At 40.3% G+C, this 142,210-nt stretch overlaps 7 protein-coding genes and 4 long non-coding RNA genes across 14 annotated transcripts in view; 4 read left to right on the forward strand and 7 right to left on the reverse strand.

Annotated features, from left to right (window-relative positions):
- Positions 1 to 7,862: 7,862 nt before the first annotated feature.
- efna2b (ephrin-A2b) lies at positions 7,863 to 17,475 on the reverse strand. The gene is made up of 3 exons (XM_032573229.1): positions 16,938 to 17,475; positions 10,665 to 10,730; positions 7,863 to 8,380 (listed from the first exon to the last, which is right to left on the reverse strand). The coding sequence occupies exons 1-3, from the start codon at positions 17,134 to 17,136 to the stop codon at positions 8,256 to 8,258; spliced, it is 390 nt and encodes a 129-aa protein (XP_032429120.1). The 5' UTR covers positions 17,137 to 17,475; the 3' UTR covers positions 7,863 to 8,255.
- A 764-nt stretch (positions 17,476 to 18,239) lies between these two features.
- On the reverse strand, positions 18,240 to 36,477 carry LOC116725323 (uncharacterized). The gene is made up of 3 exons (XR_004340382.1): positions 36,467 to 36,477; positions 32,881 to 32,883; positions 18,240 to 18,396 (listed from the first exon to the last, which is right to left on the reverse strand). It is a non-coding gene; the product is annotated as an uncharacterized LOC116725323 (long non-coding RNA).
- A 2,303-nt stretch (positions 36,478 to 38,780) lies between these two features.
- LOC116725444 (vascular cell adhesion protein 1-like) lies at positions 38,781 to 45,990 on the reverse strand. The gene is made up of 6 exons (XM_032571502.1): positions 45,394 to 45,990; positions 41,860 to 42,162; positions 41,493 to 41,783; positions 41,002 to 41,253; positions 39,861 to 40,127; positions 38,781 to 39,756 (listed from the first exon to the last, which is right to left on the reverse strand). Exons 1-6 carry the CDS (start codon positions 45,560 to 45,562, stop codon positions 39,392 to 39,394), a joined length of 1,647 nt encoding a protein of 548 aa, XP_032427393.1. The 5' UTR covers positions 45,563 to 45,990; the 3' UTR covers positions 38,781 to 39,391.
- Positions 45,991 to 49,820: 3,830 nt separating this feature from the next.
- On the reverse strand, positions 49,821 to 54,581 carry LOC116725446 (zinc transporter 7-like). Its single transcript, XM_032571503.1, has 8 exons — positions 54,427 to 54,581; positions 54,070 to 54,171; positions 53,019 to 53,132; positions 52,832 to 52,919; positions 52,306 to 52,435; positions 52,023 to 52,223; positions 51,897 to 51,944; positions 49,821 to 50,149 (listed from the first exon to the last, which is right to left on the reverse strand). Exons 1-8 carry the CDS (start codon positions 54,504 to 54,506, stop codon positions 50,010 to 50,012), a joined length of 903 nt encoding a protein of 300 aa, XP_032427394.1. The 5' UTR covers positions 54,507 to 54,581; the 3' UTR covers positions 49,821 to 50,009.
- Positions 54,582 to 58,604: 4,023 nt separating this feature from the next.
- LOC116725442 (vascular cell adhesion protein 1-like) lies at positions 58,605 to 74,157 on the reverse strand. The gene is made up of 10 exons (XM_032571497.1): positions 73,320 to 74,157; positions 69,777 to 70,079; positions 69,410 to 69,700; positions 68,919 to 69,170; positions 67,778 to 68,044; positions 67,398 to 67,673; positions 64,627 to 64,929; positions 63,660 to 63,932; positions 59,817 to 60,077; positions 58,605 to 59,737 (listed from the first exon to the last, which is right to left on the reverse strand). Exons 1-10 carry the CDS (start codon positions 73,582 to 73,584, stop codon positions 59,577 to 59,579), a joined length of 2,652 nt encoding a protein of 883 aa, XP_032427388.1. The 5' UTR covers positions 73,585 to 74,157; the 3' UTR covers positions 58,605 to 59,576.
- On the forward strand, positions 61,349 to 80,652 carry LOC116725447 (uncharacterized). The gene is made up of 3 exons (XR_004340404.1): positions 61,349 to 61,538; positions 75,280 to 75,284; positions 80,638 to 80,652. It is a non-coding gene; the product is annotated as an uncharacterized LOC116725447 (long non-coding RNA).
- Positions 75,630 to 100,675, reverse strand: LOC116725443 (dual specificity protein phosphatase CDC14AB-like). Of its 4 annotated transcripts, XM_032571498.1 has the most exons (18): positions 100,238 to 100,675; positions 97,895 to 97,985; positions 96,664 to 96,739; positions 95,518 to 95,610; positions 93,891 to 93,970; positions 91,328 to 91,394; positions 89,393 to 89,455; positions 88,361 to 88,448; positions 87,712 to 87,942; positions 86,053 to 86,191; positions 84,287 to 84,443; positions 83,643 to 83,723; positions 82,584 to 82,684; positions 81,885 to 81,932; positions 81,669 to 81,797; positions 80,301 to 80,643; positions 78,808 to 78,947; positions 75,630 to 76,708 (listed from the first exon to the last, which is right to left on the reverse strand). In XM_032571498.1, exons 1-17 carry the CDS (start codon positions 100,281 to 100,283, stop codon positions 78,837 to 78,839), a joined length of 1,944 nt encoding a protein of 647 aa, XP_032427389.1. In that variant the 5' UTR covers positions 100,284 to 100,675; the 3' UTR covers positions 75,630 to 76,708; positions 78,808 to 78,836. The 4 variants fall into 4 exon arrangements, with proteins under 4 accessions (XP_032427389.1, XP_032427391.1, XP_032427390.1 ...); XM_032571500.1 differs by lacking the exon at positions 83,643 to 83,723 and having other exon boundaries at positions 100,238 to 100,674; XM_032571499.1 differs by lacking the exon at positions 78,808 to 78,947 and having other exon boundaries at positions 100,238 to 100,674.
- A 1,655-nt stretch (positions 100,676 to 102,330) lies between these two features.
- LOC116725161 (RNA 3'-terminal phosphate cyclase-like) lies at positions 102,331 to 108,573 on the reverse strand. The gene is made up of 11 exons (XM_032571048.1): positions 108,434 to 108,573; positions 108,175 to 108,275; positions 105,906 to 106,049; positions 105,701 to 105,824; positions 104,746 to 104,804; positions 104,522 to 104,663; positions 104,316 to 104,437; positions 104,192 to 104,250; positions 103,535 to 103,629; positions 103,362 to 103,466; positions 102,331 to 102,593 (listed from the first exon to the last, which is right to left on the reverse strand). The coding sequence occupies exons 1-11, from the start codon at positions 108,482 to 108,484 to the stop codon at positions 102,495 to 102,497; spliced, it is 1,101 nt and encodes a 366-aa protein (XP_032426939.1). The 5' UTR covers positions 108,485 to 108,573; the 3' UTR covers positions 102,331 to 102,494.
- Positions 108,574 to 111,763: 3,190 nt separating this feature from the next.
- Positions 111,764 to 115,772, forward strand: LOC116726462 (uncharacterized). Its single transcript, XR_004340604.1, has 2 exons — positions 111,764 to 111,809; positions 113,764 to 115,772. It is a non-coding gene; the product is annotated as an uncharacterized LOC116726462 (long non-coding RNA).
- A 12,605-nt stretch (positions 115,773 to 128,377) lies between these two features.
- Positions 128,378 to 131,913, forward strand: LOC116725329 (uncharacterized). Its single transcript, XR_004340383.1, has 4 exons — positions 128,378 to 128,404; positions 129,521 to 129,550; positions 130,171 to 130,280; positions 131,881 to 131,913. It is a non-coding gene; the product is annotated as an uncharacterized LOC116725329 (long non-coding RNA).
- Positions 131,914 to 140,707: 8,794 nt separating this feature from the next.
- LOC116725279 (interferon-induced protein with tetratricopeptide repeats 2-like) overlaps positions 140,708 to 142,210 on the forward strand; it is a 2,139-nt gene continuing 636 nt past the window's right edge. The window contains exons 1-2 of the mRNA XM_032571217.1: positions 140,708 to 140,918; positions 141,380 to 142,210. The exon at positions 141,380 to 142,210 is cut by the window's right edge and continues 636 nt beyond it. Of these exons, the coding sequence (XP_032427108.1) occupies positions 140,914 to 140,918; positions 141,380 to 142,210 (836 nt within the window). The 5' untranslated portion in view covers positions 140,708 to 140,913. The remainder of the gene's footprint in view (positions 140,919 to 141,379) is intronic.

Genomic DNA, 142,210 nt, shown 5'->3' on the forward strand with positions numbered 1-142,210 from the left:
ACTCAAGTACTGAGTAACTGATCAAATTATCAATCATTTAATATTTAAAAATTAAGTCATCGGTTGGACCAAAATATAAAATTAACTGGAAATTTTGGTATTTTAAATTCACATAAATAACGTAATTACAACATTTTAAAAAATCAGGCAAAATATATTGTTTTCCAAATCAATTTTTTTCAGTGTAAAACCTGTGAAGCTGATCTTCATGTTCGCCTTCATCATTTCTTTCAGATCATCTGAGTTTTAAAGATTCACTTAATCAGAAACATCTTTGAGAAACTGCAGCCTGCAAACCAGCCTCTGTTCAGGTGGCGCCACCTGCTGGCCGCGCATCCACATGGCGACATGGAGGAGAGCTACGGAGCTCAATTAGGGACAAAAGGTTTGATCAAAGGAGGAAAAAAGAAAGACAATGACACTTAAAACATTTTGAAGCTGAAAACTAAATTTTTAACTAACAAAACAGATTTAAAACTGAAAAATTGATGTGAAAAAGGAGAAATTGCTCAAAGCTACTTTGTCAGATTCAATGTTGTTTTTCAGCCTAATTTTTTTTTAATTCAGTTTCAAACTTTTTATCATTTTCAAAAATATTTTTTCAAATTTTTCTTTTAGTTTCACATTTTCTTTAAATTTTAAGTCACTTTTGATTCAAATATTTTGATTCAGTAATTTATTCAGTGTCTCTAGTCAAGAATTATTGACTTCATCCAAACTTATCAATCTTACTGAAATATTACTTGTAAGTTATTTTTGTCTGATTTAACTGAACTAAGACATTTTCACTAGAAACTAAACAAGAATATTTTTTTTTGTTTGTTTTGCAGTAAAAAGCTGGAAACTTTCTCAAAGGGGTGACACAAAATATAATGTTTTTTCATGATTTTCTCATTTTTGGAGCCGTTTCTACGTTTTCCGTCACGCTGCAGTGTTGAGTTGTTGTAGTGATCCACTCCAACCAGCAGGTGGCAGCATAACTTTAAGAATCGACCTGGAAGCGTCTGACCAGCAGACCGGAATCTGTTCGCTGCTCAGTTTATTGAAGGAGTTTAAACTTCTGCTCAGCCTTTATAGAGTCGGTTTGAATCAAATCAGTTTAATTTTCTGTTTTCTTCAGAGGCTGACTCAGCATTAATCTAAACATGACGGGTCATAAAACAAACAGGAAGGTGAGAAGATCAACTTCCTGCTGCTTCCAAGACTGTGTGAGTAAACTGCTGTTGTTGAAAGATTCAATGAATGATGGAAAATCAGGATAAACGATTAAAATGTTAAATGTTTACATGCTGAAGACAAACAGCTTAAAACAAGAAAATTGAAAAATATTTAGCTAATATTCTACCATGACTGATAACAAGGCTAAAATGATGAATCATTATGAATCAATTATTGAAATAGTCAAATAATTTGGTAATCGATAATTGCTAGCTGGTGTATACACTCAAAAAAGGCAATTTGCTGAAAGAATAACACAGAGCATAAATTAAGACAAAAATATAGATATTTTGCATTTGAGATAAAAAACAACTTATTTGTCTGTAATTATGTTTTCACAAAAACCTGGTTCAAATTCACTAAATGAATGTTATGTTATTCTATTTTAGGCAAAAAAAAAATATAATTTTCTTATTTAAAAAGAAAATTAATTGTTTGCATCTTTTAATGTATTTTTGATATTGCTTAAATGAAAAATATGCCTACTTTTTTATCCGATTAATCGATTAATCACAAGACCAATCGATTACTAACATAATCATTTAGTGGGAAAATCTTCAGACATTTAAAGTGAAAGTTCCTTTCCAGGAAAATGAAACCAGAATAATTGGACTGGAGACGACTAACCTTCAGCTGAATGATGGTTTTATTTTTGATTAGATCCAGATGAATTCATTAGCCTGAATACTAGTGATGGTGAGATGAAGCCTCATGAGGCATTGAACCACTTGAGTGAACTGGTTCAGAAAGGGTTCATTTCTTGAGGCTTCATGTGCACACGAAACCACCTACTGGCCAGGTGTATAATCACAGCCAGCTGTATCTTAACACGTGTGATGCATTGAATTTTTGTCTATTATGGCTCTTGGGAATGACGTCACAAAAGGTGTAGGACGAAATCATTTGTCTACATAAATTATGTATACACATATGTGTATAATAAAATATTGTTTGAATGTATTCTCTGTGTGTAATTATTCCCAAAATAGTAGTGTCATGTGATATGGCATGTTGTGTAATAAAGTTTTTCTGTGACTCTAGAAAAATGGCCTGGGCTTAATCAGGCAGAGGACAGTGAAAGTGCCTGTGGAACTAGGGAGGGGGTAGTGAATAGGCTAATGCTTGTGTAACTTGGATGATTTCATGCATTTTTATTAAGAAACAACAATTTCTCCACAGTTTTTGGTTTCAAACGATTTCTCTTTTTTGACACTACATGGATGAGGTGTTATTATTGTACCCCAACTCCTTGGAGCACAATAAACACCTCACCTTTACAGAAAATAAGAAACAGTGAAAAATACAGTTCCTCATAAGCAAACCTAATGCATCTGCAAATGTTCACTTCACCTTACCTTGTTAGGGCTTATCAAATCGAAATGTTCCCACATAGGGGAAATCCTCCTCTTTCTCGCCGGCTCCATCCTACTCCTATCCTGTCCTCGCGCTCCTAAATCTCCTGTCTATCTATCTATCTATCTATCTATCCATCCATCCATCCATCCATCCATCCATCCATCCATCCATCCATCCATCCATCCATCCATCCATCCATCCATCCATCCATCCATCCATCCATCCATCCATCCATCCCTCCCTCCCTCCCTCCCTCCCTCCCTCCCTCTCTCTCTCTCTCTCTCTCTCTCTCTCTCCTAAACTCTCCAAACACCAAACTAACTGTCTCAAACTAAATAACCATTATCCAAACTCTGCTATCCAAACTATCAAAACTCTATCCACTCTCTCAACTGACCGCAACTCGCCTACAACAACCCACATTTTGAATGCAGCCTGTGGGGTTTCTAAAGCTGTCAAACCCCGCGCCAAACTCTGAGCCACTTCCCGAAGCAGTCACGTGGTACAGCGGGCAGCGAGGCTTCGGACGTCATCGTTTTCGGCTCCTCCCCTAAATGAAGCAAGCCTCGATACGCGCTTTACGGAAACGCCCCCTCCATTACTCGACACACGCCTCGAAGCCTCGGCACATCACGTAACGTCACTACTGAATACCTTTAACAGTCTTATTTTGAAAGTCTTCATAATGTTTTCTGGACACTACAGTATCAATATTTTCTGCTTTTTCATTAAAAACAGATTACACTGCAAAAACAAAATCTAAGCAGTAAATTTTTGTCTACTTTTAGTTCTGTGGTTTTTTAGTGCAAATACTTTTACACTTGAAATAAGACAAAATTAACTTATAATTAACTTTTCTGTGTCAACAATTCCTTAATATTGATGACAAAGTACAACTGATTATTTCACTTATAACAATATATTTTTTCCATGTTATAAATGAAATAATCTGTTGAACTTTTTCATCAATATTAACAAATTATTAACTTAAAACAAGCTCCTATATCTTTGTGAAAATTTACTTGTAGGTTAGTTTTGTCTTATTTAAGGTTCAATAAAGAATTTGCACTAAAAAGCAGATACAAATGTATTGGTTAGATTTAGTTTTTGCAGTGCAGTCTATGAAAAAATCCTTATTTATGTAATTTAATTATAATTTTCATATTTTTTTGAGTCATTTCTGAAGCTTTTTGCTGAATCTGAGCCTGAAAATCTTAACAATCTGCAGAATAAAATCAATTAGAGGTTTTTTAAAAAAAATATCTGAATACTTTGTGTTGGAGTTGCAAGTAAAAGTACTTGATTACTTCCAGTGTGAGTGTTCTGTGCTCTGATTGGCTGACGGCGGCGTGTTTCCTGGGCGGTGTGCCAAGCTCGGCTGGCCTCCAAGCGCTCCGGCCGACCTCATAATGAGATAATGATGACAATATGGCTGAACTGCGGCGCGCGCTGGACTTCTGCCACCTTCCCGCTTCTCGCTCAGTGTTCGGGTCTCTCTGTGTCTGACTGATTCGCAGCAGCAGCGCGGGAAACTCTGGAGGAAGATCTGCAGATGTGAAACTTCTCCACATTTCAGCGGTGAGTTCAGAGGAAAACACTTCCTGTTCCTTTAAGTCAAGATTCATTTAGTTTCTCTCTGAACTTCAGATTTACAGCAGCTGCTTTTTGTTATTTTGGTCTAAATGTTACATTTAATGTTCAAACGGAGCTTCTCTCTGTTAATTTGTGTTCAGTTTGTCATAACAGTAGCTAATTATCCTAGAAAATTTAAAATTAATCCAGGCAATGTTCATAATTTGAAAGATACATTTAAAATAGTTTTAAAAATTTTTTTTATTTTACTTAGAAAATTTTGTAAAAATAAAAAATAAAAAAATAATTTCAATATTTACACAGTAAAAGTTGTCTCACAGTTTCAGGTGTTTTAATGAGAAAATATTTAATGTTGTAATAACCAGAAACATTTAAAAGGACAGTTTGGACTTTTTTTAAATTAACATAAGTCATTAATCTGTTATGTTTAACACTTTTAAAAATTTCCCATCAGTGTTAAAAATTATTACAATATTTTCATACTTTGCTCTAATTTCTATATGTCAGTTTATTAATTATAAATCAGTTTCTGCCCAATTTTTTTCTATTTCGACTTAAATATGAAATAATTCAGACAAAGCTTATTGAGTGGAACTTAAATCTTCTTTTTATTAGCAGTAACTTTTTATCAAACACAGGTTCATATCGTAACATTTTCTCTCTGAAATATAATTTATTTCTCCTGCTCATGCAGCGCAGGCTAACAAAAGGAGGCCTGTGACCTCTGACCTTTCTGGAGCCAATCAGATAAATGCTTTGTTTAACTTTACAACAGGACTTTATAAGCATCCAATAAGAAAATATAAAAAAAAACAGATTTTTTTTTTTGTCTTTGAAAGAATAGAATATGGAGACATTTTGATGTAGAAAAACATTTCCTTCTTGAATACACTTAGCTTTATTTTCTGTAACTATTCCTCTTCTTTTACATTTAGTGCCACAAAAAAACTAAATTCATTCACACAGAAGTCAACATTAACATGGCAAAAGAACCCACTGAACCAGAACCAGCAACAGAACCAGAACTCACAGGACTACAGCGACCAGAATGCATCGTGATTCAGGCAGGAACCAAACAGGAACTAAAACAACAATAAACATCAGACTTTACATCATATATGAGTAATCTCCTGGGTTTCAAAACAAAATGGCAGAAAGGAAACGTTCGTTTTGAAAACGTTTTCGCCCGTCCTCCGTCACAGTGCCGCCGTTTGAGATACTGCATTTCCCAGCATGCCCCTGGCTCCTCCGCTCACAAGGACACACCTCCCTCCATCGGGGATGGAAGGACGTCATGAGGTGATGAAGACAACACAAAGTTTGGGGTTTTTCTGATGAAAGGCGTCACCACAAGGTGGCGCTGTTTCGCAGTCATTAAAAATTCAGCACCAGTGGGGGGAGGGGGACCGGGGGGGGAGAAAAAGGCCATTTATATATTTGTACATTTGTATTTTTCGCAGGACATTCGGTTTTACTTTTTATTTACAACAAAACGACAAAATTTAGAAAATAAGAAGGAAGCTCCGCCCCTTTAAATCATCCGCCAGCTGCTGGTGGCGCAGCCCAAACCCGACTCCAAAGAAGCATCCAATAAAAAAGTTTAGCAAGTCTTTGGCAGGTTTTCAGGAAGGAAAGGCCGTCGACTGGGAAGGGCGTTCGCTGCTGCAGGGCTGGGCGGTTTATACTCCGATTATTAACGATGAAGATCAGTCAGAGCTGAGCCACAAACAGTTTACTAAGTCTGAGCATCTCAACCAGAAAACTGCAATGGAAACTTTTATCGCATCATAAGAGTCACATGATGAACAACTGGATGTTGCTACTGGAGGAAACGACAAAGAAGACAACAGGAAGTGTCCATTTAATGGAATTGAAGTAGGGTTTGTCAACGTTAGAATATCAACATTTTACTGACATTTGTAGTGGAAACGCAGCTAAACTGGAAACTGGCCTTAAAATTGGGCTAATTGAAATTAAGAAAATTTATTTGTTTAATTGGAAACATCAATTTCTAGAAAACTCCTGTTTTTTGCGCCAAGGTGAGGTTGTTTTTCTACTGTATTGAAATTAATGTATTTCGCAAAACTGCAATGGAAACACTTTCTTCGCATCATTTGAGCCACATGATCATCAGCCAGATGTTACTACTGGCGGAAACGACAAAGAAGATGACAGGAAGAGTCCATTTAATAAAATTTTGAAATTGTATTTTTTCAACATTAGCAGAATATTGACATTTTGCTGACATTTGTAATGAAAACAGTTACTGAGAGCAACACACCTTTCAGCCCGTTATGGCTGACTGATGTGACTCATGAATATTTGAGTAACTTTGTGGTTTTGCATTGATTTTGTTGCCGGTGGAAACTGTGTCTCGCTGCGACTGCAACCATCAGTGATTGAAACATGGCCGACTCTGGGTCAAACCGTTCCTAGTGATGAAAGCAGGAGACGTTTCAGTCTCTGATGGGTTCCTCAGGCTGAAGCTGGACTCCACTGACCACCAAGCTGCACAGGTAGAACTGAACCCCGGATCCAAAAATAACACATTTATCTAAATTACGACTCATTATTTATTTAAACATTGCTTCAATTTATCTCTCTTATTGCTGTAATTTTTAATTATTGCAGATTAAAACAAAAAGACTTCATGTATCAGGGAGAAACTTCCGTATTTTGGTAAAGTTTTCCAGACCTAGATCCAGTTTGTTAAAGCTGCAGTGTCTAATGTGGCCACCAGATGGCACTGCTCATCTCTAGTGAAACCTTTAAACTGTTTTTAGCTGTTAGATGTTTAAGGAAATTAACATGCATAGTTTAAAAAATTCTATTTTTTATTACTTCATAAATGTATTAAAATCAAACAATTTTTTTTAAGCATAATTAATCACTAAGTCTTATTTGTGTAACAAAAGTATTATTTTGGGAGAGATTTCAGCATAGAAAGTGTAAATTTGGTTAAATTTCCCTTAAGGTTCAGGTAAATAAATGAAGTTTCCAGTTAAAAAAAACACAGACTAGTTGGAGAAAGTTTGACTTTCCCATTACAGGTGACCTAGTATGCTTCCTTGAACAGGTTAGGACAAATCTATGGATAAAATAAAATATGTTCTTTACATTTTCTGCACAAAATCATTCTTAGATGATAAGATTTTAGCTGTCTTGTCTCTTTAAATCCAAATAAGCTGCTGCTGGCGACGCCCCCAACTCAACGCACCCACATGTGAAAATGACTGCAAAATTATACAACCGTACATCTTTGAAAAGCAGAAGTGGAGCCTCTGCACAACCAACTAGAATGCATCAAGTGGTTTCTGGATGGTAAGTCAACAAAAAAACACTTTGTCTTTTCCAGCAGCCATTGTACAGCATTAAACCAGCTGGAGCTCCCTTTGGGTTGCTAGGTAACGGGCGTAACTCAGCTGGGGTTGCTAGGTAACGGCGAAATGCCCATCAAATGTAACTCAAAGTTCCAGAGGTTTTTGAAACGGCTCATTTTCTAGACACCAAAAAACATAAACTTATTGCCACAAAACTCCTGGCTGATTTTTTTAAGCGCTTAAAACTGTTTCTAGAAATTGTTGAGACTCAAATGGAAGCATTAAAACATGCAAAATGTGAATTTTACATAATAGATGCCCTTTAAGGTTTTTGTAAGATTTAGTCAGTCTTAATGGAAAAGAGTGAAACATATCAACGTTTCAAAATGTATTGTATTTTAGGAGAGTAACGACTTGTATGTCCTTAGCGGGGCTTATAGAACGGATGTACAAAACTTTGGCATCAACTTGAAAATGAACAAAATGATATTTTCAAAAATGAATGGATTTTTTTTAAAGAGTTTCCTGAAATGCATAAAATCCAGCCAGCTGTGAACATGGAGGTCAGTGGAGCCTCAGCGTTCAGATCTGAAACAGAGTTTTTGCTTTTTTAAAAGAAAAGTTTTTAAAAACTCCAGACGCAGTTCCTCCCGCTGCCGGTCTCCGACTCCTCATCCACGTCCAGAAAAAGGTCAGAGGTCAGGGAGCGGGAGCTGCGCTCGCTCCCCAAATCTGTCCCGGCAGCAGCAGGAGGGAGAGGAGGAGGTGCTACGAGGAGGCGAGGAGCAGGATGAGGAGGAGGGAGAGCAATATGGCGGACGGCAGAGCCAGGCTGCTGCCGCCGGTGGTGTCGTCCGTCAGGAAGGGCTCTGGAGATTCATAGATGGAGTCGTCTGAAAGAGAGGCCAGAAAAACATTTTATTTAAATTAATGACGCACCGACCCACCGACTGCACCTCTGATACCGATATCTGAGGGTTAGTATCGACTAACACAGAAAATCAGAGCTGAAGTGACTCAAAACACTTCTTTTTTTAAATAAAGTTTTCCATTTATTCATAACTCTACACCAGTACAGTACAACTAAATACAACAAATAGCTTCACCAGGTTGGTAAAACACGTAAAAGCAACTTTAATCTGTTCAGTCGGTGCAGATAGGAGTAAATGTAAAAACAAAAAAGAAATTGAAACTGACAAAAACCATAAATTGACTATCTTGGTCAAACATGTAAATATAAACAACAACAAACCTTTTAAACGGTTCATAAACTGCAAATAGGAATTTGAAATAAAGCACAAATCATAGAATTAGACTGAATAGATCTGCCCTTATGGATTGGAAACACAGTCACAGATACCTAATATAGAATCTTGTTCAATATAATGAATATAAAGATTCAGGTATTAATATCTAATTTAAATCAGGTCCTGAACCATCAGCTGCAGCCTTCCAGACGATTCTGTTGAAGTCATTTTATTATTTCAAGTTATTCTTTCTTCCAATTCTACAGTTTTCATATCAGAATGATAAAAAATAGACAATTAATTTGATCAAACCAAGTGTAGAAAAACAGATTAAATAGTTTTACAAGCAACAAATGAGCTAGCATCAGCACAGCTGTAAGGATTATAACTATAAACTATACTCTTATTAAGCTACGTTCACAATGTGCAATTATTACAAACAAATCATTCATTATGGATGTCCATGTTTATGAATGATGTCCGTCTAGATCTGCTTTCCTGTTTAGCTTTGTTGAGTCTTAAAGGTACAGCATCCAACTTTCTGTTAAACTTCTATTGTGCTAATTTTGTAAACTTTCAGTTGAACAAAGTTCGATGTCTGGTGAAGTTTTGGTTAACTGTTAAAAATTCTTCAGGTTGTTTAACATTTATGTTCATGCTCTTATTTTGAAGTCTGTTTATGCAGCAGTTCCATTTCCTCTCCTCTTGTTCTCCACTGTTGCTAACTTAGTGACTTTTTAGACCTGTGTAGCAACAAATGTGGCGACTTTTCTGTGTTATTTTCGACCAGTAAACAGCAGTCACACTGGCCGATGTTTATGTCGAGTCCTTCACACATGGTGGGAGTCAACATGGATGAATTTAGCGCTTTAGCAGGAGCTAAATGCTATTTTGATGCAGCGTTCTAGCGTTAGTGGACCTAATGTTTAGAATTGGTGCTATTGGGTTAGCGCAGCTAGCTTCTTAGCTAACGGTGCTGACCGCTTGATATAATTAACTTCTATCAGTATCTGCTTCCTGCTTTCACTGAACATTCATGTTTTCTAGTCGCAGGTTCGGGTTCTGATTTGTTATATAAAAATGACCCGAGTCAGGCAGAACCGAGCCTTGGTACCGTCAGGTAGCCGATGTGAGCTGTTTTATTCCTCGCTGTGTCTGCATAGCTGTGTATTTCCTGAACTGCAGAGATGTTGGGTATGTTAAGTAGCTGAGTGACTGACAGGCCCAGCCGGCGCTCTTGTGTAAGTCACAGTAATGAGTCTTAAAGCCGTCATCTGCTCCCACAAAGTGGAGATGTGAAAAATACACATGAATAAGATTAGCATCGTCCAGCGGAGGAGAGAGAAAGTTTCTTTACAGCAGGAGAAGCAAGTATTTAACACAAACACGCTTCTAACGGGCTAAATTCACACCAGATGTTGGTAACAACCCAAGTAATCCTCTTCACGTGTAAATAAGTGAAAACGATATGGGGTAAGTACTGATATTTTAGTCAATACTTTGAAAAGCCTCGGCTGGTAGAAACAGGTTCAAGATGTCTCCAGTGTGGAGAAACCAGTTTAAATCTTTGTTGGGTTTGATTTTATCTTCATTTTGCCACAATTAAAAGTTCTGGAAACCTTTAATTGTGGCAACTTTTTTCAAATCTTTTTTTCAGTTTTAACTTTTTGGCCACAGTTTTGCTCCATAGATATTTGCTGAAGCATGAAAATGAATGAAGTTTGTCAAGTTTAGGTTAAAATTTCTTATGAAATTATTGTTTTATCATAAATTATGTGAATAATAAAAGCATGTTGGGCATAAAGTGCTAAATGAATCGTTTTTAATAAGTGAGTTTTGTTTCTGACTCGTTGTTTTTAGTCTTTTAGCTCCTGCAGAATCAGATCTGGACCTTTTGAACATGAAGTCAAAGGTTTAAAACGAGACTCACTGCTCGGTTTGACGTAGATTTTCAGCTTCAGGCACGGCTTCCCAGCCAGGTTGGGATGTGGAGACGCTGCAGAGGAAACACAAAGGAAACCAGTTTAAAGCCTTCACATCACAATGGAAACCAGTTTAAAGCCTTCACATCACAATGGAAACCAGTTTAAAGCCTTCACATCATAATGGAAACCAGTTTAATATATATATATATATATATATATATATATATATATATATATATAAATATATACAGTATATATATATATACTGTATATATATATACATATATATATATATACACATGTATTTATTTATATATATATATACATGTATTGAGAGAAGGGAAGACATATATATATATATATATGGATATCTATATATAGATTTATATATATATATATATATATATATATATATATATATATATATATATATATATCTTTGTCTATATATATAATTAAATTTAGATATATATATCTTTCCCAGAAAGATAAATAGTTTTCAAATTTTTTCCAATTTGTATAGTTTAGATTTCTAAAAGCCTCTTTTTGTTCCATGTTGTTTACATTTTCTTTTTCCAAATCTCCCTTTAATTAATAAATGTGGTTTTCTTATTTTCTGTTTAGAATTAGAAATAAAAATCTTAGAATGGATGAACACGAGTCCTGATGCTGCTGAACGTGGGGGAAGCCGGAGCACCCGGAGTGAACCCACACCTGCACGGAGAGACGCTTCCCACCGTGCAGTCCTGGCTTTTTAATATTCAAATGTCCAATTAACAACAACAGTGGCTCTTTTTCCAATTACCACCAATCACCCAACCCACACATGGCCCCACCCCCTTTAAATCTAATGTACATAAATTCATGTCTACGCTGGATGGCCGTTACTTCGGTCTTTGAACTGGCGCAGACATGTTGGAGTTAAAGCCTTTTTCAAACGCCTCCACAGAGAAATCTTCTTCATGGGTCTCTCTTCCTGTTCAGAGACGATGTTCTGCTCAACTGATCCTTCAGCTGCTGGAGTCTCTGATTCCTCAGGTGTTGTTTTGATTACATCGTTGTTTAATGTAACCTTTACCTGTGTTCTCTGTTCTTCTATCAGACGACTCTCCCCTTCAGGAACCCAACCTGTTACATCCTCTGAAACTTTGCCAGGTTTTGTCTCTGTTTGTCCAGAAGCTGTCTGTGGGATCTCTGGTATTATTTCTAAATCAGTTTTTGGCATCTTGGTGTTTTGGATCCAGTTTTGTTCTGTCTCTATCAGGTTTACATCAGTTTCCAGTTTAGCCTTCTTTGCCATCTTTCTCTTTTTTTTGCGTTGATATTTCTTTGATGGTTTTCTCACATCTTGCTGGTTTTCATTTTGTTGTGTTGTGGAAACAGTTTCTTCTTCAGTCGCCTGCTGTAGTTTATCTATCACTGTTTCGTTTCTATGAACCTCAATTATGATGGTCGCTGTCGGATCCCCGACTGTTTGTGGAATAGAAACTTCTTGTTGGTCACTGTTTTCTCCAGAAATGTTTTCATTACTGACAGCTTTCAATTCACAGGCAGCTTTTATTGCTGCCTTTCTCCTGATCTTGCGTTTATATTTCTTCGATGGTTTTCTCTCATCTTGCTGGTTCCCATTTTGTTGGGTTTCAGAAACTGTTTCTTCTTCGGTGATCTGCTGTACTTTAGCGATCTCTGTTTCAATCATATGAATGTCATTTTTAATGGAGGCTATCTGATCCCCAACTGTTCCCAGTGTGGGAACTTCTTGTAGTTCACTGTTTTCATTATGGAGGGTCTCCAGCTCACAGGCAGCTTTCATTGCTGCCTTTCTCTTCTTCTTACGTTTATATTTCTTCGATGGTTTTCTCCCATCTTGTTGGTCCTCATGTTGTTGTGTTGTAGAGACAGTTTCTTCATCCTGTGATTTACTGATGACTGTTTTATTGTGAATCTCATTTTTGATGGTAGCTGTTGGATCCCCGACTGTTTCTGGTGTTGAAATGTCTTTTTCACTGTTTGCTCCAGAAACCTTTTCATTACTGAAGGTTTCCAATTGAGAGGCAGTTTTCACTGCCGACTCTGTCCTGTTCTTACCAGTAGATCTCTGAAGTAGCTCGGTCTGCCCATCCTGATGCCCATTCAGCTGTTTTTCAGAGGGCTGTTGTTTTAGCAATAAAGAGAGTTCATTTTGTGTTGAAATGGTTTTATGGACTGGTTTTAACTGATAGCTGGTTTCCTGAACATCCATCTCCGTTTGTAGTGAAGCAGATTGATAATTGGCTGTTTTCTGCTTTGGCCCGTCTTGTGAATCCGTCTGAATTTGAACAGAAACCATTGACTTTTTGCCTTGTCTTCTCTCTGAGAGTAGTTTCCTGATCCGAGCGTTCTGCTGTCTAAGTTTAGTATTTAGTTTATTATTCGTATCAAACATTTCATCGAGCTGTTTCATTAAATACTTCTGTACTTCAATATATTCCAGTTCAGTCTCCTTAAATTTGGCGAGACATGTACAGTTTGCTCGACTTGTTGCCTTTTCAGAAGAGTTTGGCAAATTCTGAATTTCAGTTAAACTCTCTCCTTGAACATTTTCTGCAGTTTGACTATCAGGAACCTCAGTTAAATTCTCGGTTTGGGTGTTGTCCTTGGCCTTACCCATAGATGGACTTTTCTCCCCTTTCTGATCAAGTGTCTGCTGTGGTTTGAAGATGGATTCCTGGTTGGTGAGTAGCTGTGTTGAAGGAATCACAAGGTTCTTAGAATAACTTTCCTTTTTCAAGGAAGCTGCCTCATCACGTTCTTGTGCCGCCATTGAAACACTTTGGGTGTCAACATTCTCAGCAATAAAACTTACATCTACGCGAGGTTCTGATTTGGGGAGCATTTTCCAAAACGTCTTCTTTCCACTGCTGGGCAAAGCTGCCCGATAACTTTGGTTTTCCAGCAGAGGACCGTTATTGATGTCACTGTCTTCAGTAAAAAATGTTAGATCTATAAAAGCATTTGGCTCTGGGAAAGATTTCCATAACAGCGGCGTCTTCTTGATGCGCTTCGCCTCTGATTTTTGTTTTTTCTCTTTCTGATCCACTTTCCTCTGTGATTGTGAGATGTTGTTCTTTTCAGTGACCAGTTGTGTTGCAGAAATCAACACAACAGGTTCCTCTTTGCAAATCTTCTTTAAGGAATCTTCCTGATTACCTTTTTCTTCAGGCAGAGAAGTGTCCAGCTTTTTAACATTTCCAGTGCCAGACGTAGAGGGCTGTTCCTTCTCTGGTGTCTCCTGCAGTACGGAGATCGATTCCTGTTTGGTAACCAGTGAATCGTTTTCCGTTCCAGTACTTTCAGCTGAAATCTCTTGGTCAGCAGGGGCATGTTTCTCCAACCAGATTTGAAATGGTATCATTTTCTTTTTGTTGGCTCTGGTTGTTGGTCGCTGTTCCTTCTCTGCTGTGTCGATCGTCTCCTGCACTCCAGCGGTGGACTCTTCTTCACTGGCCAGTGAATCGTTCTGGTTTTCAGTATTTCCTGCAGAAATCTCTTGTTCAGTGGGGACGTGTTCCTCCGACAAGGTTTTAAATGGTACCTGGTTCTTCTGATTGGACTCACTTTCAGGTGTTGGTTTGTCCCCTTTTTGATCCACCGTCTCCGGTGCTTTGGCGATCGATTCATTATCAGTCACCAGTGAAGCGTCCTGCTGTTCGATGGTTTCAGCAGAAATCTTAAGCTCCTGCTGGTCCAACCAGACTGCAAACGACACCTTCTTCTTCTTGCGTTTGGGTGGGTTGGGTGGCTGTAATTTCCTTTCGACAATGTTGTCGGATTCAATCTCTTCAACTCTAAGTTGGTTGGACTCCATTGTATCTTTTGCTTGTTTCCGGTTCTAAGATAAATCACTTCTCTAGAAATTTAGTAAAGATTTCAAGTTAAGTTTGATGTTAATCTCCAAAAGAAAAGTTCACCAAACAAAGTTGAAAATCTTACTATGAACTGCTAAATAAATTCTCAAGAGAAACGTATCAACAACGGCGGCTAAACGGCTGTGATGAAAGTAGATCGATGTGAGGAGCTTATATAATCGCTGGTGATGTCAGAATTCTGCCTTTGGAGTTACATTGTGATGTCACATTGTGACGTCACAGTTTCGTTTGATATTCAGAGCGGGCTTGTCTGATGGATTTTTCATTAACATGACGGAGGCGCAACCTGACCGCAGAAAGAGTCAGTGGACTTTTAAACTGGTTGCCATAGTTACCAGTGACGTGCGGTGAACTAGGGCCTTACCTGTCATTATGGAAATGTATAATGATAAAATAATTTATAGCTATTTTCACCCTGTGGTTTGTACTGGAAAGTAATTATTTTTATTTAGCTTAACCAATTTTTTTTTTTTTTTTTCTTCAAAATTGCTGAATTTTCACATTTTCCCATTCAAAAGCTCGGAAGCGCAGCAGGTGAGGCAGCAGCGAGGTGAGACTCACCTGAGGTTGATCAACCTCCCGCTAACTGCTATTAAGCCTTCACATCACAATGGAAACCAGTTTAAAGCCTTCACATCACAATGGAAACCAGTTTAAAGCCTTCACATCATAATGGAAACCAGTTTAAAGCCTTCACATCACAATGGAAACCAGTTTAAAGCCTTCACATCACAATGGAAACCAGTTTAAAGCCTTCACATCATAATGGAAACCAGTTTAAAGCCTTCACATCATAATGGAAACCAGTTTAAAACAGGAAAACAACACAAGCGCCATATATGGGCATTCCTGAGCTTCAGTCGTTTTTATTTTAAAACAAAAACAAAACAAACATTAAAATTCACCATAAATCAATGGTGGATTTTTAAAGTGCACAGAATTTAAATGTGAGAAAACAAAATGGGGGAAGGAAGGAAGGAAGGAAGGGAGGAAGGACGGACACTAGAAAGAAAGGAGGGAATAACATAAGGAAAGAATAAAAGGAAAGGAAGAAAGACAGAAAGAAGAATGAAAACATAAGGATATAGAAGGAAAGAAGGAAACGCACATGACAGAAAAGAAGGAAGGAAACAAGGAAGCATCTCAGCTCATCACCCCTCCACCGCCGTGCTTCAGCCTCAGTGTGTTTCAGCCCACATCTCCCTGTGCTTTCCCCCCCACAGCAGCGGTTTCTGATCTTGGAATAATTCGGTTTTCCAGTCGCTGAGCCGAATTTAATCCAGCTGAATAAATGAATTTATAAAAAGGTTTGGAATTAAACCTGCAGTTTCAGATTCTTTGTTCTGCTGTTTGACAGAGAGAGAGACAGAAAGAAAGAGAGAGAGAGAGACAGAAAGAAAGAGAGAGAGAGACAGAAAGAAAGAGAGAGAGAGAGAGAGAGAGACAGAAAGAAAGAAAGAGAGAGAGACAGAAAGAGAGAGAGAGAGAGAAAAAGAAAGAGAGAGAGAGAGACAGAAAGAAAGAAAGAGAGAGAGAAAGAAAGAGAGAGAGACAGAAAGAAAGAGAGAGAGAAAGAAAGAAAGAAAGAGAGACAGAAAGAAAGAGAAAGAGAGAGACAGAAAGAAAGAGAGAGAGAGACAGAAAGAAAGAAAGAGAGAGAGAGAAAGAAAGAGAGAGAGACTCATGAATGTTTTATTCATGTTTCTGTTCTCGTCTCACTCAGAGTCATTAAGTGTCATTTAAAGCAGCGTTTCTGTCTCTGCTGGAGGCCTTTCAGTCCAAATGGGACAATTTAGGAAAATTATTTAGAAAAATGTAGGAAATGTTTTCCAGCTTGGAGGATAAATTACGTTCAGAACCGTCAGAAATCCAGCGAGTTTCTGACGGTTCTGACCCGATCCAGTGAACCCGGCGCGCTCAGACGGCGATCCAATCGACAGGAAAAACGGCTTCATTTTGGATAATTAAATAATTAACTAAGTGAATCATCATATTAAACGACTCAAAGCTGGTTCTGGTCCAATTTATCAGTATAATAAAAAAAGAAAGTACACCCTGCTGGATAAAAACATTAAACATTGTCTTTCAGTAAAGATGAAGCCAAGGTGGGAAAACTGTGTGGAAAAGTAAGTACACCCCTACTAACAAGGAAGGAGGGAGGAAGGAAACAAGAAAGGAAGGAAAAAAATTGGAATGTAGGAAAGAAGGAAGAAAGAAAAGACCAAAGAAAGTGAAGAAATGCTTATGAAAGGAAGGAAACAAAGAAGGAAGGAAGGAAGGCAGGAAACTCGTCAGCAGGCCAGAGTCTAAAAATGAATCGATTAACTCGCTGCTGCTACAAAATACCTTCGGCGACCTTCAGGTACTCACAGATGTAGTAGTATTCGTGTCCCGGCCTGAACTCGAAGCCCAGGCTGAAGGGCGTGAAGAGCTGGAACTTCTCGGAGAACTTGAGCGGCCCGTTGGGGCTCTGCGGCCGGTTGCACTCCCAGCGCTTGAAGCCGTTGCGGTAGTGGCTGCAGCTCATGTAGCCGTCGTAGTTCACCATGTACAGGATGTAGTGCTCCATGCGCTCCGCCGGCTCCGGCGCCTCGTAGTGCGGGCAGTAGATGTCCAGGTAGTCGTTGATCGCCACCTCCACCGTGTAGTCGCCCCGGAAGAACCTGGGGGGAAAAACAGACGTTTCACCTTCAGTTGATGTTCATCAGACGAATGAATCGTTTCTCAGCCGCAGATCTACGTCGTTTCCTTCACCAGGCTGGGAAACGTCTGTCCAAACTTTCTGTAGCAAATCCTCGACTCCACAGCCAAAAAACTAAATCTGCTTTAAAAACTGAAATCTAAAAGTTTTCTAGAGAATTTTTTTCCGGTTCAACAATAAATTGAGCATGAAATATTTACAAAATAGTCAGATTTTTATTTACAGTAATGGAAGGTGTAAATCATCATGGATTTTGTATTTCTGTACTTTAGAGCCTCATGTGCAGCCAGCAAGAACACAAGTGGTTTCTGGATGGGAAGCCAACAACAAAACACTTCGTCTTTTCCAACAGCCATTGTACAGCGCATACAACCAGCTGACCAAAACGTCCTGGAGCCCTGCTGGGGTTGCTAGGTAACGGGCGGAACTCTGCTGGGGTTGCTAGGCAACGACACAGGAAGGTCTTTGAAACGGCTCATTTTCAAAAATGTCAAAAAATAGAGAAAAATAAAGTGAAATTGTTAGGTTTGAAGAATCTGAGCACCCATAAAAAGAAGAAAGAGACAAGTGAGTTTAAGATTTACTTGCAAGGAGAACAGACAGGAGCATGCTTCAATTGCAACCTCCTACCCGCTCTAAAACAGCTCCTGTCTGACCCTTTCTTTTTATTTCCTTAGGGCGGTCCTAGTTACATAGCCTATTTGATTATCTTGAGTTAATCACATAGAGTAGCTGTTTCTTCTGTTCTCTTGAATCACAGGTATGTTGCACCCACAAGCTGCCGTCATGTAGAGTGCAATATTCAGAGTTCTTGTTTACTTCCTTCTGTAGAAATGATGCAGGAACTGATGATCCCACAGAACAATGAGGTGTCTTGCGTTTCCGTGGTCTCATGTACAGTTCCTCTGTCTCTGGTGAATAAACTTCGACCCTTAATCATCCATTGTTTATTCTGCCACGTCAGTTATCACTCTTGCTGCAGACCATCTAGTATCTGCTCCCAATTTTAGAATACTTGTTGCTTCCTGTAAAACATCACTCCAAGAAACACATACTTAAAGAAAGAACAGAAATCTCTCCATTCTTAAAGATAATAATGAGTATATAAAAGAAAAAGATATTTACAAACTTAACAGAAATGTATATTTATTGTTGACATTTTTTCCTTTTGACAAGTCTTAAAAAAGGAGAGAAGGAAAAAGTGAAGGACAGAACAAGTGGAGGGAAAAAATAAGAAAAAAGAAATAAAATGGAGATTGTAATATTAAAATGTTTTTTTCCTTCTAAAAGGACAAGAAGAAAAAATAAGGAAAAGAAAAGCTGAAACGTAGTTTGTTTCTTTTGATTTTCTCATGTAAAATGTTTATTCTAACAAGATAGAAGAACAGAAAAAAATAGAAAAATTACAATTTCTGTACACTTCTATTATTCCAAAGGACACAAGAAAAACTAAAGAAAACTAAACAAGTAGAGGGAAAAAATACAGTTGAGTTTTTCCTAGCAGAGCGTGAATGACCTGAGATGATTTCCTGAGATTCATCAAGTTAAATTTGCTGATGACCTTAAAATTTGATTTTAAGGTCAAGCTGAATAATTAGTGGTCGGACCTGAAACTGATTATTTAATCAATCACTTTCAGTCCCGTTAAATAACCCGTGATGTAACGCAACGAGAACCATAACGCCGACTTCCTGCTTTCATGTTTTACCGTTTCCTGAAAATAAAAACACACACTGAAACATTTCAGGTCTGCAGCAGCTTCATGTTTCTAACATGAGCCTGCAGACGACATGAAAGCGAGGCGATAAAAAAAAACTTTCTGACTCCAGGTTAATCCATCCCAGAGTTCAGCGCGCACAGCTCCAAACTGCACACATGGAAACAATTGATCAGCGGCTGGCTGTGTGTGTGTTTCCCCGAGAGGCAGCGATTAATCAGAGCACGCCGTTTATCAGAGTGATTTGCTGTTTACAGAAGGGAGACGCGGCTACCAGCTGGACCTGCTTCCTGCCGGCGCCGGCCGCTCAGAACCGCTCAGAGGCGGCGGGAAAACTCCAGGAGATAAAACAAATAAAACCAAATGAAACGGATGCAAACAGCAGCAGACATCTAAAACCCATCGTCAATCAGAAACGGTTAAATTTCACTAAAACAACAAGACAGACAGAAAAAACAAAGCACTAATAAATAAACACTGCAAGAGGAGACCAAAACTTCAACTATAACCAGTTAGTTTCCTCCATTTTCTACCTTTTCCCCACACACATCATGGACAGGTCAAAGGTTAAACTCCACAGAGTGTCCCTGATGAAACAGCTGACAGGAATCCGTTCTGCAGGTTCCTCTGGAGGCTTCAGCTCAGACGCATCAACATGTAACGACGGCGTTTCCGACTGCAGTTTTAACTGTAACTGCAGGTTGAACTCTTAAACCTCCAGAGGCACAAAGACAGAAACTAATGAGGCTGGAAAACAGGAACTCCACCCATGTGGGATTCAAGGTGAGGGAAAACAAGCGCTCCCTTGGCGCTGCGCCGGTCCCTGCAGACGACGGGAGGCGGCGGTTTCATTACTGCAACCTTAAACCACGTCTCCGCCTGGAAGTGTTGCGGGTTTGAGCTGAAGCCTCGCTTTTCGTTCCCCCGCTGTGATGCGGAAAACCCGGTTCCAGTCCGCAGAACTTAAATCTTAGACCAGCTAAACATGTTCCAAGTCCAGATTTCCTGTTTGAGCTCGAGAGGAGGCAGTTTTACACGGCCTGCATTTCCTAAATCATTCCCCTGCTGGTAGTAACGTCTGAAAACTGGACGCCAGATCTCTCAGACCCGCATAAAATAATTCAACACCACGACTTCCTCCTTACCGACACATAAATCTGACCATTTTATGCAATCACAGAACAAAAAACACATAAAATATACTGAGAGGTCAACTTTTACAGTGCACCTTGTTATGACCGGGGAGTTTTTGCACAAATAAATTCCAACTTAAACAGGAATTAGAGTAAATCACTGAATAAATGTGGTTTTGACCTTTTCAGAAATGTGAGATCCTGCAATAAAAAATTTATTTATGGGTTTTAAACGTCTTTGCCAGAAGTGACAAAAATGAAATAAAGTCTTTTATCTCTCTTAGCTGAGAAATTGTTGGTAAGTTTATTTAAAGGTTTATTTATTGTCCTTTTTGTAAATATGGACAGTTGAAATCAGATACTTAATTCACTGAATAAAGAAACATAAAACCAGCGAACAAGTGACATCTTGTTACTGGATGTCACTTGTGCGTCAGATATACAGGCGTACCAGAAACACAATACTAAGGTTCCAGGCGTAATTTTTAAAGCATTAAAATCTATGTAATTAAATAAAAATAAACTCGTTTAAGTCCCAGCTCTACTTAATTCATAAAAGTTTGTACACACAAAAACGTTTTTTTCTTTTTTGTAAATATATAAAGTTAAAGTATATAGTTTGTTGTTTTTTTTTACAAAAAAGATGATATGGTTGAATTAGAGCAAACTCCTGCCTGGTTTCAATCTGTTGATCCCAGACAGTCTGTTTGGTCTGGATCCGATCCGGATCAATCACCTGCAGGGAGACATTGAGTGGGCCGAGAACGGCACCCTGCGGAGCGCCGCTGCTGATGGTTCATGAGCAGAATGAGATTACTCTGATGTTTTAATGGATCAGTTGGTGTTTAAAAATGTCTTTAATGAGAACAAATCTGCTCCAATGAGAATGTTTCAGGTTGTTGTTTCTGGTTCTGACCCAGTGGGAGTTGGTTGAGATAATAGCCAGGTGAAGTCTGATTTGTTCTGACCCGGGTTCCTGCAAACTGGTGAAACATGGTGAGAATACTCAAGCTGAGATTTATATAGCTGAAAGTAGGGAGAAAAACCCGTCTGCTCCAGATGTTCATGTTACGATGTTCTGGTTTATTTTATTTATCCAAACGGTTTAAAGTTTTACAGAGACGTAGAAACTGGAGGATCCATGACAAACTGCAGAGAAAGTTTAAACTTTTAAAGTGATTTTGTTTCCTGATGATTTCTCCTCACAGCTGCTCCGCTGCACTGTTGATGTATAATTAGCATAATTTAGCACAAAGACACAGATTTTCTTACTCTGACAGATGCAACAATCGATCTCACCAAAGCAAACTAATCAAACTTCACGTCTCTTTGAATATTCACGACGTTCAGGAAAACGACGGCGCCGTTAAAGTTGCTGAAGCAGCAGAGGAGGGAGTGGAGGCCGTCCAATTAACGGGGCCAATTTAGATTTTGGTAATGAGGTTTGCTCGCGCTGATTTGGTTTGTTTTGGTCCTGATTAGCTGATCGAAGCTGGTTAATCACAGCTTGTTTCAGATTCAGCTCGAGCGACGTGGAACCAAAACATTAACCGTTAGATTTATACATTTTGACATGTCTGTGATGAAACTAATCATTGTTTATTGGCATCAAATTAAACACCTATTAAATCACTTTGATTGTGCTGTTAACTACAGAAACTTTAAGGTCTGTGGCTTGGTTACATCAAGCCAAACTCCAGAAAACTTTAAAAATGTTTATTTAAAGCTGACAGAAGCTCAACAGATGAAAGAAAATATGTAATTATTAATTAAAGGAGAACTGAAAAGTGTTTTTAAGCTAACATCAGGTCAAAGAAAATCATAAAATATGCTTGGAAAATTTTGAAGAAGAAAGTTAGCCTATTTTTTTTTTACACTAAATATTGAAAAAGCCTCTTGGTTATTCTCAACATATCCCAAAAGATAAAAAAGAAGAAAAAAAAAAATGAAGCCTGACTGAAAAATTATGATCCAAACTTATAAAAATAAAGGCAAACAGAGAGGAGGAAGTTACTACCAACTATTATTTCAAGCGGGAATGTGTTCGTGTCAGACAGGTCTGCATGTAATTACCACATTATTCGTTTTTAATCAAAGCAATAAATCCACAACTTGTACATTAATAATGGTAACCGCTACAAAAGTAGGAAGTGGACTACAGCGCAGGGCATTCTGGGTAAATACAACCAAAGCTAGCGTGCTAGCCTAGACCTAGCAGCAGAAATGGCTCCTGGTCTTCAGCCAAAGACTAAAGAGAAATCCTCCAACACTAAAATCTGACGCCTCCATCTTGTTTCCATCTGGTGAAACAGGAAGTTGCTCTCAGTGTCTTTAGAGGTTTTTGTGTCGTTTCCTTCAGTGGTTCTTGGTGCAGCGCCCCCACAGGCCAGGAGGGGAACAGGTTGGTTTGACTCAGAGCAGAGAGAAAGAAAACCACAAAAGATGTTGTAATTTTGGAGTTGACCAAACTATCCGGGGGAAAAAGGCCTTAAAAATCCTCCAGAATATTGGCGAAAGGAAAATGGCAAAATAGTTTTAGGAAGTCTGAAAACTTGTTGATCAAGAAAGTTTGATTCCTTGACATGAAAACATCAAGAATCATAAGATTTAAAACTTTTGCCCAGTAACTTTAGGAAATTTCTGGAACTTCACCACCTTGACAAACACACAAAGGAGTTATTTTATGGTCCAAATGGTTCCCTTAAAACCACATCATCATAAAAACACTTTGACTTCAGAGGATCCTCGCTGCTGATTATTCCCATCTGACCTGAATGCAGCATCAGTGGCGTCCTGATTGAGTTTGGGGTTGGTGGATGAGAGCAGCTGGAGCATCAAAGAAGAAACATCCTGCTGAATGAAAACGATCCTGATGATGAGAGAGGACAGCGAGATGCTTCTCTCCTCCGCCGCGCCCTCTTTGTCTTTTCTAACACCATTAGCAAAGTGCATGCTAACTCGGTTAGCTGAAGGATTGGGTGACGCTAACAGCTGGGAGGGGAGGCGATGCGTTCACTGAACTCTGTCCCCCTCGGTTCTCACATCATTACTCATCACTCTAATGGACCGAGGCTCTCTGTCCGTCTCAGCTGGGTGACCGGGGTCACCACCTCCATCAGCATTAGCATCATCTTTAGAGGACCAGAGATTGGTTGATTAATTGATTGAAAGACTGACGGAGGAGTCAGGAAATTAAGTTTAAAACCAGAGACTGAAAAAGCAAACAAGAATCAGCAAAAAAGCAGCAGAAAACGAAACGTCCGGCGATACTGGAGCTCAAGCAGAAGGAACAAAGTACCAAACACTGCAGACTGATGTGTCAAGGCCAAAAACATCACTAAACAGCAGCAATTAACAGAAATTACTACTGCAAACTAGGACTAAAGACAAGAACATGGAACATTAACGGCTAAAACATCAAATATTTGATGAATTCAGGACTAAAGGGTGGAAAAGTGAAGTGAAGCAATATCCCAAAGTAAAACAAAACCAATAAAATACCTGTGTAATAAATAAAGGAATAAAGAAATAAAGGATCAAAATAGGACTGAGAGTTTTCACTCCTGATAGTCTGTTGGACTCGGTTTGATTTGGGACCAGAACTTCATCATTGGCTCCGTCTCCAGCTGCTGTGGTTCTGAGTCAAAACAACATGAACTGAAACTTTACTGGGCCAAACGTCAAAACATCAGTTACAGCATCAGAATACAGGAGTAAAATGATGGAGAACAAACTAGAAGTTACAGCAAATAATTTCAGCACAATCTAGAAACTACCAGCTGAATGCAAAACTAGATAAATAAAAAAATACCAGAACAAACAAAACTTCGGCCATTTTGAATCAGATTCAGATGGAAATTACAAGAAATCTTATTGCAGATTAGGAATAAGTCATAAAAATTATGGGATAAACCAGAAATACAATTACATCAGATAAATCAGGAAGAAACCTGTCAAACATTACGGCGCTACATTCATCCCTCCATTAGTCATGTGTTCATCTATCCTTCATTCACCCTCATCTCCGTTTTTTTTTTTTAATTTAAAACCTGACAGCTATCAAAATGCCTCCTCTGAACACAGAAGATATTTGTGTTAAATAAACTGATAAGTATGAAAACTGGAGTCTGGAAAAGTATTTTAATATCGAAGGAATACTGAACCAAACCCGAGCAAAAACTACGGATGAACCGATCCAGTTTCCACTTCCGGTACCGATACCTGAGGTTCAGTATCGGCTGATACCGAGCCGATACTGAAAAACATCTGACCTGACTGAAAACGTTTCTTTTTTATCTGATGACGCTGCACCAGCACATCACACTGAAATCAAGTTTAGCCTCAAGTTTTGGTCCAACATGTAAAACAACTTTAATTTGGTCAGTCGGTCAGTTAGCAGCAAACGCAAAATAAATAAGAAACTGAAACTGACAGAAACAGCAGAATGAGCATCTTGGTCAAATGTGTAAAAATAAACTGAAACAAACCTTTTAGTGGTTCAGAAAGTGCAATTATAATTCTAAGTATAATGAAAAATACATTTTAAAAAGCTCAGAGCACAAATCATAGAACTAGGCTGAACAGATCTGCCTGATCTAGTTTTTTTTCTACTTTGTTTTGCTACATCTCTGCTGCAGCAGCATGTTTCCTCTGCTCTTACATCGACGTAAATCCATTTAATTTCCATTCACTGCTATGATGCCAGAACTCCCAGCACCCCTCGGTGTGATTTATGATTTAATCTGGGCCGGTCTCTGAAGGTCAGGTAGATTAGATCCAGGTCACGAGCCAATGGGGGTCGGGTCAAGGTCATTTATCAGCGTCCCGGACAGGGCGGAGATAACAAAGGCTCTCCAACGTGAGCAGAAGAGACCGGCTGCTGACAGATTAATGACGGTCCGGTTCAGGGAGCGTCAACGCGCCGCTAATGGGACCAAAGAGTGAGAAACCAGGTTCATTCTGCTCAGGTGGTCTGGACTCCAGATACGGACCCAACCCAGAGTATCAAAGCGAGACTGCTGGCCATGTTTAGGCCGAACCATGACAGAACCAACCCAGAACGCATGGTGCCAAATTACTAAACCAGAACGGCTCAGGAAGGAAAACTTTAAATAGGAAAGAATCTGAATAAAACACAGATTTCAGTTTAAACCCTGAAGATTTCTATTACCATAAAACACCTAAAGCCTTAAAGACATTTTTCTTCTAAAAATATGTTTAATTAATCTTTGTCATCTGATTAATCGATTATTTGATTCGATTAATCAGCAGATTGAACAGTTGCCACATGCTGCAGATTTTTTATGAAATTACCTTTTTTGTACATTATTAACAGTAAAAACAACTAATTAATTTTTATCACCTAAAATGCAACAACAACATTCCTCTAGTGAATGTGAAAAACAAATCAGTTTCTGCTTGACTTACCATCAGCACAGTGCAGGGCTGATCTACTTATTGATTATTAATTGGATAGCAAAAGGTGATGGGCTATAAGAGTTATTTTTACAGGAAACCAGGAAAATATATTTATTTTTTCTACAGTTTTGGTTTAATTACTGCGCTTAGTGTATCGTTCTTTCAGCAGATCTTTTTTTTTAGTCTGATTGATCTATTACTATATTAATTGATGATTATTTCAATAATCAATTAATCACAATCAATAGTTCCAGCCCTCCATCTGAGTGACTGGAGATCAGAATAAGGAGTCAGAAGAGTCACAATCTCATCAGGGTTTCAATTCAATGTTTTCCAACATTTTTATATATTTATAGTTTTCATTTCCAGTAAGGAACCCGTTAAAATCCTTCCTGCAGAAAGTGGCAGAAGCGTGGAAACATTTCATCTGATTGCTCCTGGCACCCAGGACAGTTACTGATTCTTTCTTTGAGTTTGGGACCTGAAGTTTCTCCAAAATCAACCAGGAAACCAAATTATAATGTAAAGAGAATGAATCTATCCAGCGCTTTTAAAATGTACGAGAGCACAGCTCACTTCTCCTTCAAGTGTTTTCCAGGCACATAGTCCCATTTTACAGCATATTCAACTAACGATGTTACCTTCGGTTATTGTAAAAAGGCTAAACATATCAAATGCACAACCAAGTTGTGCCAGCAGAGTGAAATGAAAACATGTTGCTCAGTGCAGCTTGAACTCCTCCGAAGTTTCCCCAGAATATCGGAACGGCGATGCATGACATCATGCAACCACATTTCTGCAGTTATTGAATTAGAGTTAATGATGGAGAAGGATTTTCCCACAGCAGCCGGAGAGAGCAGCTTTATTATTTCTGCCCTGCAGTCACATGATCGATGCCCTCTGGAGATACTCGCCTCTCCATTGTGTGTTAATGTAACGTGACTCTGCACTGACAAGGCTGGCCTACAATGGCCGCAGTGTTTCCTCCTGGTTCAGACAAGAAGCTACAAGCTGCCAGACAAAACTATCTGATTTGCCGCGTGAACACCTGATCCTCCCAGCTGAACACACACCGGGACTTATCCGGGCCTGTGGAAGGAGAAACCTTCACCCTTTGCCTCACACGACGTCGCCCAATCAAAATCCAAGCAAACCAGGAGGGATGAAATAACATTTCCAACTTCACCACTTCATTTAAACAGCTGCTGTTAGTTTTTCCACCAGAGCAGAGGAAGATGCTAACGTTCCCCACCGAGTCAAGATAACACAATGATGTGGAAAAATTACAATAAGGTTACACCTGCTAGTTGTATTGCTATATGATTATTCTGTATATTCCCACCAAGTTAAAGCTGTTTGGGTTTCATGCACAAGGTGGGACGTTGTTTTTCCCAGCAGCCTGGGAACCAGCCTGATTCCCAGGCTGAGGATCTCTTATCACTTTATATAAAACTCATGTGTTTCTCTGCCTGGCAGAGCTTTTCGTTCAGACCTGCTTCAACAAACAGAAGATTTACAATAATTACAGGAAAATATGTAATATTACTGAGGAATTAGATAAATAGCATTTATTGTCTTTCTGATTTTTACTCCGGATAATAAAGTAAAAAATATTCCATCATTTTATTATTTCCATCCCAACAACTTAGTAAAATCTTACTTTGTTAAAGTTTCCTGCATTTTATATTTAAAGAGATTCATTTTGAAAAATATTCCTTTAGCCTAATTATTTTCATTTTGATCTTTAAAATACAAAAATTTCACATAATTTTACTTTTTGGTTCATGTGATGATGTAATTTTTAAATATTAAACAACAGATTTTTTCATCAACTTAGTAGTTGAGTCGAGTTTTTACCAAATACTTTCTCACTCTTGATTCATTTCTTAGATGATTACTTTTTACTTTTACTTGAGTAAAAATACGTCGCAGTAGCGCTGCTGCTAACTGGCCGTCTGCGATTACGACATTTCACATTAAAACAGAACCGAACAGAATAAATGCAGCAATGTTTCCATTCAGGAGGTAATATTAGCCATTTTACAGTTTCATTATATTGTAATAACATTAGAGGCCCGATGATGAGCCTCTCTGAATATTCGTCATGCCTCTACGTCAAAAGCTTCCGTTACAAATGTGCGCCGTTATGTAGATGTTTATGTGTATTGTGAAGATATCTTGGTAGACTGCTAAGTATATAAATAGGGTAGGCAAGTATGAGCTTTGGCTTCAGCCTGTTCCTTTTTTGGTAAATTATGGGTTTGTTTATTGTTATTTTTTTGTTTTCTGTTTTTAATGTTGACAATTTACCAAAATAAAGTGAGTTGAAATGTGAAAAAGTTTATTTATATTCCGCTAATGTCAGAAAAACACAACTGTGGTGTTTCCACTAAATAAGAAAAGCAATTAAAATCACACGTGAATAAGTTAGTTCATATGATAAGTGATTAATAAACCTGCGGCGCCATCGTGCTTCTGCCGCTTCCTGTCATCTTCTTCTTGGTTGTTTCCACCAGTAGTAAAATCCGGTTGTTGATCACCTGACTTGTGTGACGCAAAAAAAAGGTTTTTTACAAAATAAATAAATTAATATTAATTAGTTAAAAAACCACCTCATCCTAGCGCCAAAAAAACTAATTTTTTTTTAACTGCTGTTTTTTTCCACTAAGCAAATCAGAAAATGAAGCAGCACAGATCTGCGATGTATTCTTCACAATATCATCCTCAATCAGCCTAGTGTTTATGTCACTTCTTATTGGCAGCTCCACCTTGTGGTGTGGAGTGAAATGACACTACATTACATAAAATAATTTCTTTTCCAAATATCAAACTGCGCAGTCATATGATCAATAGAAATGCAGATTCTGGCTGCTGGTTGACGTATGCGGAGCAACACTGTCTACAAGCCGAGCGCGCTCCTTCGGCGGTGAACGGTCCGGTTTTTTTACAGAACATCACAAAGCAGAAAGCTTCCATAACAGACATTACATGCTGGGATAAATGCACTGCCAAAGTGTCCCGTCTCCTCGCTGTACCAAAATCCCTGAGGAATGTTTCCGACATGTTGTTGAATCTACGCCACGAAGATTTAAGACAGTCATGAAAGCAAAATGGAGTCCAGCATGATATCAGTAAGGTGGCGGTTGAGCCATAAATCCTCCAACAGGAGATGTTAGCAGCGCTGCAGTCCTGACCGGCCGCGTCGGAGTTGAAGGATTCCTCACCGCTGTATTATTCCAAAAATGTCAGATCGTGTTAACTGAACATGTTACACAGCAGCAGCCACATGTTGACTGTAAAATGACACCAGGGCTCTTGGCTGCGGTTACCACAGTGACCCATGATGAACTCCACACCAGGCGTGTGTGTGTGACTAGACCATAGTCGGCAGTGTGTACTGCTCTCACACTGATCCGTTTTTGGTCTGGCTCTGCTCAAAGACGTCTTTATGATTTAAATGTTTAAAATCAGAGAAGAAACTGATTTCACTCGCACGTGAAAATGGCTGCAAACACATACACAATTATACAACCGTACGTCTTTGAAAATTATTAGTAGAGCCTCCTGCACAACCAACGAGAATGCAGCAAGTGTTTTCTGGATGGTAAGTCATCAACAAAACACTTGTCTTTTCCAGCAGCCATTGTACAGTGAATACAGCTACAGATGAACCGATCCGATATCAATATCAGTCCTGATATTGAAAGAAATTCCAGATTGGGTATCAATGACAATGCGTCCAATCTATTCGGTCTAATTCTACACTTTGTGCTCCGAGTGAAGCCATGCATTATTTATTTTACATCATATTTAGAATTCCTAATGGCACTTTCTGAGCCATTTGAAAGAAAGTTTGGTGCAGTTTATTTTTACATGTTTGACCAAGCTTGTGAAGCTATACATAGTTCCCACAAGAACCGCCATCTTGGTAGGCTACATGTCTACCTTAGCTTGCAGATAAAGGCTACATTAGCTAAGCTAATTTTGTTAGTTTGGCGGTAAGTTGGCCAAAAATAAACCTCTTATCTGTATTGGTATCTGAAGTTAAAAACAAAAGTGGATTGGTGCTTCTGTAGGTAAAAAACAGCTGGCCTAACAGACGGAACTCTGTTTGGGTTGCTAGGTAACGGGTCTGGGCTCTGCTGGGGTTGCTAGGTAACGGGCAGTGCCTGCTGATTTGTGACGTCACATTCAGAAGGTTTTTGAATCAGCTCATCTTCCAGGCACCAAAAAACTTGAGCTTATTTCCAGAATACAGCTGGATGGGTTTTTTAAGCACTTGGGGTGTTTTTAGAAGTATTGAGACCCAAATGGAAGAACAAAAACAAGCTAAATGTGAATTTTGCTCACACAAGGACAGTGGCACAGAACTGGCAATAGAAGGTGAGCTCATGTAAAAATGCCCCATCACCCTCTGCCATCCCCTATTGTTGACCCTGCTCCTCCCCCACAAGCCTCCCCTCCTCAGTGGGAGACAATAAAAACAATAAGAGGCTGCTGCTGCTTTGTTTCCTGATCTGAGAGGTGAAGCCTGTCAGATCCGAACACACAGCCCTGAGGAGCCCCCCATCCCGTCTGTCATGTGGGTCAGGTGGCCCCTGTTGGCCCCAGCACCCCGCCTGGCGCTCTATTATCTCTACTCCTGTCAATCAGGGATTTTTTTAAAAGTGGAAAGCACACAATGAGGAGGAGGAGGAGGAGGGTCGAGAGCCGCTAAAATTCAAACAAACAAGACAAAATTCTCACAGAATATGAGAAGTTGTGACAGGAAACATGTTTAAATGTTAAAAACGTCGCAGCAGATTATTTCTGAGTCCTGGAGGAGCAACAGAGGCAGAGCGAGGGAGTTTCATCAACCGTCACAGCAGAGAAATGACAGAAAAGTGTCTGAGAAAATAATACATTTTACATGAAAATGGAGCAACTCTGCATAAAACTCATTTTACTCGACTGATCAGTGAAACAGGAATAAATCAAAACTTTTTCATTCTGATAGCAAAATTAAGTAAATACTCTGAACTTTTTTAAAAGACTTCTATATTAAATCTGTTATAACTTTACATCTTCTGTTTCAATTTGTTACAATATTCATAAACCTCTAAATCTGATTATTCCTGAATTATAACCATTAAGAGTCTTTAAAAACTTTTCAGTTTGGCCTTTTGTCCGTCTCCAGGTTTTATGAATAATTTTTCTTCTCTTCTGAAATGTTCTGGCGGCAGCATTTGATTAGTTCCAGGTTTTGTGGTTCCGGTCCAGGAATTCGGATGTTGTTACGCCGTTTCATCCCGTCAGAACCAATTTATCGGTAAACGTTCAGCCTGTTCAGCTAGAAAAATGCTCCTGGAACTGGCCCTCAGTTTGTTTAGAGAATTGAAATCTATTGATTCTTGTTAACATAAAATCTCTCATTGGTAATGAGAGATTTTATGTTACTCTTTAAAACTTTCCAGGATTGTACTTTTAGAAACTTTCTGTGGTGTTTCCCAAACATACTGTCAGGATTTTCCAGGTACTTTCAGGAAAATTATACATACTTTTATGAAACTTTCATGGAAATTACAAGTTACTGTACTATTAATTATCCACTAAGAAAAATAATCTGAAAAGCAGTCAAGGGCCCTGCTAACTAAAATGTTAGCTGCACTAAACCTAAAATGCTAATCAGAAACATTGCTTCTGCTAAAGCGCTATACCAACACAGTATTTAGTGGAAGCTAACGCTAAAGCGCTAACTTCAAATCAAACTTTACACCCATCTACTTTGACAGTATTTATGTTCATTTCCTGTTTTATTTTGTTTCTGTACGAAGACATGAGGAGAGGAAACGGAACTGCTCTGTAAGCAGACTTCAAAATAAGAGCATGAATATAACGTCTAACAACTTGAAGAATTCTTAACAGACAATAACCAATGCAGACATTAAACTTTATTCAACTGAAAGTTTACAAAACAACCAAGTAAATCAGAACTTTAGAATCTATATGAAAAAGAGTCAAAGTTAGCAAAAGTGCCAAAGCGTCAAATGAAAAATTAGCTCCACTATTAGTGCATTTGGAAAAGCCTTCCACTGCTGGAAAGTTCAAATCCGTTTTCTTGCAAAAACATTTGGACAAAACATTTGGTATTTTGCCCAGATGTAGACAAGAGATATTTCTCCAAAAACTGGCAGGTAAAATTTCAGCTGATTGAAGGTGATTCTGGAAAGTCTTGACTTTTATTTTGAGTCATTTAATTCTAGTTAGTGTCCTTATGCCTAACTAGAGGCATTGATGATACATTTTTAGACAAACTGATGGGAGAGAGAGGATGCAATTGACAGAAGGAAAATACATCAGCACACCACATAGACAAATTCTGCTGGACGATAAATATGTTATTGCGATAAACGATAATGTTGTTTTGAGAGGATTTTTAAAGAACACATTCTCAAAGATCAATAAACTTTCAATTTTAATGAACATTTAACACTGGAACTGGAAGACATGTTAAATATCCAAAATAAATAAACAAAACTACAGAAACAACAAATAATATTAATTATTGAGTCTCTGTAAACAAAATTATCTTTCAAAAAAGGGTTAGTTGAGACCAAAACACCAGACTGAAGACTTTTGTCATCCAGTTTTTAGTAGAAAGAGACAAAAGATAAAAATGATAAATCATTCAAATGGAAATTATTGAGTTTGTTTGAATTTATCAAGCAGTACTTGATTAATTGCTTATTGTGACAGCCCTGGATGTTCTAATCACCAATTTTCAGCTGAACTGAAGCCCAAAACCTGCATATTTAAAAAAAACAAAAAACTATCAACTTTAACTTTGAGGTTAAAAAACGATCAAAAACCATTTTAACGAATGTATCTCTCATTTCCATCAGAAAAACCGGTGATGGTGACCCAGCTGAAACCAAAACCCAACAGGAGTCTGACCGGTTTATTTGAAAATCAGCCAATCAGTCGGCAGCCTGCTGATCAATGTCTGCATCCCTGCTCAAAGTTTTTCAGGTTTAAAATTAAATCTGCAACAGAATGAAGAGGAAGGAAACCCCGTGCTCCCCTGTAGGGCAGCGGTGGCGGCGGGGGGTTAGCATGCCGCTTCCAGTTGGATAACTCTCTCATCGGAAAGAAAAACCTTCAAACAAAGACAATTAGTTGGGACTAATAGACCCTCTAACAGACTCCCTCCTGCTGATCGAGTCAATCTTAAACCAACAGCTCCTCACTTTTACTTCTCTGGACTCTAATGCTGGGAATTTGGTTTCTACGTTTTAGTGGAGAAGGATAATTTAGTGGTCGTTCCTGATCTGAACATCCTGGAAATGTTTTGAATGTGAACATGACTCTCTCTCTGGAGTATTTCAGAGCGATCAGCGCTCAGCGAGGAAGACGAGGAGGTTTCTCCTGCCAGCTGGCAGACTCTTTATCGCCTCTATTAACTCCGGCCTGATGTCGGCTCAGTGCCGCCGCGGCCGGCTGCCATTACACGTCACACTTCACACTTGTGCTGGAGAAAATCCTGGAATTACGAACTGCCCCCCCAACCCACTGCCTCCTTAGAAATCAGCTTACAGACAGTTTAGACTAATTTCATAGAGTTTACAGCAGACGAAGGAAATGCGACCCGCTCGGTTTGAAACATGTCACCGCTCCACGGCTGATTGGATTACTTCCAGTTTTTCCTGTTCATTTTCATTATGTGGCGTTGGGAAGGTGGGAAGAAATGGGTCAGAGTGGAAAACTGATTTGGTTGTGGAGCAGCCGGCTATCAGAAAAACTGATGAGACTAAACATTCACTGTTAAATATTCTCCATTCAAAAATGTTTTCAAAATGTAACTAAGCTCCAAATCAATGTTTTCATTTCAACTCATCTAAATCAATTGGTCCTTAAACTTTATGAGAAATTGTCCGCACTAATTGTGATATCTTTGTGTAAATTTGTTCATTCTGTAATATTTTTGTTTTTCAATATTAAAAGATAATACATGTGATGTAGGGCTGCACAGTGGTTTCAGCAAGAAGGTCCTGGGTTCGATTCCCGGCCCGGGGTTTTTCTGCATGTTCTCCCTGCGCATGGTGGGTTCTCTCCGGGTACTCTGGCTTCCTCCCACAGTCCAAAAACATGACTGTCAGGTTAACTGGTCTCTCTAAATTCTCCTTAGGTGTGTGTGCATGGTTGTGTGTCCTGTCTGTCTCTGTGTTGCCCTGCGACAGACTGGCGACCTGTCCAGGTGACCCCGCCTCTCGCCCGAAACGTAGCTGGAGAGGCAGCAGCACCTCTTGACCCCACGAGGGACCAGGGTGCTAGAAAATGGATGGATGTGACGTATAATTTCATAATTTCAATGAATGCAGGGATGTAGGCAGAAGAAAAGGCAGTTGGTGGAATCAACTAACTCTCACTCTTTGGTTGCTTAGCAACAGCCTGCTGGGTTTAAAGTTTTGCCACTGAGCCTCATAACTGCTTAAAAAAAAACAAAAAACTGTGAAAACTGCACTGCAAAAACACAAAATCTTACTAAGTTTTTTTGTCTAGCAAACTTGAACTAAAACAAAACTAACTTACAAAGAACTTTTCAGCAACAAATATTAGACTGTTTTAAATCAATATGTCCTTAATGTTGCTGGAAAAGTTAGTTCTGCTGGCAAATTATTTAATAAGTTGAAAATTTGCTAGAAAAAGAAATAAAAATTTTGTAACAAATTTTGGAAATCCTCAAGAAAAAAACATGGAATTTCTGAGTTTGAAAAGTCAGAAATATTTACTTCTGAAAATTTCAATAAGACAGAAAAAGAAAATATTTTCAAACTCAAAAATTTCCAATTTTTTTTTTTCTTTCTGAAATTAATCTCAAAATTTGAGTTTTTTCTTTTGGAACCGACACATTTCATTGCTTTTTCTAAAATATTTCTCTTTCAGGCAAAAATGTCCTCCTGTTTTTCCATCTGTATTGGTGCTGATGTAGTGTTGTTCAGAAAACTGTGCCTTTTCAACTGTGAGGCGGCGCTGCACAAAAACAAAACTAACTCAATTTAAGGCCACATTAATTCAATATATCAGTCAGCCACAAAGTTAAGGAAGCTAGACGTGTTTCTTGTCCTGTGATGGAGGGAAAGTCCCAGAATGACTTTGTAAACAGATATTCTCTTGCCATAAAGATCATTTCTTATCAATGTTGGCATAAAGCGTTTTACATTACGAAAAGAAAATTCTTATAGGCCTCTCAACCATTGATGAAGAAAGTCGGCATAAACAAAGCCGGCTATATGCAACCTTAGACTTCCTTAGCATTAGCATGAAGCTACCAAAGCATAACAGAACTTACTGTTCAGAAACTCCTCCTTACGAGAGGTCAAATAAGGTCAAATAAGGTCAAATAAGGTCAAATAAGGTCAAATAAAAGTACAGAAGGAGAAGCAAGGAATAAATGATACGCAGAAGAAAGATGGATAAATGTAAAGAAAGAGTTTGCAGCTTTAACAGAGGAGGCAGAAAAGCGCAAAGATAAAAATAAAGTAATGGAAGTAAAGCTGCATTTACACTGCAAAAAAAAAAATACTAATGTTGGTCTAATTTCTAGTGCAAATATCTTTATACACTTGAAATAAATGACAAAACTAACTTACAAGTAGCTTTTCAGCAACATATACATAAGAGCTTGTTTTGAGTAAATAAGTCCTAGTTCCACTGGCAGATTATTTCACTTATAACAAAACATTTTTCCCATTTCATAAGTTAAATCATCTGCAACTAGAACTTTTTCAATATAAAGGATTTTTTAAAACTTAAAACAAGTTCCTAACGTCTTACTTAAAAGTTATTTGTGAGTTAGTTTTTCTTATTTCAATTGTGCTAAGATATATAAACAAGAAACTAGACCAGAATCCTTGCAATAATTTGTGTTTTTGCAGTGCAGTAGTCTGCAAAAAAGAGGGAAGAAGCCAGAAAGAGCCCAAACGAGGGGAGAAATACATGAAACGGTGAAATACAAAGGCACGATGGCAAAGAGGGAAAGAAATAAAAAAGGGACATTAGTGATCTCTGAGGGGAATACGGTTAAAAAATGATTTCAACCCCTGCAGCAGGTCTCCGTTTCCTCTGATGAGTCGATGACAAACAAACTTGTTGAAGGTCACCAGCATCACTGTTTGTTCTAACCCCGCGTCCCCCAGTGCCCCCCATCGTACAGCAGTTTAACCTAAACCCCCACCACCTGACGAGCTTTGAAATGCTAACGAGTTTCTGTGTTTCACAAGGCAGAGATCTCCGCGCTGCATTCATTACCGCGGGGCTGAGTTTAAAGCCGGAGGGTCAGGGAGGGAAAACTCACCTCAGGTGTTTCAGAAATTCATCGTTAAGCTCCAGTTTCTCCTTCACAAGTTTTATCTCAGGTGATAATTCAGTTCAGTTTATTTATACTGAGAATTCACAACACGCTAATTATTAGTTATCAGACAGTGCAGTTCGTTATTTACATTGATTAAAAAAGTTTTCAAAAGTAGACAATTACTTTGTGTCATTGACTTTACTGCAATCCCTCAAACTGAGCATGCATGTGGCGACAGTGGAGAGGAAAAATCTCCCCTTTAACTAATGAAAGAAACCTCTATCCGAACCAGAACCAGAACCTGGCTCAATACAAGCGGCCATCTGCCATAGCGGTATGAGAAGAGACAGAAATAAAAGGTTCAGGGCAAAAGTAGCTCCTTTACATCTAGGAGACCAAACCCAGCTAACCTGATGCATTCTGAGACAGTTTAGAAGCTTACAAGACACAATCCTGCAATATTTACAGTCCAAATTGGAATTTTAACCCTCTGGTCAGCTGATAAAACTACCTTAGGACCTTGAAAGGTAGGGGTAGTTTTTCTAAGATCAGATGAACTTATTAGAGGCAGTAAGTACAAAGACATGCACAATTTAGCACAAGTTTATTTTAACATTTCTCCTTAAAGGAGCAGTGTTATGTATTTTCCAGGAACATCATTCCATTTTATAGCACAATCAGGAAACTGTTACCTTCAGTTGAAGGTAACATATATAAATGCTTTATACATCAAATATGACTTAAATAATTTGATTTAACACCTTTAAATTGGACCTCTGTCTCTTTAAGAACTCATGCCGTTTCTGAAACTCCGCCTTCAGGTTGTCATCACAATGGCTCCTCTACCAACCCTTCAACAACATTTTACCAGCCTTGCTCTGAGCAGCAGCTCCTATAACGAGCTCAGCAGCTCCATCAGCTGTTTGCTAATTGCTGCTGGCTAGTCTGAAGGAGCTGAGTGGGGGAGGAGTTGCAGCTTGAAGGCAGAGCTAGGTCCAATCAGGGATTTTGCAAAAAGAAAGAGTTAAAGCATCACTCCAGGTTTGTTTTTGATGAGGGAATAACATTATAACATGATGGAAAACTGAAAAAGTAGATTTTACATCATACATGACTCTTCCCTTAGCTCTCAGAGTTCTCTCTCTTTCCTTCTGTTCATCTATTTGCGTTCAGCCAGCCACATCAGCGCCGATCGGCTGCCGGGTGTAGATGCCATGGGAACAACGAACAGCTATGTGCAGCGAGCTGATGAAGAGGAGAAGGACAGGAGGAAGATGACAGCAGGAAGTTGAGCTGAGGAAGGAGAAAGGAGGAGGAGTGGGAGGACGGGCCGCCTCGTGTTTGGCTGCGGGCTCGTTTGATTGGCAGGCAGGTCCGACCAATTGAGACGAACCAGCAGAGCGGGACGTGGTCACAGGGGTGACCAAGACTGGAACCATCAGAGCTGTCCATCAAGACCAGTGTGTCCACGTCAATCTGAGTGTGTGTGTGGACAAATTTTATAAACGCAGTGAGGACATTCTGTCCGGTCCTCACTGTGGGACAAATCCTCCAAAGACGGTTAGAGGGCTCATGTTGGAATTAGATACAGAGGGAGAACATGTGTGAGCGCGTGCGTGTGTGTGTGTGTGTGTGTTGAGTCTGTCAGGACTGATTTGTGGAGCATGGCCCCCTCTCCCACAATGCATCTCTCACCTCAGCATCAGTTCTCACCTGTCAGTCACCTGTCAGTCATAACTGATACACACCATTATTCTATCCTTGTGACGACCAGAAAATGATCTTTTTTTTTAGAAGTTAATTAATCAATTAGCAAAGTCCTCAAAGTTTATTTTGATGATCGATTAATTACGATTAGTTGCTATTTTCTTATTAAATGACTTCATTAATATTTTTTTCCCCTTTTTGTTTTTATTCCAAACTTTTGAAACCATTTCTTTTTGCACCGGCTGAACCAGGTTGGATTTTGTTCCAGTGTCTTTAAACCAGACTTCTGCTTTAAAGCATCTCTGATTAATTATGTTGTCATAAAGCCGACCATCAGCCATAACGGGGGATTTTGGCTTCGCGGCCGGATGAAGCCGTTTCAGCTGAGAGTCTTGCTGACAGGTTGCAGCGTGCGTGGGCCGGTTGGTTCTGTTTGCCTTCCTCATGCTGGGTCGCGTCCCGACAGTCAGAGCCGCTCAGCTCAACCTGCAGCTGAAGGAAAACGGTGGAGAAAATGAACTTTTCTCAAGCTCAGCAGCTGCGTTGGGTCTTTTTCTGTTCATCTCTCCTTCAGTTTTCAGGTTTAATATAAACAACCAGAGCAGTTGCTGCTGCAGTTGCTGCTGCTGCTGCAGTTGCTGCTGCTGTTGCTGCTGCTGCTGTTGCTGCTGCTGCTGTTGCTGCTGCTGCTGTTGCTGCTGTTGCTGTTGTTGCTGCTGCTGTTGCTGCTGCTGCTGTTGCTGCTGCTGCTGCTGCTGCTTCCAGTTAAACTTTATTCACTTCCATTTCCAGAAACCGGACCCCACAGCGGTTGTGCTTTAAAAGCCAACAGTAGGAGGTGTTAACGGCCTGCGTCAGGAAACGCTGCTGTTCTCTCTGGGAGCAAATCAACAATGTAAAACTTTCCGACCTTCAACCTTCATCCTGAACTCGTCCCGGCAGGCTGAGCTGCAGCAGCGTATCAGAATGAAACTCACTCCTGCAGATTGATGCTGGAATGATTTCCTCTCAGCTTTTTACAGTTTGTTCCAGAGAAAAAAAGAAAGTAATTTCTGATTTATGAGCCGTTTCTGTTTCCTTTTTAACCTCTGAAGTCAGCAGGCAGGAAGCCAAACTCCCACTGCTGATACCCAGACTGCTGGAAATATTAACATCCTCATCAGGGGGTTTATATGTTTTATATTCAATTATCAGCATGAACATGACAGTAAGTTAGGCTTTTAATCATTTATTTTATAACAACTGATCATCATCTTCAAGGGCACATGAGATTACATTTGTTACTTTTCTGGCACTAGAGACCTTTACTAAATAATCAGACAGAAAAAGGAAGCTTCTCTAAATAAAACCTCTGGAAAAGTTTTATTGTGTAAAGAAATGTGTGAAGGAAAAGGTCATGATGAGAACGGTAGCAGCATCATATTGTGGTACCAGTGGCGCTAATGCATTAATAGCAAAGCTAATTTTATGTTTAGCACTTCAGTTAACTTTGAAAACGATTGGCGCGCCTAGCTTCCCCCGATTTAATTTTTCCAGCTAAACTGAACTGTAATTTTACAAAAGTTTGACCGAATGAGGTTTCAGTTTAGCATTAGCTTCTACTAGCTACTATGTTGGCATAACGCCTTAGCGTTAGCGGAACTAGTGTTTCTAATTAGTGCTTTAGCATTAGCTTCTACTAATTACCATGTTGATGTGGCGCTTTAGCTGAACTGGTGTTTATGCTTCACGCGTCCAATAATTATTACGCTGCTATAGCGAGTTTAGCATTAGCAGAACTAATGTCTATGATTTGTGCTATGACCTTTAGCGACAGCTCTACCCCCCAGTGTGCATTAAACAGTTAAGTAGGACTTCCTCCAAATTCCCCCCATCATCACCGGCTGAAACATGCGGGTCGGACTCACAGTAGACCTGGACGTGGATCTCTCTGGTCCTGATGACCGAGTCGCACTCGGCCTCACAGCTGTAGCCTCCCTGATGCCGGAGGTCAAGGTTCAGCAGGTGGAGGTGGGACTGGCCATCCTGCGGCTCCGTCCTCTGGAGGAGGGTCCGGTTCCGGTCCGTCCTCCTCCAGCTGAAGGCAGGCGGGTGGAGGCAGCCAGAGGCGTTACAGGTGAGGATCAGAGCCGAGCCGCGCTCCGCTGACACCTGAGGACTGGAATACAGCTGCAGCGGGTGAGCTGAGGAGAGAGGGATGGAGAGAGTGAGTCCAGGTCCAACAGGATCCAGAGGGATCCAGCAGGATCCAGCAGGATCACGGTCCGGTCGGTCAGCTGAAACGTACCGCTCACAGTGATAGACCTGGACTCCTGCTGGGAGCCATACTGGTTGGAGGCTTCACACTCGTAGTGGGCGGAGTCTTCCAGGGACACGGAGGGAAGGCTGAAGCTGAGCAGGGGGGTGGAGTCAGTCCTCAGAAGTTCCTCCCCTTTTCTCCTCAGGACCAGGCTGGGAGGCGGAGCTCCTTCAGAGCTGCAGGTGAAATTCACCTGCTGGCCCTCCACCACCTCCTCACCTGGATCCACTGAGAGGGAGGTGCTGGTGGGCGGAGCTAAGCGAGAAAACAGGAAGAAGACAATGAGGACTACAAAAAAAGACTATGGCATGTTATTGTCCACATCTGGAAATTTCACGCATGCTGGAAGGCAAGAAGATGATTCTTTTCCTTGCCATCCGTAGCGGCGCCGCTGCGGTAGAACCGCTGACTAAATGACACCTGGATGGTGAAGCTGTTAGTAATTCATGGCAGCAAAGGGAAAAATAACTCAAAACCAATCTATTGTCTCTTTTTTCTTGTTCTTGTTGCTGTAGCGACTGACTGACAACAGCTCCACTAGCATATCAGGATTCAACACCAAAAAACAAGAAAACATTTCCCATGTTTCCCAATGTTCTGACCCATGGGATCAGAACTGAATGTTCTGATCTAAAAAATCAGAACATTCAGTTACAGTTTTACGTTTTCAGGCTATTATTAATAAACGTTCGCTGTGGTAGATTAGCTATTAGCTGCTATTGGCTAATCTAACACAGCAGTGGTACATTAGCAACACCTGCTCTACTGATGATCTGTCAGAGTTAATATGTGGGTCGATGTTTTCCTTTCTTTTTTAACTGAACCGAAACACAAAATTCTGCAGCACATCTACATGTTAGGCTGGTCAAAATCAAGCTAGCATAACTGAGCTGCTTCCCTCTCCGTCATAATTTTTTAAATTAAAACTTTTTCCTGACCTTGTCATCTAGTTGTAGTGTTGACAATAAGCAGTAAAGCACTGCGTCCCAGTTCCTTTTACGTATGATGCATAAGTTTAAGATTTACCACTTTATATTGACAACTTGACAGCTAAAACCAATGCTAGTCATCGTTAGCATGACGTCACGCTGCAGCGCTGCTACAAATGAAACAAGACGTTCACTCTTACCTAAAACTGTGACGTTTACATCTGCAGTCTGGTTTCCTTCTGAGTTTCTGGTTTCACACTCGTACCGTCCGGCGTCGGAAAGCTTCACCGCCGATAGGATGAGCTGACCTCCGCGACCTCCGGGCAGAGGGCGACCGCCTGCCGTCCAGGTGATGGTCGGCTCGGGGTTTCCCTCAGCAGAACAGCTGAGAGTTAGCGGCGAGCCGGACATCACCGCCACCGGGTCAGAGATGTTCATGAGGCCTGGAGCATCTGCAGAGGAGGAAGAGGAGGAGGAAGAGCTGAAATTCAGATGTTGAATTGAGGGTTTCAGACTCGGGTTGACGCTTTGACTGATTCACAGGGTCAGACTGAAACTGAAGATGAACTTCAGGAGTCTGACTGAGGATTCTGAGAATCACATGGAGGAATTTAGAGAATCGGATCAACTCTCCACCCCGTCTGATCACGGCTCAGAAAGTTCTGACCCGGTTAGTGAAGGTCTGACTCACAGCGGACATTCAGGGTTGTGGTGGTCTCTCTGGTCCTGTAGTCCGACGGCAGACCCGGCAGCTCCAGCGTCGCCCTGCAGGTGATGCTCCCTCCCGAATCCTCCCTGAGGGGCAGGAAGCGGACGGAGCTGGACCCAGACCCTCTGGTGCTCTTCAGAACCGTGTCTCCTCGGACCCAGGTGAGGTTCAGGTCCCCGGCGGGGTACAGGTTGGGCACCCGGCAGGTGAGGGTCGCCTCCACGCGGTCTCTGAGGCGGTCCTGCCCGGCGATCTCAGGGTCCGAGGGGAACGCTGGAACCAGAGGACGGAGACGGCGTCAGGAACAGCAACCCGGCCGGGCCAAACTCGCCTCGGGTCGGAAACTCACAGTAAACACCGACGGAGGCTCGGCTCTCCGCCCGTCCATCTCCACATCTGGCCTTACACGTCAGCTGCCCTTCGTCTTCTATCTTAACGGGGTCAAAGGTCAGAGTGGAGTGGGTTCTGTTGGCGCTGATGGACGCCCCCAGGGGTCGGTCGTTGACGGTGGCCCAGGTAATGCTCGGTTCTGTGGGACAGTCGTGGACCTGGCAGACCATGTGCTGGTGGGAGCCGAGCCGGAGCAGAGGCCGCCTGGGCGACAGGCTGACCCGGAGGCCCTGAACGCACCACGATGACATCAGCAGCACGACTGCGGAGCGAAACAGCAAATCAGGACAGGTGAGGATAGAACATTACATTTGGCACAAAATCATTCTTAAACTGACAACAGATGCGCAACTATACAACCGAGTATGTTTGAAAAGCAGAAGTGGAGCCTCCTGAACAACCCAGAGGAATGCAGCAAGTAGTTTCTGGATGGTAAGTCAGCAACAAAACTATTTTCTTTTCCTTCAGTCGTACAGCGCATCCAGCAGGACAACCAGCTGACCAAACATGCTGGAGCTCTATGGTTGCTAGGAAACGACGTAGTCCCTGTAAATTGTCACTTAAAAAAAAAGAAAAAAAAAGAATCGGGAGATTTTTGAAATGGCAAATTTTCCAGACACCAAAAACATTAACAAAAAAACACCTGGGTGTTTTTTTAAGCACTCGGGTCGTTTTTAGAAACAGATGAAGCACAAAACTTTAATTTTCCATAACGGGTCACTTTAAAGCAGGGTGTCCAAACTTTTTATCACGTTTGTCTAAAATACTCATAAGCCAAGAAAACACCAACAAAATAAAATAAAGCAAATAAATAGTCTGTTTTTATGTGGGTTTTCTTTTGGTACTAAATGGGATTTTAGTCATTATTTATCCAAAACTCCTTTAAAATTATTTGGGCTCGATTGAACAAATTTAATTTCATTTCTAAGAACAGGATTTGGGTCACGTTCTTTCAAAACGTTTTCCATTTTCAGCCGAGTTTAATAAATGAAGCAAATGCAGCAAAATCGACTTTTCAGTAAAAGACTTTGGATTTACTTGGTTCTACTTGTTATAAAAGATGAAAACTTTGTGTTGCACAAAACATAATTTTTCCCTGATTACAAATAAAAGATCTCCATCTGTATCCACCGGGGCCGCAACAAATCAGCCCAAGGGCCAGAAGTGGCCCCTGAGCCGCACTTTGGACACCGCTGATTTAAAGTCTGAAGTGACAGAGAAACTAGAATCCTAGTTGGTCAAACTGTTTTATTTTTGGGGATTTCACACAGATTTAACCAAAGAAACTGAAACAAATTGAGCCTACAGAACAGACGTATGGTGGATGACTGATGGGGCCAAAAGGGGCCAATGGGGCCCAGAAGGGGGCCAACGGGGCCCAGCAGGGGGCCAGCAGGGGCCTCTTTAACCTGACAGTTGTAAGGATAATCATGATGCCAGAGGTGATTTCAGCAGCCGTGGGTTCTGGCTGGGTTCCTCCTGTCCACATGAACGGAAACACGAGACAATCAGAGCGATTTTAGTCCAGGAAGAAAAGGTCATAACAACAGATTTCCCAACTAAAGAAATGAAAGTAAAATGATAAAAAAGATAGAAAGTATTCAGATGATTCTGAGGCAGAAATCTGCAGGTGAGTAAAAACTGCAGCAGTTTGAGAAAAGACACTAAAATGTCTCGTTTAATTTGTGCAAAAAATTATTTTGATAACTTTAATCTTTAATCCTGCAAAAAACAAAAATAAAAAAATCATTATGAATAAATGGATTGAATCTATAAAAACTTTTCTAGTCATTATTCCTTCTGGTTCTGGATGTTGAGCAGCAATGAGATTTTTGCTCCGACACTTTTTAAAATTTTTGGACAGTTGTTATGATCCGTAGCCATGGCAACAATGTTATTTTCTGTGTGTTTTTTTTACAACAGGAGGCCGGTGATTAGCATTTCAAAAGCTCAAATAATCCCTGAACTACGACCCCAAACCCCAGAGGAGTTGAAAAGGAGCCTGAACGGATGCGAAGAGAGAGAGAAGGAGGAAGTTCAAGAGAAGCTGCAACAGCAAAGGAGGCGGATTAGTAGAGCTAGCTAACGACTGATGATGTCATCCAGGAAGTGTTACTGAGGAATATTGGATATTAGCTGTTAGCATGTGATGATGATAGCGAGACCTTCAGTCAGAGGTCTCTTCAGATAGGTTGCGAGACTGACTGCTACTGGAGATCCTTCTTTCCCACAGAATCAACAGCAAAGCTTATGATTACATATTTATATTTATTATATTTAATGTCTGAACGCAGTGAGGGATAAAAACTGAAGTGTAATTCCTCACTTGTGCCAAAAACTTGTTCTGGTTCTGGAGACGTTTGGGGAAAAATTTTGAGACAAAAAAGGAGCAAAAGATGAACAATTTAACGTTTTACCTACGGAAAAACATTTCTGCAGCAGGACGAAGATCAAAAAACTATGATAAATTTCTTATAATGACAAGAAATTTTGTCATTTTGATGATAAATACAAATTATGATGTTAAAAATCCCAAAAACCAGGCGTGCCGTGGTGGCGTAGCGGTTAGCGCGACCCGTATTTGGAGGCCTTGAGTCCTCGTCGCAGGTTCGACTCCCGGACCCGACGATATTTGCCGCATGTCTTCCCCTCCTCTCCTTCCCCCTTTCCTGTCAGCCTGCTGTCATATAAGGGAGCCCACAAAAGACCCCCTAAAGAAAAAAAAGATCCCAAAAACTGTCCTTACTGTCAGGATTTACTAGTTTTATTTTCTCCACTGTTTGTTCAATAAAAGCATCAAGAAATAAAATAAATTTAAAATGCAGTTACTGTGAGCATTTAGACTCAAATCCCTTCTTTATGTGACTTAAACAAGTGAATGGCAAATAGGAACACAGAGGATCATTTTGGTTTTGACAGTTTTCCTCTAAATAAATGAAATGATGATGTAGAAACAGATGTTTTTATTTAAAAACCTTTGATGGGGTTGAATTCTTCCCCACAGTTCAGCATTCACACGTTAAATCCTGCAGCTCAAACACACCGGTTTCAAACGGCTGAACTCTGACGCTTAAATCAGCAGCAAACACTGAAAACAAACACTGAAAACAAACAGAACCGAACCGGATCCGGGCAGAAAAACACAGCTTTGACTCTCAGAAACGAGACGAATAACGAGAGGAAAACATGATCATTAAATATTACCATAAAAACAGCCCTAAGTTAGATTGATTTAACAGAAATCAGTGATTATCTTCAACATTTTGATGAATTAATCAGCTGATTGTGAACCTATCAGCTGATCAGCTGATGATCAAAGCCTCAGATAAACTGATATTTGCATTAATTGAATCATTTGGAGCCATTTTTATGTTAAACAGAGATTCTGCCGCTTCGCTTTTATTATTCAAATGAAATCAGAGCAGCTGAGACGCTTCAATGAAAGGAAAAAAAAAAACAGTTTTCTGATCATAAACAGGAAGCAGAATCTCACCTGAGAGGAGCTGAAGGCAGCCGTCCATCCTGCTGGACAGTGGATGGACGGTTGGATGAACGGATGGATGGATGGACGGCTGGATGGACGGATGGATGGACGCAGCAGCAGCAGCGTCTCCTTTGTGCTCCTGTCTCTGAGTCTGAAGCAGAAAATGAGCTCGACACATGAAGCCCCCACAGAAACGCCCCCCTCTGATCGGCAGCCTTTATATGCAGGAGGCCACTGCGCCCTCTGCTGGACGGAAGGACAACAGGTTTTCATGCAGGAGGCCACTGCGCCCTCTGCTGGACGGAAGGACAACAGGTTTTCATGCAGGAGGCCACTGCGCCCTCTGCTGGACGGAAGGACAACAGGTTTTCATGCAGGAGGCCACTGCGCCCTCTGCTGGACGGAAGGAGAACAGGTTTTCACTTTCATTATGAGCAGCTTTTCTGTCTGGACTCTGAATGTTCATGTTCCTGAACGCAACTTCAGTTTCAGGAATTCAATCTGTTTCTCATCTAAATAACAAAACATTTAAATACCAAACCAGTTAGTTTATATAAAAATAGATTAACTGATTAAATTGTTTCTCATCCAAACAACAAAACGTCTAAATGATCTGTTAGTTTATCAGAAAAAAAGATTAAATGAGACAAAAGATGGAACATCAAACTAAATAAAGGGCAAAAAGAGACAATTCAGTGAATTAATCAGTAATTAAACATTTTTAGATGAGGTGTTTTAATTACTTGTTGCTGTTTTGTCATTTTTGTTGTTTATCTGTATTGTAAAGAGATCAAATTTAATTGGGAATAAATGAATTTGTCTGCAATTGAACTGTTTTAATCATTATGAAAATATAAAATTAAATGTCATTTTATTCAAATAAAAAAGCTTTAGCTTCATTAACAGCTCCAATTAAATCTGTTTCCATCTAAACAATAAAACATTTAAAGTTAGTTTATCAGAAGAAATGAGATTAAATGAGACAAAACTAAATGATTCAAAAAGAGACAATTCAATTAATTAATGAGTCATTAAATAAATATATGGCATGGTGTTTTAATTACTTGTATTCTCTGCTGTAGAGATTATTACTGAAATAAAATAAAATGTATTAAAATAAACATATTTATCTGTCAATAAACTGTTTCAATAATTTAATAAATTTACTTAATAATAAGTAAATAATTAAATGTCATTTTATGAAAATAAAAACAGGATTTTAATCAGAATCAACTTTATTGGCTAAATTTGTGACACAAAATAATTATTGGATCACTTTTGAACCAGGAATAGATTTTATTTATTTCTTGAAGTTTTATTTAAAATACATGTAAACATTTCCAACCAGTTCAAAATGAAACTAATTTCACTTTCAGACTTTTTTATTTCCACTTAATCGTAACCGTTAATAAAAATCAGTTTCTGTCTGATTTGTTCTGAAGTTGGATAATTTTAACTTTATGAAGAGAAAATCTGATTTTCTTCTTATTTTGACACATTTAGAAACTGCTGTAAAAGTTTGACATATTTAAAAATAAAACGGCTTTTCAGATGATTAACTGAGAGACGATTTATTGATCAGCATCATGTGATCAGAATCAACTCAAAGTTCAGAGGTGGAAAGAGTTTAAAAATTAAACTGAACAAGTAATCACTGTAAAATCTTACTGTAGTAAATTTTACTTTAAAAGTTACTTTGAGCAGAAGATGACAATGTAAGAACGACTGTTTAATTAAAGCAAACACTTTACAAATAAAAATCCAAAATAAATGAAATATATTTTTTTATTTAGATTTTAAAAAATTATTTTCATTATTTATATTTTTAGTCGTTACCAAATATGACTTCAAAAGTGACTAAAATGCTTCACTCAGAACAAGATCAAGTAAAACTAAAAATTCAGCTTTTGCAAACAAATTAAAAAACAAACTACTGAGTTTTTGTACTTAATTACAGTAACTAGAGTAAATGTAACTAGAGTAAATGTAACTAGAGTAAATGTAACTAGAGTAAATGTAACTAGTTTCTTTCCACTGAGGTTTTATTCTTTTCCTGCACAAACTCCATTTCCCAGAATCCTCAGTTCATTTCTCATCAGATTTATAGAAAAACGATGAATTTCCGACCAGAGCAAAACGATGTAAATTCACACCAACCAGACTCCAAACTGGAGAAACTCAAATAAACTGATAAATAATTATTCTACTTCCTGTTTTAATTTGTAAAAAAACAGTTTGACTCAAACATGAATATAATTATTCTATTTTCCGTTCTTATTCTTATAGAAGCTTCGACTCAAATAAAGAGAAAAATAATGATTGTTTCCTGTTTTTATTCGTGTAGAAACTCTTCGTTCAGTTGAGAGAAAACATTATTTTCTGACTTCCTTTAAAGTCTCAGTGACATAAATACAGATGAAAAACATTCATGGTTAAAACAGCAGCCACACAACTTCCTGTTGGGGACCGCCACAATAAAAGTCTCTTCTTCATGATAACGTGTTGAAGGCACTCAGGGCCCGTTTGAAACTGCGGCTCCGGTCCGAACTCTCCCAGCTGGAGGTGCGATGCGGGTCGGAACCGAGCCTTTGGACCTGATTATTGGAAGGATCCAGAACTTCTTCAGCCGAGGGAAAAAACGGACGGACTCGGACGTTTCCGGCTTACAAAAAAACACATTTAACATTTTTTAAGACGAGTCGATTAGTAAACATTAAAATAAAACAGTGATGTGATCCGCTGAGCGCCCCTACAGGCAGCTGCTGGTTTATGCTGGTAAAACTGTTCAGTCCGACCGTAAAAACGACACTCGAACTACACTTCTGCTCACGTCTCCATGGCAACTAAATCTACATTTAGCCTAGTTAAAGTTTTGCTGCTCATTTCATTATTTTCCAGGCATGATGGAGGCGTCAACATGAAAACAGATAAAACTTTCTTTCTTTTTTTATGCTGGTGTAAATCTGAACCTGAGAAACAAAACCGTTTTATTTTCAGTCCGTTAACGATAAAAGTTCCTGTTTTTTGAATTTATGGGATGAATAATTTGCTTATAGCTATTAAAAAGGGAGCCACCAGGGGGCGCTAAAATGAATACAAGTTTGAATCATACATTTTTAAATTATAATTTTTTTATTATGAAATCAACCCTGTTTTTCAATCAGTATTATAAAATATAAATTACAAAAACTAATTTGACATGTTGTTCTTTCTGATTGGCTCCTCAAGCATTTCTGTCCAAAACAAAAAAAACCTCAAGAACTCGTGGCCAGCTAAAATCAGACTGTAAGGCAGTATTTATGCTAAATGAATGAAATAATTATTGATTAGTGAATAAAAGTGAGGAAACAGTTGATGTTTCCATGTTTTTAGTGTCGTTTTTAAGAGGCTCAGAAGCTCAAGATGTTGGGAAAGTTTGGGAACCTTTCGGTTAAAACGCATGTTGAGTTTGGAGGGAGTTAAAATTCAAGCTGAGGAGGAAACCTGAGTGGAAACCTGAGTTGTTTTGAGGTGAGGATGTTTGTGCTGCTGAGGTATTTTATAGATTTATTAATTATCCGTCTTCAGAGATGAATTTGATCAATATCTTTTCTTGGTTTGCGAAGTCGTTGTGCTGGACGCTAACGAAGCCCTGGAGGCCGTTAAAGAGAATCTATCGATCATTTTACACCCAGCAGGTCTTCTGATGATCAATAAGCTGGATCATTGGAGAATTTAAGGTCAATAGTCGACTGTTTTTAACATTTGGTTTTAACAGGAAGAGGCTTCAGGTTGTTCATCAGAAATCATAGAAAATCCTGCTGAGCTTCTGGTTTGATTATTGGAGTCATTAGAGGTTAAAATTAGAAGATCCACAGATTATTTAACTAACCATAAAAACATTATACATGATTCACATACATTATACATTTTTACAAGATTAAATAAACTATTCCACTGATTTTTGAGTGATTGTTTATGGATAAATGCAAAAGTATACAATGAATTTTAGACTTACTCAGAGAGATCAGGTGAAAATATGGAAAAACCATAAACTGAACAGAAGGAAGAACAACTGGACAGAATAATCTGGGACGGATCAGCGAACTGGACCAATGGATCAATGAACAAATGGATGAGCAATTGGACGAACGGACAACTGGACTAATTATGGATGGACAGTTGGATGGATGGACCTTTGGATCAACTGGACAAGTGGATGGATGAATAATTGGACGAATGGACAATTGAACAGACTGATGGTTGGACAAAACGCTGTTTTGTGAATCTTTTCTTCACCTTAAAGCTTCTGAGTGAAACTTTATATTTTCAGATGTTTATCCTCTAGAAACTGGAGCTTCAGAAATCATGTTTTTATTCTCCAGCTTCCAGATAATCAACATCTGGAAGACCAAAGTCCAGAGTGAAGGAACCCTGAGGGACGGCGGCGGTTCCTCAGGTTCCCTCCGAGTCTCCAGGAATTTCAGCTCAACGTTTAAAACAAACCAAAGCAGCAGCTTCCCCTCTGAACAGGAAGTGACCTCACTCCATTGTTCCCCTTCGCCTCATCACAACCCGACACGGCCGGACTCTGGCGGCTCAGAGAGCCGATTGGTTCGCTGCTGAGGCTCCGCCCACCTGTCAGCTCACCTGACTCCGATGAGGAGGGCGATCAGCATGGAGCAGATGGGGTCGGCGATCATCAGGTCGTACTTCTGCATCAGGAGGGCGGAGATGATGACGCCGATGCTTCCCAGAGTGTCGGCGATGATGTGGAGGAGGACTCCTGCAGAGAAACCGTCATCCACTCAGGAAACGCAACCAAAACGCAGCTTTTACGCACAATTAATGATTAATTACCATTATTACAACTAGGGCTGAAATAAATAATCGGATTAATTGTGATTAATCGATTATTGAATAATTGTCAACTACTTTAGTAATCGATTAATCATTACTGGAGAATAGAGACTCTAAAAAAGGCCAAATGTTTGAAGGAACAACATATTTAGAGCAGTAATTAGACCCAAATTGTGCAAGAAATATAAATACATTTTGCGTTCAACAATATATCCCACCCAGATCTCCTCTAGAGGGAGTTTTAAAAGCACCTTTTGCTTTCCAATCATGAAATCTGTAAATAAAACAATAATTAACAGATCAGCTCTAAACGGTATGATAAGTCAAGCAGAAAAGGCTGAAATTTTCTTTGTTGGACTCAAACAGGAGATGGAATATTCTAGTCTTAAATGTTTTGTTTTTATTCGCTGTTAGCAGAAAATCATTATAATTAATGATTAATGATTTTTTTAATGAAACATTAACCTTTGTCCAATTAATCTACATAATGTTTCGCTTGTTGAGTAAAGGAACTTTTCCATAAACTTCAGTTTACCTGAATGGCTCTGGACATGTTTAGCTCTGAATCTGTGCCTCTGCTTGTCGCTCTGAATTTCCCTGCTGAGGAACAACGAAGGGTTTTTCTATTCATCGATGAAAACAGGAAATCTGAGCAGCTTTTTCAGTTTAAATCAACAAACCTTTCAGATAAAACTTCTTTGTTCTGCTTGTAAAGAAAATATTTTAAAATAAATTCAGGTCAAACATCGAACTGCTGCAGTTCCAACCAGCTGTGAAGGCAGCAGCTACACCAATGTGGTGTGAGAGCGCCCCCCGGTGGCAAAATCAAGCAATTTGAAATCAAATTGCCTCCTAAGTACATCAAGGTTTTTTCTCAAACTTTGGTTTGCTTGGAGGCAAGCGGAGTGAAACCGTCTCTGGTTCTGATCACAGATTTCTCCACAGACTGAAAACTAAACGATGTTTCCAGATGAAACGACGAATCAGAAAATCCTCAAAACAAAACGATTCTCTGGACTTTTCAAAACCTGCCTCCATTCATCCCGACAGCAGGAGATCAGCCAATTACGCAATTACGTTGCCACGGCAACTCCAATTGGCAAAGAAAGTAATAGTACACACCATGAGATCCAACTGCAGATTTAGATATAGATATGTCAATCTAGATATCCATGTGTCTCTCTAGACCAGAGTTTCTCATCCCGGCCCCCGGCCCTCAGGCCCCAGGCCCTCAGGCCCCAGGCCCCCGGCCCTCAGGCCCCCAGGCCCCCGGCCCTCAGGCCCCCAGGCCCCCGGCCCTCAGGCCCTGCATGTTTTAGGTGTTTCCCTGCTGCCACACCTGGACTGAATCTGTGGTGATTAACAGGATAAGCCGGACTTGATGCCTGCAGGAGAGGTCATGCAATCATTTGAAACAGAGACACATCTAAAACATGCACAGCAGGAGGCCTGAGGCCTGAGAAGCTCTGATCTAGACATAGAGACAGAAAGATAGAGATATGTAAATAGATCTGTGTTTAAAAACAAACATTTTAAGTCAGTTCAACTGTTTTTCCATATCAGATCGTTATTGGCCGATACTAAATCTCAGATATCGGTATCGAACCTGATGTGTGTGTGTGTAGGGGTGTGTGTGTGTGTGTGTGTGCCCGTGGGCTTGTGTGTGTCCTCACCCTGTAGGATCTGCTTGCTGGATCCTTCTCCTGGGCGCTGAAGCTCATCTGAGGAACAAAAAACAACAAGTTCAGATTCTCTGAAAACGTCTCGACTGACGGAGAGGAGACGGACGTTTGTCTCACTGTGACAGTCCTCGTGTCCTCCATGTCCATGTCCGTGTCCGTGTCCCCCGTGACTGTGTCCATGATCTCCGTGTTTGTCATGGCTGTGCCCGTGTCCATCATGGCTGTGCCCGTGTCCATCATGGCTGTGTCCGTGTCCTCCATGTCCTCCGTGTCCATGGCTCAGGCTGCCGTTGAAGAGAGAGTGGCTGTGACCGTGACCTGCGGAGCGACAGGTTTAGGATTTTAGGAAAGCGACTCGTTAGCTTGGCGGCGGGTTTGTCTCGTCTCCAGGTGGGACTACCTCCGTCCCCGTGCGAGTGTCCGTGTCCTCCGTGCTGGAAGACGAAGATCCCGACCAGGTTGACCAGCAGGCCGGCCACAGAAACAGGAAGCAGCCGCTCGTGGTGAACGTCTGGCGGCTCCAAGGCTCTCTGACACAGACAGACAAATCAGAAAACTGGAGGAAATGATTCATGATTTCAGTCCAACATGGAAACGTTTTCCTCCAACAACCAGCTGATGGCTGAACTGTCTCCACTGGGTGGCGCTGTTCTTCCTCTACTGGTTCCACATTAGATTGATTTATTTCCTGTTTTTTTGCTTTCGTAGTTTGTTTGGAGTTTTTGAGATGTTAATCAGCTGCACCAAGTTCTACAAACGGCATCTTGTTGCCACGGTTACGCATCCTAACAACAGTCTGATTGCTAAAAATTAAGAGTAAAAACTGTTTCAGCTGCTCAGCATCCAGATCCGGACCGAGCGACGCGGGTGAAACCAAAAGGTTGAAAGGTCATGTGTCCGACCTGCGATGATGTCATCACACTCACCTCCACTCCTTCTGAGAAGATGAAGAAGGCGGTGAAGATGAGGAAGAGTCCGTTGACGAAGCCGGCCAGAACCTCGGCTCTGACGTAGCTGGGAGTGAAACAACGCAGAGCGATCAGACCAGAGCAGCCGAGCTCAGAGCGGCGGAGGGAACGGGGGTGGGGCCTGAGGACAGGGGGCGGGGCTTACCCATAGGAGAAGCTGTCATTGGACCTCCACCTGGAGATGACGGAGGCTGCCAGGCCGGCCAGCAGGGCGGTGCAGTCAAAGAACATGTGGAAGGAATCTGAGATGAGACCTAAACTGGACCCGGAGGAAGAGGAGGAGATTAATTCACTCTGGCTTTTTAAGACTTTCTTGGGTTTAATTGTTTATTTTTAATCATTTTATGGTGTTTGTCTATTTGATTTGACTGTTTTTGCCATTATTTATATTTGATCATAAATATTGAAATGTTATTTTATTTGATCATGAATATCTTGTTATCTGTATTCACCATTTATAGTTTAGGTTTATAACTTGTATATTTTGATCCTCATCCTATGTCATTTGTTCATTTATTTTATTACTTTAGTGATTTTTATGTCCATTTGTTTTTGTTTTAACTTCTTCAAGGTTCTAAAACTTTATTAATGTCTCTGGATTGTTGAAGTTGGATAAATGTTCAGCTGAATTAACTTAAACCTTTTTTTGTAAATAAATGTACCGAATTACACATTTATTTTATAACTCTGCATTTAAGCTTCACAATCTTGGTCAAACATGTAGAAACAAGTTTAATTTGTTCAGCCTGTGCAGTCAGGAGTATTTCTGTTTCCACCCACATTAGGACTTTGCTTTATTTTGTTATACTATCTATTGCTTAATGCACTGCAGGATAACTCGCCACCGATGCAGAGCTTGCTCAGTTCTGACAGGAAGTGATTGCACACATTACAGGAAATTTACAAACACATCTTAAAGTTTAACTTTTAGCTGCAAATGTGAAGTTTTATTTGTCTTGATTTAAAACGGACACGGACAAGATGGAGGGATAAACTTAGAGACGAACATTTCCTTTAAAAGCTTTAATATCTGATGACCGGAGGAGTTTCTGTTGTCATGCGCAGTTTGAGTTACTGCAGCGTCTCAGATTAAAGATGACGGACACACACACACACACACACACACCGCTAACACTTACGTGGCACATCCAGAGAACAGAAATCACACAGAGATGCTGCTCGGGCTGTTAGCCTACCTGTTACTCCAGATGCCGTAGGTTAACTCCACGAAGGCGAATGAGAGGTTGAGGCAGAGGAAGAAGAAGAGATTCCTGGAGGTTTTATCAGCTAAAATCGACCTGAAAAGCAAACAGAAACAAACATGCAGTCACAACAAATAAACCCACGAAGGAAGCAGGGACTAAAAACTCCAAACAGTCAGACACAAACACGCAAACTGCGGTAAAAAGCAGCCAGTCTACAGCCTGACAGCTGAATAAAAACAAGTTTGAAGCAGATTGAGCTGCCAGAGGAACGCGTCTGTTCAGGCTAACCGGTTAGCTTCCGGCTAACAGTCACAGCTAGCGGCTAGCTGCTAGCAGCGCTCATCTTACCTGAACCACCCGGACAGTTTGAGCAGCAGGTTGAACTTGGCCGGTTTGTACTCATCATCCTTGATAGATAAAGGCAACATTTTTACACCTGGACGCTCCACAGTCTCACTGGGAACGTAAACTGGCTGAGATGCTAACTGTCAACTTCCGGCGAGGACAGGTTTCACAATAAAAGCGCTTGAGCCTTCCCCCCTTTTTAAAGATTCTTCCCTTTTGGGGGTTTAGTGGGCCAAAGAAAGAAACATGTTGACTAAGATTAATGATCAGTCACTGCTTTTTAAAAAAAAAATATTTTTGGAGAATTATTATAACTGTTTTGCCTTTATGCCTGGTATTTATTCGTTTATTTATTTCCATTGAGATGGGACATCTCAGTAAATTAGGATATCCTCAAAACGTTTCTTATTTTAATAATTGAGTTCAAAAGCGTACACTCACAAGTTCAGTACTTTAACAATTAATTAAAAGTTATTTGTTGCACTGCTAGGTTCAGCTGTTTTTATCTGCCAGGTCTACAACCACCTGACATATTAAAACAACATATTGAATGTTTGGATTCTTTCGTTCTCTACCTCCATGAAAAAACCCTGGGCCCCTGGTGAACTTCATCTAGGACCGCCCCTGTGTGTGAAACTGATCATTCTGATGATTACAACTGCTGAAACCCAAAATTAGAATATTACATAAAATCAATGAGTTTTAATACTTTGTGGCCCACACACAATAGTCCATTTTAAGATGTAACCACTATCCCAGCTTCAGTTGAAATAAATTAATCATTAAATTACGTTTTCATTTACGTCCAACAGAAATAATTCAGAAACCAAATTACCGTCTTAGCACTACTGCTTTATAGGAAGAAGATTTTTGAATATATGCAGAAAATGCATGTTAATATTTTTATGGTCATTTTAAAAATTCAAAACTCAATTGATTTATTTTTAGCTTCTTTTTTATTTTTATTTTGGGGCTTAAAAAAATTACTTCACCTTTAAGAGCAAAAAAAAAAAATTAGAACCAAACTTTTCTCATATTTTTTTTCTAATTAAAAATATTTTCCATGTTTGTCTAAAACAGACACAAAAACATGAAGGCAACTGAACCATAATTTATCACCAATTTAGAAAAAACAGTGAACTATTATTATATGTATTTATAAAGTTTCTGAGACGTTTACAGGTTTTACAGGAGACGGAAGTGCGAGCAAATCAGGAAGCTCGGATTGTCTGACATTGATTTAAAATAAATAAATCTTATTGTTTTTAAGGTTTAAATGAGATGACCAGCAGATGGCGCTCCTGTGCAGCAGACAGAAACTGAAATATGGAGCAGATTCTCATTTTATTCAGCAGATGATCGCAGCATCCTCATCTGAACTGTTGGTGCACTTATTTATTTTGTTTTATTTCTTATTTTGTAAAAGTTAACAGAGTGGAGGTAAAGTCAAACATGGTTGTATTTTATTTTTTATTTTGTCTCAAGTCTTCTAACAGGTTTTCAAGCAGGATTGTTAATTTGTTTTTGTTTTTTAAAATCTTTATCTATATTGTTACACTGCAAAAACACAAAAACTTACCAAGTTTTTTGGTTTAGTTTCTAAAGTGAATATCTTAGTTGACTTGAATTAAGATGAAACTAACACGCAATTTTTCAGCAAAACATAGGAGTTTGATTTAAGTCAATAATTCCTTAATATTGATGAAAAAGTTATAAGTGAAATAATTGGACATTTTCCCATAACATAAGTTAAAATGTTCCACTGGCAGATTGTTTCACTACCAGAACTTTTTCCTCATTTACCTAAATAAAGCTCATGTTTCTTGCTGAAAAGTTACTTGTTAGTTTTGTCTTATTGTAAATGTACTAATATATTTTTACTATGAACTGGATCAAAATTATTTAGTAAGATTTTGTTCTTGGTGAATTTGAGATAAAACATCGTCTGCTTGTTTTAAATCTAATCAGAGTTTCTGCAGCAGCTGCATTAAATTTTCCCTAAAAATGTAAAAAAAAAAAAAATCCAGTTTTATTTAAGTTTGTGCTCAGATTACAAACCTGCTGAGTTCAGATTCACTTGTTTATATAAAAGCAGAGCCTGGACTGAAGTTGACCTCTGACCTTGGCCTGCAGGCTCTTGGTGACTCTGCTGCGCTGCTTTCTCCAGATTCAGCAGAATCATCATAATGGATGTTTCTTTTTGCTCCATCTGGTGTTTTTCCACCGCGTGGCGCTCGCTGCCCCGCCGCGTCGCTGCGACCTTTCACCCTGCGTGCGGAGGCGTTCTGCTGCGTCTCGTCGTTTTAATTCCTGCTGGTATTTCCTGTCGCACAGTGAAGATGGAGATATTTGGTTCCCTGACCTGAAGAATCTCTGCCTGCAGATTTTAATTCGGCTTTTTGTCTCTTTAGAGCTGCAGATTTCTGCAGGATGGAGCGTCTTTGACCTTTGACCTTCAGGGTCATTCAACGAGTCAGTCAGAGTTCAAGACGTTTTGCTGCAGTAGATCCGACAGGAGCGTCTGTTTGGAAAACTTAAGTAGGATTTTAAAAGGTTCTGGAGAGTTTCACAAGTTTCTCCTGTAAACATTTCATGTGACGATCAGAAACGTTTTTGTTCCTGCAGCCGTTTGGTGTCAAAGCTGCTTCTGGGAAAATATTAGCTTTGACTTTACAAAAGCTCTGGATGTTTTTGAAGTGGAAGATTTTATTTCTATTGTGAATTTGATTTAGATCAAGTTTTTCTAATTGTTCTTGAACAGATTGCACTAAAATATTTCATCCTCAAAGGAAGTTTTTAAAGTTTTTATTGCTGTGGATTTGGATGCAACATAAAAAAAATTCAAACAAGTCAATTATAAATATCTTATTTACTCCAAAGGGAAATTCAATGCGACTCATATCCAAATATTTTCACAGAGTCGTTTTGGGTGGTGATGCTGCTGAAGGATCTCCAGTAGCAGTCAGTGTTGCAATGCACCTGAAGAGGCCTCTGACTGAAGATGGTTGCTGTATTCCAGCTTGATGACCATCAGGATGCTAACAGGTTAACATCTAGATAGCAGAGACCTATATGACATCATCAGCTGTTAGCCAGCTCGGGCTGTTGGGTCAGAAAGCCGAGCAGAACCATGAAAATTATATTATTCTTTCGCAGTTTGTTCCAGATCTGCAGGTTTTACAGTACACTGTAAAAAAAAAAAAAAAGAGAAAAAGGTTAAACGTAGCGTAGAAGTGTTCCGTTCTTTTAACAGATTTATTTCCTGTGTTTTCTATTTTCTGTCAATGTTTTTGTGGATAAACCGGAGAAAAATATGGAAAATTTCAGTTCTAGATGAACAGAAACATGAATAAATTTAAATCGGGGTAAAAATTTGTGATTCAACCAGATTTTTACAGTTCAAATGAAGTAAATTTATAGGACATTTGCAACAGGCTCAGCTGACCAAAGTGCTTCACAACAAACCAAACATCACAGGTAGAAAATGATAAAGTAGGAAAATAAAATTAAGTCTATTAAAAACATGAGGCAATCTTAAAATCTGCAGGAAATACCAAAAACTCTCAGGTGTCTCATGTTTTTAGTTCTGCTGGTACCACACGGCGTGTTCCGGTTCTGGTCTGTGAACATGAAACCTCTCCTGCAGCTTCCCCTCATTTCTCGCCGTCTGGACCTCGCCTGGTTGCCATGGAGACCGCGTCACATGACCGGAGGGGTCGGCGTTCCGGTGACGAAACAGACCGCCACTGTGTGTGTCTGTCTGAGCTGAACCGGGTCCAGCGACACCAGCGAGGAACCCGGTCCACTTCACACCTCACGTCCCAGTTTCCATGGCGACCAGCGGCGGAGACAAAAGCCGCCAGAAACGGCTCCTTTAAAATCATCTGGAGAAACGATTCAAACTAACCCGGTTTAATCTGCACTGAAAACAACTTCTGGTTATTTAGAGATGAAGTTTTTATTTTTATCTCATCATCGTGAATTAAATAATAACCTGAGCAAAAAGCCGTTTTCCTCTCCAGAAACCGTGGAAAGTTACCACCGTCGCCACGGTAACCGCCGGAAACGACCTGGAGATTTCCAGTAAACTGCAGCAGAAGCAAAAGTAAAAGCTGGGGGAAAATCCCAGGGAATTCCCAGAAAATACAAATCCCAAGATATCAGATGATGAGGTCGCAGAGGAAGAGGCAGGAAATAAATATCTTTATTAAAAACAAGGAGAGGGGAACCGAGCAGAGCTAATAAACAGGACAGTACCAAACACACAGCGAAACATTTCAGCTTTTTAGATGGATCTGGAGCATCAGCTGGGAAATACAAGCAGAGCGGACAGCTGCCTTTCCAGATGTGCAAGGAGTATTTACGTTTCCATGGTTACCGCTGGGCTCGTGACAGAGGTTCAAAGGAAGATGAGGTAGAAATGGAGTTTAGGGGAAAAGGCAGCGACACGTTTAAACGCAGAGTTTGGTTTTCACATCCTGACAGGTTTTTACCTGTTTAAATGTTTCAGTGTGTCGAAGCAACACGGGAGTTAGCTTTAGCATTAGCTTCTGCTAAATACCATGCTGGTGTAGCACTTTAGCATCAGAGGCACTAATACTAATGATTAGTGCTACAAGGCTAGCACAGATAACTTTTTAGCTAACGAATGATATTTACAAAAAATTGTTTTTGATTTGAGAAGAGAGTTAAATACTTTAACAAAAATCCAGGCTGGTCTGGTTACTTTTTACCTTAATAAATAAACTTATCAAACAGTTTTCTCTTCTTATCTCTGTTTGATATTAATTTTGATTATCTCAAACATTTAAATGTGACTAAAAACAGGAACTCTGGGAGGGAAAACACCAGCATTGGAGCAAAGTATGCTGGGAAAAGCGGGACCTCTGGAGAAAGCTTGAATCCAGAGGGAGATTAGCTTCAGTCACACGACGACGTTATGCAGGAAATCAGAGCAGAAAAGCGTCAGAGATCGCCTCCTCACATCTTCAGTCAGTCGCTCCGTCGCCACATTTCAGCGACTCAAAGCCCCGCCTCCTCTTCCTGCTGCTATCAGACACCAAGGCTGTAAAACTTCAGCAACTCGTTCAGATGTCCCAGAGGGCCGAAGGAGAAGCAGCCATGTTTTAGAGTCTGTTAGCTCACTGCTAGCTTCAGGCTGACGGCGGCGCGGACTGCGGCAGCTGGTAGAAGCCTTTCTTCCTGGATCTCCTCATGTAGTCGAGGATCAGAGCGGAGGCCGTCAGCCCGGCGGCGACGCCGGCGGCTGAGATGAGGATGATGCTCAAACCGGGAGGAAATCCGGTTCTGACCTCTACAAAAGAGATACCAGCAAAAAACCAAATGAAATGCGACCCGAGGCCTTTGTTTAGTGAGTTGGTGATTCTACTGACCTCTGACTCTGATGCTGAAGACTCTGACCTCGGAGCCCAGGTCGTTGCTGACGTTGACCTGGTACAAGCCCGAGTCGCTGGAAGTGACGTTGACCAACAGGAAGGTGCCGCTGGTGGAGAACAGCTCCGTCCCGTTGCTCAGCTTCTTCAGGATCACCGCCGGTGGAGGGAAGCTGATGGTTTGGCAGCACACAGTCACATTTTGGCCCTCCTGGACTTCCGTAGAAGGAAAGATGTGGACGGTAGTGTTCCTCGGGGGAGCTAAACCAAACGAAACCAGAACAGAGGTGTTACTATGTAGGGTCCAACCCCAGCCCTGTCCGGTCTCCTTTCTGCTTCCTTCAGGCTCAAAGCCAAACATGATCCTCTATTCGCCGACATGCTGATGACGCAGCGATCTATGTAGATAGATAGATAGATAGATAGATAGATAGATAGATAGATAGATAGATAGATAGATAGATAGATAGATAGATAGATAGATAGATAGATAGATAGATAGATAGATAGATAGCATTTATTGTCATTGAACAGAATTCAACGAAATTTCCATTGCAGCTCCCGGCAAAAGGTCAAATATATACAGTATAAATAAGCAAACACACAATAATAATAATAACAATATATACAACTAAATTAACTAAAGGCACTCAACCATCCAAAGAAGTAGCAGCAGGTCCAATTATGGCAAAGTACAGATGATGTGACAGTGCAAAGTGCAGAACAATATGGCTGTGTGGGGGGGGGGGATATGTATGTGTGACTGCGAGGTTATGATATGTGTGGGAGGGGGGGGGCGGCAGGGAGTAATGGCTCTGACGGCTGTGGGGAAGAAACTGTTTCTCAGTCTATTTGTTGTAGTCCATATATTCCTGTACCGCTTGCCTGATGGCAGCGGCACAAACAGTCTGTGGCCCGGGTGGCTGGAATCCATGGCTATGGATCCAGCTCTCTTCTTGACCCGGTCTGTGTAAATGGAGTCCAGGTCTGGGAGGGGGCATCCCACAATGCCTTGCGCTGTTCTCACCACCCGTGTCAGTTGTTTCCTCTCCAGTGCTGTGCAGCTACTGTACCACACAGTCATGTTGAGGCAGAGGATGCTCTCCATCATCGCCCTGTAAAAGTTCACGAGCAGCCGTGAGGAAAGTCCAGCCCGTCTCAGTTTCCTGAGGAAGAAGAGCCTTTGTTGTGCTTTCTTCACCAGGTGGGAGGTGTTTGTGTTCCAGGAGAGGTCAGACGTGATGTGGAGGCCCAGGAACTTGATGTTGTCCACACGTTCCACCACTTCTCCATCTATGAGAAGGGGAGTGTGATCCGTCCTCCTGGACCTTCTGTAATCCACAATGACCTCCTTGGTCTTCCCTGTGTTCAGCACCAAGTTGTTGGCTGAACACCACTGAGTGAGCTGCAGAATCTCCTCTCTGTAGTGGGTCTCGTTGTTGTCTGAAATGAGACCCACTACTGTTGTGTCGTCCGCGAACTTCACGACTGTGTTGGTGGGGTGGATGGCCACGCAGTCGTGTGTAAACAGGGTGAAGAGAGCTGGGCTGAGCACACAGCCCTGCGGCGTGCCTGTGTTGAGGACCAGTGGGGACGATGTTGAGCCACTTATTCTCACCACCTGAGGCCTGTTGGTGAGGAAGTCTCTGATCCAGTGGCACAGTGAAGCGGGCAGCCCCACCTCGAGTAGCTTCAGCACCAGCTTGTCTGGGATGACGGTATGTCACCATTCAGCCTACAGACAGCATGAACTCTAGCTCTTTGTTGAGACAAAGCCAACGAGAACATCTCCAACATCTGAATACCGAGAAGACTGGATGTGTTAAGGCAGGAGGGCCCAAAGTGGGTCCTGGAGGCCCGGCATCCTGCATGGTTTAGTTTCTCCCTGGTGGCAGTAACAACCTTTTCAGCAGGTCAATGTTCTACTAAGGCCTCTAACCAGCCACCATTGGATCCAGATGTGTTAAACCAGGGAGAGACTAAAACATGCAGGATGCCGGGCCTCCAGGACCCACTTTGGGCCCCCCTGTGTTAAGGTAAGAAGGTAATCTCCTACCCACCTCGTTACCTAGCCACCCTCCTACCTGGTGGCCAGGTAACCAGGAGAGTTACTGTATGTAGGTGTTTGTTTCTGTAAACTGGCATTGTAAAGTTTTCTGCAACATGCGAGAGAAAATGGTATAATGTGCGACACATCAGAGTTTTGCTGCGGTTTGTCTTTTTAAAAGTCTCCTGCTGTGAGGAAGCGGTTATAAAATCTCTGCTGCTGCGGTGATTCATCCTCTGCTGCTGGCCGAAGTGATCGAGGCTCCGGCCGTCTCTCAGCACGCTGACATTAACTGTGATAAATCTCTGAAGCGAGTGGGAGGCGATGTTGTGACTAATTCCAACACTTTAAGGAGGTTCTGACCGAAAACAGTCAGGAGAGGCGTCAGGGAGCGGAGCAGCTTGCTGGTCGCCCTGTCGGCGTTTGGCAGAAACCTGAAGCGTTTTGGACAAAGAGCTTCTCAGAAATGTCTTCCGGCAGCGTTTCTGCTGACGGGTCGAGAATGTTAGCAGCAGCGGGTCAAAGCCTTTCAGATGAGGCCTCTTGACCTGCTGGTTGACCTTTTAACCAGCACATCATCACCTGATAGCGAACAACCTGTCATCAGACTGGAGGTCAAACTGGTTTGTGCTAATTTCCTGGAAGATCAAACAGCTTTAGGAAAAGATTTCTACTAAATCACAACGTCAGAACATCTGAAATGAAAATGATCTCCAGTTTATTTATTTTAAAAGATAGCTAATATTTCCGTCCACTCCACAGAGAAAACACATCGACCTTTAACCTTTGCTTTTAAACTAAGGCACAAAAACAGGCAGAAAATACGTCAGTGACATTAATGTAAAGTTTAGGAGGTCAGGATTTGTTTTGCTCGTCACGGTTTGTCGGCTTTTTTACGTTTCTTTGCCTCCTCTGACTGAAACACTTCTGGGCCTTTAGATCAAACCAACACCCAGTTCGATCCGCCGGCTGACGGCTCAAGAGTCTCGTGACTCAGGAGTGGGATCAGAGTCTATTTCTGTCCGAACATCTTGTGGAAAGCAGCCAGAGGTCGACTTCCTTAATAAAACCCGTCAGAACGGAGAAGAAACAGGCGGCAGAAGAAGAACAGAGAACTGGATGGGAGAAAGTCTGCAGAGGTTGTAAACGAGATCTGGAGTCTGTTAAGTTATTGGAGGAAGGAAATTAGCTGCACTGGATTATATTTTGGTACATCAGCAGTGATGGAACCGCTAATCAAAAAGTTGGTAGCGCTAATCCTAAAGCACTGATCATAAATATTAGTTCTGCTAATGCTACATGGTAATTAGCAGAAGCTAATGCTAAAGTGCTAAATCCAAGTGCTTCAGAGTCGGATAGCGCCCTCAAAAGAGTGAAAGGTGTTACTGCAGGCCTTCCTGTTCTGTTTGGACGTGATTCTTTGGGACCGAAGTTTCCGTCACGGTTTCAGTTTGTTGAGTTTTCTAACTCTGTAGCTTTGATCCGAAAACACATCAGTGGATTTTTAAACTGTTCCCAATGCATTCTGGGTACTGAATAAAGATCATTTGCTGCACCGGAAAGTGGTTTTCAACCTTCACTCACTTCAAAATAAGAGCATGAATATAAATGTCAAACTGTTTGAATTCTTAATAACCAAACTGCAGCACAGATGTTAAACTTTATTCCACTGAAAGTTTAGAAAAGAGCAAAGTAAATTAGCGCTTCTATTCAGAACATTAAGATGCTCTAAATGTTTTAATGTTTAAGTGCTAATTAGCTGCTATTAGCAGGTTAGCATGAATGTGTATTCTGACCTTTGACGGTGATGAAATTGGAGACCAACTGGGAGCCGTACTGGTTGGAGGCTTCACACTGGTAGAGGCCCGACTCCTCCAGCAGGGTGGAGGAGATGCTGAGGGAAAGCGAGGAAGAGGAGTTGGCGTCGCTCCTCAGAAGCTCCTCCCCATTTCTCCTCAGCACCACGGCGGGGGGCGGAGCGCCGTCCGAACGGCAGGTCAGCGTCACCCGCTGGCCCTCCAGCACCTCCTCACCTGGACAGACGGACAGGACGGTCGACCTCGGAGGATCTGGGACAGAAAAATTACAATCTGAAGCAAAAACTAAAACCAGTTTTGACCAGGAGTTAAATAAGATTCTCGTAGAGCTACAAAAGTTAGAAAACCTCTTAAAAAAAAACAACATAAAATTTTTTAACAAATGTCTCCTTCAGGAAAATTATCATTTTTAAAGAACCACATTTTATTTCAGTTTTTAGATTTAAAGCAGCAGTATTATGTTTTCAAGTCACATAGTGCCGTTTTATTGCACAATCAATATGTCACCATCAGTTACTGTAAAAATTATATATATATATATATACTAACCTAACATTCACTACAGGCTATGCTAGTCACAAGGAGAGGTGATTGTCAGCGCTAAGCCCCGCCTCCTGGCTCTGACTGGCTGTTTGTAGTTAGCGCTTGGAGGAGGTGGAGGAGCTCAGTTTTGTCAGATTATCTGTCTCATATCAAACTTTCCCAACATGGTGACAGCTTCGACAAATATGCAAACATATATTCTTATAAAGGTTCCAGACTGCAGCTCTAATGTAGTTTATATGTTTTGTAGTTTTAACTTAATTATTGCTCTGACTGTTGTTTTTGTTCCCAACAAATTGTCTTTCTGGTGTTTGTATTCTCTAGTTAGCGATAAATCGGTTACTAAAGTATTTCAATCCATTGATAGTTTGAGCCTGGATTCCCTGAAACCCAAAAGACTCACAGTGGATCTGCAGAGGGATGCTGGTTCCTCTGGACCTCCAGACGTCTCGGTCCGCCGTCAGCAGCTCCACGCTGCAGGTCACGACCCGCGCCGCCTCCTCCGCCTTCAGCTGCAGGATGGACGAGACGTTCTGCAGGGAGCCGGAGAACCTGTGCATCTCCGCCATGAGAGTCCGGTTCCCCGACAGCCAGCGGAACCGCAGCTGATTGGCCGAGAAGATGTCGGTGACATCACAGCGCAGCTGGACCTCCTGGCCCAGCTGGACCGGACCGGGATCCTCCAGAACAGGGTCAGATGGGAACGCTGGAGAGAAACCAGTAAGAGGAACTCAACATCCAGCTGCTCATTTATTTAAACTGTAAGTTTATCACTTAACCTTTTTTATACAATATTAGAAAAACATTAAAAGACACAAATAAACAATTTTATTTCTTTTTAAATAAGAAAATAAACATTTTATTGCCTGAAAAACAGTAAAATTTCTTATTTTAATCTGGAAAAACTAAAATTAACTGGAACTATATTGTGTGTTTAAAACATACTGAGATTATAAAGATTCTTCATCTTATGAATCTATTTCTGAAGAACTGATGTGTCGTAGTTTACGTCAGATTACGGCGCTCCATAATCCTCCTTCAGATGGTACGCAAAATGTCGACAGCAAAAGTTTAGAGAAAATACAGTTAGCTGGTTGTTCAATAATAATTGGATACATTTTTTGAAAATATTATCTTCTGTTGAATATTCATTACTCAGGCTGTATGTACGTTTTGCCAGAATTTGAACCAGGTGAAGCTAAAACTGCCACTAGATGAGCTTTGGGTAGAAAATATTTACAGCTGAAGAATTTAGTTTTTTTATCCTAAAAGCTAAATTATTACACTTTTCTGTATAGTTTTGTCTTATCGCTCTGAATGTGTTGTTTTTTCAGAAAATGATCTTTTTTTTTAGAAGTTAATTAATCAATTAGCAAAGTCCTCAAAGTTTATTTTGATGATCGATTAATTACGATTAGTTGCTATTTTCTTATTAAATGACTTCATTAATATTTTTTTCCCCTTTTTGTTTTTATTCCAAACTTTTGAAACCATTTCTTTTTGCACCGGCTGAACCAGGTTGGATTTTGTTCCAGTGTCTTTAAACCAGACTTCTGCTTTAAAGCATCTCTGATTAATTATGTTGTCATAAAGCCGACCATCAGCCATAACGGGGGATTTTGGCTTCGTGGCCGGATGAAGCCGTTTCAGCTGAGAGTCTTGCTGACAGGTTGCAGCGTGCGTGGGCCGGTTGGTTCTGTTTGCCTTCCTCATGCCGGGTCGCGTCCCGTCAGTCAGAGCCGCTCAGCTCAACCTGCAGCTGAAGGAAAACGGTGGAGAAAATGAACTTTTCTCAAGCTCAGCAGCTGCGTTGGGTCTTTTTCTGTTCATCTCTCCTTCAGTTTTCAGGTTTAATATAAACAACCAGAGCAGTTGCTGCTGCAGTTGCTGCTGCTGTTGCTGTTGTTGCTGCTGCTGCTGTTGCTGCAGTTGCTGTTGTTGTTGTTGCTGCTGGTGCTGTTGTTGCTGTTGCTGCTGTTGCTGCTGTTGTTGCTGCTGCTGCTGTTGCTGCTGTTGCTGCTGCTGCTTCCAGTTAAACTTTATTCACTTCTATTTCCAGAAACCGGACCCCACAGCGGTTGTGCTTTAAAAGCCAACAGTAGGAGGTGTTAACGGCCTGCGTCAGGAAACGCTGCTGTTCTCTCTGGGAGCAAATCAACAATGTAAAACTTTCCGACCTTCAACCTTCATCCTGAACTCGTCCCGGCAGGCTGAGCTGCAGCAGCGTATCAGAATGAAACTCACTCCTGCAGATTGATGCTGGAATGATTTCCTCTCAGCTTTTTACAGTTTGTTCCAGAGAAAAAAAGAAAGTAATTTCTGATTTATGAGCCGTTTCTGTTTCCTTTTTAACCTCTGAAGTCAGCAGGCAGGAAGCCAAACTCCCACTGCTGATACCCAGACTGCTGGAAATATTAACATCCTCATCAGGGGGTTTATATGTTTTATATTCAATTATCAGCATGAACATGACAGTAAGTTAGGCTTTTAATCATTTATTTTATAACAACTGATCATCATCTTCAAGGGCACATGAGATTACATTTGTTACTTTTCTGGCACTAGAGACCTTTACTAAATAATCAGACAGAAAAAGGAAGCTTCTCTAAATAAAACCTCTGGAAAAGTTTTATTGTGTAAAGAAATGTGTGAAGGAAAAGGTCATGATGAGAACGGTAGCAGCATCATATTGTGGTACCAGTGGCGCTAATGCATTAATAGCAAAGCTAATTTTATGTTTAGCACTTCAGTTAACTTTGAAAACGATTGGCGCGCCTAGCTTCCCCCGATTTAATTTTTCCAGCTAAACTGAACTGTAATTTTACAAAAGTTTGACCGAATGAGGTTTCAGTTTAGCATTAGCTTCTACTAGCTACTATGTTGGCATAACGCCTTAGCGTTAGCGGAACTAGTGTTTCTAATTAGTGCTTTAGCATTAGCTTCTACTAATTACCATGTTGATGTGGCGCTTTAGCTGAACTGGTGTTTATGCTTCACGCGTCCAATAATTATTACGCTGCTATAGCGAGTTTAGCATTAGCAGAACTAATGTCTATGATTTGTGCTATGACCTTTAGCGACAGCTCTACCCCCCAGTGTGCATTAAACAGTTAAGTAGGACTTCCTCCAAATTCCCCCCATCATCACCGGCTGAAACATGCGGGTCGGACTCACAGTAGACCTGGACGTGGATCTCTCTGGTCCTGATGACCGAGTCGCACTCGGCCTCACAGCTGTAGCCTCCCTGATGCCGGAGGTCAAGGTTCAGCAGGTGGAGGTGGGACTGGCCATCCTGCGGCTCCGTCCTCTGGAGGAGGGTCCGGTTCCGGTCCGTCCTCCTCCAGCTGAAGGCAGGCGGGTGGAGGCAGCCAGAGGCGTTACAGGTGAGGATCAGAGCCGAGCCGCGCTCCGCTGACACCTGAGGACTGGAATACAGCTGCAGCGGGTGAGCTGAGGAGAGAGGGATGGAGAGAGTGAGTCCAGGTCCAACAGGATCCAGAGGGATCCAGCAGGATCCAGCAGGATCACGGTCCGGTCGGTCAGCTGAAACGTACCGCTCACAGTGATAGACCTGGACTCCTGCTGGGAGCCATACTGGTTGGAGGCTTCACACTCGTAGTGGGCGGAGTCTTCCAGGGACACGGAGGGAAGGCTGAAGCTGAGCAGGGGGGTGGAGTCAGTCCTCAGAAGTTCCTCCCCTTTTCTCCTCAGGACCAGGCTGGGAGGCGGAGCTCCTTCAGAGCTGCAGGTGAAATTCACCTGCTGGCCCTCCACCACCTCCTCACCTGGATCCACTGAGAGGGAGGTGCTGGTGGGCGGAGCTAAGCGAGAAAACAGGAAGAAGACAATGAGGACTACAAAAAAAGACTATGGCATGTTATTGTCCACATCTGGAAATTTCACGCATGCTGGAAGGCAAGAAGATGATTCTTTTCCTTGCCATCCGTAGCGGCGCCGCTGCGGTAGAACCGCTGACTAAATGACACCTGGATGGTGAAGCTGTTAGTAATTCATGGCAGCAAAGGGAAAAATAACTCAAAACCAATCTATTGTCTCTTTTTTCTTGTTCTTGTTGCTGTAGCGACTGACTGACAACAGCTCCACTAGCATATCAGGATTCAACACCAAAAAACAAGAAAACATTTCCCATGTTTCCCAATGTTCTGACCCATGGGATCAGAACTGAATGTTCTGATCTAAAAAATCAGAACATTCAGTTACAGTTTTACGTTTTCAGGCTATTATTAATAAACGTTCGCTGTGGTAGATTAGCTATTAGCTGCTATTGGCTAATCTAACACAGCAGTGGTACATTAGCAACACCTGCTCTACTGATGATCTGTCAGAGTTAATATGTGGGTCGATGTTTTCCTTTCTTTTTTAACTGAACCGAAACACAAAATTCTGCAGCACATCTACATGTTAGGCTGGTCAAAATCAAGCTAGCATAACTGAGCTGCTTCCCTCTCCGTCATAATTTTTTAAATTAAAACTTTTTCCTGACCTTGTCATCTAGTTGTAGTGTTGACAATAAGCAGTAAAGCACTGCGTCCCAGTTCCTTTTACGTATGATGCATAAGTTTAAGATTTACCACTTTATATTGACAACTTGACAGCTAAAACCAATGCTAGTCATCGTTAGCATGACGTCACGCTGCAGCGCTGCTACAAATGAAACAAGACGTTCACTCTTACCTAAAACTGTGACGTTTACATCTGCAGTCTGGTTTCCTTCTGAGTTTCTGGTTTCACACTCGTACCGTCCGGCGTCGGAAAGCTTCACCGCCGATAGGATGAGCTGACCTCCGCGACCTCCGGGCAGAGGGCGACCGCCTGCCGTCCAGGTGATGGTCGGCTCGGGGTTTCCCTCAGCAGAACAGCTGAGAGTTAGCGGCGAGCCGGACATCACCGCCACCGGGTCAGAGATGTTCATGAGGCCTGGAGCATCTGCAGAGGAGGAAGAGGAGGAGGAAGAGCTGAAATTCAGATGTTGAATTGAGGGTTTCAGACTCGGGTTGACGCTTTGACTGATTCACAGGGTCAGACTGAAACTGAAGATGAACTTCAGGAGTCTGACTGAGGATTCTGAGAATCACATGGAGGAATTTAGAGAATCGGATCAACTCTCCACCCCGTCTGATCACGGCTCAGAAAGTTCTGACCCGGTTAGTGAAGGTCTGACTCACAGCGGACATTCAGGGTTGTGGTGGTCTCTCTGGTCCTGTAGTCCGACGGCAGACCCGGCAGCTCCAGCGTCGCCCTGCAGGTGATGCTCCCTCCCGAATCCTCCCTGAGGGGCAGGAAGCGGACGGAGCTGGACCCAGACCCTCTGGTGCTCTTCAGAACCGTGTCTCCTCGGACCCAGGTGAGGTTCAGGTCCCCGGCGGGGTACAGGTTGGGCACCCGGCAGGTGAGGGTCGCCTCCACGCGGTCTCTGAGGCGGTCCTGCCCGGCGATCTCAGGGTCCGAGGGGAACGCTGGAACCAGAGGACGGAGACGGCGTCAGGAACAGCAACCCGGCCGGGCCAAACTCGCCTCGGGTCGGAAACTCACAGTAAACACCGACGGAGGCTCGGCTCTCCGCCCGTCCATCTCCACATCTGGCCTTACACGTCAGCTGCCCTTCGTCTTCTATCTTAACGGGGTCAAAGGTCAGAGTGGAGTGGGTTCTGTTGGCGCTGATGGACGCCCCCAGGGGTCGGTCGTTGACGGTGGCCCAGGTAATGCTCGGTTCTGTGGGACAGTCGTGGACCTGGCAGACCATGTGCTGGTGGGAGCCGAGCCGGAGCAGAGGCCGCCTGGGCGACAGGCTGACCCGGAGGCCCTGAACGCACCACGATGACATCAGCAGCACGACTGCGGAGCGAAACAGCAAATCAGGACAGGTGAGGATAGAACATTACATTTGGCACAAAATCATTCTTAAACTGACAACAGATGCGCAACTATACAACCGAGTATGTTTGAAAAGCAGAAGTGGAGCCTCCTGAACAACCCAGAGGAATGCAGCAAGTAGTTTCTGGATGGTAAGTCAGCAACAAAACTATTTTCTTTTCCTTCAGTCGTACAGCGCATCCAGCAGGACAACCAGCTGACCAAACATGCTGGAGCTCTATGGTTGCTAGGAAACGACGTAGTCCCTGTAAATTGTCACTTAAAAAAAAAAGAAAAAAAAAGAATCGGGAGATTTTTGAAATGGCAAATTTTCCAGACACCAAAAACATTAACAAAAAAACACCTGGGTGTTTTTTTAAGCACTCGGGTCGTTTTTAGAAACAGATGAAGCACAAAACTTTAATTTTCCATAACGGGTCACTTTAAAGCAGGGTGTCCAAACTTTTTATCACGTTTGTCTAAAATACTCATAAGCCAAGAAAACACCAACAAAATAAAATAAAGCAAATAAATAGTCTGTTTTTATGTGGGTTTTCTTTTTGGTACTAAATGGGATTTTAGTCATTATTTATCCAAAACTCCTTTAAAATTATTTGGGCTCGATTGAACAAATTTAATTTCATTTCTAAGAACAGGATTTGGGTCACGTTCTTTCAAAACGTTTTCCATTTTCAGCCGAGTTTAATAAATGAAGCAAATGCAGCAAAATCGACTTTTCAGTAAAAGACTTTGGATTTACTTGGTTCTACTTGTTATAAAAGATGAAAACTTTGTGTTGCACAAAACATAATTTTTCCCTGATTACAAATAAAAGATCTCCATCTGTATCCACCGGGGCCGCAACAAATCAGCCCAAGGGCCAGAAGTGGCCCCTGAGCCGCACTTTGGACACCGCTGATTTAAAGTCTGAAGTGACAGAGAAACTAGAATCCTAGTTGGTCAAACTGTTTTATTTTTGGGGATTTCACACAGATTTAACCAAAGAAACTGAAACAAATTGAGCCTACAGAACAGACGTATGGTGGATGACTGATGGGGCCAAAAGGGGCCAATGGGGCCCAGAAGGGGGCCAACGGGGCCCAGCAGGGGGCCAGCAGGGGCCTCTTTAACCTGACAGTTGTAAGGATAATCATGATGCCAGAGGTGATTTCAGCAGCCGTGGGTTCTGGCTGGGTTCCTCCTGTCCACATGAACGGAAACACGAGACAATCAGAGCGATTTTAGTCCAGGAAGAAAAGGTCATAACAACAGATTTCCCAACTAAAGAAATGAAAGTAAAATGATAAAAAAGATAGAAAGTATTCAGATGATTCTGAGGCAGAAATCTGCAGGTGAGTAAAAACTGCAGCAGTTTGAGAAAAGACACTAAAATGTCTCGTTTAATTTGTGCAAAAAATTATTTTGATAACTTTAATCTTTAATCCTGCAAAAAACAAAAATAAAAAAATCATTATGAATAAATGGATTGAATCTATAAAAACTTTTCTAGTCATTATTCCTTCTGGTTCTGGATGTTGAGCAGCAATGAGATTTTTGCTCCGACACTTTTTTAAAATTTTTGGACAGTTGTTATGATCCGTAGCCATGGCAACAATGTTATTTTTCTGTGTGTTTTTTTTACAACAGGAGGCCGGTGATTAGCATTTCAAAAGCTCAAATAATCCCTGAACTACGACCCCAAACCCCAGAGGAGTTGAAAAGGAGCCTGAACGGATGCGAAGAGAGAGAGAAGGAGGAAGTTCAAGAGAAGCTGCAACAGCAAAGGAGGCGGATTAGTAGAGCTAGCTAACGACTGATGATGTCATCCAGGAAGTGTTACTGAGGAATATTGGATATTAGCTGTTAGCATGTGATGATGATAGCGAGACCTTCAGTCAGAGGTCTCTTCAGATAGGTTGCGAGACTGACTGCTACTGGAGATCCTTCTTTCCCACAGAATCAACAGCAAAGCTTATGATTACATATTTATATTTATTTATATTTAATGTCTGAACGCAGTGAGGGATAAAAACTGAAGTGTAATTCCTCACTTGTGCCAAAAACTTGTTCTGGTTCTGGAGACGTTTGGGGAAAAATTTTGAGACAAAAAAGGAGCAAAAGATGAACAATTTAACGTTTTTACCTACGGAAAAACATTTCTGCAGCAGGACGAAGATCAAAAAACTATGATAAATTTCTTATAATGACAAGAAATTTTGTCATTTTGATGATAAATACAAATTATGATGTTAAAAATCCCAAAAACCAGGCGTGCCGTGGTGGCGTAGCGGTTAGCGCGACCCGTATTTGGAGGCCTTGAGTCCTCGTCGCAGGTTCGACTCCCGGACCCGACGATATTTGCCGCATGTCTTCCCCTCCTCTCCTTCCCCCTTTCCTGTCAGCCTGCTGTCATATAAGGGAGCCCACAAAAGACCCCCTAAAGAAAAAAAAGATCCCAAAAACTGTCCTTACTGTCAGGATTTACTAGTTTTATTTTCTCCACTGTTTGTTCAATAAAAGCATCAAGAAATAAAAATAAATTTAAAATGCAGTTACTGTGAGCATTTAGACTCAAATCCCTTCTTTATGTGACTTAAACAAGTGAATGGCAAATAGGAACACAGAGGATCATTTTGGTTTTGACAGTTTTTCCTCTAAATAAATGAAATGATGATGTAGAAACAGATGTTTTTTATTTAAAAACCTTTGATGGGGTTGAATTCTTCCCCACAGTTCAGCATTCACACGTTAAATCCTGCAGCTCAAACACACCGGTTTCAAACGGCTGAACTCTGACGCTTAAATCAGCAGCAAACACTGAAAACAAACACTGAAAACAAACAGAACCGAACCGGATCCGGGCAGAAAAACACAGCTTTGACTCTCAGAAACGAGACGAATAACGAGAGGAAAACATGATCATTAAATATTACCATAAAAAACAGCCCTAAGTTAGATTGATTTAACAGAAATCAGTGATTATCTTCAACATTTTGATGAATTAATCAGCTGATTGTGAACCTATCAGCTGATCAGCTGATGATCAAAGCCTCAGATAAACTGATATTTGCATTAATTGAATCATTTGGAGCCATTTTTATGTTAAACAGAGATTCTGCCGCTTCGCTTTTATTATTCAAATGAAATCAGAGCAGCTGAGACGCTTCAATGAAAGGAAAAAAAAAACAGTTTTCTGATCATAAACAGGAAGCAGAATCTCACCTGAGAGGAGCTGAAGGCAGCCGTCCATCCTGCTGGACAGCTGGATGGACGGTTGGATGAACGGATGGATGGATGGACGGCTGGATGGACGGATGGATGGACGCAGCAGCAGCAGCGTCTCCTTTGTGCTCCTGTCTCTGAGTCTGAAGCAGAAAATGAGCTCGACACATGAAGCCCCCACAGAAACGCCCCCCTCTGATCGGCAGCCTTTATATGCAGGAGGCCACTGCGCCCTCTGCTGGACGGAAGGACAACAGGTTTTCATGCAGGAGGCCACTGCGCCCTCTGCTGGACGGAAGGACAACAGGTTTTCATGCAGGAGGCCACTGCGCCCTCTGCTGGACGGAAGGACAACAGGTTTTCATGCAGGAGGCCACTGCGCCCTCTGCTGGACGGAAGGAGAACAGGTTTTCACTTTCATTATGAGCAGCTTTTCTGTCTGGACTCTGAATGTTCATGTTCCTGAACGCAACTTCAGTTTCAGGAATTCAATCTGTTTCTCATCTAAATAACAAAACATTTAAATACCAAACCAGTTAGTTTATATAAAAATAGATTAACTGATTAAATTGTTTCTCATCCAAACAACAAAACGTCTAAATGATCTGTTAGTTTATCAGAAAAAAAAGATTAAATGAGACAAAAGATGGAACATCAAACTAAATAAAGGGCAAAAAGAGACAATTCAGTGAATTAATCAGTAATTAAACATTTTTAGATGAGGTGTTTTAATTACTTGTTGCTGTTTTGTCATTTTTGTTGTTTATCTGTATTGTAAAGAGATCAAATTTAATTGGGAATAAATGAATTTGTCTGCAATTGAACTGTTTTAATCATTATGAAAATATAAAATTAAATGTCATTTTATTCAAATAAAAAAGCTTTAGCTTCATTAACAGCTCCAATTAAATCTGTTTCCATCTAAACAATAAAACATTTAAAGTTAGTTTATCAGAAGAAATGAGATTAAATGAGACAAAACTAAATGATTCAAAAAGAGACAATTCAATTAATTAATGAGTCATTAAATAAATATATGGCATGGTGTTTTAATTACTTGTATTCTCTGCTGTAGAGATTATTACTGAAATAAAATAAAATGTATTAAAATAAACATATTTATCTGTCAATAAACTGTTTCAATAATTTAATAAATTTACTTAATAATAAGTAAATAATTAAATGTCATTTTATGAAAATAAAAACAGGATTTTAATCAGAATCAACTTTATTGGCTAAATTTGTGACACAAAATAATTATTGGATCACTTTTGAACCAGGAATAGATTTTATTTATTTCTTGAAGTTTTATTTAAAATACATGTAAACATTTCCAACCAGTTCAAAATGAAACTAATTTCACTTTCAGACTTTTTTATTTCCACTTAATCGTAACCGTTAATAAAAATCAGTTTCTGTCTGATTTGTTCTGAAGTTGGATAATTTTAACTTTATGAAGAGAAAATCTGATTTTCTTCTTATTTTGACACATTTAGAAACTGCTGTAAAAGTTTGACATATTTAAAAATAAAACGGCTTTTCAGATGATTAACTGAGAGACGATTTATTGATCAGCATCATGTGATCAGAATCAACTCAAAGTTCAGAGGTGGAAAGAGTTTAAAAATTAAACTGAACAAGTAATCACTGTAAAATCTTACTGTAGTAAATTTTACTTTAAAAGTTACTTTGAGCAGAAGATGACAATGTAAGAACGACTGTTTAATTAAAGCAAACACTTTACAAATAAAAATCCAAAATAAATGAAATATATTTTTTTTATTTAGATTTTAAAAAATTATTTTCATTATTTATATTTTTAGTCGTTACCAAATATGACTTCAAAAGTGACTAAAATGCTTCACTCAGAACAAGATCAAGTAAAACTAAAAATTCAGCTTTTGCAAACAAATTAAAAAACAAACTACTGAGTTTTTGTACTTAATTACAGTAACTAGAGTAAATGTAACTAGAGTAAATGTAACTAGAGTAAATGTAACTAGAGTAAATGTAACTAGTTTCTTTCCACTGAGGTTTTATTCTTTTCCTGCACAAACTCCATTTCCCAGAATCCTCAGTTCATTTCTCATCAGATTTATAGAAAAACGATGAATTTCCGACCAGAGCAAAACGATGTAAATTCACACCAACCAGACTCCAAACTGGAGAAACTCAAATAAACTGATAAATAATTATTCTACTTCCTGTTTTAATTTGTAAAAAAACAGTTTGACTCAAACATGAATATAATTATTCTATTTTCCGTTCTTATTCTTATAGAAGCTTCGACTCAAATAAAGAGAAAAATAATGATTGTTTCCTGTTTTTATTCGTGTAGAAACTCTTCGTTCAGTTGAGAGAAAACATTATTTTCTGACTTCCTTTAAAGTCTCAGTGACATAAATACAGATGAAAAACATTCATGGTTAAAACAGCAGCCACACAACTTCCTGTTGGGGACCGCCACAATAAAAGTCTCTTCTTCATGATAACGTGTTGAAGGCACTCAGGGCCCGTTTGAAACTGCGGCTCCGGTCCGAACTCTCCCAGCTGGAGGTGCGATGCGGGTCGGAACCGAGCCTTTGGACCTGATTATTGGAAGGATCCAGAACTTCTTCAGCCGAGGGAAAAAACGGACGGACTCGGACGTTTCCGGCTTACAAAAAAACACATTTAACATTTTTTAAGACGAGTCGATTAGTAAACATTAAAATAAAACAGTGATGTGATCCGCTGAGCGCCCCCTACAGGCAGCTGCTGGTTTATGCTGGTAAAACTGTTCAGTCCGACCGTAAAAACGACACTCGAACTACACTTCTGCTCACGTCTCCATGGCAACTAAATCTACATTTAGCCTAGTTAAAGTTTTGCTGCTCATTTCATTATTTTCCAGGCATGATGGAGGCGTCAACATGAAAACAGATAAAACTTTCTTTCTTTTTTTATGCTGGTGTAAATCTGAACCTGAGAAACAAAACCGTCTTTATTTTCAGTCCGTTAACGATAAAAGTTCCTGTTTTTTAAAGCTTCTCTAAGGCGTTTCAGACCGAAGTCCTGAGTTCCCGTCTTCACCAAAACTGGACGTAAATACTGTAACCATGGCGACGGGGCGAGCCACCGATCAGCTGACCCTCCCCGTTTATCAAAACCAAAAGAAAACAAAAACACTTGAAGCCCGAGTTGTTCTGTTAAAAACGCTTGAGGAGCCGATCGGGTCACATTTACACACAGCTTCGCTCACATACAGTCTGAGTCCAGAGTCCAGCTCTCGCCGGTTTATTCGGGTTCCCGATTCAAAGCTGGCGCTGTCGGAATCGGAGGAGGGCCCGGTTCTGGACCCTCAGGTCGGGCTGCAGGTTCTAGTACTGGATGTATTCCGACTGAAGAGACTGGAGGAGAAAACACAGAAACGTTTTGAGTCAAACGGGAAACATTCAGTTTAGTTTAACGAAAAATCATTCAGTCTGTTTGACTTCAGAACCGGGCCAACCGAGCCTGGTTCTGATCCAGTTTACCCCAGTTAAAGCTGCAGTGTGGAAACTTAATAAAAATATATATTTCACATATTTGTAGACGGTGTCTCATGCCGTTACAGTTTAAAACGAAACTGATAATCTGTGCTCACTAGAAACAACCAATCAGGGATGGGAGGCGGGGCTTAGCGCTGCCAATCACCCTTGTGTGGCTCTTTCTCTCTGCTACGCTGCAGCTAGCATAGCCTGTTGTGAATGCTAATGCTAGGTAGCATAGCAACTGATGACGGAGGATAAACAATATTTATGTAACTAAGTTGTTTAGCAGCACTTTTATGAAAATGATTGACAGCACTAAGCCCCGCCTCCCTGCTCTGATTGATCATTTCTGGTGCGTTTCTTCAGATGGTAAAAGCTCAGGAAGGAGATCGATCTGTTCACAGATCATCATGTTAAACTGCTACGACTTGATGACAGTTTAAACAAATACGTAAAAAAACCTTTTAGAAAAGTTAAACGGATAAAAATATATTACAAAAACAAACGACAAACTGGAAAAAGTTACAAACTGCAGCTTTAAAGTTAAAAAGGAATCTTTCCTGTCCACTGTCGCCACAAAGTCACTGAGCCGTACAGCGGATAATTTAGTAATCGATTATTGTGACGAATTACCAATTAATCACAATAAAATCTGCAGACTTTTCATTTCACCACTGAAAATTATTTTAGACAATTTTATTAACAGAAAGATGAAAATAAAACAATTAAACTCATTTTTAAATAAGACAATAAGCATTTTTTAACTAACATGCAGTAACAGCCTCTCAGTGAAAACTGAATCATTTTCAGTGAAGGATCAATGCAGTGCAGAGCCGATATATCGGCTAACTGATTAATAATTAGCTTCTTTCTTTAATTACAAAATCAGGGACCAAAAAGTGGACTGGATGTTAAACATGAGTTCAGTAGAAAAACAGAAATATTTGTGAATAATGTTCTGTTTTTAGGATGAAACTCTCAGGATTCCCAGAACGGGAAAAGGGGAATTCCTCGTCTTCCTTCTCCAGCCGGTTTCTGTAAACCGAATTACAGCAACAATCCCAGCGTGCGTTTTCTCATCAGGAAATACTTGGTGCGTTTTACTTTCGGTTTTGACTCCTGGAGTTCCTGGGAAGGATTCGAACGGCTGAGTGTAAAGATACGAAAGGCTTCTGGACGACAGACAAACCCAGATCTGATCAGGATGAAGTTTTTCCTTCCACTTTCCTGGAACGTTTCCCAGACGGAGGCCTGCTGGTGATTTTTGTTTTTATATTCTGAAACTTCTTACAGATGAAACCAGAAGTTTACATACACAGAATAAAAGGAAACGTGGACATCTGTCCCTCTCTGTCTGAACATAAATCAGATAAAACTCATTTTGTTTCAGGTCAGTTAGAAGCAGCAAAATTATTTCTCTTTGCTAAATGCCAGAAAAATTAGTGAGAACATTTTTTAGTTTTTTTTTAAACTTTCTTTGAATTCAGAAGATAATATTCATCTCATCAGTATCAATCAGATATAATCAAGTTTATTTATAAGAAACATTTCAGTAACAAGCAGCTCAAAGTGCTTTTAAAACACAAAAATAGACAGTAATAAAAATAAAACGTTATATTTTGATATTTTTATCATGTTTCTTTGATTCGGTTACAGCAGGCAGTGAGGTGTGTTCAAGGTGTCTCTGTTAATTTGAGTTTCCATGGAAACTTGAACAGGCATTTTTATGTTCGTAAGCTTAATAATCACAGGGTTTATTTTGGTTATAATGTTACATAATGTCTGAATGATCTGAAGTTCACTGAATATTATCACTGGTTACTGTGACGTTTCTAAGTGTAATTTTTATTTTAACCAATCAGAAGTTTCTAAAGCGATGACATCATCATGATCTTTGTGTCTTTTTCTTAAACTTCTGGTTTCATCGTTGGATGTTGTGATGCTCTTTCAGATATTTTATCTTTCTATGTTCTTACATTTTGTGTCTCATTGCTCAGCCTCAGACTTAGTGGCAGCGTTTCCTCGTCTCAGCAGCAGCTCTGGCGGTTAGTGAAGCTAAAGTTTCCCGATGCAGAGAAAACCCTCGGCTCCCCTGATCAACACGCTTAGAGAAGAGCTGGAAGGATTTCAGAGACCAAACATCACAGGAAACAGAAACGACGTCGGACAAAAAACAAACACGGAGACATTCAGCAGACGAGTCAGAGCGGCGAGGCGTTCCCTCCGCCTGCAGCTTCCGGAGGATCAGATGCACCGATCACGGCCTGTACGGCCGGCACCGATTTCTGGCTTCCAACCTGCCCGTTCTGACGAGTATAAAACTCAACAGGCTACAGGTTCTTTGGTAGAAACGATAGTTTCACGTAAAGACGGACAGAAAACATTGATAAGTATAAAAATATGATTGAAAAAATGTTTGCAACTCATTTCCAACCTTTAAGCTTTAAGGTTCTACCTGAATTCATCATATTTTCAGATCTGTTGATATTTATTATGCAGCTCTCACACAGTTTTTGCTGTTTTCACACATAAATAATTTTATATTTATCGTTTTTGCATTAAATCCGAATTCTTATGATAAGAAACTTTTCACTTGATAAATTCGTTTCACTAGTTTCCGGTCAGGCTGCAAAATATCAACAAAATATTCCATAATGTTGATTTAAAAAATTAATACATTTCATTGTTTCCAATTAAAGCAACAAAGTTTACATTTTTTACCAGATTAACATTTTAAGCTGCATTCTTTGTGATTTGTGCTGCAGCCTTTAGTTTTGAGTCCAAATAAAATTTAAGTTTAGCAACTTTGATGATTAATTGGATAAAATAAATTGCCAATATTTTATACCACACTAGAAAAGCAAAAATCCAAATGAATTCCTCTTACATAATAATATTTTTGTTATTTATCTCATCATTTGTATCAAAGGATGAATCTTTGCTAAATAAATATTTCTAACGTTTGCATGTAAAAGTTCAGTCCTTTCTGCTCGGTGATATTTTGTTTTTATTAATAATTGGACGGTTAATGTGTTTAAATAGGAGATTTTTCTTTCTTTTAACAGAATTTGAACCAGGAGAAGCTAAAAATGCAGCTTCAGTTCTGGATAGAAAATATTTGAATATTTTTCATCTTGATAAATATTAATATTTTTTAAACAGTTTTGGCTCAATTACAGCTTTAAGTGAGTTTCTCTTTCAGTGTTTTATGGTCTGAATTCTCCAGTTAACCAATTAATAAATTATGGCAACGATTACCCAATTTATGCATCAAAGCATCTTTTTTAAAGTTTGATCAGATTTTTATGGATTTTGAATCTGATTGGTGCATCTCCAGTCGCTGCAGCGCGGGAACGCGTCGTCATGTGATCAGAACGGACCAATCACACGGACAGAAGAGTTGGGAAGCAAAAACAACCAATCAGAGCAAAGGGGCGGGGCAAAGCTGCTGCTGTGTCGGAGGACTTACAGGTATGGAGCGGCTCAGGTAACGTCCTGAGGGGCCCTTCATGGCGCTGGAGGGCCCGTGGCCCCTGAAGGCACTGACGTCCTGATGCTGCGGCCTCATATAACCCTTGACCGCAGGGGGCGCCGCGGAGCCGCCGTACAAGGTACTGTTGTTGTTGACCTCGTGCTGCGCGCCGCGAGGCCCGCCGCTGTAGCCGGGCGAAGGGGCGGAGGGGGCGGGGCTTACAGAGAGAGAGGAGGAAGAGGAGGGAGGAAAAGAGGAGAAGGGAGTCTTCTCGTCCTCCTCGGCGTCGGCGGCGTAGAGATCTCCGAGGGAGCTGGCCAAGCGCGAGCCGAAGGCTGAGCTGAGGTCAGCAGATACAAAACATCAACAGGCAGGTCATGTGACACAAACACACCTGACAGGAGACAACGAGGGGTGCTGCTCATGACCTCTGACCCCACGAGAATCAGTCAGTTCAGGAAACCAACGTTCCTACGGATGTTATAGTCACCGCCAGCAGGTGGTGCTGCTGCTTCACTTACTGGAGTTTAACCTGAATTTCTACCAAATGTTTTTTCTTAAACCAAACTAGCTAACGGCAGTCGACTAGGAAAAGGTTTGGAGTTAAAAAATATCCAGACACTCATAACATTCAGTTTTTGTTTCAACAGATTTCCTGCTTGAAGATTCTGGTTCTTATGATTCTCCTTTCAAAAATCGATTCAAAAATCTAGCAACTTAAAAAAGTTGACGAGCAACAAATCTAGCAACAGTTTTTAAAAAGCAACATGTAAGAAATCTGGAGACGATAAAAACTGACGAGCAAAAAACACCAAACTGAGGGATTTTTTTAAAAACCCACATAAATCTAGCGAGTTTAAAAAAAAAAAATTTTAATTGACGAGCTAATTTAAAGAAGCGATGATGGAAAACTCTGTAAACGTTACAGTTTTGTTCCCTCAGAGTGTCTGAGGGAGAAAGTTTCATTTCAACCCGGCCGACAGTCATGAACGCTAACCGAGCCGCACCGCTGCAACCAATAGGAAAATTCAGCAGCCACTGATTCACCACAGGAGGGCAGCACTGAGACAGTTTGGGTAAAATATTGCAGAACAAATTTACACTAAAAGGTGAAAATTTGCACAGAAACATAAAAACAGAACGAACACTTTATAGTTCATCTGCAATAAAACGTTGATTTGGGGTTTAGCTGCTCTTTAAATTTAAAACCGTTTAAATGACTTCCTGTTCACAGAGATCAGCAGGAAGAGAAGAAGTAGATGATGATGAGCAGCAGGATGTAACAAACAGGACGAGGTGAAAGGAGGAGAATGAGGAAGAGGAGCGGAGGAGTAAACGTGATGAAGAGCAGCAGGAAGTTCTGACCTTCGGATGTTTGACATCGGCGATAACGAGTTCCTCCCGATCCTCTTGGCAGCAGGAGAAGTAGAGGATGCTGGGAGTTTGGAGGGCTTGTGGATGGAGGCGGGACTTTGACTGCTCCCTTTTGATAACCTGAAAGCAAATAAAACATAAAATGATGATCAATACTTGTATGTATTATTGATTCCACCAACCAGACCCATCAGGTGACAGTCGTACCGGAGCGGCGGTGAGCTGGAGCGGTGGCGGGTCTTTGGCTCCTCAAATCTGCAACAAAACAGAACCGTCAGTTTACAAAACCACCGATAATTATTACTGGATGGATCAGCGCCTGTTAGCCGCTACAGCTAGCGACGCGCTACAGCTAGCGATGTGCTACAGCTAGCGACGCGCTCCTGCAGGCGCCATCACTACGCATCGAGTCACTTCCATCAAACCAGGCTGCTCTGACGCAGGATGACCCAAATCGACTTTATTTCTATAAAATATTATTTAAGTTGAAAATGTTTTGATGCATAAAATGTGTTTATAAATCTGTAAACAGTTTGGTTTCTGTCCAGATGCAAGAGAGGACTAAAGGAATTTATCTTTTATATTGGTCAATAATTTTACAGCATTAATTCAAATTGAACAAACTACGGCTCTTACATTTTATAAAATATTTTATTGTACTTGATAATTGTTATGAATATCTCAACATTTTACAAACAAATGAGGCACAGAGACCAGTTCCTGTCCTGACTTGTGCAATGTGACGCTGGTGGACCTGGATGGCTGTCGTAAAGCTGACGATGTGATTGTGAATGTGTGCGATAAATAGCGCGACGTCCAATCCAGTGATACACGTCGACGCAGAAAGGATTTAATCTAAAAGCAGCTTAACGAGCCCCAGCCTGGGGTCAAAGTTCAGTCCTGTACCTCAGAGCTCCTCCGCTCACAGATGGGCGAGGGTGGCGGCGGCTCTTCAGGGCTCGCAGTTTGTCGCCCTGCGTCAGACCCGAACCGTCTGTAATGTCACCCTGGAGGAGAAAACAAGCGCTCCTGTGAGGCGACGGGTTACACAGGAAACGGGCGGAGAACAGAAAACAAAACTATAATAAAAATGATTTTGTTAGAGAAGTTCTGGAGTTCTCCTGTTTACTGATTCTGTTTACCAACAAAGACCTGAATATTTCTGTAGATAAGCTGCAATATTCACTGTTTCTGCTAGAAAGGCACCTATCCAATATCAATATCTGTATCGATCACGAAATTGAAAACAGTTCAGGCCTGATCTGTAAGGGCGGATCTATCCAATCTATTTCACTGAGTGGCATCACACTGTCATTTATTTACATCATCTTTAAAACTCCTAACTGAACCGTTTGAAGGTTTGTTGCAGTTTATCAACCTGCTGTTTGCTTCTAATTTCACTGACTGAACAAATTAAAGTTGTTTCTACATGTTTGACCGAACTGGTGAAGCTGTTGGTGGGTTTAACTGAGCTGTACTGGTGCAGAGTTATCAGATAAACTTGTAATTCAATAAATTTATATCTGCGTTTTAAAATAGAAACATTTTAATTCAGCTGGTTTTCTGTAGTTGATCGGCTGATACCAAACCTCAGAAAGTCGATGGGTGCATCGCTAGTTTCTGAACATTTCCGACAAAATATTCTGCAGATATCGTTTTGGAGGATTTTGGCTCACCTGCATCATGCCTGATTAAAATCACAATCGGATCTGGCATGAAAACTGTGATTTTATTTTAGAGCCGTACCGCCCAGCCCTGCTCTCTGCAGCCTGAACTCCAGCAGCGCCGAGCGCGTTAGCCCAGAGTGAGCGTAGCATCTTCTGGGTTAGCAACAGAAGTTAGCTGGTGTTGAAGACGAACGTCGTCCAGACCAACGGCATCCGGCCAAACGACCATAAATTTGAACAATGGATTAAAACAAAACAAAGCTGGCTAGTTAGCTGGTGTATGTTAGCAGCTACTTACCAGTAGCCTCAACTGCCTCGAGTCACAAAGTTCAATGAGGATGTCTGAGGGTGACTGAAACTTTTGCCTGACAGAAAAGTCCTGCGAGGAGAAAAACCTACATAAAGTATAAATAGTCCTGCTACGACAAAGACCTGGGAATAAGCGACTGAAGAACAACTTTTATGTGTTTTAAAGGAAATTTAAGACATTTTAAGGCTTTTATTTTAGAAAGCTGAACTTAAGACTTTTTAAGGACATCCTGGATGCAAGATGCAACACAAAGTGTTTATGTTACAAACCCTTTGTGTTGACTTTTACTTAAAAACTGCCTTAAAAAATGTATCTAGCTTGGCTAAATTTTCAGTTTCTATTGTTTTTTCTAAAGGGCCCCAGAAGAAATTAACTCTTTAAAAAACAGTTTTGGCCTAATCACCGCTCTCAATATGAACCTTTTTTGAGTCTGTATACTCCAGTTAACAATTAATTGATTACTCAATTAGTTGATGATCATTTCAATAAATCGATTAATCACGTTTAATCCGATTAATCGTTTCAGGCCCAACATGGCGGGTCTGGAGCGATGCATCAAAGATGAACCAAAACACTAAAGGTTTAAGTTTTCCGCTGAGAGTCGATGGAACGGTGCGGTTTGTGTGTCTAACCTCCTGCAGATGGTCGGCGCTCGCCGATCGGAGGAAGTTGGCGTTGTGGGCGGAGCTTAGCGACAGCTCGTCCAGGCCGTTGATGAGATGCGCCGTCTGGTCCTCCGTTCTTCCCTTCAGAGTGTGCGGGCTTTGCAGCCACAGAGACGCCTGCTTGCTGTGGACACAGATCACATCTTCACTCAGGATGAGGTTTAAGAGAGACGACCTTGCGACGTTTTAATTAAAACGTACATTTATTTAATAAGTTCTGACGCAGTGAACGCTCCGATCCACTGGTGAAACTGAGCTTAACCAGATTTATCAGATAAATTTATACATTTATGTCTGTTTTAAGTAAATTCAGCTGATTTCTTCTGTCGATATTAAACCTCAGATATCGGGATCGGTGGTGAAAAAATGGATCAGTGCATCGCTAGTTTCAAGCCAAACTTCAGTCCTCCAGAAACAGACTGGACACCTGCAACTGGTCCTGAAACCAGGGTCAAAGGTCACAGTGATCGGCCGGACAGGACAGAGCGAACGATCTGATTTCTGTTCGGAGTTTGCCGACACATTCTTCCTCTTATTGCTGCTTCCTGTCTCTGTTCAGGGTTTTCATATCTGGAGGAAATTCTGTTGCGGAACACAAACCGGACCTCAGGTTCTGATGCTTGCTGATGGAGGTTCTGGCTTCCCGTGATGAGGCGGGAATGTTATGCTAGCGACGCTGGCGACTGCAATCAGGAGGTGAAACAATGTGATGCCGATAAGCTCTGTTCGTCTTCCTGATCTCACTTCTGCTCCTTACTTTGTTTTATCACCTTCATGTGAAAAACGCTGAGTCTCGTCAGCCAGGATGATGAATGTTTTCCTTTTTTAAGGTTTTATTGGCTCTAGTTGCCTTTATTTGACAATATATTGACAGGAAAGTGGGTAATTAGAGAAGGAGGAAGAAGAAGGAAAGGTCTCCAGGCCGGGAATCGAACCTGCGACGGCTGCATTGTGCTGAACCCCTGCGCCACCTCAGCACCCCAGGATGATAAACTTTATCATTAACGAGATTTAAAAGAGGAAGAGTCCATCTTCCCTCCTCATCAGGTTTTGCTCCAGTTCTCAACGCCTGTTTTACATTTTGATCCATCTAAAACCAGTTAACAAGTTTGTCTTTGGATCTAACTGGGTTTGTGTGTGTAAACTGGAGAAAATGAATGGAACCGTTCACAAAGAAATAATGGATAAAAGAGGAAATGTTTCGTCACCAGTTTGGCATTTAAAACTAATCAGTAATCATTGATACTGAAAAGCTGCAGCTGTTTGTGCAGAGCACACCCAGACTGCAGCTCCTCCATTCTGGACTCAAATAAAGATCCCATCAGATCTGAGTTTTCTCTGTAAATCTTCTGTTTTCTGGTCAGAAAATCCAGGAATTATTTCAAAGCTGTGCAGCAGAAATGAGACGATAAACTGAACCAGAACTCATAAATAAAAGGAATTATGATGTTTCTGTAAACAAAATTGTCCTTCAAAATAAGGGCTGGTTGAGACCGAAGCAGACTGCAGACTGTTATCACCCAGTTTCTGGCAGGAAGAGAGAAACAATAAATCTTGAGCTCATTTTAATTTATCGTGTGATGAATTGATTTATTCCTCATTGAGACATAAATATGAACCATATTGATGCTAAATCTGCATGATTCTCATTCTTTTTGTGCATTTTGTCTCCTGGAAGCTGAAACTGAACCACCAGAGACCAGAGGCAGAACCACAAACCAGCAGAGACTCACTCTTCCAGGAAGTTCTGCTGCGGCCCGATGACAGAACCGGGCCTGCAGATCCGGGTCCAGGCGATGGCCTCGGCGGCAGTGAAGCGGTAGTGTTTCATCAGGTAGCAGCCAATCAGAGTGCCCGTTCTGCCCAGACCAGCTGGCGGAGAAAAACAGAAACAGCAGCAACAAATCTGAGCAGTTTGGATCAGAACCGTCAGAACCGAGCTGTAGATCATCACCCCAACAGAAAGACACTGCTTCATCACAGCCGTCATGTATGTGACCCGTTTCAGAGCAAACGCGGTTTAATGTCAAACAGAACCAGAGTCAAAAACAAGGAGAGGTTTTTAAATTCATGAAGCTTCTTAATCCATCCTGGACCTTCAGCTCCTGGTTTTAAATATCAAATTAACTGAGGTCACATCTGTTTGGGTTGAATTTCTCTTCCAGCTCACCTAAACAGAACCCGTGTGACAACACGAAGTAGGCCATGACAGGCTGCTGCAGGTTTCACAACTCAAATTTAAAACTTTTTAAAACCTTTTTGAGACATTATGAATTAATTTAAGGCTTATCTCCATAGAAATGTATAAACTTTGTCCGACCAAGTGGTGATAAATTCACACTTATCTGTAACAGACACAGAAAGGCTAGTTAGCCAGTTAGCAACGGTATGCTAGCAGCTAGTTAGCGGTAGCCTCAACCGCCTTTCAGAACGCAATGAAGACGTCTGAGGGCGACTCAAACTTTTCCGGACAGAAAATTTAAGACTTGTGATTAAAGTATTTAAGGGCAATTTGCTTTTTAAAATGAATTTAAAACGTTTTAAGGATCTAGTCACTCTGTAAAGATCTCAAAAAGCCTCCCAGCCCCGATCAACCAAGAAACGATGAGAAACGACGTCACTGACATCTGGATGTTTGGAAAGGATCCAAAGTCATTTCTGAGAATCATCCAGATATGAAGCAAACATGGAGCCGTAAAAGAGAAACAGACACCAAAATGACTCAACAACAATATTATGGTTTATCGCAATAACTTCTGGAACAATTTACCGTCCAGCAAAGTTTGTCAGAGTGTTTCTGCGAGGAAGGCCAGCAGTTGACAACAATTAGCTTATTTTAGCCCAACACACCTGACCCCCACAGGGAGAAACTCTGTTTCCACCAGGGAAAACAGGAATCTGCTTTTATTCATCCATTTGGTACAAACAACAGAATATGACAATAAAAAATATATACAGGAATGATTGTTTTGACCCAAACTGGAAATTAAACATTAACAGGTCACCAATGGCACCATGAAGGTTATTAATGAGCTAAAATGGTCACTAATCAGGAAGTTAAGGCCATTAAATGAGGTCAACAATGTTATTAATGCGACCAAAAAGGTCACCAATGGGGCCCATAAAGTTATTACTGGGCCAAAAACTTACCAAGCGCTAGCTAAAAGAAACCATGTGCCATTTGTTTCTACTTCCTGCCTCAGTGTCCATGCTGAACAACGGCCCAAAACCACTCAGTCGTATTATTTCTGTTCATCCTCACTGGAAAGCTCAGCTAAAATCAGAACATAAGAACATTTTTTACCTCTGTCCTCATCCTAGAAACCTTTCCCAGGTGCAGCCCGCCCCCTGCTGGCTACTCTGGGAACCAGCATTCCCAGTAAGGGGCCTACCCTTGCAGTGGACGGCCACGGCTCCTTGCGCGTTCTCACAGACGTGCAGGAAGCGGCGTACGATGGTGTCGTTGGGCGTGCTGCCGTCGATGAAGAAGAGGTCGTAGTGGTCGAAGCCGGCGTTGGTGAAGCGCTTTCCGTCGTAGATCTTCTTGTTCAGGCGGATGATGGTGGTCACGCCGTACTTCCTGAAGTAGGGGAAGTAAGCCTCGGGCGCGTGCAGAGGGTAACCTGCAGGGGGCAGAGCGTCGTTCCAACATATCGTCTGTCATTACGACTTTCTGAAATCATCTGGAAAACTTCAGCTGGGAGGTGCAGGAGTGGAAAATTTACTTTTCTCACTAATTCACCGTCTCTGGAAGCTTTGGAATCTGAGCTAGAACAAACTCAGGAATGTACTTGTGCAACACGAGAGCGAGGTTAACCTGATCCAACAAAGGGAGGGAACATAAACACTGCCATGCATCCTGGGAAAATCTATACTGTTTAAACTAGGAAAGGTTTTTATAAAATAAAAAAAAAACAGCTGCTGAAAACCAGAGTGAAAACTGATGAACAAAAGCAGTTTGTAACCTGTCAGTGAAATGTAATGTTTTCTTGTGTTTTTCATGAATTATGCAAAGAAAACAGTTTGAATTTGTTCACGCACCGTTTTCTATCCTGGATTTGGGATGCGGTCCGCTGAAGGCCAGAAACTTTCCCGGGACGATCCAGTTCAGGTCTCCGTTCTCCACGCGCTGCAGACACAGAGACGAGCCGACAACGCAGAGAGTTTACACGATTTCAGGCAGAGAAATATAAAACTGTGACTAGTTTAACTCAGGCTTGATTTAATTTAGTCCTGCTAAGGTGAAACTACTCCGGTTCTCCAGAAGAGGGCACCACAGTCCACGTTTCTGAGTTTCTCTCATTCAGGTGCAGAAAACTTCATTAACTATCAGAGTATCGGAAATTATACTCTAGTAAAAAAGTATTTGGTAAAAAATCTACTCAAGTACTGAGTACCTGATCAAATTATCAATCATTTAATATTTAAAAATGACATAATCAGACAATTCATCAAATTATAAAATTAAGGAGAAACTTTGGTATTTTAAGGACCAAGATGACAATAATTCATATAAGCAACAAAAAATAACAAAATCAGGCAAAAGAAACATTTTCCAAATCTGTTTCTTTCGATATAAAAACTTCAGAAACTTTAATAAAAACTTAAATAAAAACTGTTTCTGGTGAAGTTTTGGTTAAAACACGTTTGATTTTCATTCAGTGGGTAGAAAATCCAGAAGTTTTACTCAAGTAAAAGTAAAAAGTACAGCGTAAAAATACTCCTAAAAGTAATTTTTTTCAAAAATGTTACTCTAGTAAATGTAACTAGTTACTACCCAACTCTGGTAACACTATTTATTTAACGACTGACATAACACGAAGGGGTCTTTACATTTATGACTGATATGAAGTGTTTTTCCGTAAATAATGAAACTTTTAATGCAACTTTGAATTAAGAGGTTCATTATTTACCAAATGAAACTTTATGAAACAGTTGTATACATTCACGGAGACTCCTTCTTGTTTATGGTGGAGTTATGTCAGTCTTATGCACCTTCAAATTAAATGTTCCCAGAGCTGCGTTAACCTGTTTTCAAACCATTAAAGCAGTGACTGGTCTTACTGGTTTTACCTCGTAATGTTCGTATTCGTCCACATCAAACGTCTCAAAGTCAAAGAAGCCGTGCTGCAAAGCCTGGAAGACGATGAAAACAGTTTGTTTTTGTTAACTACATGATAAATTCAGATTCATTTCCTACGCTAAAGGTTACAGACGGGTCATTTCCTCACTGCGGCGTTTGATCCTGATGATTAAAACCGTTAAACAAGGACTTACTTCATCAATATGCAGACATACGGCAGCAGCAGTAAGAGCTGATTTATTCTCCAGAATGTGAAAAGGCAGCAGACAGAAATGTGACGCAGACCGACCTGCAGCAGGTCAAGGTGAGTCAACACCTGATCCACAGATGGACCAATTAATCCGACCAAACGCAGAAAAATGAAACCCGTCATGCAGATCCATGTCATCTCCCACTGGACTGTTTGGACTGCAGTTGGGCTTTACAGGCAACGATGCTAACATGCTAAAGGTCAGAGGTTATAGAAAGCGCCGATGGGAAAGAAAATGAACTTTGCTTCTTTCTGTTCTGTCAGAACGAACGGTGCCAGCTGTTTGCTGGTTCAACCTCTGGTCACGGCGTTTGGGTCTGGCAGGCAGAATTAATGAGTCCAGTTTTCAACCGTTTGCAGAATCATCGTTGTTCTTTCCTCCTTTTTTTGGAGGTCAGATTAATGAAACCAGTGGTTTCCAAAGTCAGGATTCAAAGGCCGGTATCCTGCAGCCGTTCACTCCAGCTCTGTTTAATCTGATTTAATCCGACTCCAGTCCGTTTGGTTAGAAAGTCCGGTTTGTTTGGGGAGGATCTCTGGTCCTCCAAACCTCGGTCCGGGTTCAGTTGAAGTGAACTCTGGTTCTGGGCATTCTGGGTAAATACAACCAAAGCTAACATGTTAGCCTAGCGTTAGCAGGAGAAATGGCTCATGGTTTTTAGTCAAAGACTAAAGAGAAATCCTCCAACCGCTAAAATCTGTCGCCTCCATTTTAGTTTCCATTTTGTAAAGCAGGAAGTTGTGAGAAATCGAAAACAAAAACTGCTCCTTCACCCGGTTCAGTGATAAAACATCTTCTGATGCTTTTAGATTGTTTGCAAGCAGATAATGAAGAATCACATTTAAAAACAATATTTCAATAAACGTGTAAAACATATGAGAGTTAAGTACTGATATATAATCAGTGGGAAACAGGTGAAAGTAAAGATCTTTGGGTCGATGCCTTTGACCAGCATGACTGGTGATCGATATCCCACATGGTGAAGTCAAGATTGAAGAAAAACAAAAACAGGTGAAGTTCTTCAGAAATCCTGAATTATTGATCAACCAGAACGATTTGAAGGTGGCAGGAAGTGAAAGAGCAGCAGCCAGATTTAAAGTCTTTTCTCTGCAGTGGTTATCTGCCACGTCTGCAGCCCCAGATCCCAGTATGTAATCACGCTCCACAACGGATTATTCACACTTCTGACCGATTAGCTGCCGGCCTCTGATTTGCTGCCGTTCAGCGGCTCTTCGACACGCCGAGTCGTTATGCAACAATACTGTGTAGCTGAGAGTTTCCCAGAATGCCTCCTGTTTCCAACTGCTTCCCGTTTCCTCTGGAGTCAAACGCTCAGACTGCTTCCCGTTTCTGACCGCTTCCTGTTCCTGACTGCTTCCCGTTTCCTCTGGAGTCCATCACTCACACTGCTTCCTGTTTCCTCTGGAGTCAAACGCTCAGACTGCTTCCTGTTTCCTCTGGAGTCAAACGCTCAGACTGCTTCCTGTTTCCTCTGGAGTCAAACGCTAAGACTGCTTCCTGTTTCCTCTGGAGTCAAACGCTAAGACTGCTTCCCGTTTCTGACAGCTTCCTGTTTCCGATCGCTTCCTGTTTCCTCTGGAGTCATTTGTTGGATCTCTGCTCAACAATGTCTGATCTCACAGTATAAACGTTTCTGGCGGCCTCTGATCTCACCTTCCTGATTCCCTGCAGACAGTCCAGCACTGTGAGGTTGTAGGTGCAATTTCCAAAAGAGGCGTCCCTGCAGAGACACAAAACGCCAGTAAAGATACAGACGAGTTGATTTTAGCAAAATAAAAACATGTCAGCGGTTGCTAACGGCGACGACTCAATCAGTCTGTTGGATCCTCACTTCCTGTCAAACCTCATGTTGACTTTACAACCTTAGACTGAGACTTCCTGCGGAGCTGAGGGAACGACCTGAATCAGGAAGCTTCATGCTAAATGAAAGAAATCAAACCAAATTAATCCAGTTTATCGGAGAGATGAAGGAAAACTGATCACATCTGTTTCTGCAGATCATTATGTGGCTTTGCATCAGGAAAAATCCCAAAAGGCTAGTTAGCATGGGTACATTAGCAGCTAGTTAGCATTAGCCTAAACCACTTCAAGCCAGAGACTGTAATGAAGATGTCTGCATGCGACCCAAATGTTTGCCTGACAGAAAATTGTGTGAGTAATAAAAACTCAACATGAAATTAAAAAGTCCTGCTATGACACAATGTAAGACCTGGGATTAACATATTTAAGGCCAACTTACATTTTTAAGTGAATTTAAGACATTTTAATGCCTTAACTTTAGATCCATTTATTTCTGGACTCCCTGTTAAAGAAGAGCTGATTGGACGGGTTTTAAAGTCCAGAACCTGCTGCCAGTTTTAGAGAAACTTTCTTTAAGCAGTGGAACCAGAAGAAGTCTCAATCTGTCAACAAGACGAGGATTTTTATCCATCACATGCATCCAATTCTTAAATTTTATGTCAGAAATGTTTACTGTAATAAAGCTTTCAATTGTTTGTAAACAACTTGGGAAAACAGATATTCTCCTAAGGAAGGAGAAACAGAACTTTCTCACTCAGAAAACTCCAGATTTGGTTGTTTTTTGGGTTCCTATTTGAGGAAAAACTTCCTTAAAACTAATTTTACGTCACTAATAGGATCTGGGGGTTCAGGAAGCCTGACGGTCATTTTCTGTGCGGTCAGTGAAGGCCTCGCTCGGTGGGCGTGGCCTGTCTGCATCATGTTTAATCCATCAGAGCTCCTCTTGAGGCCGACAGAACAACAAAGTCTTCCTCCTTTCAGCGGCTCCGCTGTTATGTAACCGCGCAGTGTGTTGATGGCAACAAAAAGCCCTTTATCTCTCACACACACACACACACACACACACACACACACACAGGCTGTGCTCCTCTGTTTGGGTCAGCAGTGGCAGAAGCTTGAACTCCAGTTCTTCCAGTCAGAACCGTTTACTGGTGGAACTGGACTGAGTTTCCTGCTCCAGCTTTTATCAGAAGATCCTTCCAGGACAGGAAGTCTGATGATGTCATCGGCTTGAAAAGTGAATCTGAGGGTAAATATTTCCTCTGCTGCTGCCAGCTGAGCGTCGGCCATCAGAGCTCACATGTTTAGGCTGGACTCTGGTTCTGGTTCTGGGCAGCATGAAGACATTCCTGACTGCTTTGTTTCTGTTTTTAGATTAAATAATTGTTTTAAACTTTTGGGTTTTTACTGTCAGACGCTGCAGAAACAAGCAGCCAGAAGGAAACTGGAGCTGGAACATTTCCGCTCTTTAAGGGAGATCGGACCCGATAAACTCACCAAAAAGCTTTAAGAAAACCTTTAAATCCTCACGACATGCAGCAGGAATCACTTCCTCCCTCTCAAGTTCCCTCGTTTGGTCAACTTTTAAAGTTCAGTTCAGGTTCTATATAATCAGCTGAACCAGAACAACTAAACAATCTCCTCTGAATCCTGCAAATATCCTGCGACCATCAACTCCTCCTGTTAATAAACGCCAGCAGATTAACCATAAATCTCTCTAGAACAACAGAAGGTGCTTAAAACCGAATTTTAGTGCAACTGGGGGAGGAAAAGTTAACAATGTTTCACCACGTTATTTAAATGTTTTACAGACAAACATCCAGAACCTGCAGAGATTCTGATGGACCTAAAGGTTTGTCAGGACATCATTTGGTTTTATTGGGATAAAAATAAATGTTTCCACTAAAAATCTATTGCAGTGGTATTTATTTTGTGGCAACTTGCTGTAAGGCTGCGACAACAAACTCATAAAAAACTATCAAAGAAAAACAAACTAAGAACAAGTTACAGACGATTAAATATGCAAATTAACAGAAAACAATAAATGAATTTAGTTAGATTTTCTAAAAGACATCCATATTCATCAAAAATCTAATTATTATGATAACAACAGTAAAACTATAAAACCGACACACATTATACCTGAAATATAATCCTGAGTAAGGCTGCAACTAACAACTATTTTATTAATCGATTATTCTGACGATTAATCGGATAAAACAATCAGAACATTTTATAGATTTTTAATTTAACCTCAAACTTTTTAAAACATTATTAGAAATACATTAAACAAATAATTAAATCCCTTTTTTAACTAAGAAAATAAACATTTTATTGCCTAAAATGTAAAACCGTAGCGTTTCCTTTAGTGAATATAACAGGTAAGTGTGTGTGTGTGTGTGTGACGGTGACTCACCTGAAGGGCAGGTAGGCGGCGTTGGAGCCGGAGATCAGCGCTCTGAAGGCTTCCTCTGGAGTCTTCTTCAGGTAAATCACCTGCAGGAAGGAAAACATGGTGACACAAACCCAGAAAAGGAAATAAAGCGGCTCTGCTGCGTTTCCATGCAACTGTCTAATGTCATATTTAGGAAATAGATTTGCTCATGGAAACACAACAAGTTGGAAAAGTTTACATTTTGTGATAAAAGTTTTGGAGCCAGGATGAGGTGGAATTTTTTTTATTTCATAAAACTGCAATAAAAACCATTTTTTAGCATCATAAGAGTCACATGATCAACAACCGGATGTTACTACTGGAGGAAATGACAAAGAAGAAGAAGATGATGGAGCAGATTGTTTAGTAATGACTTATTGTGTAAACAATCTTATTCCCATTATGTTTCTTATTTAAAGGAAATAGTTGTTTTTGTTTTCACCTTAGCGTTCGCCGGTCATGACAGCAAAACTTTGCTGGACGATAAATTGTCCCAGAAGTTATTGCGATAAAATGATAATATTGTTGTTTTGAGACGCTAATAATGAAGAACAAACACATTCTCAAACTTTAAATTCTAATGAACATTTAACTCTGGCACTATGAGACAATTTAAATATCCAAAATAAACAAAACGACAAAAACAACAAATAAAACCAATTATGGAAACAAAACTGTCCTTCAAAATAAGAGCCAGTTGAGACCAAAACACCAGAGTGAAAACTTTTATCATCCAGTTTTTGGGAGAACAAGAGAAAAGAGGAAAACATGCGATTACTTGATTTATTGCTGATTGACAAAGTTTTGCACATTTTAATGGGAACATTTCTGATTATCTGAACTTCGACGTCGTCTTAGAGAAAAGCAGGAGGAACGCTGGAAACTGTTCTGCATCAGAAAATATGAAAAACTCTTATTGTTGCGGTTCTGGCTGGGTCCGACCCGGTCTGATTGTGTCGGAGCCAGAAGCTGCTCCGTGAACACAATCACCTTTTGTTTCAGCGCCATCAAATATTCAACGTGCGAAACGCAGCAGGAGAGAGTGTGTGCTTCTACCGTCCCACCTGCAGAGTTCTGGACCAGAACCAGAACCAGCTGGGTTTCTGGTTCTGGACTGGGACTACAGAACTAGAAGATCCTGAACAACGAAGATCCAACAAAACCAGAACTAAATGGAAATCAGAACGGCTCATTTAAAGTAGAAATGTTGGGTTGAACGTTGAATAAAGATCAGCCTCAATCCTGTCCCAATAAATCAATAAATTAATTAATCACATGATCAATTAAAAGAAGCTCAGTCGTTCAATTTATGGTTTTTAAATCTTTTTACCAAAAACTGGATGTTTAAATCTTCAGTGTGGTGTTTTGGTCTCAACCAGCTTCTTTTTTTTTTAAGGATAATTTTTGACTTCATGATTCATTTGATTTGTTGTTTCTGTTGTTTGGATATTTTAAATGTCTTCTCATTAAATGTTCATCAGAATTTAAAATTTATTGATGTTTGAGAATGTGTTCTTGCATTTTTATCATTATATTACTTGAAACCCTCAAAGTGTTTTTTTCTCCTGTTTTTAAAGTGACGGTGGGATGTGCTGAGAGTCGGACTCACGGCGTAGCCGCCGATCAGCACGGCGGCGTTGGCGCGCTTCCTCTGGTCGAAGCTGGTGTAGTGAACGATTCGCTTCCTGGTCAGCGTGAACGACTGCACAGAAACACAAACACAGTTACTCATCGTTTCCCTTCATTCAAACAGAAGCCGAGCGTTTTCTGTGCGTTATGAACGTGTGAACTGATGACTGAATTAAAGCCGGTCGGGTCAAACTGCAGCGGCTGAATCAGAGGAAACGGCGAGCTGCAGATTCTCTCAGCCGACTGTTAAACCGTCAGCTGCCTCCGTTTTCTCATTAGAGGCTCCGTGATGAACCGGCTGGACCCGGATCCGCCCAGCAGCACCAGCAGGAGAGCTCATTAGATCCCAAATGACAATTTAACATTATGAACTGTAGAGCAGCAGTAATGCTGGTTCCAGGATTCTTCTTGGTAATAAAATTCTGAAAAGTGTGGCAAGCATTTGTATTCAGCCACCAAAGAGTGAACACTTTAAGGTTTTATTGTTTTTTTACTTTTTATTTTTGTGTTTTTATGATGTAAAGCACTCTGACCTGCCTTGTTGCTGAAATAAACAAAGAAATTTGATTTATTTATTATATTTTATTACGTTGGAAAATAAGTGCTTTCTTTCATTTAAATTATTTTCTACAAACTTCCTGTGGAAAAAAATGTATCCTGATTTTGTAAATATTTTTCTTTGTTTTTAAACCCAAAAACAGAAACAAAACGGTACTTTTTATGAAATGACCACGAATCAGATTATTAAAAATGTCAAAGTTGTGTTTTTACTAAACGTTATGCAACATTTGTGGCTCTAAATTAGTTTTTATTTTCAGCTCTTTAAAAGTTCAGAGCAGTGAGTGACATCAGCACCCAGTGAATCTGACTGGTTTAAATGGGAACCAGCTGCAGGTGAACCCAGATCCTCCGTCAGCTTGTGATGAAACATGATCCGACTTGGAGAAAGTCAGGCCGATCCGGACCGTCCGGTCGCCTGAGGAATCCGGGCGCCATGGCAACCAACACAAACACAGAGGAAGCGCGTTTAACAGTGTCTCAGCGGGAGGTTGTGTCACGCTCGGATCGCTCCCCGCCGCATTCAGGACATTCCTGCAGAGGGAGGATCAGCGGCAGAGAAACTCACCTTCAGCTTCTTGTTGAGCTTGCAGCAGTATCGGTACAGCATGGCCAGGTTCAGCGGCCCGAAGTCTGTGTAGAAACTGGGCAGAAACATGAGAGAAACAGCATGAAGCAACGCCGAGGGCCGCAGACAGGAAACAGGAAGTAACGCTGAGAATCCCCACCGCAGGTCCAGAAATACTTCCTGCGTGTGGGAAAGTTTCAGAGCGATCTAAATATCCAGCAGGTCGCTCCAAACTGACCTGGAACGTCTGGCGGAAAAATGCTTTTTACTGAAAAAAGCTGAAAAATATTAAAATATTCTTTTTGTTTACATTTATTCTCACACAGCTTGGAAGCTGCATGATGTCATAATAACTCAGTTAATCACATGATAAAGAAAGGCAGTTTTGTTTCCAAATCCATTTTATTTAAAGTTCCAGTTTTGCTTTTTTTTCATCTTGTTTTATCGTTTTTGTTCTGGATGTTTCAAATATATTGTTTTCTTTACAACATTAAGGTTTAGTGGCATTAGGGAGGTTAAACCTGCATCAATACTGTCGTTTAACACAGAGGTGTCCAACGTGCGGCCTGGGGCCATTTGCGGCCCACGGAATGATTTTGGGCGGCCCTTGATCACAGTTCAGGAACAACCTAAATTAAAAAAATAAACAATTAAAAAGAAAAAATACTAAACATTTTGTGGCTGCCAGACTTCTTCCAACTTGACATTTTTGTCCAAAAGGTTTAGACGCCACTGGTTTAACACAAAGTTTGTTATCATGACTTTTCTAGCTGCAAGGAATCTGAAACCCATTTTCTCAGGATCAAACTAATTAATTTTCAATGTTTTTATTTGATTAAAAGACCCGAAGCAGCAAGAACAGATAAACAGAGACTGAATCACCAGATATTAAACAAAACCCCAACAGAGAAATAAATCTGGACGTGAAATCACTTAACCTCAAACTTTAGGCTTCTGATAAACAAAGAAATCAAACTGATTCATTCAGTCATAACGAGTCAGAAGCTCAACATTTCATCACTTTCACTTGTTAAACAGGAGCAGCGAGACAGAAGAAGAAAGTTGGTTCATGTAAAAGAAAACTGTCTTTTTTAACCTTTAAAGTGTCTCAAATATCACAAATAAAACATGTATTTAAGTTTTTGGGTCAAAACTTCCATCTTTTCTCTGGTCACCCAATGATCTGTAGCCGTGGTATAAATGAGTGAAAGCAGTTTGAAGTCAAACTTACTTCTCGTAGACAAACTCGTCGTCGGTGCAGAAGTAGTGGGTGTTGACGGTGCTTTTGGGTTTGCTGCGTAACGTGGCGAAGTACAGACGGTCTGCAGGGAAACATTAATAATAAATATTACAGTTAAACCAGATGATACAGGTTATGATTCCAGTACTCAGATGAGATTCAGAGGAATAAACGTCGGATCAGTGGGAGATTCTTGGTCATTTCATTATCACAGCAGCTCTTGATCTTCACATAAATTATATTTTTAAAACGTTTCAGACTCTATAAGCAGCAGAACGACCTTTTTCACACAACTTGTTTTCTTCCTGATGAGTCGACAGATTGGCAAAACAAAGCTGATCAGGAGAAACATGATAACAGCAGCAAGACTCCAAAGTTTTATTATTCAATACGTCCAGAAAACCAGACTGTCCTTTGGTCACATCTCAGCCACCAACCATAAAACATCCATTAAAGGCTTTCAGAGTTCAGCCAACAGGCCAAATAAGCACAAGTTGATTTTTCCTCGTTAATATTTGAAGTTAAATCAAACCTAACTTCAGTTTTATGTCAGTTAAAATTGCCAAAATTATTTCTATTTCCTAAACGTAAACGATTGACTTGTCAGACGTTACTTGTGGTGTCCCACAGGGATCAATGTTCAGTCCGTTATTTTGTTTAATTTAATATTTTTTCTGCATCGAATAAACAGCAACTCATGCAGAGCAGAAACAGAATAATTAAAATCTGAATCAAACCAAATTCATGATATTTAGAAATCTAAAACAACCAGTGGATAAAAAAATCCACCCAATGATTGAAAACAACAATATGAAGACACATTTCTGCAATAAACATGACAAACTGCTGGAAAACTGAAATAAGACCAACATGTCAGATATTTGGGGGAGAAAATTGGTTGTAATTTGGTTTGAATCTTGCATTTTTCTGTGACATGAAATATTTGTTGCTATTACAAAATGTTGCAGTTTATTACTGAAATATTTGTGTTTAAGTTTCATCTGGGACTGAAATGATTTAGGAAAATTAAAAAAAAAGATTTAGAGGATTTTATTCTTACATTGTTGTTTTTTAAAACCTATGTTCAAAACAAAACAATTTACTAAACTTTAATTAAAATGCTATTTAATTTGAATGAATGAATTATTAAATCCTACATCTGTAGAAACAATACAAAGATAATTAAATCTGATAGTTACATTTTCAATTACTATTTTTCAACAAACTCCTTTACATTCCTCCACCAGCATTCTTGAGTCCCAGTAAACCACCTGGGTTGGATCAACTGGGATATTTGCTGTCCATTACATCAAACCAGTGACTTTGGTTCAGACCACATTTCCCACACGCCTCTAACTGGCTGTGAACACTTCCTGTAATCATCATGACTAAGCTGCAGCCTGAGAGACGGGAAAGATCAGCTCAAGTAAAAACAACTCACAGCTCCAAAATTAGACAAATTAAATGTCCACCAGAGGCTCCTCCCCCACTGAGGAGCTACAGCTAAAGAACTTCAAACATTTTGATTCAAAAATAGAAAAAAAGAATAGAAATAAATTCAGGTTTAATCATAAAAATATTGTTTTAAGAGACAATATTCAATCTTTGATGTTTTCCATAGCTACCAGTGTTGACACTTTATGGGGAAAAAATTAAATACTTTATACTTTTCTAACTGCTGAGCCTTTTGGAAATTAAAATAATACAGTAAATACTGTATATAGTCATTGGAAATACTTTACCCAGTTCTGACATCTATATTACCTGCTGTAGGATGTATGTCTAAATCAAAATTTTTGATTTGGAAAAAATTTTTCTGTCTGGACTTATTGTTTTTTAATCAGATTATTTATTAGAATTAAATATATATAAATATATCTTTGTCTTTAAAATATCAATATTGGGGCATAATTATATTTGTAAAGCTTAAATCAGATGTTCTGATAAGTTAGTCTTTTAACAAAATACTTAATTCTTCTGTCTTGAATAATTGCCTTGACATTAATCTTTTACTTATATATGTTAAAGTACTGCTTTAGTATTATCCTCACCTCTGGTAGATTCAATACAAAAATAACAATCTGTTTTGAAATTTAAAAATAATTGTAAATAAAGAATATAATTTGTGTAATGTAATGAAAGTTATAAAATAAATTTTACTTTAAAAGTTTGAGAGGAATAGTCCAAACTAATTAAATGTGAGCTTTAAAAGGTTGTAAAAAAAAAAAAAAGGTTATAAAGTGAGTTTCTTAAATTCAAGTATTATATTTTAATGTTTATTGATGACCTAGTCTTGTGGCGTTTAGTTTTTAACGTCATATTTCTTAAAATTACCTTTGATCATCTCTGCCGCTCCCTGCGGCTCGCGTTCCTCAGCCATCCGGAACAGGGTAGACAGGACCGGGGAGCGATTCACACCTCCACGGTCATGAGTCAAGTCTAATTCCTGCACTCGTTCTGCTCCTGCCGAGAGCTCCAGAAAGGGTCCGTCTAACTCCTGGGCGGCTTCAGAAAGTTTTCAAACTGCTAGCAGCTCTAGCCGTTGAGGGGCTAGCAGCGAACCGCACACAGCGTGCTTAAAAAGTTTTAAAACTTCCTCCTCAGCTTCCCATCGGTCACTGTAGCTTCCTCTCGTTCACTGCGAACTTATTCCCATTGTTTCTCGTCTTTTGTTTCTCCCCCTTTACCCGATAATATGCCCGGATTAGCATATTAGCATGTTAAAGCTCCGCAAGCTTGGCGAGAGTCTGAAACTCTGATTGACCAAATCCCTCCTTAAGATACGTTGCCATAACAACGATAGCCGCGCTACGGGATACCGCAGCCAATCAGCGTACAGAACACTTTGTGCCGCGTTCATGGTCCACTGGGAAACACCCCAGGAAGAAAAACAGGAACCCCCGAAAGACCAGGGAATTTGACTCAAACAAGTCATTTTATTGTACAATGCTTGCTTTACAGTAAAAGTAAAATGTTTTTCGAGTTGAGTAATTCTGAACTGAATTTTTAACTTTGTGTGTGTATGACTACAGCGTATCCTTTGGTTCTACTCCTTCGGACTTCATCACAAAAAAGGGAATAAGTGAAGCTTTAGGCTAAATTTACCATAAAATACTCATTAAAAACGCAAAGTGCTCCATAAAATAATTGACATATATTTTCAAATATTACTCTAATTGTTTTAAACTGGTACATCTAAATAAAATAGAATAACAAAGTAATTTTATTTCACAAATTTATAACAAATTGACCAGTTGTATTGAGCTGCTGCTAAACCAGTCAAATCTTTTAAATACATATTTTACTGATCTGATGTAAGGTTATGAGAAAGTAGCTTAGCTGCAAGAACCAGTCATCAAAACAAATGTTTTCCCCTAATTTGATCTTTTTGAAGTGAATTATTGATAAATATTTTTAATATATTGAGAAATTAAATAAAATATTCTAAAGAATCTGAAACTTGATGCATCGAAACAAAACAAATCATGTTGAGGTAAATGAGCTTCCTGCTCAAATTAAATACATAAAGTTACAAAAAACACTTTAAAAAAATATTCTTGCAGTTTTCAGACATTTAGTAAATAATTTTAGACATTATAACTGACCCAAAACTAGAATAAATTTGTCAACTTCAGCACGTGAGGAAAATGTATCTGTATCTTTTTATTAGGTTTTATTAAGTTCCCCAAATTTATGCTTTTAATCAAACATTTTGAATTTTATTACTACACTGTGCAGCATTAATTTCAAACACTTTCAAGGACATTATACACTCTACAAACTATAAAAACACAAAATTGACATTCAAGGATTTTCAAGCACCTGTAAAATCTGCAGAGGAAAAACTGATGAAGAAGAATTTTGCTCTGATTTGAAGGTTTTAGGGTTTCAGAGTCCAGATGAGCAAAATCAGCTTCATGAAGCCAAACTGACCTGCAATGAGTGAGATCCAGACGCGATTCGGTGCTGGTCCGGGTGTGGGCTGGGGGGCCCGGGGTTGGTCCTGGTGCCTCCTCCAGGGCCCCGTCTCTGTCATGCTGCAGGACGGCCGGCGGACTGCGAGGACACTGAGCCGGGACGCTGCGGCGGTACCAGCGGCGACCCGGGTCGGGTTACGGCCGGTGGCGGAGGAGGACAGAGGTGTGAGCTTACAGCAGCCTCGGGTTTCAACACATCGAGCGCCGAGCCGGACTCCAGCTCACCTGCAGCAGGTCAACACGACACCGCGCCGCTGACGCCACGGAAACGGGGCGGCACAGGAAGTTCTGGTTCTGATCCAGCAGCTGGAGTCTGGAAAAGGTCACGCTGTTTTTGTTCCCCCATCCTCAGCTGGAGGAAACTACATTACCCAGAATTCAGCTGAGTTCATTCAGTTTCGTCCAACAACAACAAAATCTTTAAAATGAAACAAAAACCATAAAAAAATCTTGATTGCTTGGAAGATTTTTATTTAATTATTTCATCACATTATTAAGGAAACAAAAAAACCCTGAGCGACAGAAACTAAGAGGGTCGGCCATGTCAGGAGCAGCTACGAGTCCAGCAGAGTGTGTGCGCGCGTGTGTGTGTGTGTGTGAGTGTGTGTGTGGGGCTACAGGTTGGGGTTAACCACTCCGGATCCTTGACACTCGATGATGTATGTGACGCCGCTGCTCAGCTCATCTTCGCTCTTTGTTATCGTGAACTTCGCCTGCAGACACAACAGGAACAGGAAGAATTAGAGTTTCAAAATAAAAGCCTATTTGAGTTTATTTTTATTCTAATTGTATAGCAGCTCCAGGAGAAAGAATGATTTCTGGAGACTAAAGAGGAACATTTGGAGGAAATGTTTCTACCATCCTAATGGGGAAGCACGGTGGTGGCAGCATCATGTGGGGAGATTTAAACTCAAATCACAAATCATTATTCTTCTCCTGCAGCAGTCAGTTTTACAAGGCTCTAAAGAGGCCTCTGACTGAAGACTGCTGCTTTATGACAGTTTTATGACAGGCTAACAGCTCAATATTCCCCAGTAACACGTCCTGGATGAAATCATCACTGCTAATCCTCCTCCTTTGCTTTTGCCGCTTGAATCTCTGATAGAAGAGACGGCTTGAACTTCCTCCTTTTCTCAACTCACAGTTCAGGAATTATTTCAGTTTTTGAGATGCTAAACAGCTGCTCCAGGTTATATAAAAACCATCCTTTGTTGCCATGGTTACATATCATAACTATCTGAAAGTAAAAGTGAGAGCAGAACTCCTTGGCATCGATAACCAGAGGAAATAACTGAAAACAGCAACTAGTTCACATGATTTACCAACTTCTTGACAAATTTCAGTGAGCAAATGATTATGAATCTGTGATTTATTACTTTTAGAAACTAAAATGACTAATTTCGCAGTTGGACTTTAATCATTTCTCACTGGAGCGTCTCCAGCTGTGATCTGATCTCAGGTTCAGCTTCTCGCTGTCTGACCTGAGTGAGCTGCTCTGCGATGTGGATGGCCGTCTGCGTGTGCAGCGTCACGGCGCCGGTCCGAATCCTAGATGTTCCCTTCGCCAGCGCCATGAAGATGATGAGCTGAGGAGGAGGAAGGGTCAGTGACATCATCACGATCATCATCATCCTCACGGCTGCTGCAGCCTCACCTGGTCCTGCAGGAACTCGTCCACGCAGCCGTTGTGTCTGAGGTTTCTCAGCAGCATCTCTGCAGCTTCTATTCCCACTTTATCTGCATAAACACCTGAAACAACAGGTCAGAGGTCACAGGGGGCAGGGCTAGGAACCTGATTGGTTGAACTTGGTTGACTTTATTCTTGTAATAAGACTTATTTTCTTAGCCTGGTCCTAAATACTCTGTCATTGTCACAAAACTTTATTCTCATGAATAATAAAAATAGTATCCCGGTTCTAATATTTCACTGTAGAATTGACCTGAATTCAAAGTCCAAATAAATAGAACCTGTAAACAAACTTCTGAAACAAGATGGCCGCCCTGGGAGTTCTGACATCACTCTGAACTCTGGAGGAGTACATTGGTGAACAAAATAAAAATAAAAAAATAAAATCAGTCGTGGTATAAGTCAAGCTTTTCCTCCAGTAAAACCATCAAACTGTTCCTGATTCCTCTGCAGTGATGAAAACACACTGATTGGTTTCCAGAGCGGTGCTGCCCCCTGCTGGTCATCAGTGACATAAACACTCTGATTGGTTTCCAGAGCGGTGCTGCCCCCTGCTGGTCATCAGTGACATAAACACTCTGATTGGTTTCCAGAGCGGTGCTGCCCCCTGCTGGTCATCCTCACCTTTCTTTCCCAGAGCCGATCCTGCGAACAGGCAGCCTGTGGATGATTCTGCAATGATTCTGAAACGGAGAGACCAATCAGAGAGTTGCTGGTGCTGTGACATCGGCGGGTGGGCGGGGCTTACATGATGCCGTTGCCGTTCCCGTAGGCCTTTTCCTTCTCCTGCACCGCCTGGATGTTGATGTAAAGTTCTTTGATTTCCTTCCTGATGGTCCGAACGGCGGCGGCTGACATGTCTTTAGCCAGCTGCAGACAGGAACAGGAAGTCAGCTCCGACAGACAAAACTAGCTAAAATAAAAGACTTTAAATCAGCTGAGAGGGGCTTTTACTTTGAAGGGCAGGACTCCGGCAACGAAGGCTCTGCCGTGGATCTTTGTGATGTTTCCTCTGTCCGTCATGGAGACGGGCTGCAGCTCCTTGAGCGGCTGAGCCGTCACCACCACCTCCCCGCCACCTTTGGGGTAGTAGCCCCTGCAGCACAAACAGACGCCATGACAACCAGGGTCTCTGACAGGAAACAGCAGCTGGACGGCGGCGGAGTCAGGAGACGGACCTCATCCTGATGTCGCAGTCAAAATGGACGCCGAACTTCTCCACAACGGGCTTGAAGACCTGCAGGAGGAACCAGGAAGTTTATGGAGATTTATGGTTCCAAACTTTAAATATTCACCTTAAAGGTGCAGTTTGTAAGTTTTGTAAAAAATAAAAAAACTTTTTACATATTTGTTGTAACTGTCACCATGTTGTTGCAGCATGATATGAAACAGACATTCTGTAGAAAAACTGAGCTCCTGCTCCTAATGCTAACAAGAAACAACCAGTCAGAGCCAGGAGGCGGAGCTTACTGCTGTCAATCAATCCTGTTTAGCATGAAATATAAGACAACTTTTTGTGTCAATTGCACAGTCATTATGAGTAATAAATAACTATTACACTGAATCAGTGTACAAATTGTTTTAAAGTAAAAAACCTTTCTGCCTCAAATTAAACGATGGAACACAATTTACAAAGAAAGTTACAAAATTCTGTAATTTGGCAAATATAAATAATTTCTGTAATTCTAACTGACCTAAAACAAGAATAGTTTAGTCTGATTTGACTTCAGACACAAAGAAAAAAATGTGTCTGTCTTTTAATTAGATGTATGAAAATATCTGGTTTCAACTGTAAAAAACAATTTTTAACAAATTTAAGCTTTTAATCAATTGTTAGATTAAATAATGCACTTTATTAACAAACTGTGCAGTCTGAATATCAAACACTATAAAGGACTTTATACACAAATCAAAAACTTTCCAAACCCTGAAAAACACCAAATCAAAATTCAATGATTTTCAAGGATTTCAAGCACCCTTATGGACTAACAGAATGGATCCTGTGTTGAGTGTACTGATATAAACAGGCTCTAACTGGACCTACTGGTCAAAATTTAACAAACTGGTGAATCTTTTATTTTGGACGCTGCTGCAGTGACCCTGTGGCTCCAGCAGGGGGAGCACTCAGCTTACCTTCACAGTGTAGTCGATCTGCGGGGCCATTTCTGCGTTGGTTCCTCCTTTCAGAAGGAGCTGAGAGGCGGCGTCAGCGTACAGCGCGCAGGGCAGGGCCGCCTGCAGCAGCAAACACACACTCCTGACAGAAAACACACACATTACAGAAACCGTGGCCGAGACGCGTCGGGGGGCGGTGCAGCGGCCGCCGGCCGCTCCTCACCCTGCGGTCTGCGTGTCGGCCGTGTGGTTCCCCGACCGGACCTTCCCTGGAGTCAGGCTGATGTCGGTGGAGCCGATGCTGGCCCCCTGCAGGCTGCCGGAGCAGAGGTCTGAGAGGAGCTGGAGGCCCGTCAGATGCTGTGGCCTGAAACAAAAAAAAACAATAAACACGCAGCGTAAAAAGGGTTTAAACTGGGAAGAAAAAACAAAAACACACACATAGGAAGAAAGATTTAAACTGAAAAAATACAAATAAATGATTTAAACTGCTGAAAATACAAGCAAGGGTTCAAACCGAGAAATAACACGCAAGAATGGGTTAAAGTGAAATAATAAAAGACGCAGGACTGGCTTAAAGTGATGAAAACATTCAGAAAGAAAATATTCAAACTGAAAATAAAACACGCAGAAAAAATGTTTTACACAGAAAAAACACACATAAATGGTTCAAACTGGGAAAAACACTCAGAAAGAGATAAAACTGACAAAAATAGGCATAAAGGAAGGGTTTACACTTCGCTCTGCACAGATTGCAGTTTTCTGGCCAATTACCAATTTTTAAGAAGCCTGACCTGCCGATTCCAATTTTGGCCAACACCATTTCTTTAATCTGAAATGTCACTAAACATAGCAAGAAAACTGAGTTGGTAGGAGTGGTGACTATAATTAAGTGAAGACGTGACGTGGTGGGCGGGGCTAACAGTCAAACCTCTAACCACAGAACAGAAGACGACAGTGGCTGATGTTTAGACCTTTGCTGAGGAAGATAAAATCCTCAGATCGGCTTCACGTGTAAATATCGGCCGATCTCCCAAAATAAAAGAAACCGGTGCTGATAAATTGGCTGGTTGACAAATCGGTGCACCACTAATTTTAACTGCTGAAAATACATAAAAAGGGTTGAAACTAAAGATGCACTGATTGGATATTGACCTCATATTGACATTGGTTCTGATATTGAAAAAATTCTAGATCGGATACTACGACAATGTTTCCGATCCCTAAGAGCACATCTACTCAGTCTAATTCTATGCTTTGTGCTGTGAGCGACATCATGCTTTATTCTTTATTTCACATTGTATTTAGAATGTCTAATTATATTTTCTGAACCATTTGAAGGAAGGTTTGTTGCAGCTTATTTTTACGTGTTTGAATAATCAGTCATCCTGTTTCTGTCACTTTGTTTCTGCATTATTTATTTTACTTTGGCTGTTCTACTCCTACCTGAACAAATTAAAATTGGTTTTCCATGTTTGACCAAGCTTGTCAAGCTGTTGGTGTGTTTAAGTGAGCTGCACTACTGCAGAGTTATCACATACATTTATGCCTTAGATTTTTTGTTTGTTTGTTTTTTTAACATTTTAAGTCAATTCAGTTGTTTTTCTGTATCGACAGGCCGATAGCAGACCTCAGATATTGCAAGTGAAAAAAGTGGATCTGTGCATCTGTAGAGTTATTATGAAAGTGATAAAGATTTCAGGTTATAACCCAGATTAAATTTTAAATTATTTCTTAAAAATATCTTTTTTACTCTTGCAAATAAAACATATGAAAGTTGTTTCTTTAAAAATAAAAACAAATTGGAAAAATGTGTCAATGTTACACAACACGTGAATTTAGATAATAAAATACAGAACCAAAATAAAGGTTTGTGACCAAATAATCAAATCTATATCTGTGAACCAATCAGAACGGCTGAACATTACTAATTGTTTTTTGTAAAAATATTATCAAGGTCCAATGATCTCCAAATAGTTCACTACTGAAATTCAGATCATGTTATCTGAAAATGGCATTAAATTGGAACAATTTTTCCAGTTCTCATTGAAAGCAACATCATGTCAGGTTGATCTAAAAGCTGAGAGTCTAGTTCTTATATCTCTGAGCTGAAACAGAGTTGATGGATGTTTAACGATGAACATATTGTTCTGGAAGAAAGGAAGCAGCAGAGAAAACTGGGAATAATGTGAAACAGAAAGACGCTCCTATTGGCTGATTCACTGACGCTTCAGATGCTCATTAATATTCTTATTTATGGAGATTTTTGAATGAAGACTGGTCTGTGTTTGGAGATCCTGGAACATTAAATCTGTTAAAAGTTTAAAATCATCAGAATCCATACGAAAGTTACACATTTAACCTGAGCTGAGTCATAAATCTGACGCGAATAACCGAACATTAGAGTTGACTAAACGGGTTTTGTTCTTTTAAAACTGACTGAAGCAACTTTAATGAATAGGCTAACGTTAGCCTGTTAGCCGCTAACCCACCTGAGCCCCGGGATGCTCCTGCCTGCCCGGATCTTGATGATCTTTATGGCGGAGCCGGTGATGCAGCTGAGCGCCGCCGAGACTCTCAGGATCTGTCCGCCCTAAGGAGAACCGACAGCGGGGTGAGACAGAAGCCAACCAGAGGCGCTGAGAGGCGGCTGCTAGCCGCTAGCTCCCCGTTAGCCTGTTATTCTCAGCGCGGAGGACGAACCTCTGCGGCTTTCCGGTTGTTTCTCTGCTAATTGAAGTGAATACTCACTCCCTCCATGACGCTGCCGTCTATCTCCACCGCCGCAGAGTCCATTTTCATTCACTAAACTCCGCTTCAACTTTCTCTCCCAGTTGTCCTGCTCAGCTGCTGACTGTGGTACTTTTCCAACTGTTCAGTCCGGCGGCATCAAGCTGGAAACGCCGAACTTATACTACTTCCGGTTACTGTTAAAATAAAATGCAGATAGCTCATACTACTTCCTCTGGCTATTAAAGTAAAACAAAGCTGTTAATGAAGATACATTTTCAACGATTTCATATATATATATATATATATATTTTTTCTTTCTCGTGTTTCCAGTCGCAAGTAAACTGTGTGTCTCTGAAAGCGACTACAAAGTTGAATATTTGCAGTCGTGTTTCCAGTCGCGGCCGTGTCTCTGTTTGTTTCTCAGCTCCCGTCTCTGGATCGAACCATGAACCTGTCGATTCAGGCGCGGATGCCTTTGTACTACGGCCGCGGTGACTCTGTTCCTCTTATATGATAACGTGGAGCTGACAGGTGCCGCGCTCCTTCTTCGTGACATGCTGCCGACTCTTTCCTTCGTTTTCATCTCAGGGCGAGCAGCTCCCCTGTCTCCGCTCCCTGACGAACCACGGCGGGACGGTTTTGCACAACTCCAAGCTCTGCTGTTCTCCCACACCTCTTCAGAGCGGGAAGAGAACGGAGGGGCGACACACCCAGCTCTAGAGAGACCGGCTACTGACGCGCTCTGAGGACTTCAACGCACTGCTCTAGGACGGAGACACGGTACATGCTAAGGAGGAGCAGCAGCAAGAGCCGGAAAGCAAGTAAACTGCGGAAATCAGAGAGATAGCGGGGAGGGTCAACTTGCAGGGTGAAGAACATTCATAAAAATGCAGCTTTAAAGCAAAATTCAGAGCTGAATATGAACCAAACATGATTTATTCAATTAATTTTATCCGGTTGAGGTGGCTCGGGCATCTGGTCAGGATGCCTCCTGGACGCCTCCCTGGTGAGGTGTTCCGGGCACGTCCCACCGGGAGGAGGCCCCGGGGAAGACCCAGGACACGCTGGAGGGACTATGTCTCTCGGCTGGCCTGGGAACGCCTCGGGATTCCCCCGGAAGAGCTGGAAGAAGTGGCCGGGGAGAGGGAAGTCTGGGCCTCCCTTCTGAAGCTGCTACCCCCGCGACCCGACCCCGGATAAGCGGAAGAAGATGGATGGATGGATAATTTTATCCGTTGTATCTTTGCCAACCGGTGTCACATTCAGCCGATATTTAATTTTATTTATTTAAAGGCCAGACATACAGCTGGTCTTTGTAGTTTAGAAAATGAAAAATGTTTCGTTTTTTTTTATCACTTAACTTTTTATTAGTATTTTTCACTTTTGTTTACATACACAATGTACATGAACACTTCACATTCAACATAACATAAAACCTTAGCTTGGGAGCTATTCCTCTATTTGACCTTTGACCCGTCTAGTTTGCCTGTTCTTTATTTTTGTGGCTGTCTTTATTCTTGAATGCTGTCCATTTCATCCACTTTTCTTCCATTTGTGTTTGTTGAAGTCTCAGACGATGTGTCAGTTTTTCCATTATGTAGATTTCTTCTATTATTCCAGTCCATTGTTCCTGACAAGGAGGGTCTGCCTTTCCCCATTTCCTCGTAATAGCTTTCTTGCTAGCTATTAACAATATCTTAATCAGATACTTGTCTTTTACACTTACTTTGATATTGTTAAAATTGCAAAGATATAGTACCACACTATTCATAGGAATATCATATCCCAGAATCTTCTTCACAGTTTCATGTACATTTTTCCAAAATTGAACAATTTTAGGACAGTACCAGAATATGTGAGAATGATCTGCATTCACTGATCCACGGTTCCGCCAACACCCCATGTTTGTGTCCTTATCTCTATTCTTGACTTTAGGCGTGATGAAAAATCGTATTAGATTTTGTAGCGTCCCGGTTGAAAGGATGGTCTCTCAAACTGATGGTTCACAGTCCTTTATTTTACAGCCTTTGTGTGTGAACACACCGTAAGAGCTACAAAATATACAAAGAAAATACCATTAGTAACTCAAACAGTGTTGTTCTAACCTTTTACCTTAACATTGAATCTTTTACCTTATGTCATTTCTCAAGCTATAATTATGTGTTACAATACACGTATTTATTAAACTATTAACATCTATGTGTCATGAAATAAAATACAACGTATTTCAACTGTTGACCGTTGACCAAAGAATATTAGCACCATCTAGTGGCAAAACACAACCGTCACACTCAATAGCGAACTACAAGTTCCGCAGGAAAACTAAACATATATTTACACAACAAAACACTCACCTTGTTCCCTCATCAACCAAGCGCCAATTAACTGATTGTCTACACCATAATTAGAATTACTCCGTAATTATCTCCCTTTCGCTCCGACCCGTGCGCGCGCTCTCTCTCCGCCATGACCGAGCAGTTAATTGTCTAGTTTGTCACCTTCCGTTCCAAGCCCTTTCACAATAAAAGTATAGACTGTCATGTCAACAAATACTCATTTACATGAGGAAACACAAAATACTAGTAAGGTCATTTACAGATTTTTCCATGTGAATTCCCTCCATATCCATGAATTGGTGGATGTCTGATGTGTTTTCCACATGTCCAACCAATCTTCATCTGAAATTGTCATGTTAAGCTCTGATTCCCACTTTTCTTTTATGTACTTAGTTGAATGTTTGTTCGTCATCAGTTTTTGATATAGAGATTATTTTAATTTTTGTTCCACTGAATGAATTTATCACAATTTTAATCACCCCATTCACTTCCACAGAGGGATCCCACCTGATTTCTGTCTTATTATTATAATAATATATAATAATATATATAATATATAATAGTCTCTCAATTGCAGGTACCTGTAAAATTCATGTTTATCTAAATTATACTTCTTCATTTTCTGAAAACTCCCCAGCTCCCCGTCTGTCTGAAAGGTAAACCATCCTGTGACCCTTTGCTCATCCGCCATCATATGCTACCCACCTGAGCATTTTCATTTCTTTCTTTGTGTTTTTTTAAATGTTTTGAACCACAATTCCAGTGTAAACACTGTAATTGGATCCATGAATTTCTTGATCAAAAATGTTTCATTTTTAAAGATAAAAACCAGAAGCTTATTTTGAACGTTAAAAATGTAACATTTTTCCTACAAAATTGCTAATTTAACCATTTAAAATTCAACATTAAAATAACTGAGAGCTTTTTTTTCTACTGCACATCTTCATACGAGACTTTCTGCTTCAGCATGGAGCAAAGCTGATCCGTTTCCGGCTCCAGTCCCGGTTCCGGCTCCAGTCCCGGTTCCGGCTCCAGTCCCGTTTCCGGCTCCAGTCCCGGTTCCGGTTCCAGTCCCGTTTTCCTCCCTGAATAAACCAAAACCAGGGATGAAAAATCACTGGAACCCAAACAGAACCAGCTCCTCATTCAAACATGATGCAGAATTTCCTTCCTTCAGTAGCTCAGCTGTAATTTAATAATATCATCTGGGTTGGTTGGTTATGGTTGGTTGGTTATGGTTAGTTATATCAATCAATCAATCAATCAAATTTTATTTGTATAGCACATTTCAGCAGCAAGGCATTTCAAAGTGCTTTACATCATTACAAACACAGAAACACAATGCAATATAGAATCAATAATCAAAACACAGCATTAAGTCAAGTTCCATCAATAAATTTGTAATTGATTACATTTCAAATACAATCCTAAACAGGTGGGTTTTTAGTTGAGATTTAAAAGAAGTCAGTGTTTCAGCTGTTTTACAGTTTTCTGGAAGTTTGTTCCAGATTTGTGGTGCATAGATGCTGAAAGCTGCTTCTCCTCATTTGGTTCTGGTTCTGGGGATGCAGAGCAGAACCAGAACCGGAAGACCTGAGAGGTCTGGAAGGTTCATACAACAACAGCAGATCTTTAATGTATTGTGGTGCTAAGCCGTTCAGTGATTTATAAACTAACAACAGTATTTTAAAGTCTATTCTTTGAGCTACAGGGAGCCAGTGGAGGGACTTTAAAACTGGTGTTATGTGCTCTATCTTCCTGGTTTTAGTCAGAACGCCAGCAGCAGCATTCTGGATCAGCTGCAGCTGTTTGATTGATTTGTTGGACAGACCTGTGAAGACGCTGTTGCAATAATAAATACGACTGAAGATGAACGCATGGATGAGTTTCTCTAGATCTGGATGAGACATTAGTCCTTTAATCCTGGAAATGTTCTTCAGGTGATAGAAGGCCGACTTTGTAACTGTCTTTATGTGGCTCTGGAGGTTCAGGTCAGAGTCCATCACTACTCCCAGGTTTCGGGCCTGATCGCTGGTTTTCAGTTGTAATAACTGAAGCTGTGCATTGACTCTAGATCTATAACTCTAGATCTATAACTCTAGATCTATAGCTCTAGATCGTTCCTCTTTAGGTCCAAAAATAATAACTTCAGTTTTGTTTCTGTTCAACTGGAGAAAGTTTTGGCACATCCACACATTTATCTGTTCTAAGCTTCTGTTCAGTGATTGGATGGGGTCAAAGGTCACCTGGTGACATCGTAATGTAGAGTTGTGTGTCATCTGCATAGTTATGGTAGCTAATATTATTTCCTGTTATAACCTGAGCTAGTGGGAGCATATAAATATTGAATAAAAGGGGTCCTAGGATTGAACCTTGGGGTACCCCACATGTGACCTTTGACCTCTTTGACGAAAAGTTTTCAATTGAAACCAAATAGTGCATATTTCGGGTTCGGTCACTCAGCAGTAATTAAACCAAAATTGGTATGAAAAATATACATTTTGCAGTTCAGATGAAAAAAGCCTTTGTCTGTAACAGAACTCCTCAGGTTGAATACTTTTAGCTTCACCTGGTTCAGATTCAGTTAAATTAATCTTTTTAGAACCTTTTTCTACCAATTATTATTTAAATAAATGAAAATATAAACTCTAAACTGTTCAGTCCAGCAGAAGGTCTGAGCTTTTAGCTGCAGATCTTCCCTTTGCTTCGAATGATTCATCGTTCACTACATTTATTTTATAAAAGAAATTGTTCACGTTCTTATTAAAAAAAATGAAATACATTTTTTATGTATTTCTAATTTTTTATGAAATAGTGGCCAAATAAAAAATCTTCACAATGAGCCACTTTTTTATCCAATTAATCATCAGAACTGGAGCCTTATAAATTAAATATTAAACTAGTTTCAACCATCTGACGTTGTAAATGTTTCATTAATCTGAGCCGTTTCAGTTCTTCCTCCTGTCAGACAAAAACCCCTGGAGGTAACTGAATAAAATCAGAAAGGTTCAGTTTTACTCACCTGCTGTTATTTTGTCTGTGGCAAATTTTCTTCCTGAAACAGAAGAGCAGGATGAAGATGATGATGAAGAGGAGGATGGCAGCGATGAAAGGGGCCAGCTGGTTATGTTGTGGTGAATCAGCTGTTGGGAGGGATGAACATGAGAGTGATTGACAGCGCTAAGACCCTCCTCCTGGCTCTGATTGGTTGTGTCTGACTGACTGGTGTATTTCTACTGGGAGCACTGGGAGGCAGATGAGCTGGATTCTTTTCAGATTATCTTATATCTGGGTGTCCAAAGCGCGGCCCGGGGCCATTTGCGGCCCTCTGAAGGATTTTGTTTGGTCCCCTCAATGCAAGCAGACGGTTGATGGAGATGGAAACTTTGTCATCTTCTAGAGGAACTTTTTTTTTTTTTTTACAGATAAATAACATCTTATTTTAAAAATACGAGTTAAAAGAAACATATTTCCATTCATTAACGCCACAAGCATCAACCTACATTTACTCAAACGAAAACATTCATCCCAAACAAGAAAATAATCAACCTCTAAAAGTTACTTGTTCTAAACCTTTTTAATGTTTTCTGACTCCAATAATTAAAATTTTAATTTAGATTGTTATTGAGTGAATAAACTTTCAAAATAAATACTTTTGTGGCCCATATTTTTAATAAAAGTTTCAAACTGCAGCTTTAATATCTCTTATGTTGGATAAAATCAATCTGAGTTTATTACAAAGGATCTAATATTGTCAACGGTTCTGTGTTCAATTTTCTCCTGCGTTTATATATTCAAATACATTAGTTTTAATTTTTATCTATCAAGGAAAGAAAACGTTATAAGAAAAAGGAAAACAAGTTTCTTACTGTCAGAGTGGAGCGACGGGCAATCTGAAAGAAACAGACGTTTAAAAACTGACATCAGGTAAATCAATCTGTTCATTAGTTTTCAACAAAAACTTTAATTGTTTAATTATTGCGTTATGTTAAATGCAAAATGTATATGTTCTCTGTACAGCTTTGCATAATTACTGCTTATCACTACTAACAATTATTAGTGATAATTATCATCTCTAGACATTTTTCAACATTTTAGAAAATCAAATATTTAAAATTCATAATCAGTGGCTTCTTTCAAATCTAACAAAGATTTTGTTGAACAAATTTGGATTTGCAAATCTGAATTTATATTCTTTGGATAAAAAAATGATGAAAAGATTTTCCAAACAAAAATATGTTTCACTGGATCTGAGATCGATACAAGTTCAGGTTCTAGTTTATGTTCAGCAATGTTTCTGACCAGAAACTCTGGTCAGAAACTCTGGTCAGTTTCTAACCAGCAGCTCAACATCAGTGAGCCAAAATCCAGAACTGCTGGGATCAAATTATTTGGTAGATTATTTCCCCTGGCAAACAACTGGAATGCAAATTATTCTGAATATTGACATCGTTTCCATCAAATACGAAACTCAGTTGAAATCACACGATGTGTGAATAAGTTTGTTCTCGTGATAAGCCGTTAAATTGCCGCCATATTTCTCCAACTCTTTCTGTCTTCTTCGTCTTTTCCGCCAGCAGTAACATCCGGTTGTTGATCACATGTCGATTCGGCCGAAGAACCGAATCAACGTAGCACAAAGCTTGATGGAGAAAAGTTTCTAATGAAGTAAATTTATTTCTTTAATTCCAGTTTGTGGAATTTTGTGATCAATTGACACGAAGCTCCTGGAGGCCGTGAGCTGAACCAACTAAAAACAGCAAGTCAATGTTTTAACAAGTTGTTCAACCTGCACAGGACTTCAGACAGAACCAGGTGTGATTATATGAGGAAACAGCAGGTGGCGCCGTGGAGCCACTAAAGGTCATTAAAACAACAGATTCTGTTTGGATCGTCATCATAAGTCAATGAGTCGCACTGAACCGTTTCACAGATCAATTAATTAGTATTTATTTATATTAAAGGTTATTAAAATACTTAACTGTGAAAATACCTAAAAACAAAAACATAAATTAAATAAAGGTAAATAAAAAAAGTAAAATTCACGTCGGATCATGAAATCAAAACAGCCGAGCAGCGATGAGAAAAATACATTTTACATCAGCATTAAATGAGATAATCATGATTCATTCATTCATTCATTCATTCATTCATCACCGAGTTTATATATTTTAGCTTAAATATTAAAACATGCTATATTTATGTCAGACAATCTCAGTTTCACTTCTCATCAGAGATTGTTTCAGATTGTAACCGCTTTAAAAAACAAAATAAAATAAAATAAAATAAAAAAAAAAAAAAAATAAAAAAAAAAAAAATAAAATAAAAAAAAAAATAAAATAAAACAAAATAAAATTAAACAAAATAAAATAAAACAAAACAAAACAAAACAAAACAAAACAAAATAAAATAAAATAAACCAAAACAAAATAAAATAAAATCAAACAAAATAAAACAAAATAAAATAAAATAAAACAAAACAAAACGAAACAAAACAAAACAAAATAAAATAAAATAAAACAAAATAAAACAAAACACAATAAAACAAAACAAAATAAAATAAAATCAAACAAAATAAAATAAAATAAAACAAAAAACTTTCTCTCTATACTGTTTCAAACCAGTGGAGCAGAAATCAATCCAATAGATGATCAAATTTCTCCCGCTGATTTTTACTGAAGTGAAAGTTTAACTCTAATAAAGTATTAATTAAACTCTTAAACTTAGATTTAAAAAACAAACAAAAACGTTGTGGGTCATTTTCCCTAAAAATCAGTCTATAATAATAGTTTCATTCTCTTGCTGGAGGTTTTTATCTTGTAAAATGACGCGGCGCTTTTTCTGCAGAAGTTTATAATCTAAATGAAGATGAAGAGAAAATCTTTACTTTATTGAATCTGTTTCTGTTTTCATCACGTCGATGTTCATCTTCTTCTCTGGTTGGTTTTGTTTTGTCTTCTTGATACGTGTAGATATCATTTTTGAGAAAGGAGTTTTAAAAAAAGATATTTGTGCTCAAATAAAAAAAACTGCGGAGTGTTGGGGAAACATAAAGTTGTAATAATACGAGAATAAAGTCAGAATGTTACCAGAATAAAAATGTTATAGTAATAAAATGAAAAATGATTTTAAAAAATGAATTGAGGAACATTGAGCATCTTAGTTTTTATTAATGCCGAGATGTTTCATTTTTTAACACGTCAAATTATCAACGTTGAGACGAAACAACAAAATATTTTTTTGAAGGACAAAAGAAAACATCCAGACTTGAGGATCTGCAGTTTAACTTTATGCTTTTTTCTCTCATTTAAACGACTTTTCTTTTTCCTGGTAATTTTACTTTATATATTGAGTCTTTATTATTAACTTATTCCTGAAATTAAATTTCGACAAAAGAAACTTTCCGAGCTGGTCACGTCTGATTTGAACATTTTTCTCATCAGAAAAGATTTTTTCTCTAAATCTTATGACTTTTGGTCATATTGGGTCTTTATTGTGAAAATGTTCATTATTCCGTCATGATAATAAAAGGAGCTGTTTCTGTGCTGTTGTCGCTCCGGGCTCTCCTCTGATTGGCTGAATTACAAAAACAGTCTCATCTCGCTGTTTACATCCATCGCTGCCATAACTTTTAATAACTTATTGCGTGAACAGATTTTTTCACGTATGAGTCAGTTATTTAATTTAAACACCGCAATTGCAAAACGGTGTTTTTTCGACATTATCGACAAAAATGTGCGAACATTTGTAATGGAAGCGCAGAGAAAGACTGGAAGTGTGGAGGTTTATTTTCTCACCAGCCGCTGAGATCTCCACGCTGCGGCCCATCGCCTCCATCATCACCGCGGCTCCGTCGCGCAAGGAGCGGCAGACCGCGAACACGTCCCGGTCCCTGCAGACCAGACAGGCCGAGTCAGCGCCGCGCCATGCCGCGCCGCCGCAGGCCGGGAGGGACGCCTGTCCGTCCGGCCTCTCCCACAGGTTGGTCAGGTCGGTGTGGAAGTCAAACAGCAGGCTGGCGTTGACCGCAGCGGGTTGAGACGAGCGGAAACACGAGACGTTCATCCTGAAGCGGAACCAGAGACAAAAAGTGTTTCTGAGGTGAATTTAGTTTCTACAACCAGAGTTAAAACTCCACCATAAAGTGGAGCCACTTTTTACTTCATGTCTTTCCATTTAAAGCTTTTATTTATTAGATTCTGCAGTATATTAAGACATATTTTAGATCATTTTGAATAAAATTATGGTTGGTTTTCAACATATCTTCATTGTTAACTGCTGTCATGATTGTTGCAGACCCAAACGCAGAAAGGAGGAGGCAGCAGTTGATGTGATAATTTAAAGAAGAATGGTTGAAATAATGATGGGTGCAAAAATCACAAAATCCTAGCAACAAAAATAAATCCATAAAAACATCAAACCAGGAGACAAGAGGAGAAAACTGAGAGTAGACACGAGGATTTAAGGAGTTTAGGATGAGAAACTTAAATAATGAAGAAGGTTGAGCTGAACAAAGAGCTGAGCTGATGAGACCAACTGATGATCAATAAATCTATCACTAAAGACACATAAAGACTAAAGACACATAAAGACTAAAGACAAAGACAGAAAAAAGCTGATCTGACAATAACAGGAACACAGAACGAGAATAAAAGGACTAAACATCTTGTAATCTAACTAAAAACAGAAACCTCAAACAATAACTAGTAAACCTAAAGTAACGAAATGACTAAGAACCAAACATAACAAACGTGATGAACGACTGAAACAAGGAAAACAAGAAGCCAAATCTAACCAGATAACAGAGACGTCCAGTCATTCTGAAACAAATGATGTGAATCTGAATAGTTTCTCTGTTTACTGGCACAAAAAGCAGCTGGAATAAAACCGTCACTTCATGACGAACCTTAACGACTTTAATACTGAAATCTGGAGAAACTATTTGATCGTTTTGCGTGTTTGTTAGAAACAGAACTGACGTCACATGAAGACTTTTCTAACTGCACAGAACCTGCCGACATCATCTGATGTCGAAAAGTCAGAACTTTGCAAGAAAAACCGAACATTTGGACTTAAATTTACGAGATTAAAACCAAGATATCCTCAGCATTACAAAGTGAAGTCCTCTGAGCTTAGAGGATTCATTTCGGGGTTTTCCCGGTTTCAGACCCAGTTCATGTCCGGCCTGCACCGGGGAAACATCGGTCTGGATGAGCAGATCTACCTTTGTTAAAACGCGCATCTTGTAATCTTGTATCTTGAATCTTGGTAACAGTTTGAAATATCATGTCGGATTGACTTCGGGTTCGGATCCGGTTTAATGTTTTAATTAGGCCCGATCTAAAGGCCTAGACAGAAAACCGTTAAAACCAGCTCGGACCTGAAGCGTCGTGTCGGACTTTGTGAAAACTTGCGAGTCGAAATGCTTGAAATAAATGAAGCGTCATTTCTCAAGACAAGTTTTTTATTATGTAAAAAAGACAAATAATAATCGTAAACGTACCTTAAAGGAGGTGCACGTCTGAAGCAATCTGAGCAATGAAACCAGAAGAGAGGCTGCAGTGTGAGGCTGCGCCCCCTGTGGCGGGAGCGCGCATCGCTCTAAACTCTGGACGGACTGAAATAAGCTGAGTGAAGCGACACGTCAAAACATTCAGCAAAGAGTCTGAGTGGTTAGTGCTCCGTTTGTGCTCCGTTTGTGCCGTTAAAATGTTCGTTTATGCAGCTTTCGTTTCTGAAATATTACAAATTTATTTTTTAGGTCATCCAGAGTTCACCATCCCCCCCACGTTGCTCCAAAACAAACCAAACTGGGCTACTGCTCATTATGAAATATTACATAATTTTCTTTCATACGCAAACTGACTTCCCCTAAACTGATGACTGTGTCCTGCTCTGGACATAACCACAAAGCAAGCAGTTATTAATTTCGGATGTTATTGTGTAAGTTAAATTCTGCAGATTTTCAGCTGTTGTACAATGTGTACCTTCTTTTGTTTTCAACTTCAATAAAGATTTAGAACAAGAAGAAATTTGTCTCATTTCAAGAAATGTTTTTAGATAGTAATGTTTTCTCACCAATATAACTTTCTCCACAATAATTGAATCCTGTCAATACAGGACATGTGACCGTGACGTAATGTGTGTATTTGTATGACTGTTCAACTGTGCTTTGGTTTCGGAGGTGGTTTCAACCACATTGTTGACTTTCTGCTGATTATGCAGCAAAAGGGTAAAAAACGACAACAACAAAAAAAAAATTCATAGCTAACATTCTAGTTGAGCAAATAAAGTTTTTTGCAGAGTAAAACCGGAAGTGCACGGCAGCGTCATTGGTTCAACAAAGTTCATCCAAGTAATGTTCTTAATATTTAGTAAATATGTTTTAAATGCAACGAGTTTCATTTCATCCAATTTCTGACATTAAATGTATGTGCGTGGGCTTCAAGGGTTTTTAAAAGCACGTAAAATGTTTTGCCAACTTTGACAAAGTTCTCACAACGTGAACTGTGATTGGCTCCGCCCACAATGCAGCGAGTGTTGCTTTTGCGGCAGAGGAGGTGTAATTTCAACCTCTCCTTAAAATTATTCTAGCAGTCTGAAAGAAATCGTTTTGAAAGAGTCATCTTTGGAATTTTTCCAACTCTCTGATTTTGATTTTTGAACAAGTAAATTAATGCTCAGGTTTCATATAAAATGTTTGACTCGATGCAATTCATCCCCATAAAGCAGAGAGGATGGAAGCATGGATAGATTACATATCCATTTATTTAAATTCACAACTTATATTTGAAGTCCAGAATTTTTAAACCTGTTGAAACATAGATAATTTATTCCAAAGTGAAATAAAAATTTAACAGGTACTTAAATTGCCAATTCACAAGACTAGTAACAATGCATTATTGAAAATTATTTTGTAACATGGTTACATGGTGACGTAATCGGCCAAAATGATAATTTTTAATATCTCGAAAACGAAAGCTGCACTAACAAAAATGTTAACGGCACAAACGGAGCACTAACTGTGTAGCCCAGTTTGGATTGTTTTGGAGCAACATGGGGGGATGGTGAATTCTGGATGACCTAAAAAATAATTTTTAATATTTCAGAAACCAGAGCTGCATAAACCATTTTTTGACGTGGGTGTGTCAGTTTCACTCACCGCAGCCTCAGAAACACCCAGATAGATTCAGCTGGAGGAAAGCGCAGCAACGAATGAAGCATTTATCTGACAAACAGACGGAGCAGGTAGAGCAGAGGTAACACAGGAAGAACCCGGATGTACAGAGGACGGCCTTAAAGCCAACTGTAAACTTCTTAAATCTCATCAAGTAGCCCAGGGTTCCCAATTAACAGGTAGGTCTGGCTTAAAATGATGAAACAGAAATAGTATACAAAATATATTTTATGTATACATTCTTTTACAATATTAAAAATAGACTTTATTATTCTAGTTTAAAACCCAATAGAGCTCAGCAACTCAGGACACTAGAAGCAATTTGAGACTTAAACAAAAACTGCAAACCAAATTAGTAACCACACAAATTAAAGACACAAAATAATGTTAGACAAAACACAAAAAAACAAGTCTCACGTTGCGTCAGCCCAGTGACGCTGCGCCCAATCAGCTAATTCATAAAACAAAACAACAAATTACGAACTAACAGTTTGGTTCTGTGGTACGGATTCCTCTAGGGGACATGGGGAATTTTTTCTTTTGCGTTCCCTCGCAATACTGTACTGGTCAGTTATGCAGCATAATTAAATCCTGTAAGCCTTTCTTACTTTCTGCTTTAATATAAGGTTATGTGAGGTTTTTCCATGAATGTTAGTATCTTTTTGTGAAATATCTGAAGTTTTATATCTTTCTTTAGGATAGAAAGGCGCCACAAACCTACGATATAAACAGAAACTTTCCGTAAGTAGGAAAGAAATAAAAACACATTATAATTTGGACTATTTCTGAGTTATTATCGAGGGTAATAAATCATCTGACAGTTTTGATTGTGTCTCTGTTGTTCTAGTCTGAATGGTTTAAAGAGCTGCTTTCAGTTCCATCTCAGCCTTAACAGACATAAACATGCAGGAAAAAATAAATCGATTTTCAATCAGTGTTTTGCACCAAACAGTTAATAATAATAAACAAGTTTTCACGGAGGCTCTGTAGGAGCCATATGAATGAAATAAGTAATTATTGATATGACAGGAGCAGGAGGATTTGACACTTAGGTGTGTCGACGTGGGAGTGACGTCACCAGGTGTGAATGGGAAGGATACTGGCTTTGTGTGTATGAGGAAGCGGTGAGCGGGGCGGTCAGTCCTTGCAAAGTTTGGAGCCTGATCATCAAAATGGAATAAATCGATAATTGTGACAGAACAAAGAAATGGTTTGGAGTTGATTGATAAACGGACAGATGAGATTCCCCGAGTTAACCCAGTGCGGCCCTTTACCATCATTAGTTTGTTGTGTTTTTAATAATAAAAACTTGTTAATAGTAAAAACTGTTTGGTGCAAAACACTGATTGAAAATCGATTTATTTACTGCATGTTTATGTCTGTTAAGGCTGAGATGGAACTGAAAGCAGCTCTTTAAACCATTCAGACTAGAACACAACAGAGACACAATCAAAACTGTCAGATGATTTATTACCCGCGATAATAATTTATTTATTTCCTACTTACGGAAAGTTTCTGTTTATATCACAGGTTTGTGGCGCCTTTCTAAAGATATAAAACTTCAGATATTTCACAAAAAGATACTAACATTCATGGAAAAACCTCACATAACCTTATATTAATGCAGAAAGTAAGAAAGGCTTACAGGATTTAATTATGCTGCATAACTGACCAGTACAGTATTGCGAGGGGACGCAAAAGAAAAAATTCCCCATGTCCGCTAGGGGGCTCTGTACTGTGGAGCCCGTGCTACAACTCCAGCTCTTTAGCTCAACCTATTAATTTAACCCAAAGCATCAAAAAATGCACCCAGGTGAGAGCATAATATGCAACATCATCAATCTTTATCAGCCACACAACAGCGTATTTCAGATGCTGCAGCAAAGAACCAATGAAATGCGACCATCAGCACAAATGTGCAGGATCCAAATGTTGGCACGGAAACCGCGCAGCACACACCTGGTGCCTATATACGCACTAATGAGCCTGTCGTGCTGCTAACGGAAGTGAAGGTGGGGAAACGGGGCATGATGCATTCAAGGGCCAGAAACGGGTGGGAATTTACAGCCACTTTATATAAACACCGTTATAGACCACCCGGTTACACATACATTCCGAAATGGAAAGAAAATGCTAAATTTCTTTAGATAAAAATCTCTAAATTGTATTTTTTTCAAAATTAATATTCACTCTTTTGACTATAAAGACATAAAACAACCAGTTGCATTCAGAAGTTCCCTAATTAGTCCACTTGTGCAACAACTTGAGCAACTTTTGCACTTTCCTCCTGTTGCAGACGCGTCAGGGCTTCTATTTATAGATTAACACACACACTCTCTCTCTCTGTGTGTATCTCTCTCTCTCTCTGTGTGTGTGTATGTCTCTCTCTGTATCTATCTCTCTGTGTGTGTGTATCTCTCTCTCTCTCTCTCTCTCTGTGTATCTCTGTGTGTGTGTGTATCTCTCTCTCTCTCTGTGTATCTCTGTGTGTATCTCTCTCTCTCTCTCTCTCTGTGTGTGTGTGTATCTCTCTCTCTGTATCTATCTCTCTGTGTGTATCTCTCTGTGTGTGTGTCTCTCTCTCTCTCTCTCTTGATCTTTCCTCACAGCGCAAGTTGCTTGGAACTCGAACTCTTGTGCAAAAGAGGAAAACTGCATTTTTTCAAATTAATAATCGCTTTCGATAAAGTTCTGAGGCAAAAAATAAAAAAATAAAATAAAATAAAAAGGCTGGTCATAAAATGCAAAAATAAAAACCATCAAAAGAAAGTCCTAAAAGTATTTCAGAAACCCCCTAAAACAGAGATAGTAATAAAATATATTATTTTAATGTAACTTTCCTGATTTCGGCCTGCAGAGGCTCGTAGAAAACCAGGCAGCTGTTACATCAATCAGAAAGCAGGAAGCTCCGTGTGAAGGAAACTAGGAACATCGGAGTTGAACTAAATAAAAAGCGCCGTTTAACTCACCTCGTTTGGTCTGTTTAGTTTCTGGTTGGAACCTCGGTTCGCCAGAAAAGGTCCAGAACCAGAACCAGAACCGGAACCGGCAGCCAGACCCAGAGAATCAGAGAGCAACGTTGGAAAATTCATCTTGATTTCTCTTAATGTCCGTTAAAGAAAAGATTCAGATTCAGATCGTTCAAGAATTTCTAAAACACAGAAATGTGTCTAAAACACACATTCTGAGTCTGAAATGTGCGTCACTCAGAATGTGTGTGTGTCTAAGAGAGACTTCCTGGAATGAACACGGAAGTGTGTGTGTGTGTGTGTGTGGGTGTGTGTGTGTGTGTGTGTGTGTGTGTGGGTGTTGTGTTCGGCTCCTTGCTGCACATTTCCATATTCTTGTGACGTCGTGTGACGTGTATATTTCTGTCAGACCCGCTTGGCAACGGGCCTGAAGGCGGAACAGGAAGCGTCAGCGCGCTCACCATGAACACCGGGGATCCTCCAGATCTGGACATTTTCCCTCTTATTGATCAGCACTTGGACTTTTTCTCTCCGATGACCTTGACTGACCTCCACCGGTTCTGTTCCGGATGGTTCTGGGCGTTTTGGATCGGACTGTTGACTACGGACCTTTTCTGTAAACCCAGCCGAAACAAACATGGAAAGATCTTTTATTGTTTTTATATTATTCGGACGCAACGTTCCCTCTGGCTCATCGCTTGGATTATTTTTGATTCCCAGAGAGCAGTTCGGAAAGAAAAGGCTGAACATGCGGAAGAGCGGTTCGGAGGACGTTCTCCGGAGGGAGGTACCGATCCTGGACCAACCTCCCTCCGGATCCGACGCACCTTCCAACCACAATGGAAAGAGTTTTTCTGACCATCCAGACGAGAACTGAGAACGTGTTGGACGTCCTGCAGACCTACCGAGTTCACCTTTGACCTCAAGCCTATTTGGACCCAGCAGAACCAATCATTGTTTCACTGCATTAATAAAATAAAATCAGGTGAGTTTGAATTCAGACATTTATTTTTGCAGGTGTATTGTTCGCTGTCAGGATTTGAGTTTCTGTGTCTCTGAATCCTTGAGACAATCACTGACTCCTCGTTTCTCTCAGTTATTTCTGAAGAGGTGGAGTGGAACAGGCAAGCCGCTTTTGCACAAGTATTAGGCCCGTTACGTTCCACCTCGACCACAACTCGCCAGTCTCCGTCCCACCTCCAATCTGCGCCGCTGCAGCCTCTCTGCGCGCAGAGCGGCTCCGGCTGCAGGCGGCAGGCGGCGCGGCTGGTGTCGTGCCTCTCCCTCCTGTATTTAATGTCTCACCACGTCTCACCGCAACTCCTCACGTTAGCAGACGAGAATGTTGACATACCTCTTGTAGTTTCTTGATTTAAATATATTTTAAATGGAAAACTTAATAATTTTAACAGTTTTTATTGCGTAAAGAAACGTGAATGCAATTAATAATCATAATTTTTCTCCAAACGCCATAGTTAATAATTTGTATTAGTTATTATAAGGTATTAAAATATTGTATATTAGACCGTTAGACCCATCAACTATAACCACTTAATTTACATGTTTATTTTGTTGCATTATGCAGATAAATTCCTGCTGCACTGTTAACGCTCGTCTTCAGTTGGTTCAAGGTTTGCAGAGAAGTTGCGGTTTCTGAACTTATGGTGTTTCCTTCTAAAAATAACTGCAATAAAACAGCTCAAAGGAAACAATCCACTGCTGCAGATTTCATCTCAAAGATTGTTCAAATTTTCTGGATTCATTAAAATCACAAATAAACCAAAATGCGAAGAAAAAACATGTTTCTGTTTCAGAAGCTGTTAAGTGATTTATTCGCCTATTCAGCTGCAATTATTGTTATAGTGCAGAGCAAGCAGGTATTTTAATAGACTTAGACTTTGATTCAGACGGAAATTTACATTTAAATTCTCTGAGCCTCAGCTAATCAGTGCTAATGTTCCTGAATCCTCACTGGTTACCTATTGTGTTTATTGCATATTCAGCTAAAACACTAACAATAAGATAATTTATATAAATCAGCCAATAAATGAGAATAAAGTTCAAAGGTCAGGTTTGATCTCAGTTTTTTTTCTTCTGATAAAGAATGAAGCGTTTGAACTGATCGGAACTTTGTTACCGGACAGAAACTTTAGTCATTATTTCATAATGCAAATATCTGAGGCTATGAAAAGTAAAGGTCCGTGAAAAATCAGGAGTTTATATGCGGCCTGCTGAGAAACTTCATCTATCTGGAACTGAGCAGTTTGGAAAATTATGATCTATGAAACTTTATTGAATTGAAGTTTGCTTCCTTATCGGGGAATAAACGGCGCAAGATGATTGTTTGCGCCTAATGAGAGAATCAGCGACAAAATGAAGTTAAAACCATAAAAGCTGCTGGAGGTGAATAAACTTCCTTCTAAGCGTCAAAAATGCTGATTGGTGATAAGAGAGAAATTATTCTTTTTCAGGAAGACATTTCCTTTCATATTCACAGTTTTTACACATTTATTTTCATCGGTATTTAATTTATCTTGTTAATAATCGACTTTAAATTCATTTCCCTGTTTTTTCCTCATTCAGTGAAAAATAAAACTGTCAGAAGGAAAAAAATCACCAAGCTGAAAACACTATTAACCTGCTAATAATAATAATTCAGGATTATTTTAATTCTGAATTATTTTCTATATAAATTTAAATACAACATTTAAAGAGGTGGTGAGTTTTCTGATGAAATTCTGACCAGCAGTTGAGAGGAAGTTTAATCTGACTTTTTGTCCTTCAGGCTCCAGACATGTCCCTCCATGTTGTCCTGCTAACTGTTGCTGCGACGGTTCTGGTTTCCGCCGACAGCCGGAAGCTGCAGGTCAGTTAGGAACCAAACAACCATCAGATTTATTAGAAACAAGCAGGAACTCTAAAATCTCCTCCTGCCTTTCAGACCAACCTGACCTGCTTCACGTCCTCGGATCCAGCAGCCGTGAACGCCACGCAGCTCCACGGTAACCATGACGACCAGAGTTTCCTGTGGACCAAGGATCCAGATGCCGCTCCTCTTCCTCAGTGCTCCTCTTCCTCCTTCTCCCCCCCTGCGTCCCGCTGTGAGGTCTGTCATCTCGGCCAGATCTTCATCATCTGCGCCGACCTGCCGGATGGAGCCGCTCTGTACCTGGAGCGACCCGGAGTCCCTTACCGGACCTGGAGGAGCGGTACGGACCGGCAGCACACTCTGGACCCGACCAGAGTCTATTTATCTGTTTATCATTTATTTAAAAATAATATTTTAGGAAATCCAGCTGAGACAAATGAGTAAATATTATTCTGCTAACGTCGAAAAAATACAATTTTGTATTTGTCATGAAATAAGAAATTACATTAAAATCACACTGAATAATCCGATTCACGTCACTAGTCGTTAGAAATCAGCGGTGACAGTTACATCATCACCTGTCAGATTGTTGTAGCCCAGAGTTTTTCTCCGGGGAAACTCCGCGGACGCGGTGTTGGAGAAATAGTCGGTGATTTTAAAGAATATTTATGGATTCAACACGTTGGAAAGACACAAAATCTCTTCTGAACTGCGACGCTGTCAGAGTGGAGCAGCTCTGCAACACTTGGTGCAAGAAAATGTTTCAGTTTTGCGGAAAATACTGATTTCAATACGGCCGAAAAAGAAGAAGAAGAAAAAACACCTCATCCTAAAGCGCGAAGACGTTTTATTGAAAAATATAAGTTATGTCAAAATGACCGTTTTTCCATTAGGCCCATTTATTTCCTTAATTCCAATTTGCGCACCGACTCATGAAGGATCATCTTATTCAAGTTTTTCTTGTTTGAATCATCCAGTGGCCTCCGCTTCTTAAAATGAATCATTCTCAAATATCTATATCTGAAATATAATCACACAGTTAATTCTCACACTGAGCAGCCAGAGAAATCAATGTGATGCTTCTAGGGTAAAATCTTATGATGAACTTCAGCTTTATTTCCTCAAACGTTTCGCAACAACAGTTTGTGTCTGAATTAATTCAGAAATGACTCTCTCTCTCTCTGTCTCTCTCTCTCCTTCTCTCTCGCTCCCTCTCTCTCTCTCTCTCTCTCCCTCTCTCTCGCTCCCTCTCTCTCTCTCTCTTTCTCTTTCTCTTTCTCTCTCCCTCCCTCTCTCTCTCTCTCTGACTGGACCTGATGCTGCAGAAACTCTTTGCTGCTCAGCCGATGGAGAAGCAATGACAAGAAACCTCCTGATTTCAAAGCAGATTCATTTGTTTTTAAATGAACTTGTCCTACTAATCTAACCTGTCCTTAAAATATATCATAAATATATTGGGTGTACAGCATGTTGTAATTTTAATGTATTTTTTCTACTCTAATTTTATATTAATGTGTTTTTCTGAGAGCATTGAAACAAAGTCAAACTCCGTGTTAAGCTGATGACTGGAAGCTGATCGTGTTGCTCTGTTCCAGCCGCCTGCCCACCGCCGCCTCCTGCTGTTTGAGACTCACTCAGGTAAAATCCCGCCCAGGTGACTCCTTACCTGATCTTTACTTCTGGCTGCAGCATTATTCAACAAATCTGCTGGTGTTTAGATTTAAAAACGTAAAAACTGGATTATGAGTTAATTCATTCAAGAATATCACAAAATTATGCTAAAGTAGCAGCAAGTCAATATAGTTTTACTCGTAAAATCCCCAAATTATTCAAGTGAGAGAAAAAGAGTATTTGATAAAAATGCGACTCTTGAGCCATTATTTGACCAGAACATTAAAATTATGTAATCAGATGGAAAATAACAAAGTTATGCTGAAATTCTGGCATTTATAGAATAAAATAATAAAACTGGTCAATTATTATTATTATTATTATTATTATTAATAATAATAATACATTTCTAACATGAATTATAAACACTAATTGTAATATGTTTACACCATAAAGCTTCTGAAACCAAAACCTATATTGTTGTGGAAAAACAATACTACTTCCAAGCACTGTTCAGGTAAAATCACTACCTGAACAGGTAAATATATGAATAATATATTTCATAGTATATGAAAAATATCATGAAATATATAGTGCACAATACAGAGAGCTCATAAGACAGTCAGTAATGAAGCAGGTCTGGATCAAAGCTCTGCCAGGCAGAGAAACACCTGCAGCTGTGGAAAACAAACTTCCAACCATGTAACCCAAATAGTTCTTTTGTTGAGAGTTCATAAGCATTTCATATCACATGACTATGTGACCTTATTGTAATTTTTCCATCACATATACTTCAATGGGCAGCATACATAAAAGCTCTAGTCATACAGCATAATCAAAGTCTACTGGAACTGAACACCAGTTAGATCAAATCTACTGTTTACTGTAAAACCGTAAAATGGAAAATAACTGAACAATAGAGATTGTGTACAAACACGATGTCTCACTCTGACATAAACTGTGTGTCTGGTACAATTCAGTGCTAACAGCTACTTTCGATCAAGAATATAAGTGTTACTTCAAAATATTATCAGTCAAGTAAAGTAAAAAGTTTGGTACAAATAAAAATACTCCGAGGAGTTTCTATTTTAAAAAGTTACTGAAGTAAATGAAGCTAATGTCTGCTCTCCGATCTGTTTTCAGTTCCGGATGAACCCAGACTGCCCCCTGCTGGTAAGTTTAGTCCCTTCAGATTAAAATAGCAGCTGCATCTCAGAGTACCTGTCATGATTTTTTAAAGTCTTTTACATACGAGACCGAGAATCTGTGAAAACACTGATCTTGTCCCTGAGCTGCTATCGCTATCGGTCTGAAAAAATGCACCAAAAACAACCAATCAGAGCCAGGAGGCGGGGCCTTGTGCTTTCACTCAACCTCATGTACATGCTGCTAAATGTGCTAACTAGCCTTAGCATTGACAGGAGGCTATGCTAGCTGCAGCGCAGCAGAGACAAAAGGGTGATTGACAGAATTAAACTCCGCCTCCTGGCTCTGATTGGTTGTTTCCCGTTAGCACTGGGAGACGACAGAGAAGCTACAGATTATCTTCTCATACCATATTTTCACTACATAGTGATAGTTTCATCCAGTAAGCGTATTCCTGTCTGGATCTTGATGGTTTCAGCTTTAACGTGTTCCTCCGCGCTGACTCTCTCTCCTCTGTCTTGATGATCTTTGCTCACCTGTTGCCAGGTGTTCCACAGATCATTCAGCTTTAGGTTTGAATCGGATCCAGTTTCTGCTCCAGAATCGTCTCTTTGACCCGAATTCAGTCTGACTTCATGTTTCTACAGATGAGAACACAAGAAATCACTTTGCTGCTGTCGCCTCCCTGATCCTCTTCCTCATCCTCATCCTCATCCTCACCGCGGTGGCTCAGTGTGGAGCTCATGGGTCGCAGCAGGTGGGTCTTTCTGAAGCAGAATAGTAATAAAGTTAGAATCGATATTCTCTTTTCTTGGTCAAACAGAAGTTTTGCCCGCTGGCCACCAGCTGCTCTTCGTCTCTCCAGCCTCTGAGCTGTCAGTCAGCTGGATGACGACCAGCGAGCAGAATCCATCCAAACCTGCCGGTTCTGGTCCTGCACTGATTCATTTAATTATAGGTCTCTATATTTAAAGGAATGTAAATATGAACATTCATGTTGTTGTGATTATCAAGCTTTTCTAAGCATTTAAGATAAGATAAATCTTTATTGTCATCATACCACTTTAGAAAATAACTATTCCACAACAAATTTATTGAAAAAATTCAGGCTGGAACTTTAATATGTGTATTTATATTAAATATACAGTATTCATCTTTTCTTAAACAAAAAATAAAGCGTTTTTTGTATATTTGTTGAAAGTGCCACCATGTCGTAACAGAATGTTATGAGACAGATAATCAGAGCTCCTCCTCTGTCGTCTCCCAGTGCTAACTAGAAAAGAAACAACCAATGAGAGGCAGGAGGCGGGGCTTAGCGCTGTCAGTCACTCTTTTTCTCTGCTACACTTGCTAGTATAGCCTGTTGTGAATGCTGAAGCTAGTTAGCGTGGCCACTGATGATGTGGGATAAAAGTTTGGCTGATTGGCAGCGCTAAGCCCCGCCTCCTGGTTCTGACTGGTTGTTTTAGTGCCTTTCTTCAGATGCAGCTCAGGACGTCGATCTTAATGTTGCAGGTTAAAATGGTGTAAATATGCGTATTTAGCAGAGTAGCTGAGTGGTTGAGTCCTCTGACTCTGAGCAGCAGCTGCAGCTCAGTTTATTGTTTTAAGTTTCAAAACAATTTCCAAATTCGCTTTATTAACTCCATCAGTAACATTTGATCAGTCTATGTGATTCTCAAAAGAAAAAGTGTGAATTGTAAACATTTGTCAGCTTCTTCCACTCGTTTTTCAAAAGGTAAACATTTTTAAACATTGTTTTTATTAAAAACTTGCAACAATGTTTCTTATATTCCATCTTGTCAGAAGAGATAAAAGTGCATCACACTTTGCATTAACAGCAGGTATGTAGGATTCATCCATGTTCTGCTCAGACTGAGTATTTTTACTTGTTTATTTTAAATATGAGTAAAGTTGTAGTTTTATGAGTAAAGTTGTAGTTTTTGAGATAAAGTTGTAGTTTTATGAGATAAAGTTGTAGTTTTATGAGATAAAGTTGTAGTTTTATGAGATAAAGTTGTAGTTTTATGAGATAAAGTTGTAGTTTTGAGTAAAGTTGTAGTTTTTTTACACCCAGTCTGAGCTAAAATGAGGATCTTGTGAAGTTATAGCCAGTATTGATTTTATAAATAAAGAAATCTTGTTTGGTCTGAACAGTTTGTGTTCAGCATGTGTGGGGTCTGCAGAGATGTCAATATTTCTTTTCAGCGTGTTTCCTAGGAAACGATAGTGACTGTAGGGAGTGACTCGGTACCAAGCACCACTCTGTATTTTATTTTGAATATTACTTCTTTATTTTCTTGTTTGATTCAATAATTTGCTCATTAATAACGACAGGAATGTCTCTGTGTTCACAGAACCGAAACCCGGAGCAGCAGATCTGAAGACTCCAACACATCTGCTGCAGGATGTTTATCTCTGCATTTTTAGGTTTTAGTCTTCTATTATCTTAATATTAGCAGTTTTATTTATGTATATACTGTATATACTGTATATATAAACAATAAACAGATGCATGCAGAACTAACACAAAGTTAGATTCCTGAAGACTTTCTGCAAAATAGGGCCAAATGTTGAGACTTTTTCATGAAGCTAAATCTGGTTCTTAGCCAGCTGTCCTGCTCCGGGTTATGAAATCTCTGTAAAGGGAAATGTCTAATTGTTATTACAGTGAGTCAGTTTTGAGTTACAGTGAGTCAGTTTTGAGTTACAGTGAATCAGTTTTGAGTTACAGTGAATCAGTTTTGAGTTACAGTGAGTCAGTTTTGAATTACAGTGAGTCAGTTTTGAGTTACAGTGAGTCAGTTTTGAGTTACAGTGAATCAGTTTTGAGTTACAGTGAATCATCCAGAACTTCCTCTGATGAATCCAAACTTTTCCTCAGACTAAAAGACGTTTTAATCTAGAAAAATACCGTTAGACAAATATTTGATAAACTTTGATTCTCTGCTAAAAAACAACCTGACATTCTTTATGTTGTATAATCAATCATCGTTCATAAATTGGTGTTGATGAGTTTTATGGTTGTATCTAAGAAAATAAAAATAATTTAAATTCCTGTTTCCTGTCTTAATTTGGGCTGTTTAGAGTCATGATGAGCCAAGATGTCCCTCATATATCATTGTAATCTCTCATTTCCTTACTTTGTCCCTGTTTTAAATAAATAAAACACATTTAACTTCTGAAAGAGCTGGCAAAAAAGTTTAGTTTGAAAATTAAATGTTAGCAAAATAAAAATTCATTGGAGGTAAATATTTAGCTTCCTAAGTATTTAATTTGAAAGCTAAATAATTATCTTGTAAAGTAAACATTTCTTGTGAATTAAATATTAGTTTAATTCACAAATAAATGTATTCCTACACATATGTGGTGAAAATGTGACTTTGATAAATTAACACCCCATTTTTGTCTCTGACAGGCAAAATAAACCAAATGTTTTGCTTCTTTTTTATTGTATAACTTAATGTATGGCACACCCTGTAACTGTATTTATTTTTTTAATGTTATGACTCCAAGATTTTAACCCATGTCGGAGAAAGGTTTGGACATTAGTGACGTGGTTCTGCTGATGGAAGGTCTTCTGGACCAGGAAGAACCAGGTTCTGGATCTGCTCTGAGGATCCAGTCCAGGATCTCAGAAATAAACTGAGAAGCTCCGCCTGCAGATCCACTGGTGACTCTGCAGCCCGTCATGAAATACTCAAAATAATTCAACATAACGCGTAATATAAATGTCATTGTAGACAATAAAGTGATTTGAAATCAAACTTGTGAAATACTTGAATGAATGTTTTTCTTCTCATCGTCTGACGCGAGACACGTGATCCGCAGAGTGGGACTTTCCTCCGCCCTCCTCCGGCAGTCCTCCCTGAATCGCCTATATAACGCGTCTTACTGCGAGGTTCCAGTTAAACCCACTCAGGACCGGTACCAGGCTGGTTCGGAGGTGGGGATCCTGCTCAGCATGGACCGGATCTGCAGGCTGCTGGCGCTGACTGGTGAGTCGGAGACACAATGATCGAGTCAAAATCATTCCGGATCAAAATGTCCTGATAGAACCTCATTAATACAGTAAATAATGTTATCTATTTGATTATTGCCTCATTGTGAGAGTTTTATTCGGTTAATGTTTCACCGTTAAAGGTTTTTCGACTCCAGTCTGACGCAGGAAATAAACACGCGATAGGCGTTTTTTCCACGCCTACAACGCGTGTTCTTCTGTTTTGGTCCGAATCAGTTGATGTTTTTATTGCAATTTTTAGTTGCTTGCTTTTTTTAGTTGCTTTTTCTAGTTGATATTTGTCCGGCGGGTCGTTTCCTTATTAAACAGAGAAAATCTTCACGGTCAGGTGAGTCACTTGGATGTTGGAGGTTCGCGGTGCGAGCAGGGAACCAACGAGCAGAAAATGAGAAGCATAACGATCTTAAGTTTGTATTTATGACATATCTATTACTTTTACATACATATACTATTTCAAGAATAAACATTGCATAACTTTACTGCAGGTTTTAGAGACTCATTTCTCCCCATCGAGAACATTCAGGAATTTATTTCCCCCAAAGAGGCGACAACAAACTCTCTTTGAATTATATGAAATGATTCAGAAAAGTCTCCGTCTGTCTCTGACTTGCAGCATTAACTCCTGTAGCGACAGTTCGGTTAAACTGCTGGCGGCTGATTGTAGTTTAATTGTTCTGGTTTCGCTGCACAGGAAGAATCAGGAAACAGCAGCAGCAGCGATCAGGTAACCACCAAGTGGTGTGAGTCGTTTTATAAGATCAAATCTGGCAACCACAAGCCAAAAACTTCGAGTAACTGAAATTGTAGCGACACAAACAGAGTTGGGCTCAGTGTTCCTGTCAGACAGAACCACTGGGCAGCAAGAAGTGAGTTTTACACTCAGGCTTTAAATGTGTTCACCTCTCACTCCTTTACTGTGATGTAACCGAAAATAGCAGAATCAGATTTTCTAGTCTGAGTTGAGTCACATGTCTCACCTTTACCATTTTGTTACCACATGCTTGAGATGTTGTATTATCTGGTTTAGTTTCAGTTCTGCTAAATGAATTAAAAACTGGCCACTAAACCCAAAAAGCTCAATAATTATGTTAAATAAAAGCAGTCGAGCCTTTTTCTGGTTGGTTTTGCTTTTTGTGACCTATAATCAGAAAAAAGCTCATTTAGTGAAGGGAAAAAGTTCCCAAATCAACTTGGCTCAATGTAAAACATAATAAACTGATTAATCGTAGCAGACGCACATGCTGCAGTCCTGGCGGTAGAAGTAACCCTGTTTACAAAATTATGTTTTGTTTAGGACGTTACTTCTAGGTTTTGTTTGTCAACCTGGGTTTAATTCCCAGTCCTGCAGAATCTGCTGCATATCTTTCCCTTCTCTCTCCTCCCAATTTCCTGTTCAACTTGTTAAATAACGGCCTAAAAAACTTTATCAGAGCCTAAAAAACTGATTTGAAGAAGGTGGGGGGGCTGGTTGACCTTTGATGACCTCTAGAAACATTTCTTTATGTCTTTAAAATTATAGCGGCACAAACAAAATTTTTGCTGCACAAACGTTTGACACCAAATTTGCCTGATTTGAAGAAGGTGGGGGCCAACTTCACTCAGGTCTATTTACCTGACTTTACCCGCCACTGGAAGTTTCTTAAAAGTTTATCTGTTAGTCTGCAGCTCATGTGACCAAACCAGACGAGGAGATGAAAAGTTAAAACACTCAATATTGTCTTGTACACAAGTTCTGGTTGGGTAACAGCAAGATCACTGAGTCTTCTTAAAAGATACATTTAGATGTTTTAGTTAATTTTTTATCTCCAAAGTGTGATGTTGCAAAAGTTTGAAAACATTTACCGTATTTTCCGCACTATAAGGCGCACCTTCAATGAATGGCCTATTTTAAAACTTTTTTCATATATAAGGCTCACCGCATTATAAGGCGCATAGAATAGACGCTACAGTAGAGGCTGGAGTTACGTTATGCATCCACTAGATGGCGCTGCGCTAAAGGGAATATCAACAAAATAGTCAGATATTTCAGTCAAACTTTATTAATAAATTACAAACCAGCGTTCTGAAAACTCCCTTCATTCCCAAAATGAATAAAAAGCTGTTTTATTATTTTCCCTGAGGTAAAGTCAGTGACGTGGTATTTTGGTGACAGTTTATCTTTTAACAACAGCAAGGTGTAACATATAGTGGAGGGGAACTTTTCCTCGATTCAATAAACACGTAAAAAACAGCCTGATGATGCTGTTACTGTAAATCAAACGTTAGTGCAATCACAATATAGATCCACTTCCACTATAACCATTGATTGGTTCATGTTAAATTCTCTGGCTGCTGCTCTGTTCCCGTGTTTTACTGCATCACTGATCGCCTTGAGCTTAAACTCTGCGTCGTAAGCTCGTCTCTTAATAGGAGCCATTTTGGGGTCTTTACACAAAACCCAGCCTGCACCGCGCGCTTCTTCTTCTACTGGGGAATTGAAGTCGGCGGCTGCTTACCGTAGTTATGAGACCAGTGTGGCTCAATATTGGTCCATATATAAGGCGCACTGGATTATAAGGCGCACTGTCAGCTTTTGAGAAAATTGAAGGTTTTTAGGTGCAACTTAATCCTTAATCTGGAGGCATCCAAGTAAACAAACAGCGTCTCTTCCTGATCTAAACAAGCAAACGTCCAGCATGAATCCTTTTTATCCGTCTTCCATCAGTTCTTGCTAAGAAAAAGCTGAAAGCTTCAGCTGAAATCTTTATGGGCGTTTCTCCTGTGGAACAAGTCGAATTATTCCCCGTCAGTGAATGAGAGCAGAGAGGGTCAATCTCTCCACCCAGATGGATCAATTTCTCAGTCTGGGTTTGTGTTTGGGAGATAATAACTCCACTTCAGAGGCAACAAAACCCGGTCAGCTGAAAAATAAAAAATAACCAGAAAAAAATCCCAGGTTCTCAAAATCTGCCTCCTCTTCCTCTGCTCATGGGAAACGTCGATGCAAAATCACAGACAAAATGTGAGAAACTTTTATGTGTTAAATACATATAAAAGTATTAATCAGATTAATTAGGCAAAGTGAGTTTTCATGGCTCTCAGTTGTTCAGCATGTCTTCAAAAAAATCTGCAAACAGACAAATGTGCTGAGCTGGTGGCAGAGTTGGGTAGTAACTAGTTACAATTACTCAATTACATTTACTTGAGTAATTTTATTATGAAGTATTTCTGCTCCTACTTGAGTAAAATGTCTGGATTTTCTACCCACAGAATGAAAAACAAACAAGTTTTAACCCAAAGTTCACCTGACAGACACACACCTGCAGTTTTTATTAAAGTTTCATGAATCTTTTATTGAAAAAAAAATGATTTGGAAACATTTTATTTTGCCTGATTTTGTTATTTTTTGTTACTAATATGATTTGCTGTCATTTTCATTCTTAAAATACCCAAATTTCCACTTAACTTTTTATTTTGGTCCAGGTAATGTAATTTTAAAATGATTGATAATTTGATCAGTTACTTAGACTTAGACTTAGACTTAGACTGACTTTATTGTCATTTTGCATGCACAGGGTGTATACAGAACGAAATTTCGTTGCATACGGCTCAGGACAATGTTTTGAGCTTTCAATTGTGAGGTTACTCCAGAATAAAATAAAATACAGTATAAAAATAATATAAAATATAAAATATAAAGTGCAGGAGTGACAGTAAAATATAAGTTATTTAGCTCTGTACATGTGCAAGGTATAAAGTGGAGACCAGATTTTAAGTGCAGTCCAGTTAAGAGTTGAGCAGTCTGATGGCAAGTGGGAAAAAGCTGTTTCGGAACCTGGTGGACCTGCACCGGACGCTGCGGAACCTCTTTCCAGAGAGCAGCAGGGAGAACAGTCCATGGTGGGGGTGTGAGGGGTCACTGATGATGTTTCGGCCTCGGGACACGCAGCGCTGGGATGAAATGTCCTGAATGGAGGGAAAGGGGGCCCCGATGATCCTCTCTGCTGTCCGCACCACTCTCCTCACGTTCTTCCAGTCGGAGGCGCTGCAGCTTCCACACCACACAGAGAGGCAGCTGGTCAGAATGCTCTCTATGGTGCTTCTGTAGAACGTCTTGAGGATGGGGGGGGCAGGTGTGCTCTTCTCATCCTCCGCAGGAAATACAAACGTTTCTGTGCCCTCTTGGCCAGAGACGTGGTGTTCACAGTCCAGGTGAGGTCGTTAGTGATGTGCACCCCCAGGAATTTGGTGCTGCTGACCACCTCCACAGCCGAGCTGTTGATGAGCAGTGGAGCGTGGCTGGGCCGGTTCTTCCTGAAGTCGACGATCATCTCCTTCGTCTTGTCAACGTTCAGGATCAGGCTGTTGTCTCTGCACCAGTCCACCAGCTGCTCCACCTCCTCTCTGTAGTCCAGGTCGTTGTCGTCTCTGATGAGGCCCACCACCGTTGTGTCGTCCGCGAACTTCACGATATGGTTGGTGGCGAACCTGGGGACGCAGTCGTGTGTCATCAGAGTGAACAGCAGAGGGCTCAGGACGCAGCCCTGAGGGGAGCCTGTGCTGAGGGTGATGACATCGGAGGTGTGTTGTCCGATCCGGACTGACTGAGGTCTGTCGGTGAGGAAGTCTAGCAGCCAGTTTCGCAGGGGGGTGCTGAAGCCCAGGTGTCCCAGTTTTCCTGCCAGATGCTGTGGGATGATTGTGTTGAACGCTGAGCTGAAGTCCAGGAACAACATCCGCACATGAGTGTTCTTCTCCTCCAGGTGAGCCAGGCTCAGGTGTAGGGCGGAGGAGATGGCGTCCTCAGTGGAGCGGTTTCGGCGGTAGGCAAACTGGAACGGGTCGAATGTGGAGGGGAGTCTGGAGACGATGTGTTCTTTTACCAGCCTTTCAAAGCACTTCATCATGATGGGAGTCAGTGCCACAGGCCGGTAATCGTTGAAAGAGTGACTTGAGGTTTCTTCGGCACCGGAATGATGGAGGCAGTTTTGAGACAGGCTGGCACTGTGGCTTGGTCAAGTGAGGTGTTAAAAATGTCTGTTAGGACACCAGCCAGCTGACCTGCGCATTCCCTGAACACCCGCCCAGGTATGTTGTCGGGGCCTGGGGCCTTCCATGGGTTGACTCTTTTCAGAGTCTTCAACACATCGGCTGTGTCCAGGCAGAGTGCCTCCTCTTCCTGGTGGGGAACAGTTTTCTTTGCCGGAGTACTGTTCAGTGCCTCGAACCTCCCAAAGAAGTTATTGAGTCCATTTAGAAAGTCAGCATCAACTTCACCCACTGGGGGGGAGGATGGATTGTAATCTGTGATCGCCTTTATGCCTTGCCACATACTTCTGGTGTTGCTGGTGTCGTGGAAGAACTCCTGTATTTTTCGACTGTGGGTTCGTTTTGCTAACCTGATAGCACGGTTCAAGTTGGCTCTCGCTGTCCTCAGTGCCTCCTTGTCGCCAGACTTGAAGGCTGAGTTCCGTGCTTTTAGCATTTCCCGTACCTCCTTAGTCATCCAGGGTTTTTGGTTGGCCCGGGTGATAATGTTCTTAGTGATGCTGACGTCCTCTGTGCACTTGTTGATGTAGGCTGACACCGTCATGGCGTACTCATCGATGTTGATCTGGTCGTTGTAAGTGGCTGCTGCCTTGAACATCTCCCAGTCAGAGCACTCAAAACAGTCCTGAAGTGCCTCCATGGCCCCCTCAGTCCACATTCTCACCTGCTTCACTGTAGGTTTTGTTCTGATCAGCAGGGGCTTGTATGCAGGAATTAGCATAACAGATAGGTGGTCTGAAGAACCGAGGTGGGGGCGGGGGGCTGCTCTGAATGCTTCTTTGATGTTGGTGTAGGCCAAGTCTAGAGTATTCACTCCCCTGGTTGGAAAATCCACATATTGGTTGAAGTGAGGGAGAACAGTCTTCATGTTGGCCTGGCCTGGTTAAAATCCCCAGCAATGATGAAAACGCCCTCTGTGTGTGAGGATTGCAACTCACTGATGGTCCGGTAGAGAACACTCATAGCCTCTTTAGTGTTAGCACTGGGGGGCACATATACGGCAGTGATGCTAACAACAGTAAACTCCCTGGGCAGGTAGAATGGTCTGCAGTTAACAGTCAGAAGCTCGATGTCCGGGGAGCAGTAACTGGCGACAGTCATGGCATTTTTACACCGGTTGTTGTTGATGTAGATACACAGCCCCCCTCCTCGGGTTTTACCGCTGAGAGCGCTGCTCCTGTCTGCGCGGAATGTAGCGAGCCCCTCCAGGCTAACAACGTTGTCCGGTATGGACGAGTTGAGCCCAGTCGCAGTCCTGCAGTACCTGCAGGACTGCGACTGGAGGCCTGGAGTTTGAGACGCCTGCAGTATAAACTTCACACTAAACTCAGTGATTATGAAAATAATTTAATCGCATTTTGTTGAGACCAAAGAACATTTTGAAAAACTGTTTGGTCCAGTTCCTTTGTGTAACTGGGTCTATATTGTTAGTTGTATATTTTCACAAAATGTTTTCTTTAATTTATTTGTCCTCTTATACTTGTCTGTCTTTGCGTTCCTTTGTGTCTGCTATGAGGGGTTTGGTCCTCCAGCTCCGCCCTACTTTCTTCTTCTTTTGTTTGGGGTCCTCCAGCACCATTATAAATGTTAAGTTGTTCATTTCTTCTTCCCTTTTGTTACTCGTTCCACTGGGAAGAGGCAAGTTTTATAATCCATTGTAATCCTTTCATTTATATTGTCCAAATGTTTATTTTTTTCTTCTGTATTAATGTTAGGTGTTTTAATATTTTCATTCGAGTTGCTATTATGCATTTATAAGATTTGATGCATGCTAACATTATTATTTTGTATAGATCGGGTTGGAGAACTGGAGCACATGCTACGTGCTAATGCTAATATCTCCTGATTGACAGATTGAATAAACGGAGAGCCTCCAAACCCAGACTGGTGTTTTATGGTTTATCCTATCAACACACAACACAGAAGTCCACCGGTCACACTTGCAGTTCACTTCAGACAGCAAATAATATCCATAAAACAAATGATTATGCATTTTAGATTTCTCCACATATTTTACATCTTATATAAATTATTTTGATTTAAATTCTATCTAAAGATTTTCACACACACCTTTTGTTGCAATTTAAAGTTTCCATTCACTTGTTCTGGTTAAGTTTCTATTTCTGACAAAGCAAACAGAAAGTAAACTCCAGCCTCTCCCTGACTGGTTAAATTGGTGTTTTCTCCTGCGGAGCCTCATTCCTTCAGACTGACGTCCTGCAGTCAAACATGTTTACGTGTCTCTGAGCTCAGGTTGAGACGTTTCAGGATTACCTCTGACAGAAACGCTGGAAAGCTTCAAAATCAAGACATCCTCAAAGTGATTTGAAACAGCTGGATCATGAGGTGAGTGATGGGAAATATCTGAGATATGATGATCAGATTTATCTCACATTGTGGCCAGTGGACCTTTCTCCCGTCTGTTCTGGTTTTCCTCCGCTCTTCTCTTCTTTATCTCCTTTGCTGTTCGTTTCTCTGTTCAGAGTTAAATCTTTCTCTTCAGTCCCATCATCTCTCTTTGTTGTTGGACGTGAAAACCTGAACTTTAAAAGCTGATTGTCTTAAACCTATTTTTCTGTCTGCTGGATGTTTTCTCTGATTTTTTATTAGTTACATTCTGTTGTAACTGGAGTAAAAATGTCTAAATCAGGTTAATAAACACAGGACTATTCTTTCCTCCATCTTTCTCATCAGAACATCTTCCTGATTTCTTCACAGTTTTTATTTCACTCATAATCACTTCATTTTCTCCCAGAGATGCAGATTAAAATCACAAATTTGTTTACTTTTGTTGGTTTTTCCAACAGTTCTGATGAAATGTTGAAGTCCAGACTCAACGCCCTGCAGAGCCACTTCACCTGGGATCTGAAATCCAGCCGGCAAAACCTGACCTACCTGAGAATCCGACTGGAGGACATCGGCACTGAAGAGGGAAACTTCTGGCTGGGTCACGTCTACAACCTGCTGGGCTTCATCCAGTACCAGCTGGGCTCCTCTGAAGACGCCCTGAACCTCTTCAACCGGGCCGCTGAGACCTTCCAGAGGCAGAAAAACGCTGATGAAGGTCCCTGGTTGATGGTGAACTTTGGGAATCTGGCCTGGCTGCACCATCACCTGGGAGAAGATGAGAAGAGTGAAGACTACCTGTCAAAGGTCGACGGTCTGATGAGGAAATACCCAGCTCCACCTGAGTTAGAGCGCCACCCAGAGGTCTTAGCTGAGAAGGCCTGGACCCTGATGAAGTTTGATAAAGAGAAGAAGCTGGAGGCTGCAGAGCTCTTCCAGAGAGCCATCGAGATGCAGCCGGACACCGTGGAGTGGCAGAGCAGCTACGCCATACTATCAGCACAAAGTCTAGAAGAAAGCATAGAGAAACTGTTCGCTGGCAACCTGGAAGAGCTGAGATCAGCCAAAGAACGAGATCCAGATAACTTATGCATTGCTGCTCTTTATCTGGAGGCCAAAGCTGCGTCAATTAAGCGTGAAGCAAGAGAGTTAGCTGAAAGGATCCTAGAGAGGCCGATTAACAACTACTGTGGCATCGATGTACTACTGAGTCTTTACATGAAGCACATCTCTAAAGATGAAGCTGTTGACATAGCCAAAGAGGCTCTGAGGAGACATCCAGACTCACGATA

Source organism: Xiphophorus hellerii, chromosome 9, assembly GCF_003331165.1.
Source record: "Xiphophorus hellerii strain 12219 chromosome 9, Xiphophorus_hellerii-4.1, whole genome shotgun sequence".
Classification (NCBI taxonomy): Eukaryota; Metazoa; Chordata; class Actinopteri; order Cyprinodontiformes; family Poeciliidae; genus Xiphophorus; species Xiphophorus hellerii.

Excerpts from the sequence above, each read along its gene's own strand:
- efna2b (XM_032573229.1), bottom strand. The coding sequence starts at position 17,136 with ATGGAGCACTACATCCTGTACATGGTGAACTACGACGGCTACATGAGC. Across the intron at positions 10,731-16,937 it reads ACACGAATACTACTACATCT|CGTCTCCACATCCCAACCTG; the intron begins GTGAGTACCTGA and ends TTTCCTCTGCAG. Across the intron at positions 8,381-10,664 it reads AATCTACGTCAAACCGAGCA|ACGACTCCATCTATGAATCT; the intron begins GTGAGTCTCGTT and ends CCTCTCTTTCAG.
- LOC116725444 (XM_032571502.1), bottom strand. The coding sequence starts at position 45,562 with ATGTGTCGAGCTCATTTTCTGCTTCAGACTCAGAGACAGGAGCACAAA. Across the intron at positions 42,163-45,393 it reads CTGCCTTCAGCTCCTCTCAG|TCGTGCTGCTGATGTCATCG; the intron begins GTGAGATTCTGC and ends TTCGCTCCGCAG. Across the intron at positions 41,254-41,492 it reads CACAACCCTGAATGTCCGCT|ATGCTCCAGGCCTCATGAAC; the intron begins GTGAGTCAGACC and ends CCTCCTCTGCAG.
- LOC116725446 (XM_032571503.1), bottom strand. The coding sequence starts at position 54,506 with ATGTTGCCTTTATCTATCAAGGATGATGAGTACAAACCGGCCAAGTTC. Across the intron at positions 52,920-53,018 it reads AATGACAGCTTCTCCTATGG|CTACGTCAGAGCCGAGGTTC; the intron begins GTAAGCCCCGCC and ends TTTCACTCCCAG. Across the intron at positions 52,436-52,831 it reads TCTTCTCAGAAGGAGTGGAG|AGAGCCTTGGAGCCGCCAGA; the intron begins GTGAGTGTGATG and ends TGTCTGTGTCAG.
- LOC116725442 (XM_032571497.1), bottom strand. The coding sequence starts at position 73,584 with ATGAAAACCTGTTGTCCTTCCGTCCAGCAGAGGGCGCAGTGGCCTCCT. Across the intron at positions 63,933-64,626 it reads CATCCCTCTGCAGATCCACT|ATCCTCCGAGGTCGACCGTC; the intron begins GTGAGTCTTTTG and ends TTTCTGTCCCAG. Across the intron at positions 59,738-59,816 it reads CTTCAGCATCAGAGTCAGAG|AGGTCAGAACCGGATTTCCT; the intron begins GTCAGTAGAATC and ends TCTCTTTTGTAG.
- LOC116725443 (XM_032571498.1), bottom strand. The coding sequence starts at position 100,283 with ATGGCTGAGGAACGCGAGCCGCAGGGAGCGGCAGAGATGATCAAAG. Across the intron at positions 96,740-97,894 it reads GACGAGTTTGTCTACGAGAA|TTTCTACACAGACTTCGGGC; the intron begins GTAAGTTTGACT and ends GTTTCTGCCCAG. Across the intron at positions 83,724-84,286 it reads GCGCCGACCATCTGCAGGAG|GACTTTTCTGTCAGGCAAAA; the intron begins GTTAGACACACA and ends TTCTCCTCGCAG.
- LOC116725161 (XM_032571048.1), bottom strand. The coding sequence starts at position 108,484 with ATGAAAATGGACTCTGCGGCGGTGGAGATAGACGGCAGCGTCATGGAG. Across the intron at positions 106,050-108,174 it reads AGGAGCATCCCGGGGCTCAG|GCCACAGCATCTGACGGGCC; the intron begins GTGGGTTAGCGG and ends TTTTTGTTTCAG. Across the intron at positions 104,664-104,745 it reads GACTGCGACATCAGGATGAG|GGGCTACTACCCCAAAGGTG; the intron begins GTCCGTCTCCTG and ends TTTGTGCTGCAG.